At 39.4% G+C, this 120,725-nt stretch overlaps 2 protein-coding genes across 3 annotated transcripts; both read left to right on the top strand.

Annotated features, from left to right (window-relative positions):
- The first annotated feature begins 354 nt into the window (after positions 1-354).
- Positions 355-43,050, top strand: PPIP5K2 (diphosphoinositol pentakisphosphate kinase 2). 2 transcript variants are annotated; one of them, XM_086479901.1, is made up of 30 exons: positions 355-507; positions 2,026-2,221; positions 2,942-3,032; positions 3,908-3,993; positions 5,349-5,503; positions 5,904-6,005; positions 7,787-7,948; positions 10,056-10,177; positions 12,288-12,389; positions 12,948-13,034; positions 13,939-14,014; positions 14,100-14,209; positions 15,185-15,270; positions 15,924-16,049; positions 16,162-16,283; positions 20,911-21,093; positions 22,893-23,034; positions 24,100-24,323; positions 26,285-26,412; positions 26,607-26,721; positions 27,986-28,093; positions 28,180-28,296; positions 29,039-29,212; positions 31,537-31,710; positions 32,937-33,006; positions 35,050-35,169; positions 36,055-36,117; positions 39,916-40,047; positions 41,640-41,768; positions 42,395-43,050. In XM_086479901.1, exons 1-30 carry the CDS (start codon positions 355-357, stop codon positions 42,496-42,498), a joined length of 3,759 nt encoding a protein of 1,252 aa, XP_086336027.1. In that variant the 3' UTR covers positions 42,499-43,050. The 2 variants fall into 2 exon arrangements, with proteins under 2 accessions (XP_086336027.1, XP_086336028.1); XM_086479902.1 differs by having other exon boundaries at positions 355-498.
- A 16,818-nt stretch (positions 43,051-59,868) lies between these two features.
- MACIR (macrophage immunometabolism regulator) lies at positions 59,869-62,715 on the top strand. Its single transcript, XM_086479771.1, has 2 exons — positions 59,869-59,894; positions 60,354-62,715. The coding sequence occupies exon 2, from the start codon at positions 60,375-60,377 to the stop codon at positions 60,996-60,998; it is 624 nt and encodes a 207-aa protein (XP_086335897.1). The 5' UTR covers positions 59,869-59,894; positions 60,354-60,374; the 3' UTR covers positions 60,999-62,715.
- The last annotated feature ends 58,010 nt before the right edge of the window (positions 62,716-120,725 follow it).

The following is a 120,725-nucleotide window of genomic DNA, read 5'->3' on the forward strand; positions in this document are numbered from 1 at the left end:
AACACTTTTTCTAAATGAGAAAGGTTTATTTTTATGTGCCTTTATCAAGTGTGCTTTTTTCTTTTTGTTGTTTATTTGTTTGGATATTTCTTTTAGGTTAAAAAGTTGTTGTATCATCTCAGGGAAGAAGTAGCCTATTGTGGGTTTTTTGGAGCAGCAACGCAAACCAACAGTGAGCAGATGATACCAGTTAAACAGTGTCTAGCAGACAACGTCATCGCAGTGGCACCACTGCACAAGCAATATCAAAGAGCAGGACACTTTTGTGTTCCCGAGTCAGCAGGAAACATGCCCAGTATCTCAGCTGCCAAAGCGGCTGCAGTTTCTACATAGATCTCTACAGATGTTGTAACCATGTCTGTTAGTGCAACAGAAAATGATCCGCCTAGATTCTTCGTGGGTGGAGAAGATGGAGAAGAATTACTGGATTCAGCCAGATCTACAGATTATGAACACTTCTATGACCATGGGGATGAAGAGGAGGAAGAGTATGACTCTGTATGTACTGTAGGAGCATGTGTGTACTGTTCTGTATGTTCTCTAGCATTATTTTACTTTGAAATGGCATTAGATCACAAAATGGGAAATTGTTCTATTCAGATAATGATCTGTCAGATGTGTTTGGAAGTGCAGCACACTTGAAAAGTAGGTATACCTTGAAGTAGTTGTGCTTGAACTTTGAAGTAGATGTGCTTGACCTTAATACAGAGTTTTAGGGCAGCTGAGGTTGATCTGACAGGTTTGCAGACTTGATTTGGATTCTGGGAATGAACTTGATGGCATAAGCCTTCCTTTTATTTATTTGGATAATTGGTAGTAAAGAATGATTGAGAGTTCTGTGTATGTTGTCAACTACTGCAGAGTTAACTTTTGATTTTTCAGTTTGAACAGACTCAACATTTCTTTTTTCGTCTTACCGTTGTTTTCATTAAGATCCGTTTCATTCTTTTTCCTTGTCTTGGTGTGTAGAAAGTGCATCCTAGATTAATCTTATGTTATGCCTTAGTTTACTATCCATGCAGAGTGTTCTGAATTGTGTTTTAGCACTGTGCTTACCATTTTTTAGTTTGTTTAAGACAAACTCGTAATTTTATTATGCATGAGTCATCATGTTGCACCATTTTTTTTGCTGTATTTTGCTGTTCTTTTAGTCTGTAACATTTCACTTTAGGGAACAGTCAGATTAAATTTTCACTGATTGCAAGCATGTCTAAAAATTTAAATGCAAGGAAGTGTTAACAAAACACTCCAACATGATTAAAAGTAATTTGGAAATGCAGAGAAGTAGTGCAAAATTAGCAGCTCAGTTCAATTCAGTCAGTGTATTTTATCAAGGGAAGGTAATTGGCTATGTTTTAAAAGAACAGTAACTTGAAATAAAAAGATTGTTCTGGGTTTGTTGTTTTTTTTTTTCTTTTTAAACAGGGGAGTAAGTTGGCTGTTGCACTTAGGAATACCACTGAGGGAAGGAAATTTTTAAAGGCTTATAACATGAAAGAAAATACGGAGTATACAGAAGAAAAGTGAAACTTACTATGCACAAAATTTTTCAGAAATCTAGAATAGTATTTTCTGGCTTACTAGTTTTCCTTTTCATAATTCACTTGTAATATTAAATAATATGAGAAGCCTTGTGGCTACCAAGTAGATGTAGAAAAATTGAATAGTTTAGAAATTAATTGCTAGTTAGTTTCAGAGTAAGCCATAAGTATGATTTAATTCAGATTTGACATTCCTGACTTAGATTTTTATCCTGTGTATTTGTTTCTAATATGATACTCACAAAAAGTAGTGTAGAGCTATTGAACAGTTTCATTTTTTGAGGCATTTTTCATAAGAATGCAGTGCAGCCTGCTGTTATGCTGCATTTTGTTACCTGCTAGCAGTTTACCTGATTGAACACTAGATTAAAGGTAGTATGTGAATTTTAACAGAAAATAATCTACTTTGGTATCGTGCTGCTAAAACCCTGTCGTGTTCTCAAAAAACTTAAAAATAATAGGTTTTTTCCCTCCCCACCTTCAGCCACCAGAAAGACAAATCGCAGTTGGGATTTGTTCAATGGCGAAGAAATCTAAGTCCAAACCAATGAAGGAAATTCTTGAACGCCTCTCCATGTTTAAGTACATAACTGTGGTCATATTTGAAGAGGATGTTATTCTGAATGAGCCAGTAGAGAACTGGCCTTTATGTGACTGTCTCATTTCTTTTCATTCTAAAGGTAAATCTAATACTGCCATAAATATTTTTAACATCTAAATACTTTAACCAGTTTGAGGGTCTTTTTTTTTTTTTATTGTAGTTTTATTGGATTTTCCTAGGAAGCAATTAATTTGTCTTGTTTAATATAATGCAACTGACTTTTAAAATACAAGCTTTTTAAATGATACTGTTTTCATTGCTTGAGAAAGTCCTGTCTGACATGGTATTTAAAATATCTGTTCCATTGGTAAATACTTATGGAGCCAGTGGAAGTGGTGATCTATTACTTACTTTGTCCAATAACTGTGAAGGCATGCTGCTTTCTCAATGGGAGCGTTGGGTCTCTGGCTACTTGTTCATGTATCTCTGCTAATACCTAGGGGGTTTTTTTGTGGGGCTGGGCAGTAAACCAAAGATGAGTAGGCTGAAGTTAAAAAACATATTTTTTGGGGCAGAGGCAATAAAGGCCTTAGTTCTGGCCTTATGCAGGTGGAGGGCATGTGGAGTGAGGAGGAGGGAACTGGAGACAGGACCGCTGCTTTTGGCAGCCTATACTGAAATTAGGCTGTAGTTTCATGATTGTCTTAAGCTGATGTTACATGTTTCTATAGTTGACAGAGCATCCTCGCACTTAAGCCATATCTCTGGTTGTACACTAAAGCTTGAATATGAAGGCTGAAACTATTTACTGGTGTTGTGTCTTGTAGTTTAAATTTATTTGCCCTAATAAATATTTTAGGATTTCCACTGGACAAAGCAGTTGCCTATGCGAAACTCAGGAATCCGTTCATAATCAATGACTTGAATATGCAGTATCACATACAAGACAGGTAAGTAACTCTAATTACCCCTAAACAGCAAACTACTTTTAAGTCGGAAGCTGTGAGAATCTTTTGTTATTGCATAGCAACATTTCCAGTGTATTGTACAGTAGTCCCAATAAAATTACAGTGAATGTTATGCTTTATTAACGTATGGATAGTTTTGTGAGATACGTCTTTAGGTGTGTTTTTTCTTTTACAGCTTTTATATTGATATATCTGAAGATTTAGCAAGATAGAAATTTGGTGATACATTTGTTTAAAGCTTAGCAAATAAAGTTTAAACTCTGAAAATATGTATAGCATAGGTATCTATAGCAAATGTACAACCTCCTATAATTGTAGAATTCATGTGACTTATGAAGGTCTTTTATTCTGTTAAGTGGATACTTAACAGAAGTCGTTGGTATTCAAAGATCGTGTGGTTATTCAAAGTGAATTTTCTTTTGGAGCCGCAATCATGCATAGCAAATATTAACAAAACAATAGCGACCAAATACATAAACATTCGAGTCTCCTGAACAGTGAGAAGAGTTGCTATTTTGGATGCCTTCAGTTGCTGTCCTGTATAAACTTTTTCAACCCTTCATGTTAATAATCTCCTTTAACAAGAGAATGTAAATTGCTGTCGCAATGCCAGAGTAGAAAGGACAGGACTGGCATAGGGAATTACATTTTTATTGATATTGATGATATCACTGCAAAGGTACAGCTTTGACAGTGACCTTTAAAGTGTGATATTAATAAGTAGAGTATTATATATGTAATCTTATCCTGTGTGATTTGAAAAAAAAAATTGTGTATTTTTCTCCTCCCTTACTTGTGGACTGTAAAATACAAATATTGGCAGGATTTACTGTGAAACTTTTATTCTTTTCTTCTAGGAGAGAAGTATACAGTATTCTTAAAGCTGAAGGCATTTTACTTCCTCGTTATGCAGTTCTTAATCGTGATCCAAACAATCCCCAAGGTAAAAACTGATGACTGAAATATCAACCATTGGCATCTCTTTGTTTCCACTGGAGAACAGTACAAACATAGCAGAAAGCTAAATTTCACTTGCTAGACAATTATTTCATTTGTGCAGAGGTTGATTTCTCCTACAGTATCTAAAGTATTTTTGTGGATTAACCCCTACTGGCTGTGAGGGCAGTATGTGAAACAGAAAAGGCATTGAGGCTGTGTGAGCACTGTTCAGCAATAAGTAAAACATCAAGACTGTTTTGGTCACAAATTCAAACATAGCATCATACCAGCTGCTGTGAAGAAAATGAACTGCATCTCAGCCAAAGGCAGTACAAGTATGCACCTGAAAAGCATGACTCTGAAGCCTGGGATAACAATCCTCTACAGCTGTCGTAGAACAACTAGAACATAAGGGCCTCCAAACTCAAACTGAGATTCTAGTATGTCACCAAAGAAAGCAGCATCCATGATGTTACATTACCCATATTAATTAGTAATTTTACTTAGGAAAGTAATATTGACAGAAACAAGTCAAGCTATTGAATACTTTCCTTTCCAAGTGCAAGCAACCATGTAAGGGAAATCTAGTCCAGACAGATCCACAAATGGTATACTCTAACTATAAATTGGAATTATTTTTTTTCTGTAGCTGGAAACAAACTTAACAGCTTTTTTTACTAGAATGAAAACTTAATAGCAACAATAGAAGATTGCAATGACAGGTCAAGACACAAGCATAAGAGATAAGAAAAAATAGACAATTGAAATATTACTGTTCTGTAGCTCTTTAGAGGTAGGGAATTTTAGGGAAAATGACTCATACTACAAAAGTAAAATAAAACCAGTTGCATGCAGCCAGCCAGTAGTGAAGAGATCCACGATCCCTGATTCCAGAGGACCTAATCCTCTGTACATGGTGCATCAATCACACAGTATGAGACAGTTCACAGCTTATTAAAAGTACCGTTGCATCTGGCACCACACCATGTTCGTTGTCCATCTGCCATCCCCCTGATACTTCAGAGAAAGGCACTGAAGAAAGAGACAAACAGCCGTACCCACTGTCTTAAAAACATTTCCAAAAAAATACCACCCATGCAAGCTTATGCATCTGTAGGAGACAATTTCCTGTCTGACACTGAGGTAATCAACAGAAATACTGAAACATAGTATGAAAGTAACATAATACAGATGTGGTAAAGCAGACATGTTCAGCACATGATCATCAAGTCTTCATGCAGTCAGTAATATATCAGTGAACCAAAATGTAATATAATCTTTTTATTTCAACGTATAAAATTACCCCAAATTTCTAATCATTATATTATTGCATCTCTGTTGTTTGCACTGTTTCTTCAGAATGCAGCTTGATTGAAGGAGAAGATCACGTGGAAGTGAATGGAGAAATTTTCCAAAAGCCTTTTGTAGAAAAGCCAGTTAGTGCTGAGGACCACAATGTTTACATTTATTATCCAACATCTGCTGGGGGTGGAAGCCAGAGACTCTTTCGAAAGGTGAGGGTATTGTACTAAAGCTGTTTAAAAGTAGATGTCTAACAGAACAGAATAATTGTGTCCTATCCGTATGTTAGCTTGGACCTGTTTTGTCATGTCCTGCTTGTGTAGGAGTAGTGCCAGATCAAAGAAATTAATTTCAGGAATACATGTATATTGAATGAAGACTCTTGTTCCTTCCAGTAGATTGGCAGCCACTGCAGATTCTTATAGATAAAAGAAGCATACACTATCAGTATACTTTTAGAATCTTACAAAAATCTTTTGGGAACAGGCAAAACATACTTGCTTCATTTGTTACAGGAAGTGTTTTCTTGGTACAAGTGTGTTATTTTAAGGAGTTTTAAAGTTTCTCAGGACATAGCCTATGAGTTTATTAATAGAAAAATACTCATTTCAGATTGGCAGCAGAAGCAGTGTTTATTCCCCAGAAAGCAGTGTGAGAAAAACAGGCTCCTATATTTATGAGGAATTCATGCCTACAGATGGCACTGATGTGAAGGTACGACAACTGTATGTTCTTATTTATATTTAGAACAATCAAGTGCTCCAGGAGCTTGCCAGTTTTAAAGATGAAAGTGTACCTTTGTGGCAACGATTAAGTTTAATGACGTTTTGATACAGTTCATAAGTAAAGAACATAATTCTTGTTCTAGCTAAACATGGTACTTGTAATGTAGAGCAGCTTTGCTTGTGTTGTTAGAATCAAGTGCTGGAGGCTTGTTACCCAGCACATTGTCCTTCTTTTTTGTATTGTGTTCATTCCAGAACAGCATATACTTTCCCATGTAAATGGATGCTGCCTAGATATTTTGTCTGAAGTTTGCAAAGAAATCTGTAATCGAAATAGATTTTGCTAACTCTCTTAGTATATAAAAGTTACTTATTAAAATTATATGAAGTTACAGAAAATAATGTATTGACCTTATCTTTAATTATTTTCACTCTTTTGTTAATCTATTTTATTAACAGATGTAAAGATTTGGTATCATAAAAGAATGCTAAAATAGAGCAATAACAATAGGTGTTAAGCCGGCCGTGTATGGAGATTGTTTCTTTCCTTTTGTGTTAGTTCTGGCAACTTTAAGCCCATCACAAAACATGTGAAACAAATGTTTTACAATATGCATGAGAGATCACCATATTCAGTCAAAAAGTGGAGGTTTAGAGAGTGTGAGATTTAATCCAATCTTTGGACAAAACACCCTTTTATCAATTGCAGTCAGCTTCTTTCACTTGGTGATACATGTGGGGCATGCTTGTTTTATGTTCTCAGACAAATTCCCTGTTCTTTAAGTTGCTATGTTTTCATGAGCTGTAAGTCTTCAGATGGTTATACTGTACAACACTTTGCAATAGGTTGATCTGAGTCTACATACACCCGTGTAAAAGATTTAGGAACCGTTTCCAAAAAGAAAACTTTCTTGCAACCTGAAGAGACGCAGATGGCTTGAGGAGTGGAGACTAATTTGACTCCTTGTTGTAGTGATCAAGCAGCAGCTGTGGACTTTGAACACCCCAAATAAATAATGGGATTTTCTTCAAGTAACAGTACTGTCTGTTTTATATTAGGCAGCTTCACCCAACTTGCCCTTTTGCTTGAATTGACTAAATTGGCAGTATCTGCAATGATCTGGTTTAGTTTAATACTTTTTTATTAAAGGTTAGAGTTTTCTTTTCAATTGAAGTGACAGCAGCCCATTATTGAGAGCTGCTGAGAAATGGCTTGTAACATATGCCACAATCCTTCCTTTCAGTGAGTATCAAAACTGTGGCAGAGAAGATAGCAAAATCATTCTCTCAAGCCTCTGCCTTGTCATGCTGAAACTGGGGAGATCTTTGTTTAGTCCTGCCTAAAAGAAGAAAATATTTGTAATGAAGAGAATCACTTACTGCTGCTGCCAGATTTCCATAATCAAATAAACTGCAATAATTCTCAAATTAGTCTGCTTTCCAAGTTCTAGAGATGTTTTGGAGAGGAAAACATAGTTCTTTACCTTTGTACTACCATAAATAAGAAATTTTTGTTTATTGTTTTATAATGATTATTTTTCTTTTCCTGTGCTCCAGCTGTATTCTCCTTTTGCTTTATCCTAGGTTGTCAGTAAATGATGGGTGTTCTCTGAAGGCAGAGAATGCCATTGAGGAAGATATTTAGCATGACCTTTTCAGTGTTGAAGGCAGATAATGTCTTTTGAAGTTGTTACCACATTTTAGATAAATTTAGCAAAATGTAGTGTAATTTAATTACACTGAGTCAAGAGTTCCTGTTTTTCAATAAAGGTGTACACAGTAGGTCCAGACTATGCTCATGCTGAAGCCCGGAAGTCTCCAGCTCTGGATGGCAAGGTAGAACGAGATAGTGAAGGAAAAGAAGTGAGGTATCCGGTCATCCTGAATGCAAGAGAGAAGTTAATTGCTTGGAAAGTATGCCTTGCCTTTAAAGTAAGCTGATTACTTTCCTGTCTGATCAAACATTTCGTGTTAATTGTTTATTACATGAAACTTCTGCAGGGTTTTAGTGCACAGAGCTAGCAGCGATAATTGCTGCAGAACTACTCGGAAAGTGAAAAGTTAAACTTCCACATCCACATCTTTTTTTTATCTAGAAAAATTCTTCCATTGATGCATTGAAAAGTTGTGGATGGCTTGCTTATGTTGCATAAGTTTCCTGAATTCATTTGTTGATATTGTGCTTTGCTAGTTTGAGCCTACCCAGCCAGCAACAAAGCCCCACACAGCGCTTGCTTACCCCTACCCCATCCTCTGAGGGATGGGGAGGAGAAAATACAGCCAAGAGGCTCGAGACAAAGGACAGGGAGGGCTCACTCACCAGTTATAGTCATGGGCAAAAGACAGACTCTACTTGGCGACAACAACATCAATTTAATGAAAACAACCACCATCAAGGATAATGAGAGATACAACCAGGTCTTAAATACAACACACCTTCCCCCCCTCCCAGTGGTCTTCCTGGGCTCAGCTCTGCTCCCTCTTCCCCCCACAGCAGCGCAGGGGTCAGGGAATGGGGGTTACAGTCCGTCCAGCACAAGATGTCTCCACTGCTCCTCCATCCTCAGAGACAGAGGCCCTCGCAGCCCTCCCCTGCCCCGCCATGGGGTTCCTCTCACGGCAGACATCCCTCCCCCAACTGCTCCAACATGAGTCCTTCCCGAGGGGCCGCAGCTCCCCAGAACTGCCCCAGCGCGGGTCCCTCCCAGGGCTGCCGCCCTCCCACCGATGGGTGGCTCCAGCGCGGCCGGAGTTGCAGCTGCTTTGGGCCCGGTCCCTGCTCCTCCGGCCCGGGGCCCTCCGCAGGCTGCAGGGCGACCTCTGGGCCACTGCTGGGCTCCAGGGGCTGCAGGGGCTCAGCCGCCACCCCACCATGGGCTGCAGGGGAGCCTTTACACCAGCACACCTCCCCCTCTCCTTCCTCACTGACCTGGGTGTCCGCAGGCTTGTCTCTCTCCCATTCCCCTCCTCTCACAAACAAAGATGAGCAAAGAAGAACTCCTCAACACCTTCTTTCACTCTTAAACCGTTATAAGCAGAGGTGCCGATTGGCCTGGCCTTGGCCAGAGGCAGGTCCGAAATTGGAGCCAGAGGAGTTTCTGGAAGCCTCTTACAGGAGCCGCCTCTGTAGCACCCTACCGTGCTACCAAAAGCCCGCCAGACACCAAACCACCACAGCTAGTCCACAGTGTATCTGTTCTATGCCTAATATATTCACACATTTTGTTAATGGTTTCTAAGTTAGCAAAACACAATACAGTAGTTAAGTTTTTGTAACTTGTGTTACCTAGTATTATACTGGGCCCAATTAAATGTTATTTTGATACTGATGTGACTAGGTCCTTATTTGAAGTTTCCATTTTTGTATAGTCTTAATATATTTGTTCAAAACTTCATACAATCTCTTACCCTTCTTTCACCTGTCTAATTAAAAGGCTGTCTTTCAGTCTGTCTCATTAGCTGTGTGTAACTATGATGGCGTTCTGGAGCCTGTAGGGTGTGAACCTCTGTCACCTAGCAAAGTGGGCTTTGAGATCTAAAAAAGTGATCTGTTGAAATAATATCTGGTATCCAGTACTAATGATGTCAGTATTATGTCAATATCAAAACTATCCTATCACATTTAAATTTGGACAAAAATGTTTTTATCAATATTTTGTCATTTCTTGCCTGCCGCCGTTGAAAATTATGTGTAGGGGGAAACGGCTGTCAGAGTGGGGAATTTGTAGACGCATCATTGCTTGTGCTGTAAATCTTGAAGGTTAAGTTTGTGCACCTGTGAACTTGACCATCAGTACTGGTACTGCTAGGGATATGTAGGAAGGGTAAAATCAAGTTAGGGATATAAAGTGAAAAATAGGAAGATATTTGAATAACATAAGTGAACCTAACATGGAACTGGCAGAAGGTACCAAGCATAAAATCTGTCATATATTTGTTATGTTTTCTGATGAATACCATGTTAAAATATAAAATTCATTTAGACTAAGTGATCCTAAGGAAGGTGATCAATGACTTGAACTTTTATTCTTAAAAACAGCAAACAGTTTGTGGCTTTGATTTGCTGCGTGCTAATGGACAGTCCTATGTGTGTGATGTGAATGGCTTCAGTTTTGTGAAAAACTCCATGAAATACTATGATGATTGTGCTAAGATTCTGGGGTAAGAATTTACTGATTTGTTTCAGCAGTTTTACCTGCTCAGTCTGTTGTATGTGACTATAGCTTATGTACTATTTATTCCTTATTTGTGAATTATTTAAAATGTCACATAAAATAGGTCCTTAAATTAAATAATAAAATAAATAAAATATTTAAAAGAATCCCAAGTGAATAAATAAATCGTAAATAAGTTTCTTATTCCTAAAATCATCCAGTACATCTGTGTTTGAGTGTTTTGTGAACACTTAAAGCCAACTAAGTATTTTGAAAGCCAGATTAAATTCTTAAAGGTACTTGGGATTTTTTTTCAATTAGTGAAGCACCACTGGATGGTTATACTTGCTGCCGTTTAATATGTGAATCGAAGAAAACTCTAACAAGTAAGTGTTATTTAGCAGGTATTCTTTATTGCGGTGCCGGGCAGCACAGGATATAGCTCCTTCCATACATGTGTGGCCAAGCATTAGGATTCTTGCCTTATATTTACAGCTTTTATACATATTTCTAAGAAAAGCTTGGGTTATTCTAATCATTTCCAGGAATTCATTAACATAATTTCCTCCCTTAGTTCCGCCTCAGTCCACCCAATACACCTCAGTTGGTGGTTGCTGGTGGTCGTTGGGGATGAAGATCTGAGTCTTCCTCATGATTAAACTCTTGAACTAGTCCTGTGGCGCATGTCCTGTGCCATCCTGGGTCTTTTCCAATTCACAGAACCAGCTTTTGCTAGCTTCCCTCCCTATCTCTCCTGCTCAGTCCTTTGTGTTCCTTGAGCCCCACAGTCTGTTTGGATGAATCTGCCTGGTGTCCTTCACTTGGCTAACTTTGCTTCCTTCTTATCTCTGAAGGCTAGTTAGTTAGTCAGCAATGGATACATATGTATGCATACTTCATTACAAACTGGCCTTTTTCTGTATTACATATGTGCCCAAATTAATGTACATTGTCCTTGATCTGAAGCTGGTGTATACTTGTGTATTTGTGGATTTCATACTAGTAAATAGAAACTGATGTAATATCAAAGTGTCTGGTGTCATGCCATCTTCTCTGCTACTGGGAGCTAAAAAAGGTATAACAAGAATCATACAGAGTTGGATAGCGAACTCTGTGGCAATGAATTGTTGCCCTCAGAGTAGGCTGATCCCATTTTAGCAAGTTAAACTGGCCTTACAGAAAGATTGTACTGATGAAATACAACATGACTTTCTGTGTTATCAAATCATTTGGGATCCTATTAAATAGAGGAAGAGCTAAGCTAAAGTCCTAGGTAAAAACTGTAGTCCTGCCGTAGTCCTGTTGTTTTAGCCCACTTGCTGAGTTAGTTACAGTTCTCAAACCCATTTTGATTTCTCTTTATTCAAATTATTTGAATTATCTGAAAAATGTTACCCTATAATTTTTTCTTATGCTTTATTACTTAAGGTAATACATTGCAATACATTGCAGTGTTAAGTACAGCAGATTTTTTGGAGCTTTTTCAAAATTAAATTTTGGCTTTGCTACCTTAAGATGAATATTTTTTTTCCTCCATGCTACTGCTTCTTATGTAGATATTAATCTGAAGTTCAGTGTATTTTGATGAAATACTTGGGAAACAGAGCATTAGCAAGATTTAACAACCTTCTGTAGGTGGAGGCAGTGTTATCATTTTGTAGTTATGTTCAGACACTTTGCCTGTTTTTGCAGTTCTATCACAAACTTTTGAGAAATTACCACTAAAGGTACCACTTACTCTTTGATGAGAATGGCTTGCTGATTATCAGGGACTTTCAGTTAGGCAATGGAGTCAGGTGTCTGAATATCTAAATGAGCAAGACTAAATCATGTCCAAGGGACTGTTTTAGGAACTGGAGTTCAAAAAATGAGGTTTTTACAAATGCAGGGCTATTAGGCTGTAGCAGTTGTAGTAGCTTTAAATTGTTGTTTAAGTAGTTTTTTGTTATATAATTAAATGAAAAATATGTATCTAGAGACTCATGACTGCTAGTACTCTAAAACCAGATTGATAAAAATGCATGTATGCATTATCTGTTTGGTTTGGAGTTTGTATGTGTTGTATAAGCTGTGCTTTAAACAGTGTTTTTTTTTTCTTTTTAACCACTTTTTTTTAGAAATATCATAATGAGAGAACTTGCTCCCCAGTTTCAGATACCATGGTCGATTCCTTTGGAAGCTGAAGACATCCCTATTGTGCCAACCACCTCTGGAACAATGTAAGAAAATAGTAGCTACATCTGAATTGTGCAAACTCCTAATGTAACTTTTGTGTGAATTTTTTTTTCTCTTCACAAGGTGTTCCCAATTTCGCCTATGAACGCTTGTATTGTGTGATGAAAACAAGGAAGGAATCACAATTACTATGCCAGCAATCAGAGTTTCTGACCCTTAGTCAAGCTGAGTACAGACTGAGCAGATTCTCAAGCGTAGCGTCTTTTATGCATTGCTTCCTTCACTGCTAATCATTGTTCCAGCACCAACTTAATATGCGCCTCTAATAAACACGCTCTCTCATTTAATGAACTTAAAAATTCTTGTTTTAAAAACTACTTAAAATAGATATTCTGTAGTTACCCAAGTCTTAAAATCAATATCTATATTTTATACTTTGCATAATTTTCAGTTAACCTTATATTCTTGCATATCCTTCCATCACTTCTGTAGTTATGGCAGGTAACTACCACTTTGTCAATTGTCATGATTCGTGGTTGTTTTAATATTGAATAAAAGACCCTCATATATAGAACTGTGAACTATAACTCTTGAAATTTCAGGATGGAGCTTAGGTGTGTTATAGCTGTAATACGCCATGGGGACCGAACACCAAAACAGAAGATGAAAATGGAAGTAAAACATCAGAAGTAAGTAGAATCTTGCTAAAAGTTAGTTCGGGTGGTTTAGAGCAGAGTTTACTTCTTGGGAATATGCAAGCAGTGAATTGAGCAGGAATTGCATCATACAGATTGGTTTTGGTTTGTTTTCTTTTCTTTTAAATCTGACTGATGTTGCAGCTAATTAACAGGACTTCTCTGACAGGACTGTCCAAATTTCTTGTGCAGACTTCCTTCATCACATACTGTGCCGTATGAACAGTCCTGCTTAATGAAAATGCATTTGTCTCTCTATAGATTTATATTCAAAATAAAGCAACAGAGAATATTTCTAGTTCATCATTTGACTATGACTTCTGCCTTTCTCTTTTTATCATAACTAGTCATATGTCTACTGCACCACCTTTTTGTCTTTTACTTTTGTCAAAGTTTGATGACTCTGGGTTTCTGATAGAGATCATCTTTATGTTAGCATTCATAAAGTGTCGTACGTAATTGGCCTGGAATTAGGCGCAATTTCAGTAAAAAGTAGTTAGTTGTTTTGGGATGAGATACATGCTGTAAAAGTGTAGGACTACTTCTTTGGTATTTTTGGCCCCTGTTTTGTTCAGGATTGTTCTTGAAGGTTAAGAATTGACATAGCTGTACATTCAAATATTATGTCATGTATAGAATATCTTTTTTAACACTTAGCAAGTTGGTAAGAGAACTTTTTTAGTGCTCTTATTTCTCTAGTGTGTTGAAGACTTTCTTGGGAGATGGGATTTGAATGAAGCTTGATTTGACTTCTGTAGTGGAGGTTTTAATGTGCTTTTCAAATAGCATAAAGGTGCTAATTTCAGCTTTCAGGTGCTTTAAGTTTAAGAGCCACTTGTTCAAGTAATATTTTAACTCAACTAACTGTGTTGTTTAATCAATATTCTTTCTCTTAAAGGTTTTTTGATCTCTTTGAAAAATGTGATGGATATAAATCTGGAAAATTGAAACTGAAAAAGCCAAAACAGTTGCAGGCAAGTTTGTCTTTATTTTCTTGCTGTGATATTTTATAAGTAGAAAAGTATTAATTTAAGTAAATTCTATGTTTTCTTTCTTTAGGAAGTGCTTGATATAGCAAGGCAACTCCTTGTAGAGCTTGGGCAAAACAATGATTCTGAAATTGAAGAAAGTAAAGCAAAACTTGAACAGCTAAAGACTGTGTTAGAAATGTAAGTGTCTGTTTTTCAGGCTTCATAGTAACAAAGTTGTATCTGCTATTTTGACCTGTTTGATCGGTTACTACATGGATTGCAATGGTTATCAAATATGTAATGATACAGTAATTCAAGCACAAGAGTTACCAAGAGAAAGGATGTCTCATTTGACATTATGAAGGGGAACTGGGCCATCTCTGGTTTTTTCTCCTTTTCTTTTGAATTGACCTTATTGCTTTATCTAGTGTCTCAGTATATTTTCTACATGAAAAAGTTACTTCCAAATTTTATCATCATGGATGTTTTTAAAATTAAAGTATTTGAATGCAGAGTCTGCTTCTTGCGGTGTAATATAATGAAGTCTGATGTTGAACCAGTAAGAACTTTCACCATGTGTACTGTCTGTGGATTCCAAATAAATGAGGCTTTGTATATTACGCCTGAAATATTGAATTAAAAAAAAAAGGCTTCAAGTAAAGATCTGAGGTCTCAGAACTCTTAAGTGGTAGTAGATAACTTTAAACTAAAAAAAATCAGTGCAAAGACAGTTATTATTGAAATTTATGATGATTGTTTGAAATACTGAGTTCTGCTTGAGAACTTAATTGGCTAACAAAATAGTAGCCACCTATACTGCCAGATCAGATTCTGAATACTGATTGTTGTGGATCTGAATAGATAAATTACTTTGTGCAATCTGCAAACACTTCTTTTTTTTCCCCAGTTTTACATTCAGTGTTGTGAAAAAAGAGTAGCACACAGTATTTTTAAATATTTCATTATAGAATGGTTTATATTTCTGTAGTCATTCTCTGCTTGTTGAGTTACGTTTGTTCTAAGCACTGCTTCAATAGTGGTGGTCAAACGCACAAATCAATGACCAGCATAGATTTATTATATCCTGCTACAGGAGCATAGTGGGTTTGGAATAAAATATTTAAAATATTTCTCTCCCTCTTCCTCTCTCACTTTCTCTTGTTCCTACTTCAGGTATGGGCATTTTTCAGGCATAAATCGCAAAGTTCAGTTAACATATCTTCCTCATGGTTGCCCAAAGACCTCCAGTGAAGAGGAAGGTACTGTATTGCTTTTGCACCTAATCAGTTAATATCGTATGTGTTTAGTCACGGACTAGTGGTATAACATCTCTTGATATTAAGAAGAAGGAATATGTTGTTTTGAATGAATGTATTGACAGCAGTTATTCAGAGTCTCTTAATCTGCTGAATCATACACCTAAAACTATGTAGTAAATTTGTATTCTAACACTACTTTTTCATAAAAGAAAAGTAGGGTAAAAAGAAGCTTCAGTGATTCACCACATGGTGTTTTGGGGCTGGGATGAGAAAATCCCAGTCAACATTTACTGCTGTAAAACTTTTATAAGCTTTTCTGACCCATGGTTATTGACTGAAATAGCTGTAGGGTATTTATAATCCAATTTGTTTTAATTTTTCTGTCTCAATTTACTTTCTGCTTCAGATTTCATGGTAATTATTTTTCACTTATGTTTTCTCTGTTTAACTACTTAAACAGTTTCTCTGTTTAAATGCCCATTTAGTTCTCCAGTTCAATATTTTCTTAATGTTAGAATGCTATTAAAGTTTCATAATGTTGAAGAGATCCTTTACCAAAGCGCTGCATTGTCCAAATATTTTTGTTCATTTGAAAAAAAAAAAAGCTTTAGAGTATACTTCACTAATAAACTGCTGTCTCTGTGTACAATTAGATAATAGAAGAAATGAGCCATCCCTGCTTCTGGTTCTAAAATGGGGAGGAGAATTGACGCCTGCAGGCAGGGTTCAAGCAGAGGAGCTTGGAAGGGCTTTCAGGTGTATGTATCCAGGTGGACAAGGTAAAAAAAAATAATAACAATAATTTCTAAAAAAAAGTGTTGAATGGCATAAATCTCTTTTAAAGATCATCAAGTACAAAATGAGTGTTTGAGCAAAATGTTTGTTTGGTAGGAGATTATGCTGGATTTCCCGGATGTGGTTTACTTAGATTACATAGCACTTACCGACACGATCTCAAAATCTACGCTTCTGATGAGGGACGAGTTCAGATGACTGCAGCAGCTTTTGCAAAGGTACAGTGTGAAATTATATTTTCAATTTTAAAAATTCTGATGTTCTGAAGTTTGGTTTATCTTTTGAAGACTGAATAGAATTTATGGTTTATTAGAGTCCACAGTATATAATGAGGCTGTGTTTTAAAAGAAATGTATTTTCAAAGAGTGTTTTGTTCAGTGTTATGGAGTATCCAGTTAATGTGCCAAGCATTTGGAGTTCTTTGAGCACATGCAAACAGGTTTTACTTATACAGCCCTAGCAATATATCTAGTCCTTTCCAGTAACAACCTCCAAAATCATAGTCATAGAATGGTTTGGGTTGGAAGGCACCTTAAAGATCATCTAGTTCCAACCCCCCTGCCATGGGCAGGGACACCTTCTACTAGACCAGGTTGCTCAAAGCCCCATCCGACCTAGTCTTTAGCACTTCCAGGCATGGAGCATCCACAACCTCTGGGCAACCTGTGCTGGTTGTCTCGCTACCCTCACAGTAAAGAACTTCTTCCTAATATCTGATCGTAAATCTACCTGCTTTTGAAACTGTTAACCCCTCATCCTGTCACTACACTCCCTGCTAAAGAGTCCCTCCCCACCTTTCCTGTAGACCCCTTTAAGTACTGGAAGGCTGCTATAAGGTCTCCCCGCAGCCTTCTCTCCTCTAGGCTGAACAGCCCCAACTCTCTCAGCCTGTCCTCACAGGGGAGGTGCTCCAGTCCTCTTATCATTTTTTGTGCCCCTCCTCTGGAGCTGCCTCAACAGGTCCATGTCTTTCTTGTGTTGGGGGCTCCAGAGCTGGACACAATATTCCAGGTGGGCTCTCACCAGAGTGGAGTAGAGGGGGAGAATCACCTCCCTCGACCTGCTGGCCATGCTTCTTTTGGTGCAGCCCAGGGTGCCGTTTGCAACATTTTTAGTCTGCACCTTACTTATTTGTTTAAGGCTTACTTTCCTCAAATTTTGTCAGATTTCTGTGACAGATCGTGTGTGTATATTGGTTAAACCACAGACATTAGAATTGATTTGAGATAATGTATTCATTTTACATGAGCAAAAATTGTGGTTTTCAGTCACCTCAATGGTTTAGACCAGAAGATTTGGAGTTCAAAAGGCAGCAGTTTTCATGGAAACGATCTTTCATTCATTGATTTGTAACTTTATAGAGGAAATTAGATGGTTTGAAGTATTAAAATGTGGAATTAATAAACTACTTCGCATATATTTTAATGAGAAATTGTAGAGACTATACTTTCATGCTTTTTTTTGGAATGAATAGAAGTAGTTTCTTAAAGTTTTTACAGGAGACTTTTACTTTTGGCCTGTCAAAATGGATACCTAATAAGTAAGCCATGTTAGCAGTACTGCATCTTGACACTGTAGAAATGGTTTTTTTACATGTATCTTTTTATATGAAATTACAAAAATTTTGTGGTGATGTTTAAAAAGCATGAACTTTTTTTTTATTAAGAACATGAATTTATAGGAACTATTCATGTAAACCACAGAATTCAAAACTTCTCACATCTGTAATGCTTGACATAGTATTCTTTTACCCTTCTTCATACTAGGCAAATTCCTCTTCTGCTCCTTCTCTCAAGTAGCCCTTTGCATGCATAACACTTTCACTTTTTCATAATTTATTCACTTATTTCCTCATTTCAGTCATACAGATCTTTTAATTTTGTGAGAGGACACAGACAGTGCAAGTGTTACATTAAATACTTCTTAGGTGAATGAGTTTCAGTAATAATACAGAGTGATAGAGAGGTTTAGATTTCAAGGGGCCTCTGTAGGTCATCTGGTGCAACTCCATACAGCACAGAGCTTGTTTGAATGAGGTTGCTCAGAATCATATCCAGTCAAGTTCTGCATATCTCCAAGAATGAAGATTCCACAGCCTCTCCAGCTTTTTAATTCCACCTGTCATTTTCAGGTTGTGTCTCTGTTCCTCCCAAGTAGCTCATCCCTGCTTTGACCTTCTGTGTGTTCCTTTTTCATCCATGCTGACCTTCTGCATGACTTTCCATGTGTCAAGAGTGAACTGCTCTTGTGCTTTGAGGAAGTTGTCTTTGGAGATCATTGAGCTGTCCTGGGCACCTTTTTCCTTCAGGACACTCCTCCATAGGATTTCATGAACAAGCTAAAGTCTTCTCGTTTGAAGTCCAGGGCTCTAATGCAATTATTTGTGTTGTTCACTTCTCCAAGGATCTGTCATATCAGGTTTCAATTACCAAGGCTGCCATTGACCTCCACATTCCTGACACTTGCAAGTAACAAGTCCAGGGGAATGCCTCTGCTCAGTAGTTCATCAGTAACCTCTGTCAAAGAATTGTCCTGGGTGTTTTCCAGAGGTCTAGATTGCTTGTCCCCTGCAATTTTGCCCATGCATGTAGTACCCAGGGCTAAGGGCACCCATGGAAAACAGGGCCTGCAATCAGGAAGATTTCTCCAATTGTGTTAAGAAGGCTTCATCTATTTTCTCTTTTAAATTGGGTGATCTGTAGCAGAGGCCCATCCTGATGTTGTCCTGTGCTTGTTTGTCCTCTTATCCTTAAAAATGAGATCTCATCTTGCTTGTCACTGTTTTTCAAGCAAACGTCCTGGTTTTCAAGCTGCTTCTTTATATACAACCTGACTCTGCCTCCTTGCTTTCCTGGCTTCCAAAAGGTCCTGTGTCTAGCTATAGCAACACTCCATGCATGTGAACTGTTCGACCACAACTGTAATTTGAATAAACTTAAAGCTCTGCAAGTGTTCAGACTTCTTATTTCTCCTGTTTATTTCCATGTTGAATGTATTAGTGCAGAAGTATTTTGGCTATCTCTCCTGCTTTCTCCTTGGTCAGCAGGCTTGAGGAGACATCACACCATTTCCTTCCTTGTCCCAGAGCCATTCTGTTGCCGGAAAAGTCACAAAAGTTTCCAGCCTTCTCCATTTTGGAAGTCTTCATCCACTTGTTATTCAACTGTAGCCTTTGATTGTCCTGTGCCACACAGGATTTGGACTTTTGCCTCTCTAGGGTCTCTGCAAAGACCCTGTCTATCTCCTGTTTGTCCTTCCAGATGCTATTCAGTTTGCTAACTTCCCATAGCTACTATCTGGTGACTCAATGCCTTGGGCAGATCATGTCCCCCACAAGTCAGGCTGCTGATGCTCCCAGCCTCAGGGAGAAGGCACTTTGCACTCCCTGCAACCTGAGACCTGAACAGCTGTGGCTGGGAGCAATGTTGGCACCACTGAGATGCTAGGTCACTTCAGCTGGTGCTGGGGAGCATGCTCTATGACATGTCACCATCACTGTTGCACCACCTGTAGCAATCCTAGACATCAAGGCAGTGGAGGGGGGGGGCATTTCTATGCAAATATCTGCATTGTCTGCCCAGTCCCTGTTTATCTAACCCATAGGCAAGTGATACAATCTTGAACTTAAATTAGTGTTTTGGGTGATTTTTTTAAGATACTCTTACACACAGTCCCACATGACATCCTTGTCTCTAAGAAGGAGAGACATGGACTTGATGGGTGGACCACTTGGTGGATAAGTAACTGCCTAGAAGGTTGCACACAAAGAGATGTGATCAATGGCTCCAAGTCCAGGTGGAGACCAGTGACAAGTGGGGTTCCTCAGGGGTCTGTTCTGTGCCCAGTGCTGTTTAACACCTTTGTTGGCGACGTGGATGATGGCATTGAGTGCAGCGTCAGCAAGTTTGCAAATGACACTAAGCTGTGTGGCGCAGTGAACTCGCTTGAGGGAAGGGAGGCCATCCAGAGGGACCTTGACATGCTCGAGCAATGGGCCAGTGCGAACTGCATGAGGTTCAACAAGCCAAAGTGCAGGGTCCTGCATCTAGGTTGGGACAATCCCAGGCACAAGTACAGACTGGGTAGATAGTGGCTTGAGAGTAGCCCTGAAGAGAAGGACTTGGGGGTGTTGATTGACGAGAGGCTCAACATGAGCCGGCAGTGTGCTCATGCAGCCCTGAAGGCCAGTCGTATCCTGGGATGCATCAAGAGTGGTGTGGCCAGCAGATCAAGAGAGGTGATTCTCCCCCTTTACTCTGCTCTTGTGAGACCCCACCTCGAATACTGTGTCCAGTTCTGGTGTCCCCACCGTAATAGGGACATAGATCTGTTGGAACGAGTCCAGAGGAGGGCCACAAAGATGATCCAGGGGCTGGAGCATCTCTGCTATGAGGATAGGCTGAGAGCACTGGGATGGTTCAGCCTGGAGAAGACTCTGGGGGGACCCTATAGCTGCCTTCCGATACCTGAAGGGAACCTAGAGGAAGGCTGGTGAGGGACTTTTTACAAGAGTGTCCAGTGACAGGACAAGAGGAAATGGTTTTAAACTGAAGGAGAGTAGGTTTAGACTAGATCTTAGGAAGAAGTTCTTCAGTATGAGGGTGGTGAGACTGTGGAATAGATTGCCCAGAGAGGTTGTGGATGCCCCCTCCCTGGAGGTGTTCAAGGCCAGGTTAGATGAGGCCTTGAGCAACCTGGTCTAGTTGAGAGGTGCCCCTGTCCTTGACAGGGAGGTTGGATTAGATGATCTCTAGGATCCTTTCCAAACGAAGCCATTCTATGATTCTGTGATTCTATGATTCTATGATTCTTATCTTTATCTGTTTGCCTGATTATTTGCCTCAGGGACTACTGGCCTTAGAGGGAGAGCTGACTCCTATTCTTGTCCAGATGGTAAAAAGTGCTAATATGAATGGTCTGTTGGACAGCGACAGTGATTCTTTAAGCAGCTGCCAGCATCGTGTTAAAGCAAGACTCCATGAAATTCTCCAGAGAGACAGAGAATTTACTGCTGATGACTACGATAAGGTTGGCATATGATTAGTTTCCTATGAAATGAAATAAATAGCCATGCAAATTCTTGTGTAAAAGTAATGACCAGTGATTTTATATATTTATTTTGAAAAATTATTTGTGTGCTTGCAAATAGTTTGAACTACAAAGGAAGCTGTACCAATTGCGATATTAGGTATTTTGAGCTGTCTTGCAATTTGAGTAATCAGAATAGCTACAAACTTTGAAATAGGGATATATAGGGACCTCATTTGTAAATCTTTGTGCTGTTCCATTAAAAATATTTTGATTTTTCAAGAAATGAAACTATATTGTTTACATTTTCTGTAATCTTTACTTTGACAGTGTGTGGTATTACAAAAATGCATTGCCTGCCTACTGCAGTTGTTTCAATATTTAGTCTGCCACAAGGCAGTTTTTTTTAACTCTAAGAATACTAAGATGCTGAAAACCAGTAGAATACTTTCTAATCAGTGAAAGGAAATGTCTCATAACATGCTAAATCAGTGCATATTAATATAGTTTGTGCTGACTTAGTACAGAGCACACATGGTTGTTCATGGTTTTAAATGTAAATAACGTTTTTTATTGTTAATAAACTTCTTCCTCTTTCACTTGCCCTTAACTCTGTCTGGTATAACAACTAAGTACACGGCCTCAAATGAGATTTAAGCTTAAACTGCTCTTTTCTGAAAGGTATTGAGAGCAAGTTACTGAAAAACAGTTTTACTACCCTGCATGTATACCCTATGTGGATTCGTTTAAACATAGAGATTAAAAGAATCATCCAAACCGTTACCAGCAGTACTTGGGAACAGCGAGAGGGTACAAGGTCTCAAAGACTTATTTATTTTCCTACTGAAAGTAGCTAACCTTTGGAATTATAAAGTGATAATAACTTTTTTTGGTTGGTTGGTTTGTTTTAACTTACTTACGATTTGGGAAAACAATATGGGGTTTTTTTCTGTGCCAGAGCACCTTTCCTATTGATTTACTTGGTCATAATAGGGAGGTAGGAACTTCCTAGATTAGGTGGAGGGCTGAAGTTTTCCATATCCAAATTATCCTGTGCGTTTGAGGAAACTAGTGAGAGTGCAAATATGTATGTGTGCTTTGTATATAAATTATTGTTTAATGTCATTGTTAGCTTACTTTGGATTACGCAGACTTCTGAAAAAATGAGGCTTAGACTCACTTACATGGGTATTGACCTGTTTTGGTTACGCTCAATGGTGATAATTTGTGGCTTCTACAATTTCTTTAATTAAGTCAGCTCTCAAGGACCTCTTACATGTTCTTGACATATATGCATTTAAAGGGTTTCTTTTTGTTTATGTGCTGCAGTCCTATAGAAACAAAAACCTAAACCAGGAAGAGACAGATTTTTTTTCAGGTATCAGTTACTATTGCGAAACTAGTTCTGCCTTGCAGTTATGCTAAGGAGGGTACTTTATAGAACAAGAAGTATTTTGTGAGGCACATAGCCTATTGTTAACATTTCTTACAGAATTTTTGGTAAGCTTTTGAATACAGTAGTTACTTGAAGTTATGGAAAGTTGCTAAGCTCATAGAAAGTTTTAAACATCTTTCCAGTTTTCCTGTCTTGGAACAAAAAAAGAGTTTTGATACATTTTCTTTTCTGTATGTCTCAAAGGGAGTAGATAACTAAGAAATGGTTTCAAAAAATAGTAGCAACCTGCTTGAATGCTTTCTCTCCAAAACTTGGAGTCTTTCATACATTGCATCTTATCTCCCCATTTTTTTCAAATCTAGTCAGTTTGTTTATATAATTTTGTGTTTATCTCAAATTGCAGCTTACTCCATCTGGAAGCATCTCACTGATAAAATCAATGCAGGTTATTAAAAATCCTGTAAAGACATGTGATAAGGTCTATTCCTTGATCCAGAGCTTGACTTCTCAGATCAGGCAAAGAATGGAAGATCCGAAGTCTGCAGGTACTTAAACATTTTTGGAGTTGTATTTAGTTTCTCTTGTTTACGCTTGAGAGGAAATTATAACATAACTTTTCTTCATTAAAATAGCTTTAGCAGATCTTTAATCTGGGTTAGGGATTTTCACAGTCTGATTCCATGTGCACAATTTTAAAGTAAAAAAGCAGGAGGAACACGTGGTCATATTGCAGGTAAGGGCTCTTTGTAGTGTTCAGAAGTTCAGGCTAGTCCTCAAATGTTTGCAGAAATTCTTGTCTGAATTATTTGAAACTCAGCTGTCCACAAAAGTAAGCAGATGGTACTAAAGCTAAGTTACATAGGTACATTTTTATATTTAAGTATCTTTGCTGAAAATCTGTTGCTTGCTGTATGATATGTAGTAGTATTGCATAGAACAGTGCTCAATATTAGTGGTGGTGAACCAATGACGCAGGAAAGCTAGAGCTGGAAGTGACCACAGTGCTTTTTTGTTACTAGCTAAATACTGGAATACTTGCTATCAGTGTGCAGTGTGCAGTGCAAACACTTCTGTTCTGAGGTTGAGCAGTACATGTGTCACCTGTACGTAGTATCAGTGGTTTTTCTCTGTTTGGTCCAGTCTCCTGCCCTGGGGTGGGGATAAACCATCCTTTCTACCATTCTCTTGGGTCTTGAGGAGATATGGAGGAGAGAGAGACAAATGGGATGTGTGGTCTGTTATAAGACAGACATGTCCTGCTCCACTTCCTCCTTCCTAGAATTTTCTTGCAGCTTTTTTTGGTTGCTTTTTTGGTATATGATCTGTGCTGTTGGACACTTTACTCTTAGTGGCTGTAGCTTTGCTGAAAGGGCCAGTGGTGCATTTCTGCAGCAAAGCTTTCTACTATCTTGGTGTAACTATGTAGCTGTGATGCTTTCAGCAGTAAAATTAACCATATGCACATATTCCCTCTTCCTAGAAGTAATGCAGTTAACTTATTTGATGCCCTTTTATCCCTCTTTTTTCAACTGCTACGACCATGTAATTAAAATTTCCCTTTTGTTACTTGGATGGTCTTGATTACTTATATGCGATATGTGTCTATCTAGATATTCAACTGTATCACAGTGAAACACTAGAACTGATGCTTCGCAGGTGGGCCAAGCTGGAAAAAGACTTTAAAACAAAAAATGGAAGATATGATATCAGCAAAATTCCTGATATTTATGACTGTATAAAATATGATGTGCAGCACAATGGCTCCTTAAAATTAGAAAACACAATGGAATTATACAGGCTTTCAAAGGCTTTAGCTGACATTGTGATCCCTCAGGTAAGCATTTTCAGTTATTCAATACAATAAATTGTAGAATAAATACTTTTTCAAATTTTGTGGAAACATCGACTGACTTTTCTATTGAAGGTTTCTGTATTTTGCAGTAATAGAAGCCTTTAACGTTACCTCATTTTCTGTTAGCAAGCTGATTATTTTTTGTAAGAAAAATTTGATTCATAGTTCATTAAGCTGTGTTCAAAGTTAATTTTTATAGCAATTTAAGATGTGAACATGTCAGCTTCCTTTACTGCAGTGTGTTAAAATAAAGTAGTTCATCTCAGCCGTTCTTCAGAGATTTAAGCGGAGTCCCTGTGAACAACTATGCATTCTGAAATTGCATTTAATTTAATTCTTCCTGCTTTTAGAAATTTCGTTTTCAGGCTCTTTGCAAATGACACTGTTAATCCTAATCTATTTAATTTCACTTGTCTTAAGCAATTTAAATTTAAAAAGACCTTTCTGCTGCTTCAAAATGCTAACACTCGGTGATATTTGTACATTTTGTACACATTAAGTTTCATAGAATTTCAGGCCAGAAGCAGACAGGCTAAACTTCTGTATAATACAGGCTGGTAAACTAGGGTTAGCTTTAAAACGTTGTAGGCTGCAGGACATGGAGTTGTTTTGTGATAACAGGACAGAACAGACTAAAGCTTTGCCCAAGTGTCCCTGCAATTACAGAGAACTGTTGTAAGAGAGGTATTATCCATATTGTATACATCAGGTGAGGGAACTTCTTCCTCTCTCCATCTCTTAAACTCCAAGGAGGACAAAAAGAGCAATGATATTAGGTATGCATTGTGTTATATGGGCCTGTTAAGGTCTACATTTTTAATACAGCGTTAGACAAGACTAGGTAAAAATGAGGACATATACTGAAGGAAGAAAAACAAAGAAAACTTGATAAGCCTACATAATGCAAAGGAAAAGTGCTTATGTTGCTTTCTAGGGTAACAAGAAGTTCCATCAGAATGATGAGAGCACTTTCATATCATGTGCAGTGTCGTGGTTGAGACGGACAAAGCGACAAGACAACAAATCTTTTTGAAAGCCTGGTAGCCGCAAAAGCCTTTATTGCCTGTTCATTTGTACTGTCTTTCCCCTTAGCTTTTTCAGAGATGTCTCTAATTGATTCAGAATTGTTATACAATCTCATAATTTTTGTTTGTATAGTTCATTATAACTCATGCCTTCTGCCAAAAAGACATGCATGCTTTGTCTTGTAGTCGACACTTTCTCAGGGCTTGCTTATCTTGCAGCTGCAACTCTTCTTACTCCTGTCTGTTCTCTCACGGGTAGACCAGAATCCTCCCAAGGTCGAAGTTGTCCTGTTGAGGGGCCTCAGTCCAGCTGAGAACCCCCACAGTGCAGCACTGAGCATGACGTTTCTGAGCATGAAGAGCAGATTTTTAAATATTGTAGTTACTGTAACAGATTAATATTTTTCATTTGTAGTTAACTACAATTTTCAGTATTATTTGAGGTTAATAGGAGGTCTTCTGTGGAGTGGTTTACCCCAAAGTAAGATAGACATATTAAGTGAGTAATGTGCCTACGTATCTTTATTGATGGTTTGAAAAAAATAAAGTTACTTGAAATCAGGTGAGATGAAATGCATCATAAATCCAGCCTGGGAGCAGGGGTGGGGGGCGGAGGAGAATAATTCCCTAGATATTTTGCTTAAGAAAAAGAGTTTCATCATAGCAGAAGGTGAGTCCACTTCTGTGGATTAACTAGTGAATGAAAAGCTTTCTCTGTGTCAAATGAAACAGCAAAAAGGCAAACCACTTACTGCTTGAAGGGACATCAGTAATCAAATGTAATAAAAAATGTTAAACAGAAGATTCTGCAGCCAAAGCGAGCTAATACATGACTAATTTGCTTTAACACACAAGCTTTGAATTAGAAGGTATTATCATCTTTTACTGAATTTTAAAAGTCAGTTTCTTCTTACACAGGAATATGGTATTTCTAAGGCTGAGAAACTAGAGATTGCAAAAGGTTACTGCACTCCTCTAGTCAGAAAAATCCGTTCTGATCTTCAGAGAACTCAAGATGATGATACTGTAAATAAGCTTCACCCTCTGTAAGTCTTTCACTTTTTGATGTGGTTACATTAATTTCCATAAGACTTAATGGACGTATTCCATAGCTTTCATATTTGAAATATCTTACTAGCTCATAGTAATTTAAAAGCTATGATTTAGTAATTTGTTGACAGCTATTTCTAAAATAGGGGCACATCTCATTATGGTCTAATAAGATTTTTTTTCTTTCAAGTTACTCCAGGGGTGTTATGTCCCCTGAACGCCATGTTCGTACACGGCTGTATTTCACCAGCGAGAGTCATGTCCACTCCCTGTTATCCACCCTTCGTTATGGTGCCTTATGTGACGTAAGTTGAACACTTTTTCTGTTAAAGCTCTGATATTTTGAGAGGAACCAAAAGGACTCAATCTTACTAAAATTGCATCAATTGAAAGCTTAATTATCTTAAGTGGCTTTGAAATTTATCGCAATTTTTCAAACATTTGATTTCCTATTATATAGGCTGAGACATATCTCAGATTGCTGGTGTACACATTGGTGGAAATGAGCATGCCCTTTAAAGTAATGCTGAGTTCCACTGGTGTGTTCAGCTGTATATGTTACAGTCTCAAAAGAGGTTTGAAAAGGGCAAATAATCCATTTTTTTGTTTAATGTTGTCACCTATAATTCTTCCAACTCTTTTTCCTTCAAGTTGTCATTCAGGGTTCTCTTGAATTCACTTTTGGACTGGCTTATTCTTTTGACCATTGGCATATTGTCGAGACCTCCCTACTGGACTTCAAGAATGGTCATATAGTGGAAAGTTTCTCCCGTTCAGTGGATTGTCTTACTTTCATATACTGTTGTAGACTGCCTTGAAGGTGGTACATTATTCTCCATCTTACTGGCTTTGAAACCAAGGACCAAAAAAAGACAAGGTCTCCAGATTCAGAAATTACTTAACTGAGCTCTTGGAGAGGTTAAATGCAGCACCGCAAAGCCTACATGGCTGCTTCTAAGATACAGTACTAACTTTTGAAATGGTTGTACTGATATACTTGCTTCTGGTGATGGATGACTAAACTCACTGATGGCAAAAGCATTTTTAATCCTAGACTTCTGTGACATACTACTGCTAGTTTGAGGCTGATGAACTTTTCAGTTCCCTTTGAAGTGGATTACTAAATGTATTTTTTCTAGAGCATGAAAAAAGGTGAACGTTAATTTTAAATAGTTGGGGATGTGATGGTTGGATTTCCTCTGTATACTAGAAGCCTTCATTTATTCTGTCTGTTTGACTGGTAGAGCAATATTTAGAAACATTTTCCACAATATACTAGTTGAAATTAATTTGTTGCAAAATTAACAATTCCCATCATGGAAGTTTAAGATAGTGCCTCTGTCCGCAAGACATATATCATCACTGGCAAAAGGATATGAATTTGATGAGTACTTGTATATCACTTTTTTTTTTTTCTGGTTGTAGCTCTGGTTTTTCCTTAGCTGTGAAAAGCTTCGTGCTTCTGCTGTGAATGTAAACCCATGCAGATGGAGAAAAAGTGAGATTATCAGTCTTTTTAAAGAAAATAGCTGGTTTTTATTTCTTGATTTTTTTTCCCCCCTTCATAAGGAATCAAAAGATGAACAATGGAAACGAGCTATGGATTATTTAAATGTTGTCAATGAACTCAATTACATGACACAGATTGTTATCATGCTTTATGAGGATCCAAACAAGGTATTTAAAATGGATAAATATCTTCAGAAACGAGTAATGCTAAGCTACGTATCAAAGTGTAAACCTATTTAATCAATTTCTTACAGGAGCTTTCTTCAGAAGAACGTTTTCATGTAGAGCTGCACTTTAGCCCAGGAGCCAAAGGCTGTGAGGAAGATAAAAATTTACCCGCTGGATATGGATACAGACCTGCCTCCAGAGAGGTAATAATTATGCCTTTCTTTAAAACAAAAGTTGATTTTTCTGGATGCGGACGTACCTAAAATAAACATTGGGAAATTGTTAGGTAAAAGATACAAATGTGATTTTTTTTTTGGTAAAAAATGTCTAGTAAAATATAGGTAGTCCCAATGTATTATTCCATTTTGAATGGACACTGAGGTAATGGACACAGATAATTTGGACCTTCTATGGCTTTGACAGAATTTTAGCTAGAAATAAGAAATACTCATTGTAAGAAAAGTGATATCAACATCAGTGTCACATCAATGATATTCTAGCAACTGAAATAAATATTTAAAAAAGTAAGGTAGTTTGGCATTTTTGTGAATATAGGTTGTTAAGGAAGGATTGATAATTTCGAAGATGTATGGGCAGGTCTGTGGAGTTACCACCTGCTTTTTGAGAAATGAATAAAAGCAAAGCTCAGCTGGAACTCTATTGACTTGTGAGGCCAGGATTTTATTACTTTGTCAACAGAAAATTGGAGTAAGATATGTTGGCTGAACAGTGTGGTTAATTAGGACCACACTGTCATATGCAGTGGCTGGTTAGGAGCAAAACCACATAGATGTCTAGAGCAATTTGTTCAATAATACGTGACTCTCATATTTTTAAAATCGGTGTGCTTTATGTTTACGCAGAAGAATTATTTAACAGCCACTTCTGTCTACGTGTTGCAAGGTGTGCAGCTAAATTGAAAATTAATTATATATATTTTTATAGAATGAAGGCTCGAAGAAAACCTCTCATAGAAATGATAGTGATGAGGAGGTACATGCTCCTAAAAGAGATGAAGCAGATCGGTCAGTAGTGATGTTCAAGCCAATGGTATCAGACCCAATTCACATACACAGAAAGTCACCCCTTCCAAGATCCAGGAAGATTGGTTCTGTTGAAGTAAGTGTTTATGTTCCAGATAATGTCTTTCACAGAAATTAACTTTTGCTTACTTTTAACAAAAAAACCCACAAGTGTAATTCTGCTTTTGATTACACAGAACCAGTATGATGTTATGTCTCACAAAATGGTTCCTCTTATTCTGTGGGAAATACTCCATAGCAGTAATTTGTCTGAAAGATCTTTTTTTTTAATTAATTATTATTTTTCAATAAGACTTATTTTTTCTTTTTAAGCCATTTTAGTAGAGCTGATATTTGAAAATGAAGACTTTTTCAGTCTAAAACTACATCTTCAAACTAACATACATTTGCTTTTGTATTCATCCTTACAAGACACCTGCTATTGGGAATCAAGCAAACTTTCAGGGTGGTCATGCTGAGAGGGAACGGAGGGATTGGGGGTGGTAGGGGAGGTACAGGAGGTGAGAGACATGTCTTCTGCTGTATTTTCTTTCATGTGGGGTGAAAGTGACTCCACTTATCAAGCATTTGAAGGTAAGAGACTAAACTGGAAGCTTTTTTTTTAAGTGGGTGGGGTTTATGTTTCATGAATTCTTTAGATAACCTCTTGAACAGTCTAGTCTCCTGTCTGGAAGGCCATGATATCTAGGTGTGCTTCACAGATACGGCTTTAATGTCACAGAGGTGGGTGGGATGCATTACAGTATCGCTGAATACCATTTGTATGGTTGAGTGACGAAGCTTCAGATGGTGTGTAGTGGCACTTCTGTGATATTAATGCTAGAAGCAGACTAACAGCTTCTTATTGCCTCATTTTCAGTTGCTTGAAACCATCAGAAATGAAGATTCACACCAAAAGCTTTTCCTTTCATGTTTGTGTTGAGAATGGGCTGTTTGTATGCAATGAAAGTATTACAGATCTGCAAGTAACTTGGTTATTGGTAGCGTGGACAGAAAAAGATGCATGATTGCCTTCTATAAGGATATCTGTATAACTTCACGTGACTTCCATAAATTAACAGAGATAATAAATGTGAATGTCTTACATTTTCTATTTCCAAGTTTTATCATAAACAAATGCTCACAACATCAGTATTTTGGATTTTTTAAAAGCTGTTTTCACTATGATCATGCAAACTCCCCTCCTAGTTGTGAGTTCTCATACACACAGCTTAATAGTCTACTACTTCAAACTTTTAACCATTTTCCTAAATTATATAGACGTTACTTTCAAAAGGTTTCAATAATATAAATTGCTAAATTTTGACTGTGCAGATGTATGTTCAGATGGAATGTGTTTCAGCATTCAGTGCTTGTTTATTTGCTGGAAGCAAATAGCTGATTTAAAGAAAACATACACTATGAAACTTTTTTTGAAAAAGTAAAATTGGAAGTTTCATCTGGCCTACTGAAATCTGCAAAACCAGTATTTGGAATATTTAAACCAAACAGTATTTGAAGTGTTTAAAAAAAGTCATTGCAACTTAAACTGCAACTGCCTTGAACCTTCCCTTCCCCCTCCCCCCCCCAAGGCAATTCTTTCTTCACATATGTCCATTAATTTGAAAAGACAATGTCAGGTGTCAGGAAGTTTTAATCTGGGGTATAGTCAGCAGTATTTACAGAAGTATTTCAACTATGATTCAGTCATGAAAACAAAAAAACAAAGCAGAGTTCTAACAGTAGAACAAGAAAGTAAGGCTCGTCAGCATTGGAAATCAAATTCTGTATTGCTAAAAATGTTGCTTGCTAATGATATATGAGGATACACGGCATGGGGGATTCAGCCTGGCACTGCAAACTCTTGAAGTCTTAATAGGTATCCAGCATCAGATAATATTTAGGGCTTTTTTAAGGTTGGAAAACTACCTTAGTCAGGTTGGTGCTGCAACCAGTAAAGTCTCAAAGACAGTTCTAAAACCAGGAATCTTTTAGATAAGGTTATAGACTAGAAATGAAAACTATCAAATAATAAATAGGAAAGTTTAATGTACTTGGGGAAAACTATTAAACAGTATGTCAAGGATAACAGATGTTCTGTTTCCAACATATGGGAAATTCTTAAAATTATGAATCAATTGATAACAATTACTTTTCTCTCATATCTAATAATCAGTCTATGAGAAATTTTATTAAAGTATTGTATTAGAAGATGTAATTGGATGCAAAGATATAAGTAGATGAGTGATAACTTCCTAATACTGTAATACTACTCTTCCCTATTTGCTGTTTAATAGTTTTAAAAGCAAGTATGTAAAAGGGTGCAAGCAGACTGTTTTTTTTTTTCTTTTCTGTTCATTTGTCTCTGTTGAATCTAACTTTCCATGCTTTGCTGTTTTTTGCCCCCTTTCTCACTTCCAGGAAGAGAGCCCCCTGAGTGTGTCTAGCCCAGAGTGTATTGGTACCTGGCTGCATTACACCAGTGGTGTGGGTACTGGGCGTCGAAGACGCAGATCAGGGGAACAAATCACTTCTTCCCCTGTCTCCCCTAAATCATTGGCTTTCACATCCAGTATTTTTGGCTCATGGCAACAGGTTTTTAAACTTTACTTCATTAAACGTTATTATGCATTCCAAGCAACAACCAACTGTCTTTAAGGACATCTAATCCCTTGTTATGGATTATGTTTGAAGCAAATTCTTCCACTTCTTAAAATTACTTCCCGAGAATGTTTGGGGAAAAAAGAGCAAGTGCATGTTTTTCCACTGAATGTGTTACATGTTTTCCTAAAAATTTGGTTTCTTTATAGGAATTGCAAATGTTACCACAGTAAAAAAGACTTAGTCTACTGCCTAATGAAATGGATTTCTGCTTTGGTTTAGTTGTCCTTTAAGACTTTAAAAACAGCATTGCTTAATTTGGTGGTAGGTAAATTGAAAAACTTTTTAATAATTGCAACCAATACCATTTAAAATAATTTATTTGGTACTTCATATTGCTATTCAAAACTTGTTTTGCATATATCATATTTTCAGTGGCCTAGTATTAACTATTGCAGGGAAAAAACTCTAGCACTAATAATTCTCGCCTTCTATATCCAGAGGTATCTGAAACTCCCAACACAGTACATCATCCATTGACCTGTACAGTACTTTAAAGATTTTTATAAATATTGGGGGGAAAGGCAGGAAAAAAAAGAAAAATTAAATTTTTTTGAAGTACCAGTGAAGATCTAAAGATTGTTTAGTATGTCGAGATTTTGTTTACATGTATGACAATGGATGGTGTTCTGTTAACCGTATCCTTTTTCTTTGAAAATGTTCATAATTTCTTTTTATTGTGGAAAATTCTAAAACTGTTTACATAGGAAAAGTTTTATCAGTAAAGGCTGTGAGCATCTGAAGATTACACTGATTGAGCCCGTGCATGGATCAGTGATTGTATGGTGTCCTCAATAGCTTGTCTGTCTTTCCTTCCCTCCCCTCCTTTTTTCAATACAGGCGCAGTTTAGGAGAGTGCATTTGGTAAAATGAAATAAAATGTCTCAAGTGTCTGTTCTCATATCAGTCTTGGGCTGTGTCCTTTCTCATTCTGAATGCTTGCTTTGCACCACTTCATTGCAAGGAACTCATATGTGAAATGGACTCCCTTCAGAAGGGGATATTGCATGGTCTTTCATATTTCCTTTACATATTTTTACTAACACTTATCATACAGCTTATTAACACTTGTCTGTCTGAAACAGCCTGCTGTATCAAGTTAAATGGACATTTCATGTTGCTGTTCTACTTTCCCTTATTTTTCTATTTTTTATATCCAGGTCCTATCAGAAAGCAATAGTAACTTACGAACACCAAGAACTATTCTGGAACAAAAGCAGAGTGGTCTAGGTATGTGCCTATGATTGAAATTTCATTTGATGTTAGCTGCTTTTCATCTGCCCATTGTTCTATACAGTTTTACATTCTTTGAACAGCTTTTATTTTAACAGGACCCAATAGTACTTGTTAGCAATAATATATGCTGAATGTCTGCCTATGAACTGGACAATTTTTCTGCAGCAAAAATTTTAAAATAAATTATAACTGAAAAGAGCAAATTGTTTGAGACTGTTCACGGTACTGATTCTGTACTGCTCACAACAGGTACACAGGATTATTTTAACATAAAGTAGATTTTTAAGACAATGTAGTTCATGACTGAGTTTTTGGACCTTACAAGAATCTTTTGGATTGAAATGGCCTGCACTGGAAAATGTTAAAACACTTTTCTTGAAAATTAGTATTTCCTACTGTGGGCAATTGGTGGAATTGAAGGTATTTCACTAAGGGGAGGAGGATGAGGAACAAACTTCAAGTTTCTTGGTAATATTAGGGGTTTTGTACACATTCCTTTTCCTAAAATCAATTTCTTCCTTTCAGCGTTAGAATGAATCATGCTATAATTCAATGAGTTATTTCAAATTCTTTTAATTCAAGTGATGCTTTTCTGTTGTTTCTTTGAAACAGACATACATATGACTCATGCAAAAACGTGAAATCCTGCACTGCTGTAAATCAATATTGCATTTTTTTCTATGTGTCTCTTCAGGGAAAAATGAAGTGTAGAAAATGCATAAGCTATATGCATAAACTTAGAAGTTGCTTTTCTTTTCTTTGTTAAGATCTGTATTTTTGATGTGTCTAATCTTTCTGTGTTACTTTTCTCCCTAATATATTTTCCCGTTAGTAAAATGCATACATCAGGTGCTGTTGTTTATTTAAGTCATTTTTTTTATTGTGTGCTTGCTAAAGTTAAACAACTTTTGCCAACGTGTGACACAATATGGCTTGTGAAAGCTGATGTATTTCTGTGCATAGATTAAGGTGTTAGTTTCGTGTGAAAGGCTTTTGCCACAGACCAGGCACCGATTTATTTTGGCTGTGATTGGTCACATGTGCTAGTAATGTTTCCCCTCACTGGGTCATTAAAAGTAATGAAAGAAAATATTGCTTGTTAGATAGTTGGTTTTCAAACAAAAAATCTGCTGCTTCTTGTCTAAAATGTAAAAGATAAGATCTGAGTGAAAAACCAGTTCTCCTTTCAACTAGTAGTAAAAACTAAAGGAAAAAAATTGCAGCTTTTTTTCCATTTTGTTAATTGTTTTTTGTAAATTTCGTTTATGGTTGATGATTATAAAAGTTATTTTATACTTCCGTCTGTGGCTTTCAGTGCTTTGTTAAAACTCCCATCCTAGTAGCAGGAATGTGTCAGTTGTAACAAAAGTACTCACACTTGCATGGAGATGTACAAAAGTCTTCTCAGGAAAGGAAGTCAAGCTAAACTTGATGAAACTTTTAGGTATTTTTGGTTTGTAACATTGTCAATGATGGTAGCTGAAATAAAAATAGAGTATTTCCAATTTGGTTAACATTTTGTTGGAGTTAGAAGGGAAATATTTCCATATTAATTCTGTGGAAATGGACAAGTACTTCATTGCAGTCTTTCATCTCAAAGGTTGATTTGGATGAAAGCAATGAGCACTATTTTTCCAGTTTATGTTTTTCAGAATTGCAAGTTTTAAAACACACAACTTTCACATCATCATGATCTTGGTTTTGTTTTGGTGTTTTGGTTATGTTTTCATTGATGCTAACTGGTAACTTTTCTTTACCAAAAGTGAAAACAGGACAAGAACTCACTTTGTTAAAGCCAGTCCTCTCTTTGCATATATAGCAGAGGGTGCTGTGTCATGAGTAGAAGCACAATAAATTATGATAGCTTCAGCTTACAAGTACTACTCTGACATTACAAGCATATTGTGAACCTGTCCAAGGCAGTGCCAAAAGCTGCCTTTTGTGTGGTAAGAGCCGTGTGCTTGCATGCTGCATGCATCTCCAATGTGAATGGACGAACACCTGGTTGTTGTATGTATTTTCTCTAACTCCCATCAGGGTCTCACTGTGCGGGCCTGTTTAGCACCTCAGTGCTCGGGGGTTCTTCAAGTGCACCTAACCTACAGGATTATGCTCGTACTCATCGTAAAAAGCTGACTTCTTCTGGCTTCATAGATGGTATGTGCACACTCTCGCACATGCACGCACAAATCCATGTGCCACATTAAACTTCTAAAGATAAATCCTAGGTTACTGAATTTAATGGAATCTAGAATCCTTTGCCTTAGTATTAATCGTATGAGTTTCTATTGCTTCTTTATTGCCCATAGCTTGCTTATGTTTAACTTAATAGCATAGTTAATTCTTGTTTCTGTCTTGAATTGAACACTAGCTCACAGTCTTGTAATGCATGCCAGGAGATCTCAGCAAGTGCATTTTAAGTGAACTAAAATTCTGCGTTTTGAAATTCTTTTCTCATTTTAAACTTCAGGTTTTATCATTACTTGAAATGAAATGAATTACTTGGGGCATATACAAGGAATGAGAGAAATTATAAACTAATAAGTTAAATACTGACAGTGAAAATTTTAGGATTCCTGACCTTTTTTTTGGTGGGGTTTGGATTATAAAGGAGTAGGAGATTTTCAGTTTTGGATACTCTGGGGTAGAGAATAAACTCTCTCACTAGATTTCAGAATGTAAAGATGCCAAAGCACACCTTTATAACTCTGAGGTGAAACAGTATTCGTGCTGTTTTCCTCCTAATTCCCTACTCAGTGTTCAACTCTAACCTGATATAACCTTGTATGCCAGAATCACCAGCTCATTCTGCTTGTTTTCATACACTTCATTACACATCTTGTAGTTACCAACAATCCAAATTTTCTTCTTTTTAACTTCTATTTAGATTTTAGCCCTTTTTCTTGGTCCCTTCTGCATGCCACTCAGTTCTAATACTTTCTCATCTTTTCTTTTTTTCTTTCTTCTTCCTTTCCTTTTTTTAAAATGTCCCTCTTTTGGTAGCTGTTATAAATTTCAGGTACCTGTTTTTCTCTTTCTCAGACACCACACGTGGTTCTGCTGTTAAAAGGTTTTCTATCTCATTTGCTCGACACCCAACCAATGGTACGTTTTGCTTTTATTTTAAAAACAAAAAAAACAACAAAAAAAAGAGGTTCCTTGCTTCATCCCTTTTATTTTTATTTCAAATACGGGGTGTACTGTATCATCCAGCTGTCTGTCATTCCTAACTTCAAGCACCACCCCAAATATATTTGTAATCATTAGATATCCTAAATCCCTTCTTTACCATTCATTAGTATAAATACAACATCAAAATTCATTCCTTAGAAAAATCCTTGAAAAAATTGAAGTGCTACTGTTAATCCTGATCTCTGTAATAAATTATTCTTCGCAATTTCTTGTGTGATCAGACTGTATGGTACAAGATAAAAACAGAGTTAAATCTGATCTTTATTGGGCATACACTTCTTGATAGCTGCTCCTTCTTCTTTGTCTTTCTGCTGCTGAGCTGTTTCCCTGAGCCTCCTGATTCTAAAATAAATCACTGAATTGACAACTGGAGTTTATGACTATCTTCTTCAAGTGATGCTAAATTAAAAAAACTAAACCAGAAGCTTTGGTTCCATTCCTGCTAAATTGATATATTTTTCATCAGACAAGAATTTATTTTACCTTATCATACTTCTGTGTTCATCAGATGTGCAAATTACTTAAATATTGCACTTAAAATCACAGCGAGAGAGCTGCCTGTTGCTTACATTGACCTCCTAAGCTTCAAGAGTAAGAGTTAACTTGTCTTCAGTCCACCATAGTTACAAAACCCCTCTAATTTAACACACAGGACAAAGGTATGTATTTCTCTTCCTCAGCAAAATATTTCGTGTCTACCTTTCTACGTGATTAAATAGGCCCAAAATATGTCCTGTTCATGAAAACTAGACTTGGTCTTCAGCATCCACCAGATCTTCATGTAGCTTTCAAGATTTCTTAATAGCAGTTTTAAAAATGTGCATGACTGCTGGCTGAGTACAGTGATGGTGATATTATTGAAACTGCAGTGGAAATCATCAGCATTTTTGTGTTAGATTCAAAATATATTTGCATAGAAACAAAGTTAAAAAATAAAGACTGAGTTTTTGTTTAGCTTTGCTGAGAAGCAAAGTAGTCCTTGATTTTACTCATTTGGAATCCGTAGTCACTTTTTGCATGGCAGTGTTTCTTGAAGGGAAACTGCTATAGTAAGGCTGAATTAATACACTTAAGGCTGTGTTTGCTTTAAAAGGCCCTATTTCAAATAGGAAAGTTAAGAGTCCATTTTTTGTTTTTATACTCAAACCAAGTAGTACTTCCAAAACACACAAGATCAGAAAGTAAGAACTTCATTTGAGTATCAGTGTCTAATAATATGATTACATTCTGTTCCATTTAGCATGACCTTTTTGTGACTGCATTCCTTAAAAAATGATCTAAATTGATTTTAATGAATGCATTGGTTGTTCTGATTCATTTAATACAGCAGTTTTACTACGCATCTTTTACAAGATTAATGCATGTTGTATGAGCTCCTATGAAACCTAAGTATATTGCAGGTTTTCAAGGGTTCTCTGCTAACATAAGAACATATTGATGTTGTTTTGTCTGTCATCTGGACTGTCATTTTGATTCTCCTTGTCCTTTCACTCTGTTTTTTCTTATTTTTATGTTGTTATCACACCCTCTTAACTCATTTCAGACTACCCCCCCATCTTAGTTCAAGGAACATGGTGAAACAAGTATCTTCTGACAGTGCTTTACCTTATTTTCTGGGCCTCTGTGCACAACACCCACACCTCTTTAGGTGCTGGTCCATTTTCTCTGTGGAATTTCTAGGCTTTTGTGTTATGTCTCTTGCAGCTTTTTAAATGTGAGACAGCGTGGCTTTTTGAGATGCTGCGTTAACCCTTTCATTGTCTTGCCTTTTGATGGGGACATTGCTTTAAGAATAAATACAGCCAAAGCTCAAAAGCTATTGGTTTACAGGAAATTGCTTTTTTAAAGGGATACTGTCAGGCTTCTTCATCATTAAAATTCAAATTAATTTCTCGTAACATCATAAAATATTCAAATAAAACACTGCAGATAGATCTCCAGGGTATCTTTTAAGTCATATCCCTTAGACACAAAGATACTACAACAACGTGCTGGGATATGGCTATCTGGTAGCAGAATCATCAAAATTGAACAAAAATGTATGGAGGGGAAATTCCTGAAAGAAAAAAACTTTTTTTCTTTATTTAAAGGGCGTGTGTGTATTTTGAAATTCCTTTCTGGTTTTCTGTAACACTCACTATAACCGTAATAGTTACTAAAAAGTTATCCTGACATTGTCCCACTACATTCTTCACAATTAAAAAAGGATAAATTCTCATTCAATTGATACTGACTTCTCTGACAGGGTAAAGAGACAAATCTTATCTTTTACTGTAATGCAAAGAAAGGGTTTGCGCTTTGCATGCATGCATAGTTATTTAGGATATTAATATGTATGCCAGACATCTTAGTGCATTCACTGAAGCTTAGGTACTGCCTTTATAGGAAAATAGAAATTAAGTATGTGGAGGTGCTTCTTTTGTACATGAAAAACATTTCCATGAAATGCAACATTTTATTTGTAATATATTTGAAGTACACTTCAGTTGGTTGTATATTTGAAGCGACTGTCCCTCCAATTTGAGTATGCCCAAGGTGTATCCACATATAAATACAGACATTTGGGAGTTGAAATTTTGTTGAGTTACTTCTCTATGCAAAGCATTAAATGGGGAGTGAATGGGGAACACTGGATATCACAGGAATATTGATGCTTATTATTTTAGGGGAGGGAACAGTTCACAGTCATAATGCTAATAAATGTACCTTGAATTGAAATTCTAAACATTATTTCATTTAGTATTGTTTCTTCATTTAAATATCTTAAAAGAAATGTAGCAACTATAAATTTACAATATCGAATTGCAAAGTTGTAATGTTACAGCTGTATGTTGAAAACACTAATGGACATATTTTCCTCTTCTGAAATGCAATTGGATGAAGAGCTGTTCATTGAGTTGTCAAACTTGCATCACTTTAGAGAACTGCAATCTTTTTTTTTGTGCCAAGGTGTTTAAATGCTTTTTAGTATGTTAGTAATATGGATATGCATGGTTGGTGTATGATCAATACTAATGTAGAAAAGCAAAGTCCAATAATTTTTTTAGATTTTTGGTTGCTATACTTACCTGTTCTAATATATGAAACTTCTAGTTTTTAAATGCATAAAGGTAGGTGTAAATCTGTCTTACAAAGTTAAAACATGTAACCTCAAGGTACAAAAGTGCTAACAGTGGGTTTCCTTTGATGTTGAAAGCAACAGTTTGTTTTCACAGAATACTGAAGATGATAGAATGTGAATGCTGAAAATTGATATTCTTGTCTTTATATGACAACACAGCTATCCTATTTTACTTGCATGAATGAGTTATCTATTTATCATTGTGCCAGGTATGAGCATGAGTAGGCGAAATACTACCATTTCCTGACTATTTTTTTTTGATTTACTAAGTTCATCTTAGAGGAAGGTTATTTTTCATGAGTTGATTTGGGAGTAGAACACAATTGTAAAGCTTGAAGACCACTTAATGTGTATGTAGGATTTGTATCCCATGGTATGTTACATGGTACCTTTAGTTTAGTACATCCTGGAAATAGGCACATCATGCTCCAACTCCTATAATATTTGGTGTCCGTTATTTCAAGAGTACTATGTCTTCATGTGCTGATTTAGAATAAGTACTTGTAATCATGCATTAATACTTGCCCATGCAATAGCTTAATTTCTCTCTTATGTTTGGAAATGTCTTTTTTTTATTATTTTTCTTTCAGGTTTTGAACTATATTCCATGGTGCCTTCTATTTGCCCTTTGGAAACTCTACATAACTCCTTGTCTCTGAAGCAGGTGGATGAATTTCTTGCCTCTGTTGCTGCTCCATCAAGGGAAAATCCACAGGAGACATGTACTGATTTTAGTTTGTAATTATGTTCATTTTAAATTGTTAATTATTGTCTAGTTAAGTCTTTCTGGTCCTTTACAGACAACAAGTAAACTAAGAATATTGCTTTAAAAAAATATGAAATATGTACATAAACCATAATTTTAATTTTTGCAGTATCCTTTTGCAGTACAGACACTGTCATAATTAATTCAAGTAATGTCTCTGTTGACTGGGGTAGTAAATTAAGGATTCAATTAAATTGTAATTCGTTTATTTCCTCACATTAAGAAGTTCTCTGTACTGTCCACACTGTTGGCTGAATTACAAGGAATGCTTTTTAGTGAGCATGCAGTATTTCCAGCTTTGTACTGTACTGTTGTACCGGTAGTAACATCAGCAGAGTAGTGTTGCCTTTTACAAGCCTTTTACATCTTAAAACTGTGTTATTTTTTGTTCTTTCAGTGTTAATTGGGGTTTCACCTGTGGAATGCCTTGCAGTTGCTTAGATTTTTAGTAGTTTGTGCTGCATGTTCAATGTTTAAGTGATTTTGAAATGAAATGCAAACTGAGTTCTATCCATGTGCATGTCTCTGGGAAGATGACTTCACATTGTGATTCTCCTGCTGTGTCTCTGGAAGTGGTTTCAGTTAGGTCAGATTTACCACATATTAGATGCTAGTAATTCGTGTCAGGTGACTGAAAATCATTCTTCTTGAGGAAATATCTGAAGACTCATGCTTTGATCAGAAAAGTTGTACTTGCTAGTACTGATACAAATGTTACCTAGCTGTTGTGATTTTTCCTTTTTTTTTTTCTGTTATGTGATTTTTCCCTTTTTTTCTGTTATTTTAGTTTTAAACAGTTTAGCTTTTAATCAGCAGCTAATTTGATAGGGTAGGCTTCCTGTATCTGAGAAGGAAGATAAGCAATTTCAGAACACTGATGTTTCTGAAAAAGAGCTCTGGGAGGCTTACAAGTATTTTAAAATTCTCAGCTATTTAAAATGCTTTGTTACACTGGTTAGGAAGTTCGTGTCTTTTCAAAATTGATTCAGAATTTAGAGTATACAAGATGAAAAAATATTTTGAAAAAACTGTGATACTTCTCTGGTGGTCTGGTTGTCACCTTTCTACAAAGGAGTGGTTGGAAATTAGACCTGATAGAATTGAGGCCATACGTGCTTTGCTCTCATTCTGCTTTCCTACAACATTTGGAAGTTGTCTAGAGAATAATGTATTGTATGCACTTTTCCTAGGCATTTGGACTAAATGCCTATTCCAGTGCAATCTTCATAACCTATGATAAGTAGCACTAATGCTTATGCCAGGCTTCTGGCAAGGCAGCTGTTACTGAAATTTGGCTTACCTGCCTTAGCAGCATGAAGTTAGCGTTTCACTCTCTGAGGTAAAAAGATTCTTAGATTTGTCTTTCATTCTTTGAAGTTTTGACACTGGAGTCAAAGATCGGTAGCTGAGTTGCAGGTTGCATACCTGTGGCATCTACATTGCTGGACAGATAGATACACAGTTCTGTGGCTACTATTTTTGACAGTTTGCTCAGGCGAGAGTAATTTTATTATAATGACGTGTATCTTTTTTTCCCCTCCATTTCAGCTTCTCCAACTTACATGATTCCACTGTCAGGAAGGAAAATTTCTTTAAATACATACACCCCTGCAAAAATTCAACCAACACCACTTGAAACTTTGCCTGAAAGGCTAGCAATAGAGAAACCAACCTTGTGTAAGTAACTTCTGTCAGAAGCAGTAGGATTCTTTCTTATATATTACTTAATTTCTTACAGCATCTATTTCTTAACATTCCTTGTCTATGTAAGTGGGATCGTTTTACAGGTCAGCAAGAACTCAATAGCATTGCATGAATAGTTTTAGTAGTAAAACTGCATTAATAGTTACTTTCTCTGAAGTGTTTCAAAGAATTTTTATGGCCTGAAAATTCATGGAGTTGGTTTTAAGTACAACAGTATTTCCAGCTGTCTCCAAGTACGACAAGCAAAGGGAACTTATTTATTTATTCATTTAAAGGACAGAATTTCTGAGATGTTTTCTGAACATTTACCATAGAGCTCTGTGACCAGGTTCTGACTAGAGCTGCCAGTAACATGATGATTCATTCCATCATTCGTATGTTCAGTCTGAACTGTTGGCCAGGTACACTGTCTTTTGGATGGTTTGCTGTTTAGAGGGCATCTAGAACAAAATCCTTTGCATTTCAGGTCTCATTAGATACGGTGTAGATTTGTGTGTGTTTCTGTGCTAAGTAACTTGCATTTTTCTTGCTTTTGATGCTTTTTTGCATGGTTATTCTTAAGTGTAAAGCCTAATATTTTTTTTGCTTTATCTGTACAGCTACCCCTGGATCTTCTGTTTCTGTATCTAATGCTAAGCTATCTCTTGAAGAGGCTTCGCTGGATGTAGAACTTAGCAGTGAAACTCTTTCTGAGAAGAAATGAAGTTGATCAGACAAAACTGGAAGCAACTTCTTTAAAAATTCTTTAGTGTGCATCCAACTAAATTACTGAGCTTTCAAAAGCCATTTATGTCTGCACTTAAGAAATAGTTTATATGTGGTTAACTAGTGCGCACGCTACATAGTTAGGTCAAATGTCTTTTCTCATTTTCTAAAACATTTCAGGAAATACATTTATTTATCAGTTTGATGAACTGCACACCTTTAATGGAAAAGCTGCACGTGAAGCTTTTCAGTGGCTTCAAATATTTACTGTAAACTTGTACAAAATGAAAATACCAATGAAGTGGTATATGTTACAGTGGCTTTTTGATGTCACTGTCATGAAGGCATTCTCTGTTGTCGTTATAAACTTCTGTTTTCAGGAGTTTATAATCTCCCTGTGAATTTCTTTTATGGGCTGAAATGTAACACACATCTTGGCTAGAAGCTTTTAACTACATTTCCAAAGAGATCTCTTTTGCCTGGTTTTGAAGATAAGCAGATGTTTTCTGCATTTGAATTATTTTATATCATATATGCTGCAATAATTAGGCATGATGAAGTGAGTTAATGTATTGTCACTTTTGACTCTCCTTATTTTTAGTCTGTGTTTACATCAGACCTGTAACATTCAAATACACCTTCTCTTTGCTTTTCCATGTGTTTTTACAAAAAGGTGATATTAAAAAGCAGGTTTTGTAAAAAGAGAAATGGTTACAGCTGGTCTGCTAGTAAGTTTATCCTAAAAATTGTAAATATTCCATCTATGCTTTATTATCATCCCTTCAGAGTAGACACAGACTGTAGTCTACGAGATCCTAGTGCTTACTGTTGTAAAATACTCAGGATTCATCATGGCCTGGGAATTTTCATACCTCTCTCCTTCCAATCTAGGTGGTTGACAACAGCTCTCATTAAAAAAAAAAAAAAAAAAAAAAAAAAAAAAGTAAAGATTTAAAGATTTTACAAGAGCTGTGAGAAGTGTTAGTAAGTCAGTGGAACTTGGAGTTACTGGGTTATGTAGAGTAATCATCCAGTCTCAGCAGTTATTGTGATTTTATCTGTGCCATGAAAAATTATTGAATGATTATCATCATCCCAAAAGTATGAAAATATTGTCCACTTTTGTAAGTTCAAGTGGCTGATAATTATTAACAGACTTCATAAACTATAAGTTTGATAATTCCTTTCACATTTAAGCTGCGGAAGATGTAGCTTCTGAGTAATAGTTTTACATAGGTCTCTTACTCATCTTCAGAACCAGTGCAACTATAGCATTCACTTTGCCATGGGGTCTGTTTTCAGCATTTACCACACATGAAATGGCTTCAACAGACTAATTCTAAAAAAGCTGGTTAAATACCAAAAATATGAAGGGTTTCACAGCTATATACTTAAAACATTTCATTTTCTGTAGTGTAGTTGTGTTATTGACGGTGTTGGTCTTGCACACAATTGAATGTACACTTGTTTACCATTTAAAAAAAAATACTGTTAAAATTTAAGTATGTGTATCATTCCAGTCAACCAAAGCTGTGGCATAACTTTTTTTTATGTGCTCCTAAATAAAAACAAGGTCGCTGGCAACTTTTCTGCGTTTTGTTTTCTTTTAAGAGTATATGTGAAATACAGTGAGTAGTTGGGTCACTAGTCTTGGAAAAATATTTACAAATAAGCCATTAATTAATTTCTCTTGGCGGTGAAAGACGGGACTTATAAGAAATGAGTTTTTATCATTTTATACTGAAATCACTCCTCAAAAAGGTAAACAGTAGTCACACATTCTGCAGTGCTTCCTCATGTTCCAGAATGGTAACATTTAATACAGAACCAATGAATGCTCTTCTATTTCCTATTAGTAATCTGGCAATAAGGCAGAAGATGGACTGTACTGAGCTGATCTGAACCTAATTTTAGTCCAATTTCTTTATGCAATTGGACCCTCTTTCACATGAAGTTTTTTGAACTGTACATCCTACTCCAAACAGATTTGACAGTGGTCAAAGAATAAGTTCACAGGAAAAAAAGTGATTGAATATGACTGTAACTCCTGAAATACTACCACCCTGAAACACAGTATATGTAACATTTAGTATTTCCTTCAAAAATGGAGCATCATTACCAAACAGACCAAAACACAAAAATGTAAAAACTCCTAAAATTATTTTAAAATATTGTTTTATCTGGTTTATGTTCCTTTATTATAATAAAGACATAATTTTTGAGTTCTCTGTATAATTATACTACCAGGTAAAATTTGGTAAGAGAAAGCAGATGTGCTTTCAAAGCTCAATTTTGTCGGAATCCATATAAACAAAGCTAGGGAAAAAATAATGTTCATAGACTGATGAATAGTATCAGAACCAGCAGAGTTCAAAGGAAGATGGCAGAAGAAGTGTTACAAAGACTTTAATAGCTATTTCAATGCGATAGACTATTCAAGTGGCAGAATGTGGGGATTTAACGCTGTTTTCTGTCATCTAACACAGATAGAAGCATAATGTTCCTTTGTTTTTCCTGTATTTTATCAGTTTACAGAAATTATATTGTTGATATACCCATAAGTAACTTGCTAAAGAAAAAATTTCGAAAGCTTTTCTGGTTGAACTGGTGGAAGAAAAGAAGCATACTTTCTAGTATTTGGTTATGTTTCCTTTATTTTTCTTTTTAAACAATGGTTTTAATTTTGCTTGGTTTTGTGAAGAGGACAAATTTCATTGAGGATTTTCGGGTCTCCCTCACTTAGCCCTTAACCATCTTCTGCTCTGAAATATAAAAACTGGTATAATAACAAAGCAGTTCAGAGTGTATTACTGTGGAAAACAGATGCCAAATAAAAAAACTAAACTAAACTAAATGTCTTATCTTTAAATAAAGCAATAAAACCCAGCATACTCTAGACCACATACTGTATTATCTCCATCAGCTTTCTAACTATTCATTTTAAAGTGTAGCAGACCTGTGCTCTAATCAAATACAGTTCCATTAAGAGTAACAAAGACTTGGTATTCCAGCTCTGAAGTTCCCTGCAAAATAGCTAGCTGGAGGTCTGTCTCAGTCCTCAAAGGATGTGCAGTTCTGCATCTGATCACTCTTTCTCCTTTCAGTGAAAAAGCTGAAGTGTGATGTGAGAGTCCTGCAAAACATCTGTACTTTGGAGACAAATTCTACTTGCAGTTCACAACGTAGAAAAATCTTGGGAGAGATCTGAGTGTGTGAGTGGCATCAAATGTGGTCCCTTGAGGAGGAGGATGCACTAAATACAGAGAACATCCGTATCATAAAAGAAATACAAACCAGCGTGGAAAAGATCTTACTTAGAAGAAGCTTAAAGTTTTTGCTTTGATACAAAACCTGTTCCAACATGTACGTGCTTACAAAAAAAAAAAAAAAAAAAAAAAAAGGTTAAAAAAAGGTTTGCCACCACACCACATAATATATGCAAAAATAGACTTCTAGTCCAGACTTCTAAGAAGCAAGTGATCTGCTACTAAGGGAAGAAACAGCTTTCTGAAATTACACTGAAAATGACTAAAAATATTTTTTTTGTCTTCCTCCAAGCTATACTGAGATCAATGTATATTGTTCTATTCTAAAGTTGCTGGAAAAGGGGAACTTTTATGTAGAAATTTTGATGTCTAGTGGTATTATTTCCTCTCAGAAAGAGTTAGCCTAATTTGGTGATAAGTGATCTCATCTAAACAGGATTATGTGGTTGACAGGTTCTAGTGAGACATTTTTGGGGTTTAATCCAAGTGATAAATGAGAAGTGCAGGGAAAGAAATTCTCATATTTTACATGGGTATCTCAAGAGTAGCCTGAAAGTGAGGCATATTAGGCTATTTTTGCATGGATGCATCTTTTATCCAATGTGTTTTTGAGAAATCCACTTGCTGTGCAACATTTTTGATCTATAGAATTTGATGTCCAATTAGAATGGAAATACCATCAAAGCTAGTTTTTGATTCACTACACTTACATTCTATGCAGTAAAAGGGACAAAAATCACCAGCAAGGGAAAACAAGGTAATTGGGTGATGTGCGTTTTGTACTAGATCAAGAGTTCTCTTGGTATAATTGCAATATCTTTGCTTCCAACAAAGACTATTTGTTCTGTGTGCACATAAATCACAAAATCTCCTGTTCTAGTGTGTCTCTTCAGAAGAGGGAGTAACTGCTCCTTTCATGAGATTATTATTATTTATTGTTTGCTAATATAGATACTAAAACTCTTGTGAATCTTTTAAAATCTGAGTATCAGTCCATTTGGACTTCCTGTCTTATTTGGCTTCAGATTCTTGATAACTGTTTAATTCCTCTTTTGGGTGAGGGCTGCAAATATATTTAGACTTCATATCTAAAGCATTCATAAATTATTTTAAAAGACTACTCTGGGAAATAGTTTGAACTATTTATGAATCTTATCTTAAAGTCTATAGTAATTTTTAAAGAACACTTGTACAGTAAATACAGAGTTACAAACTACTGAGGTCTATAAAGGAGAAAAACCAAAAGAATTCAAAAGATTGAAATAGAATGGAAAAAAAAAAAAAAAAAGAAAAAGCTTGAGATTCCTGCCTTTTCTAGGTTGAATATTTGTTATAAACAAGTAAATGATGACTCAAACTGTGTACTATTCTGGGCCCTACAATTTAAGGAGGATGTTAAGGTATTTGAATGAGTCCAGAGGAGAGCAACCTAGCTGGTGGCAGGGCTGGAAAGCACGTCCTGTGAGGAGCAGCTGAGGACTCTGGGCTTGTCTAGTTTGGTGAAAAGGAGGCTGAGGAGTGACCTCATTGCTTTGTACAGCTTCCTGAGGAGGGGAAGCAGAGAGGGAGGTGCTGAGCTCTTGTCCCTGGGATCCAGTGACAGGATGCATGGGAACAGTTTAAAGCTGTGCCAGGGGAGGTTCAGACTTGATGTTAGGAGGAATTGCTTTACCAAGAGGGTGGTCAGACACTGGAAGAGGCTTCTTAGAGAAAAGGTTGATGCCCCAAGCCTGTCAGTGTTTAAGAGGCATTTGGACAATGCCCTTAACACATTTTCACTTTTGGTGAGCCCTGAATTGGTTGTTGTAGGTCTTTCCAACAGAACTATTCTATTCTATTCTATTCTATTCTATTCTATTCTATTCTATTCTATTCTATTCTATTCTATTCTATTCTATTCTATTCTATTCTATTCTATTCTATTCTATCCAAGCCATTATTAATTCCCATGCATTATAACCTCAACATATGCTATGCATTCAATCCACAAACAAAAAGGTTAAACAAGGATCATAGGAATACAGACTAATTCAGGCTTGAAAGGGCCTCAGGAGGTCTTTAGTCCAACCTCTTGCTCAAATCAGGTCATCTGTGAGATCAGACCAGGCCACTTAGGACTTCATCCAGTTCGGGCCTGAGAATCAAGAAGGATGGAGACTGCACCACCTCTGTGAGCAACCTCGTCCAACCACGAACATGTCTTCATCACTTCTCTTGCTTATTTAATAGATTTACATTTTGATTGATAAACTTTCTTAGGTTCAATTAACAGACTGAAAGCAATGTTACCAAGTACTTTCTGTTACCTTCTCCTGTACATGTGCATAATAAATGTGTCATTTGTCTAAAACTGGTCCAAAACATCACTTCCTTTTCCCAGTAACTTTTAAAGCTTACAGTGTAGAACAGAGTGCATCTTTTCATGGTGTTCTATTTATTGCTTCAATGTGGTCTGAATCGGAGTTGGTACTAACTGAACATCTGCAAATCACACAAAGCTCTAAAACCACCACCCTTTTCACATTCTTTCCTGTGCTTACTGACTCCACCTGGACACAAATTCAGCTTGCTGAAATACTTGCTTTAATTCCTATTCAGTAGGAAACAGTTTACTTATGCAAAAAGTTAATTTGGCCCAAAACGTAAATCAAGCGATACTTTTTGCACTCACTAAAATAATTTTTTTAACTTGCTATATATAAAAAAAAGGTGTGTTTTTATCAAATGGTGTACTTAAGACATTTTGTTTAGGTTTTAAATAAATTTTCAGTATAGTTTCTTTTAACTTGGCCAAGTAGCCTTTTAAGATATGTTAAAATTACTAAGCTTTTGGGTTTGAATGGCAAAAGTTGCTAAGTTGTATGGCAATACATAATATTTCTTTTTTAATAATTTTTTATAATATTCCATTTTTAGTTATTTTTTTCAATGTGATAGTTATGCTACTACTTCAGCCATACTGTGATCAGAAATTGGTGTCATGTGTCCCCCACCGCAAATAACTTGTATTTTTTCCTGAATGTGGTTATGGATTTCCAGGAAAATTCAGATCTTTAGAATAATGACTACAATCCTTAATAAGGGAAAAGAAACTGAGTATTTAATAAAAAATGTTTGTCTCATCAGGCTTTGGAATTAAATCCATATGCACAAAACCAAAGAATTAAACACACTGAGTAAATATTCTTTCAATTGTGCAGCTTTCAGACCTTGTGTATTGATAACTTCATTAATGCTCAAATCACCACAGTAGTTTCCAATGTCCAAGCCTGGAATATACAAAAGCAAGGAAAAAAAGCTCTCTGAGGATAACAAATCACAAAGACCTTACAGAGAAGAAAAGAAATGGAGCCCTTTTTCTTTCATATTACATTCACTTTTTAAAATTGAGTTATAGTGTCATTCTAATTGACTGTCATTGATGCAAGAACCTACTGATGAGCATAGCCATCATAAGATGTAGGTACTTCATGTTGTATCTTGGATGACTTCAAGAGCACTGCAAAAACTAGTGAAACATACTAGTCAGTCTTCGGAAAATCTTAGTGTCATTGGTTGTTGCATGGAAAATACAGAACGTTGAAAATTATAGTGTTTTAGGAAGATCTAGGTTTATTTTCAAATATTTGGTATGAAGTTCGGACGTTGTATTTGGGAGAAGTTTTCAGGATCTGCCTTTCTTTTGGTACCTAGAAATTTAAAAGACAATTTTGCACCACATTAAATCTGTCAGTGCAATAAATGTTATCAAATATTTCAGTTTATTAAAAGTTAAAATATCTGATTTCGGAGGGGGAAACCGCTAATCTGTAAAGCGTGTTTTATTTTAAACAGTTACTTAGCTAGAACATGTTATGATCACCCCCAGGCATCTGTTATCTCCTTAAGTCATCCACCACTGTTACCCACCCCCCTCCTCAACCTTGGAAGTCCGCCTCGGAGACTGACTGGCAAATCAGTTGACAGCAAGGGGGGAAGTTGTGCGGGGGAACTTTGTCAGGGAATGAACTTTATCTGTTGTTCATTCTAACCGAGAATTTCCAAGAAATACAAATTCCAGGTGCATCTGGGTGCACGATGAGTGGCTAGTCTGGCTAGTCTGAGCGCATAGCTAATGCCACCCTCCTCTGCAATTCAAGACCAGATGACCTGCAGCCTTCTTGACCACTGGGACCAGGGAGGCCAGAGCACGGCCTTTGTACAGAGGATGTGTATGCATTCCCAAGGAGGGTAATAAACTTTAGCTACGTATATAAGAATGTGTCTTTTAGGAACAAAAGCTGGCTTGACTCCATCCCGGGGGCATTAGAAATACCAGCTCTGTGGTTCAGTTCATAACAAAATATTGGGGGGGGGACGGGGGACCATGATGTTACACTTTCTCTTTCCTGTCCCTTTTATATTTACTTACAGGAGGGAAGCTATACAAGGGTTTGCAAGGTTTGGTGCACTAATAGTGTCTTTGCTCAATTTCTGACTAGCAAAATAAAGTAGTGGAATGATCTGACTGGTTGTTAGCAAAACTATTACTAAAGGTTTCTATTTAGTCAGTGTACAAACTTTGTAGACTTGGAAATACCACAGAAATTACAGATGGAGATGGGCAGTATTTCAGCAAAGAGCAAGTCACCAAGAGATGATTACTTGATCCCTTCTTATAGTTGTGTACAAGGTGAAAACGTATGTTAGACTAAAGTTTATTAAGCCAGAGATTATCAGAATAGGCGGAATGGGTGGAAGACAAGGTTTGTGTCAACAAGCCTCACTGTCTACCACTCCAGTTGCCTCTGCAGGGGCATCCAGAAAGACATTTCAGCTCTCACGGCCCAGACGACTTGGTGTCTCCTGCCTCCTCCAGTGCAGCCCTGGCCCCCAACCACAGGAAGCCGCAGAGATGCGTGGACCCAGCAGGTCCCTACCCTGCTCCAGGGTGCCGTGGGCCAGCCCAGGGCTGCCCTTCCAGGTGCTGCTCACCTCGGGGCCCAGCGTGGCCTATCTCGCCCCAGCCGTTAGCGGAGCCGCAGCCTCCTCCTCAGACACCAGAACGCGAGGCGTGCTTTTACAGAGAGAAGATGGTGAGGCGAGATGGGGCCCCGGCGCTAGCCGGGGCGGGGCGGGGCGGGGCCGGGCCGGGCCGGGCCGGGCCGGGTCCGCCCCGCCGCGGGGTAGGGGGAGCCCAATGCTGCCGTTGGCACCTGGCGCCCCGCACAGCGGCGAAGCCGGAGTGCGCGGCGCCGCCTGCCGCCGCCGCGCCCCGCCCTCATCCCCAGCGCGCGGGGCGGGCCTGGCCGGGCCGGGTTGAGTGCAGGGCAGCGCGCCGCACTCGGCGCCTCGCTGCTCCTTCGGCGCCGCGCCCCGCCGCGCCCCGCCGCCCTGGGCCGCAGGTAGGAGGCGGAGATGGCGCCGCCCCGACGACTGCGCGGAGCGGCGCCTCGGCCTCCGCGGCCTCGGGCCCTGCCCGCGCCTCACGGAGCGGGTACCGGAGTGGGGTCGGCGGGTGGGCCCAGGGAGGGCCTGTAGGGCGAGGGATGCTGGGCCGGCCCTGGCGGTCCGGCGGGAGGGGTGCCGTGTGATGGAGTCGAGCGGCATGGTGGGGCGGCTGGCATTGTTGGGAGGCGGCGGGCACGGGCCGCAGCGAGTCCCGCCCGGGAGCCGCAGTGATGCGGGCCGCACTCCCGGGGACGGGGCGGGAGTCAGGGGGGGCCGCTCGGCGCGGCGCGGCCCGGCCCTCCCGCGGGAGACGTCGGCGTCTTTGACCTCCCCCGCCCCAGCGGTGCTCGGCGTCGCCGTGGGGCCGTTCCTGGCTTGGGAGCCGCGTGGTGGTCGGACCTCGGGGCCGCAGGCGGGTTCGCGTAAGAATGGCTTTCCGTCCGCAGCGTCCTGGCGCCTGTCACCCGCCAGCCTCTTTCGTGAGCCGAGCGGCGGGCCCCGCGCTCCCCGCAGGCCCGTGTACCCTGCGCTCCCAGGCCACGCCTGCTTCGTTTTCCCCAGCAGCAGCTGATGAATACAGTGAAAGTAAGCAGGCGGTGAGGAAGCCCGCAGAGCGTTCATCGAGCAGTCTGCGCAGGTCTAGGAGGAAACCAGGGTGTTGGTCCCGGTACTCGCGTGCGGAAGGAAGCCTGGGGGATTGCCATGTAGGGCCTGAAGCCTGCAGTGAGGTTGCTCAAGTGCGCTTTTTGTGCCTGCCGCTAGTAATAGTGTAACGGCGGAAAAGCCGTGTCCACCTGTTAGCACGTGCATCTGTTGGTAACCATTTATAGCTCTCTGCAGTTGCAACCTACAACCACCAGCAGTCCCCATACCATTCTTAATACTCTGGGACAAGTACTAAGCCTGATTGCGCTCTTACTATTGAGTCTGATAGTAACAACGTGCACTAGTGACCAGCTTTCTATGGGTAGCTATAATTCTCTGTCATAGATCTTGCTTAGTCAATGGAGGGTCAAAGCTCTGTTTAAATGTTGATTGTACCGTTCGTATTGCTCATTGACAGCGTTTGTGCGGTCTAACATGCTTTAAAGTGTTACTTTACAGAGTATGAACCTTGCTGGTCTGCTTTTGTTTATTGGCAGATGTGTTTTGCCAATTCTGTCTCTACGTATTTAGATACTGGGGAAGCACCTCTGAACAGTTGAGGTGTTGTTTTGGTGGTCTGCAGATATGTAGGAGAATAGTCTCAGGTCTTAATTTCTTTATATGTAAGTTATTTATATGCTGTTCTACATAAGAGTATTAGCTGGTGTAATTGTGGGTGTGTATGTACCTATTATATAGAAAATAGCAAATTATTTGCATTAGTAGATATTTTCTGTGAACATACCTTTGCTCATTAGTGTGTTATCTGGCATGGAACAGTACATCACTGTCAGTACATACGGTATATACATGCTTGCATAGCTCCATGTGGAAATGAATTGATGGCAGAAACCTGCAGTTACGCAGATCTTGGTGGAAGTGAGGGACAGGGTCTGTGATGGGGAGAAGGACTTGCCGCTAGTACCTGTAGTTGACCGACTTCTGACACTGCTTGTCCTGAATACAGTGAGAGTCCTTAGAGCATTTCCAGGAGGGGCGTAGTGAGGACTGTGGAACTGATGCTTTGTTTTGCCATGGGGAGTAGAAGTGTGCAGCACTGATTTTCCTGCCTGCTTTTTCCCAGTCCATCTCCCTTACTGAAATCTTCTCCTCCCACCACTCTGCTGCTGATGGTGTATTTTGAAGCATATTCTGTCTTCCGTGGTGTGCTTGCTTTATTTTTTCATTATTTTTTTCCCTTGAGAAGAGTGCTTGTTAGAATAATGAAGATGGAGGAGGGTGGCTCTCACAGTGAGTTTGAAATGGCAGGGAGTGAGGCAGTGAGAGTGCAATCACTGAAATCAAGTTATTGCCCAACAGTACGGACATTGTACCATAGCTTTCCTTATAATCCCTTCTTTGACCAGCCTTATGCTGCTGTCTTGGCCACCAGGCATGCGTAATCATATGCAAATGCAGCATGTTATGGTTAAGTCAGATCAACTGACTATTTCGGGACAAAATCTTCTGTTTGCACTAGTTGTAAGTTTAGTAGAAATTTACTGTACCTGCATGTGCTGTTGGGCTTTTATTAATTTTTATTCCGTATTTGCATTGCACTTAAGCACTTGTTTTTAAGTAGCATTTAAGTATGGGAGGGAGCATTTGAGAAGGAGGCAAAGAACAAAACTTTAAAGCCATTATATGCATAACTAGTAAGCCTCAGGAAGTGACCTTTAGCAATGTAGATGGTATAAGTGAATGAGACACCTTTCCAACAAATACCTAAATATCTGCTGCAGTTTGCATCAAGACAAAGAACTAGTCATTTAAAGTGCTTCAGCTAAAAAAAGAAAACCAAAAAAAAGTAAACTGCATTCATTAAATGTATTTTTCTTTCTTTACTTTGAGTAGGTCTTATTTTTAACTAGTATCTTTCTTTGAATAGCTATTCCTAGTCGGAGCCTGAATATAATATTTTTATTGTTTAGGTTGATTATTTCAAAATAATATCTGCAGAGCTGTATTTTCATACATGGCAGTATAGGATATAGCCAAACATGCATTTCTTGTCTGACCTAAAAACAATGGAGACCCTTATTCCCTTTAGCATTTTGGGTTTTGAAGACAAAAATCAGTATTTATTGAGTGAAATCTGTAATACCTTAAAAACTACTTTTTTCCCGCTATCTATCTTTATTTTTTTAAAAGGCAATTTAATTGTTGTTGGCAAGTCAGGTTGTGGTGTAGGTTTTTTTTGTTGTTTTTTTTTTTTTTTCTGGACTAACAGGAAACTGGAGAGGAGGGAACTTTGAAAATTTAACTTAGATTTTGGTTGGTAAGAAGACAAAAATCAAAAATACAGAGAAGTAAAATGCAATTATAAAGAAAAAATTATCTTAATTTACTAACTAGCGGAAGAATAAAAATGATTTATTTTACAGTATGCATCAGCTTCTTTACATGTGTCTCGCTGTTTCGTCTTTTGATGAGTAACAGTAGTAAACAGCTATCTTTATGCTGGCCAGGAGCAACAACTTACTGATGGAGTGGGGGAGAGGTGTTCATCAGCGATTCCATCCAGCAAGAAAGTCTCATGTTTCAGAAAAGTTACCCTCTGTTAAACACTTCAATCTAATATTGCTTGGCAAAGAAGGTGTTAGAAGTTAAATGGCCTTCTTGTCCAGATTTTCTTTTACTTTCCCTGATTCCTGAGTCTGCTCATACAAAATTCATTAGTCTGGACCAACTCTTGAAATTCCATTTGTCTCTTTTCTGTGTAAATTGTACAATCTGTCATGCTGATCTGGTCTGAGCTAGTTGCTGGAGTTGCCAGTTATAGTTCATCAGTAATTCATTTGTGATTCTCTTTGTTTTTAAATGCTAGTTTCCTGGACCAAAATTGGTTTCTGTTTAAAGCTGTATTAATAACAAGAATTAACAAACTGGTTAAATAGTTCTTAGAAATTTATTTAATCTTCTTTTGCAAAACATTTAATAATTCCTTGTTCTGTATAAACCATGTATATATTGTCCAGTATACTGGATTGCTGAAGGGCTTAATACTTCACCTGTTGACAAGACCCTAAACATGCACACACAGACACACACACACACAGAAGAATGTTGTCTCGCGTGGTGCAACAATTTCATATTACCTTCACTCTGTTTTTCTTTAGCTTAGATAGTTTGGAATTTCTCCTCAGGAACAACAAGAGTTGGAAGAATGTGTATAGTTTATTGATACCTTTCATGAGCTTGTTCTGTGTGTGTGTGTGTTGTTTTTTTTTTTAACCCCCCTCTCCTGTCTCGACAACTGTGGTATCAGTCAGTAAAACAAAATGCGACTGTTATAGGGGACCTTCAAGAGCATGGTGAAGCAACATTAGTCTGTCCCTTCAGCTGAAGGTAAAGAGCATGGCTAAAAACAACCATCTGGCTCTGGCAGTACGTGCAGCAGTATCACCAGCTTGTACTGGAAGAACCTACAAGCTGTATACATCTCAAAGTCTATGGCCTGCCTGCCCCAGCTCTAGAAAAAGAAATGTGGCAGCTTTTGGATACTCTTACATAGTTGAATTTTAGCTTGATTTTTCCCTTAAGTTGCAGATTTGAAATAATTATTTCCAGAAAACTTTGCTTCACAAGTACATAATTCCATCAGCATATTTCAGTAACAGTAACAAGATGGGATTTCCAAGAGCACATTCTATATGTACGTGAATTTTTCTTTTCAGAGTGCCAAGGGAAAGATGTAGACCTTTTTGTTCCCCTTCACAGAGACAGTTGAAATAACTAAAAATGTGTGCTGGCTTCACATGTGCTTCACATATGCTGGGTAACGTTACTTACTGCTGATGTTTGATAGACAAACATTGTGTCTCCTAAGTGCATTGTATATATTAACTAATGGCAGTGCAGAGAAGGAAGTGTCAAAACTGGCTTGATATCTCCATTGAGTATGTTTGACTCTTACAGAGTTGGTATTGCTGAGTCTGTTGCCATCTTTCCATTCTGCCATCTGCTTATTGCAATTATGAGCATTTTATCAATGAGACAGATCTTTGTGGTTCCTAACAAATGGTTTTGTCTGCAGGCTTGGCATCTAGAAAAAAAAGAATCTGTTCTTAAAAAAAGAAATAAAATCAGTAGTTGGATGGACAGAAATTCCATAGTCCTCCTAAAGAAAATGCATCTTCACAAATCTGATTGAGAAGATAAGTAACAACGGAAATAACAATTTACAGAGAACCAGTTCCTTTGCTCGGAGCAACTTAATTGTGGTGGTTTCAACATAATGCAGACTTTCTACAAAACGTAGAGAGTGTCAAGGGAAACCCCTCTTCATCTTTCTTTGTCTTCTTTAAATATTGAGTTATTAAAGTTGATAGTTTTTGAGGCACATTTCTCTACTCAGAAAGACAGTAAGTAATACATTTAACAGAAAAAATAAATGGTCAGGAAAAAAACAAGCAAGCAAAAGATACCATTGGGTGCAGTAAGAACGCATGGCGAGAGGTCATTCCAACAAATGATTTATAAATCCAGTGCATATATTAGCATGGTGTGATGTTAGACGTGTGTGTAATACATGTCTGTTTTTCATTTGTCTCAAGCTAATCTTTGAGTGGTATCTCACACATTTGTGAAAGATTCAATAATTGAAAAGCCTTTGTATTCGCAAAATGTGGAGGTTTTGATGTTTTTACCCTCGAAGAACTATCCCAAGCATATTGATGTATTCTTTGAGGTAATACAGTGATGTATAGTATTTAACCTAGTATTTCTGTTCCTTATTCCTCTTTTCTGTGTTTTAGACAATTTTCTCAATATTTAGCTGGATTGGGTGAGATTGATTTGTATGCAGAGCCTGCTTTGTAATACAAAGAGAATCGATAAAATCTTGTAAAATCTTAATGAAGTGAATTGTATTCTGGAAGCACTTCTGGTGTGTATTGGTCAAGTGAATCCTCTTGGTAACTTATTTTCAGTTATTTTCTATAGTTCTGAAATATGTGAAACAGCAGCAAAGGAAAGGATATGCTATGTTGTTCCTTTTCTTGTTTTGATTCTATAGTAAATCTTTAATTATAAATTGTCTTAATTGGCATTAGTACTTCAGCCTGAAACTCCGTTGTCAGTCTCTTTGAGGACTGAGAAGACAAGGCAGCTGTGATCTGAAGAAATAATCTTTTTAAACTGAAGTACTGGGTGGGGGTTTTTTCAGTATAATAATTGATGCTGAGGATTACTGATGAGCTTACACCACTAGGCAGCAATAAACATAATAGTCATCCAATGCCTTATATCCATGGAAATGCAGTCTAAAAGTTTTAAATATATATTTGTAGGTAATGATATTTATGCTTACTGTGGATCTCCCAAATTATTTTCTTTCGTAGAAGTCCTCTAAATGATGTTTCTCTGTCTTTTTTTTACCAGATAAGGAGACAAAGCATGTTGAAACCATATGGCAGCTTCAGTAACTGATATTAAAAGTCTCGGGAAAGAACACCTGAACACATACATGCTGAGTTTCGGACCTGTGCCTGTGGAGCTGGCCAGTCATTCCTCTTACCAGCTAGCAGTGCTCTTCTCTTGAGCTTCTGATATTTATGGCACCAGCTTCTGAAGCTTATTGCTGTTGTCTGTTGGATTTCTTGTTTTTAGGGCTGGTCTTTGCACTGGAGCAGAAAAATGGAAGTTATGCAGTTTCAGGCTGAAGTACTAAGCTGGAGCTTCCTGACTTGAAGGCTTATCTGCTCTGATTTTCCTTTGTACTATTTTTGGCCAGTGAGGGGTAATTGTTCAGCAGTGAACTCCTGCCTCTTTCCCTCGTGCTTGTAGTTACTCTTCAAAATTGATTGCTTTTTGTTACCAGGGAACACACCAATGTTTCAAACGGAAGTAAATTAATTTTAAAAGCTGTGTTCAGAGAAGAGCCTTTCTGTTACTCTCAAATTCTCAAGGCTTTAACTCCAAAACAATGCGTGAAGACATCTCTTCCTCCCTTACCTTACACAGGGCATGTATTGCTGTGGCAAGTGATTGTTGTTTCTTGTTTGTTGTGGTTTTTTGTTGTTGCTGTTCATATGTGACTAATATGATTAATTTTCTATCCTTGCTGTATGAGTATTTTATTTAAACTTTTTCTAGCACTTACTTGTACTTTTCCTAGCATCTTTTCAGCTTTTTAACAGAATGGGTTGAGTCTGAAATCTTGAAGATTACTGGAAAGATTTTTGAACTGCAGGGTAAAAATTTGAAATTAAAAGAACAGGAACAGTTAAACGTTTGATTTCTTGGCTAAAACCACAGGGTAGCCAAAAGTTTTAATGCAAAATTTTCTGTGCTATGCCTCCAGTAGCCATGGTTCCTGATGGTGCAGGATCTATAATTTCTAGTTAAGGAATTGTCGTTAATATCTTTAACTCAGTGACTGAAACCTCACCTTATTTGTTGTCTCACTGCTAGATATCGTGCTAAAGTAGGAAACAACAACTGCTTCTGCTATTTTGAAAGTTTTAATTGATTCCATAACTGTATTTCAAAGTCAATTAAATATAACGGGCAACATTATTGAGTTTTATGTGGATGATTTTTTCAGTGAAAAATTTTGGTGTTTGGTTTGCTTCAGTATTTTAATTCTTTATTTAGATTTTGCTGTGTTCCCTGTATTGTTAAATTCAAAATGCTTAAAAGCTGCCTGGATGAAGTGTATCTGTGTATCTGTAAAAGTGATGCTACACAAAACTGGTAATGAAGTATCCTGAGTAGACCATGATTGTGAGAACCAAAAAAGGACATTTAAGACTAAAGGAACATTAGTAATATCTTTCATAAAAGTTTGTCAATGACAATTAATACCCTCTTCAGCAAAACTATGGGGATTTTATTTATTCCTAGTTTATTAGCATAGGGAGCAGTAGGCTGTTTTGCGACTAAGCTGGGAAGCAGAGATGGTAATATTACTTAAACTGCTACTTCCCAGTCTCTGAACAGAAACAAGGTAGGCTTAAATTTTGCATGAGGAATTTTGCTAGATTATTTTCTTTTGCAAGTGAGATTTGCACACGGCTTTTCCTCTTATTTTAAGAAGAGTATATAAAGATTGATCTTGATGGGATTTTTAGGGATGTCTAATTGCAGAAGTTTGAATGAAGTATACCCTTGTTTGTTGCATCTTTGCTACTTGACCTGTGACCTCCTAAGCCTCAGAATGGCAGCAAGTAGTAGCTTTAAAAGTTTCCAAACTGGTAATAGCATGTTTCAAGTCAGTCTCATTTGTGAAACATCACTGAGCTTTTGAATGTGGTTTGCAGTCACTGGTAATGAAATTCAGAGTTGTGTTTCTGCTTGCCACTTGCATAGTAACTTTCTTTTCTTCTTTGAGTCTCATTGCCTTTTAAATATTACAAAGCTGTGCTTGTGAACTGTATTGGCTAGAGAGCCACTAGCTACTGTTGAGAGCAAAAGAGCAAAGATGAGGCTGACAATGAAGGAAGCATGGATTTGGAAACAAATGTGGCTTTTCTATTTTGTGAAGTAGCTTTGCCACTGAGATGGTGTAGATGATGCTGAAAACAAAGAAATGAAAAGAATTAAGCCTTCTCTGTGTTCTGGCATCCGCTGGTGTATACTTGCTGTGCTGTTGACCTTACTTTCCGTGTTAGAGATGGTAATGGCTTGTGGCAGACAGTTGTATCTGTAAGGGCACCAAACAATTTGTTTAGAATACTTGTGAGGGAAGAAGGGTCACGGCAAAATAGTCTGGTTCCTAAAGAAACAGAAAAACAAATAAATACCATAGAATTTGGAATATTGGTTATTCTTAAGATTTTAATAAACATCTTATGCTATATTCATTAAATGCTCATATACTGTTTCCTTTGTTAGAAATCCATTTGAATAGTTTGAGTTTGGTTGATTGTGAATAAGACAATAGTTGTTTTTTTTTTGAGGGAGAGGATTGCTGATGACCTATAAAGCCAGCTGTTGAACAGCCAGGATCCCATTCTTTGAATCTAAAGCAAACTGTCTTCACATCTGGAAGAGGGAGGCATTGCAGTACCCTTAGTAGATCAGGTCTGGTCCATGGTCGTTCCTGACTGAGGTAGTAGCATTTTTTTAAAAGGTGTGTTTACTGAGATTATTGTCAATAGGAAAAATACCCAGCTGAATATGGGAGAAATTGCTGTGAGTGTGCTAATGGATGTAGATGGCTGCAGAGGTGAGGGGCTATAAGAAATCAGATGGACTAAAAGGATTAAAAGTGGACTGGAAAGATGCTTCTTTTTTGTGTACAATACTACTCAAGAATGTTTTTAATGTTTAAGAATATTGGGAGTATATTTATGATATCTTTTATTTAAAAAACACTCAAAATAATTTTAAAAGGCAGATGTTGGCGATAGTTTTGTTATGAGGCACCCTGCAGAGCTAAGACAAGGCTGAATAGAGAAGTGCTGGTCCTGACTTCTGGATGATACAAAATCTCGTTTCTGTGATCCTCTCTCAACTCCTGGTGTTGCATAAAGGCTCTATTCCTGATCAAGCTCTGTTTTATTTTTAGGAGTATAACGTTGTGTTTAAAATGGAAGTTGACATAAATGGAGACTCCAGAACTACCCTATCCACCCTCCCTGTGCCTCTTGCAGAGGTGAGTCCTGCAGGCAGGATGGAAGCAGAGAAGCCGCGCTGTTCCAGTACACCCTGCTCACCAATGCGACGGATGGTTACAGGATATCAGATCCTTCACATGGATTCTAACTATCTGGTTGGCTTCACGACTGGAGAGGAGCTGCTAAAATTAGCCCAGAAGTGTACAGGAAGTGAAGAGAATAAAGGGGAATCTGGGCCAAACTTGCGCTCCAAACAACTTGATTCAGGACTTACACGTTCCTCCCATTTGTATAAAACTAGGAGTAGGTACTATCAGCCATATGAGATCCCAGCAGTAAATGGAAGGAGGAGGAGACGGATGCCCAGCTCAGGGGATAAATGCACTAAGACTTTACCATATGAACCTTACAAGGCACTTCATGGTCCCCTGCCTCTTTGCCTTTTGAAAGGTAAAAGGGCTCATTCGAAATCCCTGGACTACCTCAATTTAGACAAAATGAGCATCAAGGAACCTGCTGACACAGAAGTGCTACAATACCAGCTACAACACCTTACCCTTAGAGGGGACCATATGTTTGCAAGAAATAACACATGAGCTGTCATCTCGAATTTAGAACCAATTTCTGATTATTTCTCTGTTGATGCAAAAACCCACTGTTGTACTGTGTACATGACTGTCCACATCTAGGTGGTTGTATCAGCTAAATGTTATCAGAAAATAATTTATTTGAATAGAATCTTCACGATGCAATGTGTTACAAATACTTGGAGGGAGAAATCTTTCCTGAACAAGCAGCTTCTGATGCAAATTTGACTGCAACTGGTGGATATTTCTTTGGACACCTTTTAACAAAAAAAAAAAAAAAGCTTTTTATTTTTGAGTTTGAGATTATTTTTTTTTTGTACAGATAGATCTACTATTTACAGTAATTTAACACTGAAAAATTGGTAATGTCTGCTTGGTTGTTGCTAATTTTGTCTTGATGTTAGAAATTGCTCTTGGATGAGTACTCAAGTTTAGGAGGTTTTTCTGTTTTACTTTTTGTTCCTGTATTCTGTTTTTCCATCATGGAGAGAAAAGTGAGCTTGGCTAAATTGGATCACTTGCTAATTAAACAATCCAGTTCAAACATTTTCAAACTGCACTTGCACTGGTGGTGAGGGTGAGATTCACTCACAAAACAAACCTTTGCTACTTGAACCCTATTAAATTAATTTTTAGTTTCTGCATGGAAGTAATTGCTTTGCCTCCTCTGTTCTGTAAAACTTGTTCAGGGTAAGTATTAGGGTTATTAAAACCAAATCTTTTTGGGAGTGAAGATCTTTGTTTTTGTTAGTGGGATTTATTTTTTTACATTGTCTTGACACACAGAGATTCACTGCAGAATGCAGTAAATACACTGGGACGTCTGCATTGGTATGTCAAGAATGTTTTTGATTTTAATTCATGATTTTGGTATCGTATATAGTAACGGACAGTGTCAAATAACTTCAGTATTGCTTTGGAAATTCGCTTGATCTTAAGCACTGAACACTTGAGATCCGGAAGGCTGATTTTTGTTTTTTGATGGAGTGCAAGTGAAGTATTTCTGTATCAGCATTGAAGAGATGATCCTGGATTATTCAACAGTTGATTGAATACACTAGCTTACTTTTGTTACTTAAGAATTTTTTTATCTGAACATGACATCAAATGCAGTTTTGACAGCTGTATTCCTAGATGTATTTAAAACATTTGAGTAACTTATTTTTAAAAATGAAAAGTAGTTTTCAGACTTTTTTTAGGTGCAGTCTTATACTGAAGCAGTATGCAACTTGATTTTGGCTGATGACCTCTGCAGAAGAAATTAAAAGTAAGATCACATTGTTTTGAAACGTAAATTATTTGATCAGTTGTTTCTGGTAGAATTAAGATATGTTTTTATTTGTTTATCATACAGAATGAATAGAAAGCACTAGTTAGTGCATGCGCTGTGGAAAATGAAGAGTTCTCATTCTGTCACTGCGAAGTTGTAAATGAAGGCAGCCCAGTAGTCTACATTTTGCTGGTTTGGTTATATTTTTAATTTTTTGTTAGAATCTTTGCAACAAACTGATGTTTTTTTAAAAAAGTTGACTACACCTGTGTAAATTTATTGTGTTGAACAATGATCTTGAAAGTAAAATCTTCCTATATAGTCTTTAGTTTGAAAAACAGAATATAGTCAGATGCCAAAGAGATGGGAGTTTTGTTTAAGGAATAAACACCACCGTTTATTGAAATACCCTGTGAAACTGTATTTCTGGCTGAAAAATAAAAAGGGTGGTATGTACACCTATTGTTGTGGAGTCTTCTGCTGTGTAGGAGAAAGAGGACATGTAAAAATACAACTTCAGACCAGGGATCATTTAAAAACGACTTTAAAGCAGGGATCTTATACTTGTGTGAAATAGATGCTTAGGTTTGTTACTTTGTTTCAGGAAGTGGGCCATACAATTATTAATACTTCCTGTGTATTTTTAATGTCATCCTGTGCTGTAATTCTGTAGCTACACTAGAGAGGTTGATGGCTATCTAACAAAGTTCAAACTCTAAAATTGTGTTAGTACTTTATCTGTTTGTTGATTTGCTCACAAAGGTGCTTTGCACAATGTAATGCTCTTTGCTTAACTCATACACACTTGCAGCTTCCATAGCATATCCCCGTTGAAGGACCCAATGTTTTGCAAGTTTGGTTTGTAGCATTCCTTATCAGAACTCATATCTGTTGTCATTGGTATTAAAAAAAAAAAAAACATAAAATGTGATTGAAGCAGCTGGGAAGCTGCTAAGAGCCCTTTGTATGGTCCTGATCCAATTTCGGTGAAACAGTAACTAGACATGTTTTAAGACTAGATTTAAGAACTAACTATTAAGGCAATGTGGCTCTATCAGAAAGGTTGGTGGATCATTGAAGAACTGCTTGGGACTGCCAAGATTAGAGAAGAAATGGGCAAAAGGTAATTCTGGCAATGGGAGATCGCAACCACTGACTCATTCACCACCTACCCAAATTATACCACCTACTCAAAAAGGACAATGGAAGAAGAAGACAGAGCTTGTGCACTAATTTGCATCAGAAGTGAAGAAGAAGAACCAATCATCAAAGGGAATAGTGATGAATATGTGTTAGTTAAGTGTATAGTTGTGGGAAACTGAGGCCAGGTGTGCTGTCTTGGGACAGGCACCCATTGATGCTCATCAATGAAATAAAATACCTCAACTCTGTGTATATTGGCGTTTTGCACACCAGGTATTGGACCCTGCTTGTGGGACAACATATCCATGAGGAGTTCCTGTTTCCACCTTTAATTTAAGGAAAATCTCAGCCAAATTAAAGTTTTTTTTACATCCTCCTTAATTACTCTTAGCTTTAGTAGTTTGGTGATAGAGAATGACATCAAGTCAAACCTACAGAGGAACTATTTAGGCCACATTAGAAGGGCTGAGGAAAGAAGACTGTCAGTCTGGGGGTGGAAAATCCACAATCAACTGACTTGCACTGAAAACAAAAGGGAAGGTAAGGATATTAACTGAGCAGCTTCCATCTCTTTTTAGGAGACAGTTGTCTAAACTTGCATATGTTTGATCTCTTACCTGTCAAAGATTTGGTCTGGAGTAAAAAGGGGGAGGACAAAGAAGGAGAGCTTTTCCCAGTGCTTTTATTTCTGTGAAGAGGGGGAGGGCAGAAAGAATTCATCATATGTTTGGGGAAAGCATGGAGAAATAAATAGAAAAACCTCAGAGGGGCAGTGCTGCAAGAGTAGGAAAAGTGAAATAGTGTATGGTTCCAGTGTCAAAACAAGCAAAGACGTGGAAGGAGATTGTGTGCTGGTCTCAAGTTTCTCTAGAAACCAATTGTATTTCTGGATGATTAAGGACAGTGATGGGACATTTTAGCAAAATGCTGTGATTGGAGCTGGGCTGCAGTGAAGGTAGAAGGGTGGAGCTTGAGTGTCTGTGTGTACGTTCTCATACTCCAAAGCTTAGATGAAATTTGGAAGAGAGTTCCAAGGGAATAAGATAATAGTCTTTATTCAAGTATGGTCTGAATTAAAATCCTGTGATGTTTCTGTGATATTCTGCAGCTCTACACGGTAACAATAGGTAGATTGTGCGATTTCATAGTTCTTTGTCAAAGCAAAGTCCAAGAAGCTGCCTGAGCAAGAAGAAAACTTTTGTCTGTTATGTTCCTTTATTATTTTCAGTCAGGAAAAAAAAAAAAAAAGAAAAAGCTTTTAGCTTCTTTGTGTATTCTGGTATAAATACCAGCTATCATGTGTGGTAGGACTGTTGTCCCATTTCATTTTGCCATTTTGATAGACTCTTGCCTGCTGAAGCTCCTGATGGCCTGCTCTTTCTGTGAGGGTGAAGGAGATACAACTGCTAAAATATGCCAAGACTTTGAGAACAGCACTAGCAGCTTGAACCCTATGAAAAATGCAGCAAGACATGATTCTCTGTAGTGCTTTACATTAAACTATTTTTCAGAAACGCAAAAAAATATTGAAGAAAAGTGTTAGGTATTGAGGTTAGAAGTCTTTCAAGAGAGAAATATTGCAGTGCAGAGTTTCATGTATGAACTATAGTCTGCAAATCAATAAAACTACAGAGGGAGAGAGAATGTTCTAGTGCACTGGAACAGCAGGTGTCAGAGCACCAACATTTTAAGCTAGATGAGTGAGAGAGTGGGGAGAAGACCATTAAATCTAAAATTCATCTTTTTTCTGCCTTAGCTCAATGATTTAATGTTTTTTATTTTAATTGGGGCAAACATCTTCCAATTTTTATGAAGGAAAATTGAAATATATCCAGAATAGCTACATCTGCAAGCAACTGATTGTATGCAGAGCTTCTACCTATCCATCTATAGTCTTTTCTATACAATTTAATTCTCTTTTAATTTTTATCAGAATTTCAAGGTTCAGCTGATACTATTTCAGCATTAGTTTTGGTAAAGAGGTGATTTGAAACAAACAGTATTGGAGGAAGAGATGCTGATGGGGGAATCAGTTAAAATGGTAGGAAACTTTCATGTTAATGATAGCAGTCCTATTTAATAACTTCAAAGTAGAAAGTTTTGCAAAAGCAAAAAAAAAATCCGCTCTATTACCCCATTCTCATAGAATCATTTAGGTTCGAAAAGACCTTTAAGATCATTGAGTCCAACCATTAACCTAACACTGCCAAGTCCACCACTAAACCATGTCCATAAGCACCACATCTACATGTCTTTTTAATACGTCCAGGGATGGTGTCACAAGCACTTCTCTGGGCAGCCTGTTCCAATGCTTGATAACCTTTTCCATTGAGAAATTTTTCCTAATGTCCAATCTAAACCTCCCTTGGTGCAAACAGGCCATTTCCTCTCATCCTTTCACTTGTTACTTCGGAAAAGAGACCAACACCTACCTCACTACAACGTCCTTTGAGGTAACTGTAGAGAGTGATGAGGTCTCCTTTTCTCCAGACTAAACAGCTCCAGTTCCCTCAGTCGCTCCTCCAAAGACCTGTCCTCCAGACCCTTCACCAGTTTTGTTGCCCTTCTACGGACACACTCCAGCAACTCAATCTCCTTGTAGTGAGAGGCCCAAAACTGAACACCGTATTTGAGGTGCAGCCTCACCAGTGCCAACTACAGGGGCATGATGACTTCCCAAGTCCTGCTGGCCATGCTATTTCTGATACAAGCCAGGATGCTGTTGGCTGCCTTGGCCACCTGGGCACACTGCTGGCTCATGTTCAGCCGGCTGTCAACCAGCACCCCCAGGTCCTTTTCTGCTGTGCAGCTTTCCAGCCACTCATCCCCAAGCCTGTAGTGCTGCATGAGATTGTGGTGACCCAAGTGCAGGACCTGGCACTTGGCCTTGTTAAACCTCATACAAATGGCCTTGGCCCATCAATCCGGCCTGTCCAGGTCCCTCTGCAGAGCCTTCCTACCCTCGAGCAGATTAACACTTCCGATCAACTTGGTGTTGTCTGCAAACTTACTGAGGGAGCACTCGATGCCCTCATCCAGACCATTGATACTAAACAGAACTGTCCCCAACACTAAGCCCCAGGGAACACCACTTTGTGACTGGCCGCCAACTGGATTGACCTCCATTTACCACCACTCTTTGGTACTGGCCATCTAATCGGTTTTTAACCCAGTGAAGAGGATGCCTATCCAAGCCATGAGCAGCCAGTTTCTCCAGGAGAATGCTGTGGGAAATGATGTCAAAGGCTTTACCAAAGTCTAAATAGACAGCATCCACAGCCTTTCCTCATTTGCTAAGTGGGTCAGTCACTTTGTCACAGAAAATCAGATTAGTCAAGCAGGACCTGTCTTTCATAAACCCATGCTGACTGGGCCTGATTGTCTGGTTGTCCTGTACATGCCATGTGTTGGCACTCAAGATAAATTGCTCCATAACCTTTACTGGCACTGAGGTCAGACTGACAGGCTTGTATTCCCCCAGATCATCCTTCTGGCCCTTCTTGTAGATGGGCATCACATTTGCTAACCTCCAGTCAACTGGGACCTCCCTGGTTAACCAGGACTGCTGATAAATGATGGAAAGTGGCTTGATGAGCACTTCTGCCAGCTTGCTCAGTACCCTTGGGTGGATCCCATCTGGCTCCATAGGCTGTGTGTAGCAGGTCACTTAACCATTTCCTCTTGGTTTGTGGGGGCTTCATTCTGCTCCCTGTTCCTGTCTTCCATCTCAGGGGCTGATTACACCAAGAACAACTCATCATACTGTTAAAGATTGAGGCAAAGAAGGCATTAAGTACCTCAGCCTTTTCCTCAGCCTCTGTCACTATGTTTACCCCTGCACCCAATAAAGGATGGAAGTTCTTCTTAGCCCTCCTTTTGTTGTTAATGTATTTATGGAAACATTTTTTATTGAATTTTACAGCAGTAGCCAGATTAAGTTCTAGTTGGGCTTTGGCCCTTCTAATTTTCTCCCTGCACAACCTCACGACATCCTTGCAGTCCTCCTGAGTGGCCTGCACCTTCTTCCAAAGGTCATAAGCTCTCTTTTTTTTCCCCCCCTGAGTTCCAGCCAAAGCTCTCTGTTCGGCCAGGCTGGTCTTCTTTCCCAGCAGCTTATCTTTTTGTCACATAGGGATAGTCTGCTTCTGCACCTTCAAGATTTCCTTCTTAAAGAATGAAATAATCAACTAGATCAATTTCCGCATGCTTGCATCTCAAGGTAGTCTGATGGTACCTAGGGTGTTTCAGCAGCCTTAAGTGTGAACTGAAAATGGCCCTCTTTAAAACATCTTCAAAGTCTAAATGGCCATCTGTGAAAGGAAGGGAGCATTAGAAGTGTGGAATTTTTCATGGTAAATACGGGATTTGTAACAACTACTCAGAGGTATGAATTTTAGGATGCTTTATCTTGGAAAGTAACTTTGCAGAATGAATATTTAAAATTGTAATGGGATGAAAAAAAAAAAAGCCAAAGTCCTGAATTTATTCTTTCTTAAACTGATTTTACAAATTTAACCAAATCCTTCTTTTTCAGTCTGAGCTTCCAGAGAAGGCCCAAGTCTTGTAGGGAGTAGTGTAAATGGTCAAGTAAACAGCTGTTCCCACTGAGATTGCTTATGCCCTTGAATGCTAATATTGATACCTAAACTGCCACTAGGAAATCAAAGGAAAAATTCATTGAGGTCCTTGTACTGTGTTTTTCAAGGTCACGCATGTTGTACTTGATTATGTAGCTAAGTTAGAAACTGAGAAAACCTGAATATTCGATTCCAACCATTATTAAAATGTTAGCCTCATTTTTACGATATTTGAATGTTTTTATCTCCCAGTTTTAGATCAGTAATGTGCTTGATACGACTGTCTTCTTAGATCTAGTTTTTAAAAAACTTAAAGACAAAAAAATCTTCCTTATGTTTACATATTCTTGAAATACAATGTATGCTTTATACCATCAACTGCAGAGTAATCCAAGATGTTAATTAGTATTGAGATTGCTGTTGCAATCATTGGTTACTGTTCTACCTGGCCTCTAAAAGAAATTTTTTAAACACTTCTAAATAATGGCATGTTCCCTACTTGTATGATTTAGCATTCAAGTCAATGGGAAAATGGCCTTTGGTTTTAATGATAGATGATCTCAACTTCAGAAAAAAAAAGCTGTAACACTCGATGTTAAACTTTCAATCAGCTATCTGCTTCCCCATCTCCTATTTTGTGGAGTTTTCGTAAAATTTAGGAGAATTTCAGCCAGAAGGCAAGAAATTTTTTGAATGAAGAGATTGTCTCAAATGGGCAATTTTCAAGTGGAAAAAATCTTGGCTTATGTGTTTGAAAAATGTTCTCAGTTGAGACTTGCCTATCTCAGAAATAATTATGGGGGGGCTGGTGGCTTTTTATTTTTATTTGACAGTAAGCCATGTGAAGAAGGCAGAAACCTTGCTACTCTGAGAGCAGTTAATACTAATTATTAAGAATCCTGCTAGGAAAAAAAACCCCAATGATTGTATATGTGATTAACCAGAGGAGAGATGGCAGTGACTCCAGACAGTAATTGGAACCACAGGACATATCCAAGGTATCTTTTACAGACAATTTAGGAAAACAAATGAAAAAGAATATGTATCTGCAGTATTCTACTTTCACAAATGAGAAGTTTTCTTGTATCTTTGGTCTGGGAAGTCCATCTGGGGTGAAATGGTAGTGATGCTGACTGATCAATTGACAGAAGCTTAAATTTCCTGCAGAGGGCAAGTCAGCAATGCTGTTCACTGGGGCAATTTCAACGCAGCAAGTAATCATTATGACTAAAGCTCCTGTTGAGACTGGATGCTTTCTCTGATTGGAAGACTAAATCTGTCCTTAATTGTCCAGATAAGATGGCATCACCAGGATGCTATAAACTGTCTAAAAGATTAAATTCACACTATCAATGCAAACTTAATCCTGAAGTTGGGAAACGAAAAGGCTGCCTTTATTAGTTCTGTGATCACCACTATTTAGCATGAACCATAACTAAAAGCTATAGCTGAAGAAAAAAAAATCTGTATTAGAATGTGCGGTAAATGTAGTGAGATTTCCTTTTTTTTTTTTTGGACTTAGTAGATAACTGCTTTGTTGAAGAACTATTCTTAGATGATTTATGGGAAGATGCTCTTCTGCATTTGGTCCCAGACCACACTTACCTCAAGATGCATTACTGCAATACTTCTGCAGTAACCATCACAATACACACTGGATGAAACATCTTAATGCAAGCAGCTGTGTTGAAAGTAGATCCATGATTTAAAATACTTTGTTTCTCGTTGTCATTAAAGATATGTCTGTGGGTTGAAATGTATTTTCTACTGGCTTGAACCTTGGCTTAGTGAAACTTTTTTAGTGAAGATTGAGTTTGTATATACTTACCTTTTTTCCTTTCCCAATTAGATTGTTTCCATCTTGCAATTTGTCTTGTTCTGTTATGAAACTTTGATCTAAATTTGGCCACTCTCAGCTATACTTATTAGAAGTACTTTTTTTTCGGTACCATGAAGGGTGTATGTGACTTGGCTGCTGTCGTGGTTTGAGCCTACGCAGCTGGCAACAAAAGCACCACACAGCTACTCACTCACCCCTACCCTGTCCCCTGAGGGATGGGGAGGGGAAAATACAACCAAAAAAGGCTCGAGGTTTGAGACAAAGGACAGGGAGGACTCACTCACCAGTTATGGTCATGGGCAAAAGACAGACTCAACTTGGGGATAACAACATCAATTTAATACAAACAACAACAACCATCAAGGATAATGAGCGATACAACCAGGTCTTAAATACAGCACATCTTACCCCCTACACCCCTCTGGTCTTCCCAGGCTCAGCTCTGCTAACCTCTTTCCGCCCAGCAGCGCAGGGGGGCAGGGAATGGCGGGGAAGAGTTTAGTCCGACACAAGACATCTCCGCTGCTCCTTCATCTTCAGAGACAGAGGCCCTTGCAGCCCTCCCCTGCCCCACCGTGGGGTCCCTCTCATGGCAGTCACCCCTCCTCCAACAGCTCCAATGTGAGTTCTTCCCATGGGGCCACAGCTCCCCACGAACTGCCCCAGCACGGGTCCCTCCTGGGGCTGCTGTCCTCCCAGTGATGGGCTTATCCAGCACGGTTGGAGTTGTGGGTCTGCTTTGGGCCCGGTTCCTGCTCCTCCGGCCTGGGGTCCTCTGCAGGCTGCAGGTCAACCTCTGGGCCACCACATCTCCATGCTCAGCAAGGGCTCAGCTGCCACCCCTCCATGGGCCACAGGGGAACCTTTGCACCGGCACAGCTCCCTCTCTCCTTCCTCACTGACCTGGGTGTCCGCATGGCTGTCTCTCTCCCATCCCCCTCCTCTTTTCTGCTTACCAACACAGACAAAACAAAAGCCAACGATCAACAGGTTCTTTCACTCTTAAACAGTTATTTGCAGAGGTGCCATTGGTCTGGCCTTGGCTGGAGGTGGGTCCGAAATTGGAGCCAGGGGACCTTCTGGAAGCCTCTTCCAGGAGCCACCTCTGTAGCACCCTCCCCTGCTACCAAAACCGAGCCAAAACCCCACCAGACACCAAACCACCACAGCTGCTAAGTGTAAAGTGGGCTTGTTTACGTATTTGTTTGAAAGCAAAGTCTATGGTTAGGTTTTGGAAAATTAATATTGTCGGGTTTTTTGGATTGTCCCAATATGTAAAGAATAAGCAAAACCTAGAAATCAATTGACTGATCCTAAAAAGGAGAAGCTTTTCTAAAGATGTGAGAAATTACTGAAGTCTTGTATTACAGTGCTGTTACTCTGAGAAAGTCTAGAACATGCACTTTTAAGACCACATTTGCTGTTTCACAGTTCTCAGGCTGAAAGATTTTAGACTGTGAGAGACCACTATAGTGTCCAGTCTGATCTTAATATACCATCCAGTAATACCTGTATCAGATCCATAATTTCTGATTGAACTGCATGTTCAGCTGAACTACATCTTTAGCCATTGTGCCCTTGTACCATCTTATTTCACTTCACTGTTACTAGGTATATTAAAGCATAGATTTTGAAGTGGGTTTTTTTCAATTTAAACCTCTGCTTTTATTGATTGAAAATAAGAATTTGTGTTTTATAATAAAAAAGTTAAAACTCGCAGTTGCCAAGGCTTTCTTAGACAATGGTGCAGAGTGTTAGGGTTTAGATTTTCCTGAGCAAGAAGTTGGACAGCATTAAAAGTTTCCTATCTTTTTAAGTCCCAAGATGGAGCCATAAACTGAACAGGGGTCTGCACATAGTCTGGTTTACTTAGATATTTTCCTTTGAATCATTGTGCTGGTGTTTATGTAGGGCAGGATGTAACCAAGAGTTTGCTTCGTGGTAGCGCAGTCTGCATACTAAATGGCTAGAAGCACACTTCAGTATCATATATGTTCAAAAACTCCCTGTTCCTATTACATGAAAACCACTATTACAGTATAGAGTTAAGGATGAAGTCTGAGATATGATAGTCTCTTCTGGCTAATTCTCATGTAATAACTACTTCCAGGCTCGCATTTTGCTGACTATGGGGAGGCAGCTATATTTGAAATAACATTTCTTGTGTGCAATGTTGTTTCATAATGTGTCTTGTGCTAATTTAAATTTGGACTGAATACCTACAAATGAAGGCCAGCACCTAATTTGCTGACTGTAAAAATTCAAAAAGGCTTTTTTTTTAACACATATCTGCTTAAAAAAAAAAAAATTAAATTGTTGTTGTATTCTGTGCTACCAAAACCATGAAGACTGAGAGTTCTGCTATTTATTTGGGGTCAGTATGTCTCATGAATTAAAAATTTAACTCACTGCCCCTTCCATTATGTTCCCACTACTCCCTTAGTGTTAGCTGTTACATCACCTATGAGCTGCTTTATTTTACTACAACAACACAAAATAGATCCAGGGAAAAAATAAAAGGACATTTTCTGCTATTTCTGTGGCTTAAATAAGCTAACAGTAGAGTCCAACTGGAGTGAGAGTTAGTGCAAAAAGATGAAGGTTACTGGTGATACTATAATACAGCCTAGCTAAATGAAAGTTTTCACAAGAAAATAATTACTTTGTATTTGATGCATAATCACTATCTTTTTGGTAATCACTCTGTCCTTCGTACATGTAGCCTCAAAACTTTAGCACAAACATCCCATCCTTGATGCATATTTGTTGTAGTAGTTTCAATACTTTAGTATGTGTGAACAGATAGGAAGCTGAGAAATATCCTTGATGCTGGATGAGACCAGCCAACTGAGACAAGGAGGTACACCACCTGGAATACTCCTCATTGCACAGACTCCAGAGAAAGGGAGACTATGTAAATAATTTCTTGGAAACAATGTGAATGAAAATTCAGGGAAAAACTATGCATATTATAGTTATTGAATAATATGAATTCCACTGGTTGCTACATGCGGTATGCACACTAGGTGGAATTACCCCCTGTGCATCTGGCACCATAAATAAAGAATGCCTGCCTTCTAGAACTTCAGACTGTCTTAAGAGTGTTCTTCTGCATTGCCAAGCTGCATTCCTGACACCTTGCTTATCGTTTGACTTTTCCCTTTGATGTGCTTAAAAGCTTTGTTTTAATACATTGTAGTTTTATTACTTAATCCTTGCTGTGTGGGACTATCAGGGAGAAACATAAATGAAATCCAGCTAGCCTGGTGTTAAAACTTCTTTTATTTTGCCATGTAAAGCTATACTGCTTACCCTGCCAGTGTCTCACTGTGTCATTCAAATGCCAGCCAATGCATTGCAGACTCCTACAGCAGCTAGCAGAACTGTGGGACCAAGGGTCTCTATTTCTGGCTCACTCCCCTCCAAGTACTGCTGTGACTTCACTACTTGGTTCACACACTGAGTTATTTTGCTCCAGTGTTGAAACACTGTAATTATCTGTTTATTTATTATGTGAAAAAAGGAAATAGTTGTGTTAAGAGAGGTCTGTCTTTGGAGGCCTGTGTGTGCACAGGCATTTGTTTTTAGAATGAGAGATCATGACAGAATACAGTAACTTATTTTGCCAGGTGGTCTTTCTTCTGGTTTAGTGTTATTTTCGCTTTGATATTTAATCACTGAAGAAAGAATTTGGAAACAATTTATGAAATAAGGTCAGAAAAGCTTGTTATGCATGTAGCAAAAATGCTAGTGGATTTTGGTTAGTGTTGGACTGCAAAATGTAATATACTCTAGATTTTCTCCTGTATCATAAAATAAATTAATTATGTTATCCTTAACACACAGGAAAAAAATGCATCAATACTGAAGCCTGCCATTGCACTGAATAAAAAGCCAAATGAAGCTAAGATATATTTTGCATTTATTCAAATCTATATTTAGATTGAGTATTCAATGTTTTGCAAGTTTATTATAGGGGATTTCACCATTGTCACCATTTCCTTTAATTTCAGTGTAGATTCTGGACATACAATGTACCACTGTTAGCACTGTTAGCAGATTTAGTAAATACTTCAAGTTTTTAGTGCCAACGATGCCAACGGTACACTAATTTTACGGATTCCTCAGTTGCTTTGCTTGTGGTTTCATTAGCTTTTGCAATTAGGTTATATCTAAATGAAGAGAGAGACTGATACTTCATACTCTTTTATCAGCAATATATATGCTATAAAAAGTTGTTGAATGGCTCTATGGAACATGAGCTAATGTAAGTTAATGGTTTCAAAGTACTTTCAATAAATCTGTATCAAATGAACACTAAGACAAATGCAGAAATGGATGAAAGGAGATCAGTAAAACTAGGTTTTTCAAAGTTGTCTTGCTTAATGTGATTAAGTATCTTTAAAAATTTGCTTTATTGGACAGGAGTGGAGAAGATGGACTTAAATTTATGTCTGTGTAGTCTTAGAAGTTGCCACATAAGTGAAGAATCCGTACAGTAAGTTTAATAACATCAACATTATAATTAAAAGGGAGTGGTTTTTAAAAGTTAGTGGAAAACCTGTTATTGATTTTATACCATAAAATCTTCATTACTTACCATAATTAAATGGAACTATCTGGGGAAAAATGGATTTATGGATAAATTCTTTTGTACCAAGTGACACACTCGTATGCTTGTGCTCTGGAATAGCCCTTTATACATTATTCACATAGTTTACTTGGAATTCTTGCTTTCCCATTACCCTAATGATCTGAATTAATGCTATTTTTCTCTGCATCCACACAGTGCTAACTTCATCTCAAATTCAAAGTTAAAAAATTATGCAATCGACTTTCAAATAGGGTTTCAGAACTAGGTAGTAAAATTAGAAAGTACACACAGCATTTCTTAGAAATATAAATGTGCTCCTTGCATGGGTATTAATCTTCTGGTGTGTACGTGTGTCTGTGTTGTGTGAAGGTAAAGATCAAAAGCTGGTAAGTTTCTGTAATATGCTGTGGAGCCTGGAGGTAAACTGAGTCCCATGTGATGTGGCAGTTCCTAGGGTAACTAACGGTATTTGTCAATGCTGAGTATAAGAATTTATCAAGTCAGAGGGTTCTTTGTCTTATCTTCTTGTCTTTTCCCTTCCTTGCTTTCTTCCTTGCTTCCTTCCTTCCTCTTTCTTTTCTTTTCTTTTCTTTTCTTTTCTTTTCTTTTCTTTTCTTTTCTTTTCTTTTCTTTTCTTTTCTTTTCTTTTCTTTTCTTTTCTTTTCTTTTCTTTTCTTTTCTTTTCTTTTCTTTTCTTTTCTTTTCTTTTCTTTTCTTTTCTTTTCTTTTCTTTTCTTTTCTTTTCCTCTTTCTCTTTCTCTCTCTCTCTCTCTCTTTCTCTCTTTCTTTCTTTCTTTCTTTCTTTCTTTCTTTCTTTCTTTCTTTCTTTCTTTCTTTCTTTCTTTCTTTCTTTCTTTCTTTCTTTCTTTCTTTCTTTCTTTCTTTCTTTCTTTCTTTCTTTCTTTCTTTCTTTCTTTTTCTTTCTTTCTTTCTTTCTTTCTTTCTTTCTTTCTTTCTTTCTTTCTTTCTTTCTTTCTTTCTTTCTTTCTTTCTTTCTTTCTTTCTTTCTTTCCTTCTCTCTTTTCTTCTCTCTTTCTTTTTCTCTTTCTTTCTTTATTTGTTTGTTTTCTTCTGTGGCAGTACATTTTACTCCTGCTGACAGCAGAAATGCTTAAATTACCTGAAAAATATTGAGCTCTCTCATCTTGCTTCTTATTATAATTCACAGTCTGATTTCATAGGAATCTAAAGCAAAAAACAACAGCATTTGAAAAAGAGAATAAAACATAACCTTTTCATAGATTTTTACACTAGCATCCATGGGAAGATTACACTATTTCACTTACTCATAGCAAAAAAATAAGAAAGAACTACAACAAATGCAATGAATTTGCTTTTAATTTCTTTCTTCTCTTTGACACCTGGTTACCTTTTATGTTAAAACACATTTGCAAGAATCTTCTGCTTAAAAGTGCTACATCTACTTCTGATACTTTTCATAAAAATTGTGCTCACTGAGGATGACTTTTTGCAAAAAACAAACAATTTTTTACTGTGAAACTGGTAGAAATGTGCTATTTGATATGATTTTATTGCTAAACTAGCTTTTTTTTTTTTGTTATTTGATAAAAATACATTTAGAGAGAACTTGAAAAAGGCTACTATTTTCAGTGCACCCTTAGCAACCAACCTACTTGGTTTCAGAGGATATTGCAATTTGTTCTACTTATGTGAAAATTAAATGTCACAACAGTTTCTTTAACTAATTAGTGAAATAATGGCTTTCTTTTCAGTATTTTTCCCATATCCTCTGAAAAACAAAGATCTTAGAAACTCAGCACTAGCATTTTAAATGAGAGTATGCGAATTTAGCCATTACTCCTGAGTGTGAATGACCTTTTACTAAAGATATAAATAACTGCTGCTCCTACTGAAGCCAGCACATTCAAATACAAAGCACTGGATGCAAATTAGGTGATTTTAGGTGTTCATGTCTGAAAACTGTAACTGACTTAAGCTGAAAAACTTTGCTTCTTTAAGAGCAGAGTTCGAGTCCTGAGTCCTCCTTATATTTTAGAACCATGTAGATGACCCTAAACCCACTCACCGAAGGTATTTCTCTTGCTTTTAGGTGTGGTAGTGAGGTAAAATAAAGGACATGTATCTGAAGACAAATTAAAGACAAGAAAAAAATTATTTGAAAGGTCTGAACCAAAGTGGTAGTTGCCTTTAGCCATTCTCCAAATTATTTGGAGCTCAGTCTGAATTTAGCAAACAGTTTTAAATGGGAACATTGCTGAAAGTGATCTCTTACAAAAATAAGGAAGAAGTGCTCCATTTTCAGCCACTCACAATTTCTTAAGAGTGACAGGGTTTGCATGCACAGGTTGTCTTGCAGAATCAGAGCCTGAATTTTAAACTCTTCACAATAGGACTTGATTCTCAGTGCTATATTTAAGTGACACTGGTAATTCTATAAAATAAATAAATTGAATAACTAGTGTTGTACTTATTAGCACGCAGCAGAACAGAAGCTTAATTAATGTAAAAAAGCACCTTAGCGTTTTTATATGGGAGAGTTTATGAGAAGACAGAGAATTATGATAATGTTTCCTATTTTAGATTGCATATTCAGTTGTTCCAGTAAATTTGTAAAGTAATCTGATATTAAGAGCAAGTAATGCATAGAGATAGCTACAAAAATGTAGGCCAAAGTAGGCATTATTTCTGTTAATTGGAATTTTGTTGGATGATTTCCCTGTTTTGGCAGTATGAAACTTGTCTCTCTGTTAAATGCTGTCATCCCTGCATGTTGTTTGCAATAATACAGGCCAAAACATACGTTGTTGTGAAAGTTACTTTTCCTTTGTCAAGCTACTGAACAGCTTCATTAAGCTTATTAGGGCTTGCAAAAAAAATCTCTTTCCATGCGTACCCTAAATCAGCGAGAAGCAGCTGAGGTGATTTTTAAAATGATACTTAAAGAGATTAGGTGTCAGCACAACAGATAAAGAGGCTCACAATGGAGAAAGGTAATAAGTTTTCTTTGGTATTTCCCCAAAAATGTGGTCTGAGCATGAATGTGACTGAATTTCTAGAGCTAAGTAGCAAAGATTTTGGGAGGCATCCTGCAGAGCTGCATTCTTTTTCTAGCTATGAACCTGTCTCTTGTATAGTCTTGGGGAAATCGTATCACTTATTTGCAGGAGAGTTGTGAAAGAGAAGCATGATGGACAGGTCTACATCAAGTGTGGGGGCAATCTAACCATGCTATTCCAGTGTTGGGCTTGAAATAACAAGTCCTGCTAAGATAGCTGGTTAACACAGCTAGACCAATTTTCTGGGCTTGAGTGAGATCACATGTAGTTATTTCTTGCAAATATAGTCCATGCAAGGGTAGGCAGAGCCAATTCACTTCTCTTGTCATCTGCCAGTGTCTTCTGTGGCTTTATTGCTCCTTTACTTTTTGTTCTTTTTTACTCAAGTTATAACCTCTGTTTTGGTTAAAGTTCTTCTCTCTTTCGACATGTTTGTACAGCATTTCTTCTGTTGCAGGCTTCTAGGTATTGTGACCCTTAGAGATAATAAAAATAACAGTTAAAAAATAAACAAATCAGCCCAGTTCATTTAATTTCTGCTTTATTTTTTGTCGTCAGTTTTTCTTTTAGCTGATGTAATTCGTTAATCAATTTTTGTAAGTTATGCCTGGGCTGAGATTATACATTTATGGTTTTGACGTTCTTTCTATGTAAGAACTATAGCATTCTCATTTGTGATGATGAAGGTACTTCTACAGACAGGATGAAATCTCCCTGGCATAGAAAAAAAGGAACCATGCCTCACAGATTGAGGAAAATTGTCTCTTCCTTAGAAATTCTAGCAGAACTGAACTCAGAAGGAAAATTGAGGAATTTATTTCTTTTCTTTCTTGGGTGAAAATAATCTTTCTGTCTAGAGGACAGAGAACTGGAAGGAGCTCAAAAAAGGCTGTGGTTGTTGTTTTACTTTATAACAATTTAATATTACTTATACCATATATTTTCTGGGTGCCTGATGTTACTGCTACGGGTGGTGAGTAAAAAGAAAAAATCTTGATAATTCAAAAGGAGAGAGATCTTTTGGCATCTTACCGAGTTTGCTTATACAAGACTCAGTTTTCCTTGGAAAATGTTTGCTTTTTGTTCAGTGAAAAATATGAATAATTCCTCTGTAAAGAGTTTAGTCAGAACTTGTTTGTTTCAGCAAGGTCACTTTCTCAAAAGTTGATCTGTATTACCTATTTTATATTTATTTAGTTAAAATCGCAAGAGCCATTCTCATGTAGTGCTGATTCTAGGTTTTTCCAGATGCATCCTGCCTTCCACCTTGATGATATTCTTTCATGAATTATTAATACTAATATGGAAAGATTATTTTTTATTCTTCAACACTCTAGCAGATTTTTTTTTCTGAAGATAAAGTACAGAATAACTACAACCAGGAGGTGCACAATGGTGAAATCACCTTGAAAGAAATGATACTAGTTGAGAACAGGGCAAAAAAGAACTCTGAAATTTTTTTGGTTCAATGCTAGTAGCCATCCATCCTTTTTAATAGGATTTAGAGAACTTTACAAGCAACATCCTTTTCCCTAGACAGTGAACTTTATTTTTTCAAAGTAAACTCGCTGTTTTTTCTGTACTAGGAATCTGTAACTGGGAAAATGTTAACAGATTTAGGTGTAGTGCTTTACAAAAGCAATGAGGTGGCATTAAGCATGGTAAGATATACCATTCAACATCCACACTCTTTGAATGAAAGGGATTTTGGTTTCTGGATTTGTCCTCTAAAAAGCCAACATCTAAATGGCAGAATAAGGTGCAATAGTGGGAATATATTTTTAAAAACAGCTCAGTCAGAAATGTCTCTTTTACTGATTTTTAGCTTTATTAACAATCTATGTGTGCTGGTTTTAGTTGGGATAGAGTTAATTTTCTTCATAGTAGCTAGTATGGGGCTACGTTATGGACTTTTTCTGAAAACAGTGTTGATAATTCAGGGATGTTTTAGTTACTGCTGAACAGTGCTTAGGTTGGGGGTGCACAAAAGTTGGGAGGGTACACAGCTGGGACAGCTGATTGAACTGGCCAAAGGGATATTCCATACCATATGATGTCATGCTCAGCCTATAAAGCTGGAGGAAGAAGAAGGAAGAAGGGAATGTTGGAGTTAATGGCGTTTTCCTTTCCCAAGTGACCGTTACATGTGATGGAGCCCTGCTTCCCTGGAGATAGCTGAACACCAGGTGCTTGCCGATGGGAAGTGGTGAATGAATTCCTTGTTTTGCTTTTTGTGCATATGGCCTTTGCTTTCCCTGTTAAACTGTCTTTATCTCAACCACGAGTTTTCTCACTTTTACCATTCTGATTCTCTCCCCTATCCCACCGGGGGTGAGTAAGCGAGCGGCTGCATGGGTCTTAGTTGCTGGCTGGGGTTAAACCACGACGCCATGTCAGCTGTCTTTGTTGAATGACCCTCAGAGGCTTCAAAAGAAAAAGGAGCTATACATCAAAATCATATATTCAAATGTATGATTATTAGCAGAAAAATACAGTTATTTCTCAACTGAATCAATTTTAGTCAAAACAATGTGGTATAATCATGAAACTAGAACAATCTGTATGGATGTAGCATGTATCCAAGTTTCTTATACAGGACAATGAAGAATTATTATAATTCTAAGGAAAAAAATTGTTGAGTTGTTGAACTGTTAACTTATGAAGAAATATTATAGAGGTCAGGTATGTTTAGCTTAGCTCAAGAATGACTGGAAAGGAACAGTATAGTCCTGATGCTCCAAAGTGCTATGGTAATATCAACAATGCTATATAGCAAATACCTGGTATCAAGTAGTTGCGAATGTTAAAGAACAGCATGTAATGGTACAAGAGCCTCTGACTTGGGAAATCAGGGGATTATAATGCCAACTAAAAACAATATAATGGCAATGAGTACTACATTTTTCTTTTGGCACTTTAATATAATGAAATAAACTCATGCAAGTTTTCATTTACCTCATCAAAGTAAGCACCATGATTTTATATGCATGTTAAATGGAAATGAGTCTGTAAGGTAGATAATTTATTTAATATGATCTATGTGTTAGCATAAAGTATATACTAACTATATTGTGGGTTGATTAGTAAGAGGAGAAAATTGAAATAAAGCAAGGGGAAAGGAAGCGATACAGTGATACGTATTAATTTTTAATAGCAAAATATGAGTTTTCTGTGGCTGGCCTGTGTTTTCAAACATACAACTAATTAATTGCAAGATTGCTAAGAAGTATTTTTAAAAACTGGGATAAATAGAGATGTTAAAAGATTAACATTTCTGTCCTTGGATGTTTATTTTTGTCTGTGTTTGGGACCAGAAGCTGAAATGTATTTTTGCAGAGTAGAAGTTTTCAGGCCCTCTCAGGTGAAATGAGCTCAAATACTCCAGTCAGAGACTTTCTGCCTTCACTTCCAGAGTGAAGAGAAGAAGCTTGCTGGAGGTGTTGCACAGCCTGAAACTGTCCTGGTTTGATTTTCTGTGATTCTATGATTCTGCACGATTCCTGTGTGTGTGCAGAACAGCTGACTGGCTCGGTGCCCAGTAGCATGAGTAGCTGCATGGTAATGCAGCAGAAGGCAGTTTGATTATGTGTTACAGCAGTGGTTGTGCCTGTGTTACCCCAGCATAAGCCTCATGACATAATGCAATTATTCCTCTCTCTTCTTTAAATGTTTCTATCCGTTAAGTATGATGTAGTTTAAAATTGCATTGCTTGTGAATTAAGAATCTCTAAAATACAGTTAGGACTTGAGAACAAGAAAATGTGGAGGGACTACTGGTCACCAGCTGGGAACTGAGGGTCAAATACAGTGTATTTAGTGAAGGCTGGAGAATTCCCCATATGAATGTTTTTCTGTTATCAAAACTATGGAGGGATGGGGAACCCAGATGCTCTGGCCTAGCTGGGCAGTAGGAAGTTGAGTCTTTGATTCACAAGTCAGAGATAGATGCTCAACTTTCTGTTCCACCTGATAAATCTAGAAATGAGGAGCATTAAGGAGGCATACAAGTAAGATCAAGCTTATTTTTATCGATCAGATGTGAAGAAAAGCTGTTTCTCTAGAAGGACCTAAAGTATTTTGACCTGGCTATCAGAAATGAGAATTTTTGTTTTCAACAGCTCTCTAATAATGTTTTTTCCTTTCAGCTGTGGCACTTCTGTTTTGATCTCTTTTTTTGACAAACAGGAGATATGTGCATGAAGCATGAACGTAATTAAAAGCCTCAGTATGGTAAAAATTAAGTGACTTAAAATAAAAATAGCCAAAGGAATGATTTCATGTTAAAATAGATGTCACTCTTCCTCACACAGCACACTGAGTTTTTAGATTATTTCCCTGATCAATTATTGCTTAAGACATCTATGTAATTATTTTCTCACAGTTTTATAGTGCCTTTATGGGTACTTTGCATAGAATGATATACTCAAATTTACTCCTTCTCTCACAACTAATGTGAGAGTCTGCAAGACCACAATCAATTTGGCTGCTTCAATTTAGCATTTCTTCCAGCTAAAATATCACCACTATTTTTAGGCCTATTATGTCTCTATAGATGTAATTACCAGACTTCTCTGTATAATTATATCTTGAGTTTCCTGTTAAAATGTTAATAATTGCATCTTTCTTGGATAATAAACACCTTAGGATTGAGCCTGAAAATTGGGGGTTTTTTTTGGTCAGGATCTAGTCATTCCTGATAACCAGGAAAAAGATCACATTGAAAAACTGGTTTACTCTAGGCCACTGTCATAAGAAGAAAGCACCTTATTATTTTTCAAATACTGTCTTTGAATTAGTTCCCCTACTAGCTGAGAATATCTGTTAATGCATAAGATATCAGCTGCAATGCTCTGCTTTGTGGTCAAGGGCTGAGGACCTACAATGCAGTCAGTCTGTCTTTTGCCTGTTTATGTGTTTGTCACATGGCAGCAGACTGGATGACCCTATTGATTTTGGCAGTAATCAGAAAACAGAACTGGGGTGACACACTGTGCCTGATCAACCCACCTCTTCCCCACCCTGGTTGTGCTCTAAAGCCCAGAAGAGCATTGACACCATGCTGAAATGCTGGCACCAGAAAGTGTTTTGTTGATTTTGCCCAAGTAGAAAGATAGAGTATAAAATAGGAAGCAGGAAATCTGTTGTAGGAGAGGAAGCATGTTGTCCCTTGCCCAAGGAGTCCTCGCTCAGGCAGGAGTGAAACTGGTGGCAACAGCAAGAGGGGAGGTACCTTTGGCATGGGACCAAATATGTAATGCAAGCACATAGAGAACTTAGATGTGAACAAAATATAGAACAGTTAGAAAGCGGGGCAAATACAGTCCTGGCAGCAGGAGAAAAAGAGAGCAGGGCAGGAGTAAGTAATGCTTAAAAGAAAGAGGAAGCATATAGAGCCCATGGGAGTGAGCATCAAATGGGGGACAGTGGTTTTTGGAACTGGGACAACAGAGCACTTTCAGCCCCAACTTTAAACCCTGTCAGGGAGCTTATCATGTGGGAATTGTAGGGGATTTCCAAAACCAGGAAATGTCTGGAGGAGTCATAAGGAATCTGGAAGAGAAGGGGAAAAGGGAAAAGGCCTCCTGGAGGTGTGCAGTGAACCTGAGCCTTCAGCAGGCACAGAGCGCTCAGGTCCCTTGTTCACGTCACCACTGGAGGTGGGGCATGCAAGTGTGGGTCTGCAGGCAGAAACTATGGCAAGATAAGTAATAATGAATGCCGTATGTATAGCTAGGGTAGGACAGTGTAGTGGCTTTAGTTGGAAAGCCAGGAGCTGCTTAAAATCATATCTTCAGAAAGTTTATGTGTTTGTTTCAAAAAATCATGAACATTTGTTATGAATTTGGGTAAGGTGTTAAACTAACTGAAAGCTTTTTCTAGCTACTCTTCTATGCTGTAAATGTTTAGGTAGAGATTGCTGGCTTTCATTAGGATCCCCAGAACAGAGATTTTCTTATCTGATTTAAATCAAAGTCCAGTGGAGCAATTAATGAGATGAAGAGTTGAAATACAATCTTAAGGGCATATTTTTAGATTTTAATAAATAGAAAGCTCAGTGTGAGATTCGTAGAGTACTGAATAGTCTGGGTATAAATCACTTCCTGTAGTATCCAAGTAGAGGGCTGTTCTTTATTTTTCTTTATCATTCACAGACTAGACCAAAAAAAATATTGATTGAATTAAATGTTAACGTCAGATAATTTTGCTTAAAATTTTTAAATAACATTTGAATGTTTTATAAATTAAATATTGAGCTTTCAAACTGAAAATGAAAATGTAAAAACTTATTTTACTTTTTTTGATGTCACTTTTGCATGAAAACAACTGAAATCCAAATGATTTTTTAAAGTATTTTTTACAATTAAAGCCACATATTTTGGAAATTAGAAGTTTGGTGAAAAATATTTTTCCAGGTCAACTGAGAAAAATACTATGCAGTAAGACTCTCTTCACTAATCTGTTAATAAACTGATCTGTGATCATGCCATATACCTTTGTGTGTTCAGATTATCATTGTTTCCTATGTTCTTTCTGTTACATGAATAAAAGAAATAATAAAAAAAATAAAAATGGAAAGCCGATATAGTCAACTAAATATGTTTGGTTTAGACTTAAATAAGTCTGGTTTTCCTGTTGCAGGTGTGTACTCAAAACCTTTTGGCCACGTTGAAATGACTAGGATATGTCTGTATGAGGAGCCTTGAAGAGTGTGGAGACACTGAGGGTTGTATCCATCCTTTTATCACTCTTATAGAGACATGGCATGACTGAGGGCTAGGGCTGTTGTCTTGTGCCTAACATTTAGAACGATAGAATCAAAGAATCGTTTAGGTTGGAAAAGACCTTTAAGATCATTGAGTCCAACCATTAACCTAACACTACCAAGTCCACCAGTAAACCATGTCCTTAAGCACCACATCTCTACATGACTTTTCAACACCTTCAGGGATGGTCACTCAACTACTTCCATGGGCAGCCTGTTCCAATGCTTGATAACCTTTTCAGTGAAGAAATTTTTCATAATACGCGATTTAAACCTTGCCTGGTGCAACCTGAGGCTGATTCCTCTCATTCTGTCACTCATTACTTGGGAGAAGAGACCTGACACCCTCCTCACTACAACCACCTTTCAGGTAGTTTCATTTGTTTCATACTGCATGGATGTGAAATTTATTGTTGCACTATCGCCAAATGGAGATGTGGTGCCTTCCTGGCCTAATGGTCTGGTCATCCCTGAGGGGATTTATTATCACATGCATAGTCATCTGCAGGATGGGTCCATTTCAATGCCAAATCTCTATCTGCTAGAGTTAATGCTGGTATGCGTGGGTGGCAAGGAGCTGTTCTTATTCTCAACTCTACACTTACGTGCCAAACATTGCCTGAAAGCCAATGGTATAGCTGGATGCAGGGGTTGTGCTGTGGGATAGCTTTGCTAGAGAGCCGTATGTCACCTTTACTTATTCTGGAGCTCTATGGCTTTGCCTTTCATTGCTGCACTAAGCTTATGTTGTGGCACATGCTTTCTTACAGGTACAGGTAGGAAACCTGAACTTCCTCCTTGGCCAAGTGCACTATGACATGGAAAGCCAGCTCACCATCGCACTGGAGGCACAGATTGGTTTGGATGTTGGTGCATCCTTTGTGGCACTGATTGTTCTGGTCATCATCTTCATATACAGGTAAGAAACTGGCATTGTAGGAGGTCTTTAAGTTCCTCTACAACATTGTTCAGTGGATGTGGCCAAGCATGTACATCTTTGGTCTAAGGAAGGTCTCAGTTTTCTTTGTTTTGTGCTGAATTCTGAGCCCTGGTGCTGTTGGATGTGCCAGGCATGTTGCACCTGCTGGTCACAGCCTGCACTATGGTTCATTCAGAGCCCACACCTGGTATCCTGCAAAGATGTTCAGTAGAAATCACAACACCGATTGCCATGGAGTCTTTAGCAGCAACACAGCAGTTGGCAAGGACAATCCCTGGGCTAGGGCCACTGGGAACAATTCTACTTCTTCTTGCAAGACTAAGAGCAAACAGGCTCTGACGGATTACAAGAAAGTTCAAATTCAGCTAGAAAATCTGGAAACAAGTGTTTGCGACAGGTGCAAAAAGGATTTCACAGGTCAGTTACTGACTTGCTAGGTTCTTGCAGCTTCAGGTAAGCTTGAAGAATCATTCTCAACCCTACCTCTCATTCCATTCCTGCATACTTGTTTGGGTAGCTCAGAGCAGGCAATAACTTTATCCTGTGCTGGTGCTTTGAAACATATAGCCACATTCTTCCATTTTTAATTCTTCTCTTTAATTCAGAGCACAGTGTTCTATACAGATTCTCCAGTTCATCCTACAGACTCAGATGAAGAGCTAAAGGTCAAGACAACACACTTGGAGAGATCTTGAGGAGTTATCTTGAGATCTTGAGAGTTATCCCAGTCTTGGGATCCCAGTCTTTGTTTAGGGCAAATTGAATTACACCCGATGTTCTCAGCCCCCAAACCTTGTATTTCAGCTGCTTACATCAGTAAGCCCTTGTGTGGGAGTCCTGGGGCTCTGAAACTGTGCAGGTGACTCAGTAAGCCCCAACTAATGTGGGAAGCAGTGACGAGCAGAAGATCTCTAATACTCTATCTCTAATGTAGATAATGCTTGTAACCACAGATCTGTGCTGAACAGTAGCTTTCTCTTCATAAAACTGGAAGCCAGCCCCCAACCATAAATGAGAATAATCACCAAATTCACCTTTTGGTTCCTCCCCAAGGCTGGAAGTTTCCTCATGCTGTTTGTCCCAGTGCCTAGTCTAGTTTTAAATGTTCTAGCAATGGGACCCCAAAGTGCGTCTTCCTGACAGGAAACATCTTTCCTCTTCCTCAGTCCTATCCTAATGGCCTTACTTCCTGCACTCTCCTCATGCTCTGCACCATTGGTTGTGTGATCGTGTAGTCAACCTCTTGGGCATATCCTTTCCCTCAGACCTGATGACTGAGATGATGGACTTCACAAGCGACCTTGTGGGCACAGGAATCCCCTTCTTGGACTACACGTCTTATGCAAAGTGCATTTTCTTCCTGGGCCACCGTGAGTCACCACTGCAAAGGGACCTGGAAATCCCTGAGTGCCTGTGGCAAACTGTGGAGCAGGGCTTGGTCCAGTTCTCCAACCTGCTCAACAGCAAACTCTTCCTCGCTAAGGTAGTGTCCCACTGCTAGCTATCTGAGGGGACAGGGCCTTTCTGCCCAGCTGGCAAGCTCTGAAACTCTTGTGAGTAGGATAACATCATGACATAGGCAGCAGCTGTAAGACCAGTGTGTAAGACCAGATAACATGCATCAAACAGGAGGAAGCAGTAACAATGATACCCCTCTCTCCAGTCAGCAAATGTCAGGAAATATAGCAGGAAAGGTGTGAAAAGAGTAGGAAGCTGGAGTTGGCCACCCCAAATTCCTCTTCTTTTGAAGCTCCTGTACATCAGCTCTCACCTTGTTTCAGGTACTAAGGCTCTGCCAAGTCTGCTAATCTCACTTTGCTGTCTAGAGGTCCCTGGGCTCGCCGTCATGCCGTGTTTGGAAGCTATACTGAAATATCTCCTGTTAGATCACTGTTAGCCTCCTATCTGGTCTATCCTTCAAACTGAACAATTTTCCCTTTTTTCCCTTTCCTCTGTCCCCTGCGTCTGGTCTCTCCACTTCTGTAATTTTGTTGCCATGATGAATTAACTGAAACTTATTGAATAAGAAAATAAGTTCTGTTTTAGGCAGCTATAGTAATCGGTAGCTATAGTAATCTTATGTGTTAGTGATTGTGTTTTAAGTGTAACCATAACAATACCATAGTAATATTATGTACTAACTATTGTGTTTAAGTTTGTTTTAAGAAACCGAGCAAACTCATTATAGAAACCATTTAAGCTGCTTGGAAACCCCTTACATATCCCACCTTGATTTGAATATCAGCAATTCCAATCAGTAGCAGAAAGTAGAAATAACCAATGATTACCTTAGAATAGGAATATTAATTATATTATATAACTAAGAGAACCAATAATTTTAAATGTTAAATTTAATAGTGAGAATAGTATGCATTTTTATGTAAAACATGCTATGTAACCATGGATAGATGGATAGACAACAAAAAACGATACAAAAGATGACCAATGTAATGTGAAATTGAACACGTTTGGATGGAATAATCCCCCGTATTCCCAGTGCTGATTAAAGGAGTGTCTGCTTATCTGTATCAAATTGGTGTCGACAAATTTCGGTTTTGTCGTGTTTGGTGACAATTTGGTGCCTCCTTCAGGCTGAAAAGTGCCACAAATACGTGGTATCAAAAGCATTAACCTTACCGGTCTCTAAAGCCCTTTTTTTTTCCCCTCTGCCTTGATCCTGTGTCATCATTTAGCATGCTCTTTTCTCAAGGGGAGTGATCTTTATCTCCAAATCCCTCTCTGCTCTGTACCATATTCCTGTGAACAACTTCATGCTCTCTTTCAGGACAGAAACAGTGATAGAGAAGCTGTTAACAAACTGGATGTCCATCTGCCTGTATGCGTTTGTGAGGGTGAGGTCTTTGTCCTTTTGTGGTGCAGGGGAGGGGGGGGGGCAAAAGGAGATAGCTGCATCTTTGCTTTGTGCCTCTCTCATAGCTGAAACAGTGCCCGAGTCTTCCTGTATTTCAGAGAGCTGGGCTGTAAACTGGGGACAGGGATGCTTAAATCAGCATTAGAACTGTAGCCTGAAGAACCAGTGAAACAAAACTCAGAGCTTCTAAACCCCCTTGCTTTCTAATGCTCCTCACCAAGGTGGGAGGCTAGATGCAGCTGGGTAAGGATTCCGAGATGAAAACTCAATAACAACAGAGTGTTATTAAGCAGGCATTCTTTATTGCAGCGCTGGGCAGCACTGGGGATCATTCCACCATGAGTGCTCCACCAGAGTAGTCTCACAAAGTAGCTAAAGTACAGTTTAACTTATGCATATTCCTTACATTTCTCAGAACTAATGATAATATTCAGTACTTTCCTAGAACTCATTACTATATGCTAATGATTTTGGAACATGCACAGTTAAATTGTGGTAGGGGTCTCTTCTCCCTCTGGTGGTTGTCTGTAGTCTTCCTCACATCGACCTTTCTTTAAACCAACCTGCATGCATGGTCAATTGTCCTTTGAACATTTTTTTGTGTCCCCTGGTCTCATGCTTTACTTGGGTGTTATTCCAAGTTCCTGTTACTTACATATGTCAGTATGTCTATATCTTCCAGACACCAGAGACCACACAAACTGTTCTTCCTTGACACAAACACATGATTAAGTTCCCTATATCTTAACTGGTAAAAATATTATTATCTAACAATCTAAACTACAGACAGAGAGTCTAAGATCAAATGAGACTGTAATCTGAGACTACATCTGGAATATTCTGTCCAGTTCTGGGCCCCTCAGTTCAAGAAGGACAGGGAACTGCTTGAAAGAGTCCAGCGCAGAGCCACAAAGATGATTAAGGGGGTGGAACATCTCCCTTATGATGAAAGGCTGAGGGAGCTGGGTCCCTTTAGCTTGGAAAAGAGGAGACTGAGGGGGTGACCTCGTTAATGTTTATAAATATGTAAAGGGCGAGTGTCAGGAGGATGGAGCCAGGCTCTTCTAGGTGATGGCCAATGACAGGACAAGGAGCAACTGGTGCAAGCTGGAGCATAGGAGGTTCCACATTAACATAAGGAAAAACTTTTTCACTGTGAGGGTGACAGAGCACTGGAACAGGCTGCCCAGGGAGGTTGTGGAGTCTCCTTCTCTGGAGACATTCAAAACCCACTTGGATGCACTCCTGTGTGACCTACTCTAGGTGGTCCTGCTCTGGCAGGGGGGTTGGACTAGATGATCTTTTGAGGTCCCTTCCAACGTTCTGTGATTCTGTAAATGATTCTAAAAGACTAAACTACATCGTTTAAAACAACCAGGCTTAACATGGTAAATACAAGAAAATCTTAGCCCTATCATCAGGGCAAGAGACAGAAGAAATACTTCATGTCAAAATAGCTGACCCAGGATAGCTGCTTTAATGCAAAAACCCAGCAAGAGGCATGATTTTACCTAGGTTTAAGTCTTAGCCCTATCACCAAGCCTGTAGCAAAGGCCTAATTTCAGGTAACAATACCACTCATTGTTTCCAGGATGTCTTGCCAATTCATGGATAGCTCAGTGTAGCTCTTTTTCTTGAGACACGCTGGCCATAGGCTGGTCTCTGTGTGTGTAGGACAGATTCTGATCTAATTCCTTTCCTGGAGAGGGGGTGGCAAGGAGAGTCTTTCAGATTAGTGATGTGGAGGCAGAGCAATGCCTTGGTCTTGTACATCCACCTGGTAGTTGGCCTGTGCACTTCCCCTGTGCATGGAGCAGGAACTGTCAGCAGAGGGTCTGTCTTTGACTGATGTGGCTTAGCTGCTCTATCCTCAGTCCTGCTGCTCCTCTCCTTGGGTGTCCATTTCTAAGCCATTGGGCTCTGCTGGGAAGAGCAAGCTGAGTTTCTCACAGGCGAAACTCCTTCCTTTCTGTGCCAGGATTCTGTTGGGGAGCCCCTCTACACGTTTCAAGGAATCAAGCACCAGGTGGACAGAGGGCCAGTTGACTGGGTGACACAGAAAGCCAATTATACCCTGAATGACAACATCCTTTTGAGAGATGACCTGGAGTACCAGACTCTGGTAAGCACCAAATATTTTGTTCCCTCTGGGTTCTCCAGTGCAATAGGGCTGAATATCTCTGTTCCCATTATTGAGGCAGAAGTGTGGCATCCTGACACTGTCTCCTGGGAGCCAGGATTATCACAGCAGCACAACTCCAGAGATGAGCAAGAGCTCTGCTAAATCAGGCTCTTCTAGCTCTAGACATCACCATAGTAATCTAGTGTATCCGCTGTGATCTGTGTCTAGAAATAAGGAGATGAAATTGCTGATGGCACATCAAAGCACCTCCCCAATCACTGAACTGGCTTCCAGCTCTTGACACAAGACTGCGAACATGGTGTTTAACATCTGTGATGTTTTCTTTCCTGAAACTCTTCCAGAGAAAGGACTAGCTGTTAACTTGCCTTAATGCAAATAATCAAAGGTGTAAATGTGTCAGATGTGATCTTATCAGCTGAGTATCTGTGATCTTTTCTTTTCTTCCCGAGACTTTATATGCTTTGACACAAGCAGGAGTTGCTGCAGGAGGAGCAGAAGACTCCCAAGGGATTCCTCGGAAAGTACTAGACTCTGACACCATAACACACTGTGAAATCTTGCTTCCTTGCAGCTCAGCTGGACAAGCTCTACTGTGAAAGAACTGAGACTAATCTGTAAACAATTGCTTGTTTTAGAAACAGCAATGCTGGAGGATGCAGATGAAGGTGGGATCAAACTTTGGCATCTGGTAAAGCCAACAGAAGAGCCAGAGCTTCCCAAGCATCGGCATGGGAGCTTAAGGGATTGCAAGCGAGCCAAGGCAATCCCAGAGATCTATCTGACATATCTACTCTTAATGAAGGTGAGAAGAATCATAGAACGGTTTGGGTTGGAAGGAACCTTAAAGATCATCTAGCTCCAACCCCCCTACCATGGGCAGGGACACCTTCCACTAGACCAGGTTGTTCAAAGCCCCATCCAGCCTGGTCTTGAACACTTCCAGGGAGGGAACAGCCACAACTTCCCTGGGCAACCTGTGCCAGTGTCTCGCCACCCTCACAGTAAATAATTTCTTCCTAATATCTGATCTAAATCTACCCCTTTTCAGTTTGAAACTGTTATGCCTCATCCTGTCACTACACTCCCTGCTAAAGAGTCCTGCCCCATCTTTCCTGTAGGCTCCCTTGAAGTACTGGAAGGCCACTATAAGGTCTCCCCAGAGCCTTCTCTTCTCCAGGCTGAACAGCCCCAACTCTCTCAGCTTGTCCTCATGGAGGGGGGGTGGAGTGCTTCAGTCCCCTCATCATCTTCGTGTCCTCCTTTGGACCCGCTCGAGCAGCTCCATGTTTGTCTTATGCTGTGGGCCCCAGAGCTGAACACAGCACTGCAGGTGGGCTCTTACCAGAGTGGAGTAGAGGGGCAGAATCACCTCCCTTGACCTTCTGGCCACACTTCTTTTGATGCAGCCCAGGATGCGATTTGCTTTCTGGGCTGCAAGTGCATGTTGCTGGCTCATATTCAGTTTTTCATCCACCAGCACCCTTAAGTCCTTCTCCACAGGGCTGCTCACAATCCACTCCTCACCCAGTCTGTATCTGTGCTTGGGATTACCCCGACCCAGGTGCAGGACCTTGCACTTGGCCTTATTGAATTTCATGAGGTTTGCACAGGCCCAACTCTCCAGCCTGTCAAGGTCCCTCTGGATGGCATCCCTTCCCTCCAGTGTGTCGACCACACCACACAGCTTGGTGTTGTCTTCAAACTTGCTGAGGGTGCACTCAGTCCCACTGTCCACATCACTGACAAAGATGTTAAACAGCATCACTCCCAATACTGGCCCCTAGGGAATGCCATGTGTTACTGGTCTTCACTCAGAGATTGAGCCCTTGACCATGACTCTTCGAGTGTGACCATCCAGCCAATTCCTTATTCACCAAGTGGTCCATCCATCAAATCCGTGTCTCTCCAATTTAGAGACAAGGATGTCATGTAGGACAGTGTTGAATGCTTTGCACAAGTCCAGGTGGATGACATCAGTTGCTCTCCTCTTAACCACCAACACTGTAAGCCTGTTGTAGAACTCCGTAGGTCCTGTGTGTATCTCAGGTCTAACACCCAGAATAAACGCATTTCAGGTCGAAGGCTTATATTGTGCCTGTGCACAGGAGATGACATTTTCTATCGCACAACCACTTTGTGGAGACTCAGTCCCACCTCATGAGAAAAAAAGCTGGTGGTTTGTTTTTTTTTGTAAGCTTGCCCTACATGCTGTTATCAGATATATGTGCATGCAAATGAAGTACTCATCTATTTACTTGCTTATAATTGGTAGGCAAAGTAGTGTGAGTCTTCTACTATATCCCTTTGGAAAAGGCTACAACAGAGAAAGCAAGACCGGGAGAGCTGGCTGACTATTCCCAGTGGCCGCTTTGCTTTGAGGCAAGGGTCTGCCCAGCTAGCACTGAAAAGAAAATTGTGGTCAAGGAATTCAGGGCAAGGAGTACGTGTGGGATTTTTTTTCCTTTGCTAGAAACTACTGGTGAATTCTCTTTCTGTTGCTTCGGTCAACACGCACATTTCCTAATGAGTTGTGAGGACACAGAATTTAGAAGGACAATTGTTAGGTGTATCACAGTTTCGTCTAACTTCCTCTCTTATTCAGAATTATTCAGGTAACCTCAATTCACTGGTGGCTCTACGTGAATTGTACGTATACATCAATAAGTACCATTACCAGGTGTGTGTGTTTCCAGCAGATATGAATATGCTCTTCTCCTTTTACCATCCAATGAAAATCCTCCAAAAATTAATAATTAAGAGCAGTCAGACTATTACAATGCTGTGTATTGTTTCATTGGCATATGTCATAAGTTTGTTTTATTCTTATCAAAGAGGGAGTGAGGAAATCACAGAAAGGGACTTATCTCTAACTTAGAGGCTGTTGGGATTTTGTGTACACTTATGTTTTCTGGCATCCAAATACTCTACTTAAAAATGAAAGGCAGCTAGTTCAGATTCATTTACTAAAGATACTATTTTCAGTTTTACACTATGAAGTTTATAAGTTATTAGGACAAATCTAGAATACTTATGCTGTGGTTAATTTGAGATTAATTACTACATACCCATTTAAGTCTTGAGCGCACTGGATTCCAGCTTGGGCTCTCCACTGCACATGGCATTGAGCTGTTTGACAGCGTTGTGTGCTGGAAAAAGGCTGCCAGTGATATCTGTCTCGTTGAAGATCATTACTGCCTTGGAAGAAGACCCAACGTCACAGAGATGCAGCTCAGATATAGACTACAACAGATTGCAGCAGCTGTGGAGAATAAAGTCACAGATTTGTGACAGGTGCAGACAGACTGCTCTCCCCTGGGTGAACAGGGACAGTGCTCGTGATAGCTATACACAGGGTGTCCTGCTGCCATTGGAACCAAACTCTTCAAGGAGCATGCACGTGACATGAACAGAGACGGCCAAGGCAAGAAAAAGTACAAGCGTCCTTGCATCTCAGAGAATATATTTTTACAGGCTTTTCTTTTTAAAAGCAAAACAAAAAAACCCCCCAACTTTGGTTTTCCTCTGGCAGACTGTCAGGGGGACTACACAGCTCCTTCCTACAGATGTTAGTGAATGTGCCAAGTTTTCAACAACATTGTTGAAGAGACAGGTGACAATACAGCACTGTGTCTGTGGAGTCCTCAGCCTTGCATGGATGCTCTTACCAGTGCTGGAAAACTCCCTTGCTGCAGCTGCTCACTTCAGCAGGGATGCAGGAAGCTTTCCCCAGGATGTGCTAACCTCTGTCCCTGGATAATAAGCACTCCTGCAGTATCCCATCTGAGAAACTTCTTTGCACCTGTCTCCCCACTGGTTCCGGATGTTGGATGTAGAAAGAAGAGCGTTCAATGGCAAAGATTTCTTGCTCCCCAGTGTTCTGGTCTCTTGACAGATCGTGTGTGACACCTGCTTGGATATAATGTGCTCATCAGCGACACCTGCTTGGATATAACAAGCTCATCAGCATGCGTGCTTGCTTAGGGGCCTACTGCAAACGGACAGCACTCCCTCACCCTTTCCCTCAGGACACATTCAGCATCTGAGAGTCACTGCCTGGCTCACCTCAGTATCCACTGACCCAGCTCAGGATCCGTCTTTGTTCCTGGTGGTCAGAGGTTGCCCTGTTCTTTGGAAAAGCACAACAAATTCCTTGTGCCACTTCCCCTTCCTCCAGTCTCTAGCTGTTCTGCTGCTCTGAACTGGACTTGTAAATACCCTCAGAAAGTTAATGTATTTAAATGCTAAAGCAGAATGTTTAATTTTGTGGCTTTGAGACAAAGCTTTTCTTGGAGAAGTATCTCTGTGCACTTCTACTGACAAACATCTATCAGCACTGGAGCAAAGTCTTCTCCACTGCTTTGTCTGCAGGGATAACTTGTAGATGTCTTCATTGTCATAACAGCAGCTTGCTTTTTGCCGCAGCTCAGTTCAAGGCTCAGCTGTGTGCTTTTCTGTTAGGCTTGCCTTACACCTTACGGTTTCACTTCCCAAGCCCTCCTGTTGTGGCACATAGAAAGGTTATTTGGTGAGCTGTGAACTCAAGGAAGCCATGAAGCACAACTGTGTTGTTCCCAAGGAGCATCAGGTGTCCTACAAACAGGAATGATTCATGCAAGGAAGGAGAAGCTGGAGAAGGCACAAGCATAGTTAGTTGCCAGCTGTCATTGGGTAGCTCCTCACTGCTCCCTCCTCAGTTCCTGCACCTTGTGAATGGAATGATCTGCCCTTCTGGGAGTGAATTCCTATTTACAAGGGTGCCCTACTTGTTCTCACCTACCCCCAGCCCCAATGCTCATTCCACGCTAACGTCCTGCATACCTGGGGCAAGCAGACAGGTCTGACTCCTCTGTCACTTCCATGAGGTGGTGATTGTGCCGGCTAGGAGGGACCAGAGCTAAAACAGGGCATATCATGTCCCTACCTCTCTTTACATTGCATAGAGCAGTAATTCCAGACCTATCACAGCAGCTGTGTGGCTTTGTGCGAATACTGTGCAGTTGCAAAACCATTCTCTGAGCAATATAACAACAAGCTAATGCTGACCTTTCTTCCTGCAAAGCCAGGTCTCTCCTGTGACCCTCTCTCAGCGGTATTCCCAGGTAGTCTGTGCGCCCAGAGTATGGCCAACATCCCTGTGCCACCTTCTGTATGGAGCTGCAGGTGAGGCGGGGGGGCGGGCAGAGTTTGCCTCTCTTCCCCCAGATGGGCACCAGTTTGGATCTTGTTCCTACCTGACCACTCATTTCCACAAAACTTATGGGAACTTAGCACCTCTGAAATCTCTGATTAAATCAGCCCCAAAAAAGCTGGGTGGAGGAAAGGACTGGCACATGGGGAAAATGCAGGTACAATGCACATTAGTAAAGTCCATTCCCTCAGGAACTGCAGGAGGTGATTCCTTGGTTTGAGGCAAGTGCAGGTATAGTGAGAGAGTACCGTTGTCCCCTTGTGTGTTGATGGATGGCCTTTCTGTCCCGGGCAGCAAGGCATACCTTGTGGCCTCTCCAACTTGCTGAGTGCCTGCCCGGAGCCACAGGCTCTCTGCTGGATTTATGGCTCTGCAGACTGTTAATGTCTCCCCCTATTTTTGCAGACTTATCTCTGTGCTTTTGCAGAACAGCGTGGCTTGGGGCCTAATCCTGAATCAACCTCACATCAGCAAAGGGAGGAGGACTTGGCTCTCCTGGAATCATAGTGACAGGAGTCCAGGTGTTTGCCCACATGGCTGACTTAAGCCATAGGTTAAGTGGGCTCCACACCCTTTGGTTCTCAGTAGTGCTCATGGATGTTGGAAATTATCTGCTTTTTTTGCGTTTATCTGTGAAAGTCTGCTTTTATTAGAGCAACAATCGAGACTTAAAAATAGAGCTAAACATAGGTGATCAACTTATTTAACATCTTGAGCTTGTCCTTGCATAGCTGGGCAGGAGGCACTGTGCACTGCAGGAGCCATGAGGGTGAAAAGCTGGTAGTGCCCATCTCTTCCCATCTGTCTGTCCTTGGTGTTCTAGATACCGGCATCCTCCTTTCCTGTGGACATGCACTGAAGGCCCCTCTCTGGGATCAACTTGGGTGTTTAGGCACGGTCTCTTTTCTCTCTGTCCCTGCCCCTCTCCTGTGGCAAAATCCATTACTATGACAGGATTCTGTAGGATTTAAATTTGCACAAAACAGGTTTTGTTATGAAATTCTGTATTGCAGGGAAGACTTATGTACTTATTTCTCACAATCCTTCCAAGTTTCTTCCAGTCTCTGCCTGATTCCATGACCAGTTTGTCAGACACTGTGGAGAAGGACATTCCTTCTCAAGGACAGAGAATCCTCTGAATGTTCCTGTTTTCTTACAGGTAGCAAGTTCTGTGGGTACCAGCTGAGAGGGACCTGCCACAGTGTCCGTTCCCCTTCTGCAAGACACAAGTGCAGCAAGTGGCTGTCGCTGCTTTAATAGTTTTCTCAGAAATGTGATGTCCTTGAATAGCAGGCCTTAAGATTTATTTAGTACTGCAGTCAGAGACAGAAACCTGCTTTCACCATGACCTGGATGAAATGCTGAGAACTGATCAATATTAAGATAAATATCCATTGGAGAATTTGAATGTTTCTTCTGTTGGCACGACTAAGAGTGGCTGGCACCCATGTAATGTAGATGTGAGAGTGCTTGCTTTCATTTTTCTGGTGGCAAATTTAGGCTGTACCTGGAAGCTGGTTTTTTTTGGGTTTTGTGTGGGTTTTTTTGTGGAAATGATGGCTATTTTTTTTTCTTTTTAAATGAAAACAGAGGCTTCTTGGATGCTGCTGCCTTGGTGGAATGTCATTTCTTTTTCAGGTCGTGCCGCAGTTGCAGTGGGATGCCGCTTTTTGGTGCCTTTCTTGTTGGGATGATTCTTTTTCTTTCCAGATCACCCAGTAGATTTGCTCTAATAATCTTTCTCCTGGTCCTTTGTCCTGGTGGCTCTGCCCCTTCCCAGACTTGTGACTTGATGTCTCTCTGTCTGTTATGGTATGGCCTGACCCGCATTTATGTCCTGCCACACCTTGAGTTCTGCTCAGAGCACCCAAGGTACTGTCTTTCTTAAACTGGAATTAGTAATTAATATTAAAAGTTTGAAAAAAATCTGAATTTTGTTACATAGTGTAATAACTCTTTGTAGATACTGTTCTGTAAAAGTCTATTGGTGATGTAAGAGGATTTGTCTGTAAATAATCAGTTTAGAGTCCAAATTATTTTAATAAACAGAATTGTTACACAATTATTCAATGAATTTTAATATACAACCTGTGTGCCATGCTTGTATTGCATGATGATGCAGTTACCCAGAATCTATTTGACTCTTTTTCCTCCTGAGTGGAAACTGTACTGCTGAGCACCAGGACCCAGGAGCCATGTCAGAAGCATAGGGCTTTTCCCTCCCACCCCCCCTCCATAGTGTGTGAGATACCAGCTGCATTTCTTTGAGGTGAACCCTGTGCCACCTCCCACTGCTGGCTCCTACATGGCGGTGTGATAGGTAGAGACACAGACAATTTAAAGTGTCAAAATCCAATGTGAATTTTATTATATTAGCAAGCGAACAAGAGCAAAGGCAGCGCTGGGCGGCCGGGGAGTCTGCACTCCGCCAACGGCTCGCAACTTCCCGCCTCGTGTAAGCACATTATATACAGTCTCATTTTCTGTATTCGCAACGTCACAATCAGGGTGATGTCGCAATCAGGGCGATACTCTGCGCATACTCCTTCTGTTGCTAGGGGGTCTTTTTCTACCTCCTGGTGGTCGTAAGGATGAAGGCTGAGGGTCTTCCTCGTTGCCCTGTGGGTGAACTTATGCAAGAATGTGATTATTCAACCCCTTCAGCCACGGGTCTTGTTTACTTTGCCGAATGTCCTTCAGTTGAGCTATCAAGCCTTCTTGTGAGCACATAAATCTTTCATCTATACCCTCCCATACAGGTTTAATGAACAAAGCACAACATGTTACTTATTACAATCCCCCCTTTTTCTTTTGTCCATTATTTTGTTCATTGAACCTTTGTAGCTCTTGAGCACTCAAGACAAGGGTTTCTGCTAAATCAGGCTCATCGGGTACCAATTCGTATTTCGCTCGAACAAGCATCAGGTGAGCGGCTTCTAAACGGTTCTTAACTATCGCAATAACTTTATTAAAAATACAAGGTCCGAACGCAAGCGTTAAAGTGAGCAGTATTAATGGTCCCGCCAATGTTGACAATAAAGTAGTAAGCCAAGGAGAATGATTAAACCATGATTCGTACCAACTTTGTTGGGATTCTCGTTCTTTCCTTCGTTGTTCCAACCCCTTTCTTAGCTCTGCCATTGTGTCCCGTACTATTCCGGTATGATCTGCATACACACAGCACTCTTCCTTTAAAGCTGCACACAATCCCCCTTGCTGCAAGAATAATAAATCCAAGCCACGTCTATTCTGAAGCACCACTTCTGATAGTGATCTTAGTGATTTTTCCAATGCGTCTATTGATTTTTCTATTCTGCTCAAATCCTCATCCACTGCTACTCTAAGTGACTTAAATTCAGCTTGTTGATTAATCAGAGAGGTTATCCCTGTGGCCGCTCCGGTTCCTCCAATTGTAAGGAGGGCGGCTATGGTCAGAGCTGTAAACGGTTCTCTCCTAGCAAGATGGTGCTCGGGGGTGGTTTGATAATTGTAGACAAACTCATTTGAGTGATATACAATTTTTGGAATTATTGCTACTTGTATGCAATAATCTTTGTTTTTATTAAAATTTTGTAGGCTCAAGCAGGGTGTTACTCCGATACTTGAGCACACCCATTTTGTGTTTGGCGCTGGTATTAACCAATCCGCGGGGGCTTCCTTGGTGAGTGAAATACTTACATTACACAGATGCTGTTTTATGGGTGGAATTGTCCCAACGCACCGTCCTTTTCCTGTTACTTGTTCCAAGGTGAGACCTTGGACCTGATCTTTTCCTTTTCTCCATAAACATTGTGCAGGGTTCGTCCCATTTACACGCTTGGCCTTAGATGTAATTCCCACAGCCTCGTAAAAGGGTGGTCTAATGCCGTAACACAGCCAACAGGAGCTGGTCATTTGTGGGTTAGTTTTATTCAATATTTGGTAGCTCGCTTGCATCACTTTCCATAAGGTATTCCCTCCTAAATCTTCTTCCGGGATAGTTATACCAGAGTGAGGGTTTTTACTAGTAAGCTGGATATTATCGCTAATTTCAGTATCATTTGCGGGTCCCAGAATTTGTTCATGTGTGAGCACAGGATTTGGTCCAATTGGTTCAGGATCATTTGGAATGGCCTCCTTTTTTATAAAGAATAGGCTACCAGGGTCGGCACCGGCCACATAAAGCCGGACACCCCAGGTTTTTCCGATTATCCATGCTGAGTCCTCTGGGTTTAGGACGGTTATGTTTATTCCCTGACATACGTTTCCCGATGGTGGCCCGTTTCCAGTGTCTATATAATTATGCCGTGTTGGTTTCGTGCAGCCTGAGGGCCTCCACTTTACTGTAATGAACTTGTCAACTCCTCCCCCAGGGGTCCAATCCAATGCTATGGTTTCGCACCCCCAATATGCACAATAATAGTGCCCCGGTGAGTTACAGTATCCTTTGCCTGGGTTTGAGGCTGGGCACATATAGAATGGTGCTACCCGGTCTGGGTGCCAATAGGGACTGAGGGATCCCACCGTCAACTGGAAGGTGGGTGCTCCTGACTTAGTGATATTCTTAATTAATGCTTGGTCTTCCCATCTAGATAGGGTCCAATTAAAAGGTTGGTGTGCGTATGGCTCACAGATAGGGACGCAGAAGACTACCCAGATTGCCCCTATAAATATGTATCGGGAAAAATGGTGGGTTTTGTAATATACCAATTGCTTATTCCTACCCCAATTTGATACCCGTACCCGATTTTTGTCATTTGCACTCCAGGGCTTCGCCTTTTTGCTACCATCCTTGAGGCAAGATCTCAAGCACTGCTTTGCGGTCCCAATCATTGGGTTCGTTCCTCCACAGTTTTTTACTCCTCTGCCTCGCTCGTCGACTCGGTTGCTTCGAGCCACGAGGGGTACCATCTTCTCGGCAGCAGGGGTATTCTTCAGGAGGGCTAGTGCTTACTTTAGCAGCTTGCCTCAGGATGTACGAATTCCAGTTGGTATCTTTAACTTGAGGTGTGTTGCACTTCACCCCTTTCAGGAACTTCCGGCACTGCCCTCTTACTATTTCAGCGACAAAAGGAATCGGTTCTTTCGAATGGTAACAATAATTTTCGGGCCGGATTCCCTTAGCAAATATCCCCCACCATTCCCTTGATTCGGGAATAGTCTCTCCCTGTGATTCTTTTAATTTTAGTACCAATTTTGTAAGTTCTCTTTCCCACTCCCAGCAGATTCAGCAGACGCCCCTTGGGATCTTCAGTCTCGGCAATGGGCCCACCACCGTTCCCGACACACCTTACACACAAAGCACATGAATGTGTAACAGTTACAACTTAATATCTGCAATCTTACATGCCCATCTTTAGTCAGAATTGGATTTTCAATATATTCAATTTCAAAAGTATTCATTCAGGTCTTTTGAAATTTTATTTTTAGGTCCCCAGGTACACTGGTCACTTGCCACTGTTGATTCTTTATGGGTCCTTTGATTCGGCTGGCGTGAGTCCACCCTCTTTCAGCTGTTCGTATGGAGGTTTCTGTAGTAAGTAAAACAAGATAAGGCCCTTCCCACTGTGGAGTTAATGAGGTCTCTTTCCATGATTTAACCAACACCCAGTCCCCGGGTTTCACTTTATGGATTGCCATGTTTAATGGGGGTCGTTGGACAAGCAATCCTTTTTTCTTCAACTGTTCCCTACGACTCATTATTTGAGTGATGTACCACAGTACATGTGATTCTTTTAATTGAGGGTGATTATGTGGAACTTCTAGGTCATAGGGCATCCCATATAACATCTCGAATGGGGAAATCCCTACATCTGTACGGGGTTGGGTCCTTATATTTAAAAGTGCGAGGGGCAGACACTTGACCCATGATAGTTTGGTCTCAATCATCAATTTGGTGAGCTGTTTCTTTATCTCCCCGTTCATTCTTTCTACTCTTCCTGAACTTTGGGGATGCCAAGGGGTATGATATTCCCAATTTATTCCCAAGGCCCCCAAGGTATCCTTAACTATTTTAGACACAAAATGAGGTCCCCTGTCGGAATCAATGGCTTCTATTACCCCATATCTTGGGATAACTTCTTCTAACAGCACCTTTACTACAGTTTGGGCCGTTGTTCGTGCAGTCGGGTATGCTTCCACAAAGTGCGTAAGGTGATCCACGATTACCAGTAAATATTTGTACCTACCCACCTTTGGGAGTTCAGTAAAATCTATTTGAACCCTCGCAAAAGGCCTATGTGCCAGCTCTCTTCCCCCTAAAGGTCTTTCTCTTACTTGACTCCTGTTGACCTTTTGACACACTAAGCAACTGTTTGTTATTTGCTTGGCCAGACTATAAATACCCATACACATGTATTTATTAGCGAATTGGTCTATCAAAGCTTGGGTTCCCCAATGTGTGGTATCGTGGATTCTTTGTAATACCCCCATAGCCAAGGATTTTGGAAGTACCTGTCTCCCATCAGGTAACACCCATTTTCCCATTTCATCCTTTTTTACCCCCATTTTATGTAATTTCTCCTCTTCTTGAGTGGTGAAACTGAGGAGGTGGACCACCTTTCCATGATGCAAACAATGCTTTGCTCTCGGATTCTCACAGGCACATGCTATCCCATCCATGCCCCAATCCTCCCAGCAAGCATAACAAGGTTCCTTATAGAGATTACCTCCACAGTTGATACATTCTTCTCTCTGTTTGAAGGGATCCTGAGCCCTTAGAACCATTAGAGCAGCTTTTCTAGCCTCCTGATCCGCAGCATTATTACCCCGCTGTCGGAAATCTAGGCCTTTCTGGTGGCCTCTCACGTGTACCACTGCAATTCGGTTAGGACCTCTTAGGGCGTGAAGGACTTGGGTTATTAGGCCCTGGTGTATTAAATCCCTTCCCTGGGAATTTATGAGGCCCCGCTCTTCCCAAATTTTTCCAAAGGTATGGACTACCCCATATGCATACTTTGAATCTGTATATATTGTTCCTGCCTTTCCCTTTAGTAAACATAGTGCTCGGAGTACTGCATAAAGTTCGCACGCTTGAGCTGACCATGCTGCGTTCAAGGGTCCTGATTCTATTACATTAAGATTTCTTCCCCCGATTACCGCATACCCTGATCTTCTCTTCCCTCCTACCACTCGAGAGGACCCGTCCACAAACAGCTTTTCTCCACCTTCCAGTTCCTCCTCCTCCAAGTCTGGCCTTATCTTTGTTTGTTCCTCAATGGTATGTAGACAATTATGTGTCAACCTTTCCCCTTCAGGTTCCCCGTACAAAAACTGGGCCGGATTTTGTAAAGTAGTGCTTTCTAAAGTTAGTTTTGGTGAGGAGATTAAAATCCCTTCGTATTTTAACAACCTAGAATCGGTGATCCATTTTTCGGCTTTTTGTTGTAAAATTCCCCGGATGTTGTGAGGTGATAGAACTTTCAATTCGCTCCCGAATGTTATTTTGTGTGCCTCTTCCACAAGCAGAGCTGCTGCCACTATCGCTTGCAGGCAGGTTGGCCACCCACGGCTCACTGGATCCAAAAGTTTGGACAGGTATCCTATAGGTTTCTTTTTTCCCAGCCCACTCCTGTGCCAATACTCCGAATGCCGTACCCCCATCGATATTCACAAACAAGTAAAATGGTCTTTTTAAGTCTGGTAAGCTTAATACTGGTGCATTAATTAAATCCTCTTTTAAGCTTTCTAATTGCTTTTCATCCTCCTTAGACCACTTTAACAGTCCCTCTTGGCTTAATTTGGCATATAGAAACTTGACTTTGTTACTATAATCTTCAATCCATTGTCTGCAGTACCCCATTAATCCCAACAGCTGACGAACCTGTCTTTTGTTTGCTGGAGGGGGCATTGATAGTATCCCATTTACTCGCTCGGGATCTACCTTTTTTTTCCCTTCGCTCAGCCAATGTCCCAAATATTTGACCTCTGGTTCTACAAACTGTAATTTTGATCGGGAAACCTTCAATCCCTTTAGGCTTAGGAAATTTAACAATTTGATACTCTCCACGCGGACTTTTTCCTCTTCTTGTCCAGCTATCAGGAGGTCATCTACATACTGAATCAGCTGTACTCCTTCTCCCTGCTCGTACTCTTGGAGAATGTGCTCCAGGGCCTGTCCGAATAGATTGGGAGATTCCGTGAACCCTTGGGGCAACACTGTCCATCTTAACTGCTGTTTTCTGTGGGTTTCAGGATCCTCCCATTCAAAGGCAAAATAATCCCTATTGTCCTTATCTAGTGGGCAAGCCCAAAATGCGTCTTTGAGATCAATCACACTGTACCATCGACTTTCAGGTCCCAGCTGGCTCAGTAAAGTATACGGATTTGCCACAACTGGGAATCTTGCAAGTGTTCTTTTATTAATTTCCCGTAGGTCATGGACCAATCTATAAGACCCATCAGTTTTCTTTACGGGTAAGATGGGTGTATTGAAGGGAGACATGCATGGTTCCAGTAGCCCTTGTTTAATTAATCTTTCAATCTCTGGTTTCAACCCCATCCTGCCTTCTCGTGAGATTGGGTATTGTTTTATTTTTACTGGAATTTCCGGATCCCTGATAGTTACAGTGAAGGGTGGGATATTCAATTTGCCCACTGTCTCCGGAGTGTACCAAACCTCGGGGTTAATTTTTACTTCATCCTCACTCCTAAGGGGACATAATTTTACTTGTAACTCATTATTTTTAACTTCCAAATTAATGCCTAGTGTGATGATCATATCTCGTCCCAGTAGGTTATAATCTGCTTCTGGGACCAACAATAGGGATCCCACCCCAAACTTAGATTCCGTTTCAAAAAGAACGTCTTTTATTACTGGAACCTTGAAAGGCTCTCCTTTTGCTCCAATTACTTGCATTGTCTCCGGGGACAAGTGACATCCCTGGGGTAACTCTTGTACTGTGGACCTCTCAGCCCCTGAGTCCACAAGGAACTCGATTTCCTGTTGCTGGGGACCTATTTTAATTTTTATCAAGGGCTCGGTTTTATGTCTAGCCCCCAGCAAATAGAGCCCCTGACACCCCTAATCCTCCTTGAATATTTTCTCATCCTGCAGCCGTTTTCTGCATTCCCTTCTCATATGACCCTTCCTCCCACAATAATAACACTCCACGTCCTTTCTCCTTGTTCCTTCCACCCCAGGCCTTGGGTCTGTCTTGTGAGTCGATCTAATCCCACCCCCACGCTGTCCTTCCCGAGCCACTGCCACCATCAATCTTGCCTGCTTCTTAAACCTCTCGTCCTCCCTTCTGACAAACACCTTCTGTGCCTCCCTCAATAACTCATCCAAGCCTCTGTTTTGCCAGTCATCTATCTTCTCAATTTTTCTTCTAATATCTTCCCATGCATTTGCTACAAATTGCATTTTCAGCAGAGCCTGCCCCTCCTGAGTGTCTACATTCAGACTGGAATACATTTGGAGACTCTTTCGTAGTCTCTCTAACCATTTAGTGGGCGACTCATCTGCTTCTTGATGTTCTTTGAAAGCTTTATTAATGTTCTGTCCTCTAGGGACTGCCTCCCTGATACCCTGGATGATGATATTTCTAAGATCTTGCATGTGGCCCCTATGTACCAGGTCCTGGTGATCCCAATTGGGCCTCTGTAGGGGCCATTTCACATCTGCCGCTGGCCCCTGGGCATGCTGTGCGTCCCAAATTCGCATCCCTGCCCTCCTGATCATGTTTTTCTCCTCTGTGGTGAATAAAATCCCTAAAATAGCCTGAATCTCATCCCATGTATAAGTATTGGGTCCTAAAAATTGATCCACTCTTTCCGCTACCCCCAGCGGATCTTCCAGGAGATCCCCCATTTTATCTTTAAAGTGTCTTACGTCCCCTGAGTTAATAGGGACGGATACGAACCCTATTCCTGGCTGTGGACCCCCCATTGGCACTTCCCTCAAGGGGTACAAACCGCCACCCTCATGTGTACGTCGTGTTTGGCTCCTGGTTCTACGTCTGTAAGTTTCAGGGGAACAGGGGGGCGAATCAGGGTTCGAGCGGTGAAGGGCCGAGGGCAAGGGTTGAAGCGGTGCGGGTGGTGGTGAAATGGGAGGGGGAGGCGGTGGAGGGGGAATGTATGGTGGTGGTATTACAGGGACCGCGTCTTCCTCTCTATTCTTCCTCCCTCGGTAGCCACCCCCCTTTTCTTTTAAAGGGTATAAATTTACCCTAGTGTCAGCTACCATCCACAGACTGGCATATTCACTTTCCTCCAAATTAAATGGTTCCTTTGAGTTAACATAAATGTTTAGCGCCTGACATATCCAGTCCTCAAATGATCCAAAAACAGGCCAATACAGATGGTCTCCTCGAATCTGTTGTCCGCCCCAGACTTCCATGCAATAATGGATCATTTTCACCTTATCTTTTCCCTGCCTAGAGGGAAAGTTATCCCAGTGTTTCAACATCAGCCCTAGGGGACTATCGGGCGGTATTTGGGGCAATTTCACATGGGGCCCCTCTCCCATGGGCTCAAAGGGCTTGCTTTTCCTTTGTCCCATCTTCTGAGGCACTCACACACACACACCAACTGCTCCCCTCGTTTGTGGCTCGCTCCCTCGCGGGCTACGAGAAACGCACTACTAGAGGGTCCGCACTCACTTCGCCCTGGCAGGACGTCTCATACACCGTGCCCCAGGATACCCAACCCAAACCGAACGGATTCCCGGCCTATACTCACGCGTCCTGCGTCTTCGTTCGGGGCTTCGTGCACAAAGATTACAGGGTTACCGGTTCTCCTTTGCTCAGTGTTCAATTTAGGTTCGTCGGTCGAGACAGAAGCGACCTGAGGGCTGCAGGGGCCGCCAGATGGCGGGGCGCCTCCCCAGTGCAGCTGCAGGCCACAATCTAGTCGCGATCCGAGTCACGGCACCAAATTGTGATAGGTAGAGACACAGACAATTTAAAGTGTCAAAATCCAATGTGAATTTTATTATATTAGCAAGCGAACAAGAGCAAAGGCAGCGCTGGGCGGCCGGGGAGTCTGCACTCCGCCAACGGCTCGCAACTTCCCGCCTCGTGTAAGCACATTATATACAGTCTCATTTTCTGTATTCGCAACGTCACAATCAGGGTGATGTCGCAATCAGGGCGATACTCTGCGCATACTCCTTCTGTTGCTAGGGGGTCTTTTTCTACCTCCTGGTGGTCGTAAGGATGAAGGCTGAGGGTCTTCCTCGTTGCCCTGTGGGTGAACTTATGCAAGAATGTGATTATTCAACCCCTTCAGCCACGGGTCTTGTTTACTTTGCCGAATGTCCTTCAGTTGAGCTATCAAGCCTTCTTGTGAGCACATAAATCTTTCATCTATACCCTCCCATACAGGTTTAATGAACAAAGCACAACATGTTACTTATTACAGCGGCACTTCTGCAGTTTCCACGGCTCATGCAGCATCCCTGCCTGTGTGAGCAGGGAAGCTATAGCTGTGTGGCTGGCAGTGGGGCCTGTGGCACCTCAACGGCTCCACCGAGGTTTTCCGTAGTGGATAAGTGGGGAGGGGGCTCCTGAAGGTGCAGTTTATGTTGATCGTTGTTGTCCACCAGCATGAGGCAGGAAACAGTGTTCCCAAATGAGCAAATCAACTAAATTCTTAAACTAGTTGTGCAGTTCTTCCCAGACATAAAGCTGGCTCCTGGCCTCTCTAGCCTGTCTTTCCCTGTGTCGCCCCCCTCCCCCCACCCCCAACCCCACCCCCCCCCCCCGCCCTCCTCCTTTACTAGGAGAGTTTTGGATACAGTCTGCTTCTCCCCCGTCTTAACGTCGGTGCATTAGTCCCTACTCTCCGTCAGTGTGCGGGGCCTTTCCGGGGTTACAAATCATTTGTCCCCCGGTGCTCCCTGGCACTCGCTCAGCACCCAGGCTGGTGCAGCCCCCTCCCGCCTTATTTTTAGTGAGGGGAAGGCAGGCGACAGGATAGGGGCACAAGGAAGGAAAGAAGGGCTCCCGGAGGCCCCGTCTGCGGTTTGGCAGCCTGGATCTGCAGCAGAGCTACTGCTTGGCAGTGTTTAACCGTTTGCTTCAAGGCTGGGTCTTGGTCTCTGCAGTCTCAGCGAGGAAACCCGAGCTATAAAACACCAGGGCGCCAGCAAGCGAGGCGGGGGGCGGAGGGGGGGGGGGGGGGGCGGGGGGGGCTGGGTCATGCCCAGCTCTGGTGCCAGGATGCAGCATGTGGCAGTGGCAGGGAAAAAAAAAAAAAAAAAAAAGTGATTTTTCACTGTGTGTGGCCATTTGCTGCTCAGTGTCCTCTGGGTGCTGGGATGCACTTGTCCTGACTGCTGAGAGGCAAAAATTCACGCACATAAATAGGAGTGTGTGTAGTTACGATATGAATTTTATTCCCACTGCATAGGTAATCTCACCAGCAAAAAGATCTGAACAGTTTATCTAAAATGTGTCATGGAAAGACCCAAGATACAGAGTTTTGAATGGGGCTGGAAGAATAACACTCTTCTTCACATTGTTAAGTCAACTCCTAAACTTACCTATTTGAAGAAAATATGTAGGAGACCTGCACTGGTGGGGGCTGTAGCTGTTTTGGGACAATTCGGAGAAATGTCTGGCTAGTGCCTACATTGTGTGTAAACATAGTCACCACAGAAATAATATATTTCAGATTAAGAGATTTAAAGGTAAAGGAATAAAGCTCTCAAAAGGAAAAAATTCTTTAAAGCATCCTACCAGGGATGGACTATCACAATGATATTAAATTTGGCGTAACTACCGTGTTTTTCTGTAACTTACATCCACACAAGAGCATCTTATAAAACTAAACAAATTCTATATAAATAAATAAAGCTAATGTTATTATCTTGCAATAATGGAGACTTTTACAACTGGGTATGTAACAATCGTAGAGCATGCTAGGAAACGATTTGTTATAGAACCATTTGAAAGTGTATTATTTCCCTCACTATATTTAAATACATATTTTTGGTTTGATATTAAATTGGTTTGGGTAAGGTTTTTAATTAGCATTGAGATAAGAGCATACATTAAGAAATAAGTCATGCTGCTTATAAATTTCTGTGTCAGACTGCTAAATCTCATTATATGTTCATATAGTAACATGAATATTCGGGAAAGTATTGCCGTGATGTAGAAGATTAACAGTTTGACACTGACAAACGAATGGGATACATGTAATTTTAAAATGACATCTCTATATTTGTGGGATATGTCTTCAGGTGGTTTTAAAATTGTTTTTCTGATTATATTTGCCTTTATTTACTTTCCACCAAAGTGTATTTTAATGAGCCATTGCCTGGGAGCTGACTTCTGCTTTTTATCTGAGATGAGCTACCTGGCTGTCAGCAGTCTGCTAGTTGGTGCTTCTAATTAAATAGATTCTATTGGATGAAAGAGAGCAAAATGTAGGGGAAATGGACAGATTGACATTAGTCCTGCTATATTTTATTTGTGTATACAGAAAAATAAAATACAGGTAAAAATTTTATCAGTGGGTCTGGAATGATAATCTTCCAGTGTTTATGAATGGCCATGTCTACTTATTCTGTATGTCGCTTGTGTTATCAGAGGCCAGTACCTCTGGTAATTATAATAAGTAAATGTTTTAAATGTCAGGATTGTTGTTTTTCTTTTACCTTTGGTAAAGAATAAAATTTTAATCTTCACTTGAATGTTGTGGTCTTCTGAACACTTTTTCCAGTGCTACGGTATAAGGTACAGGTTTCCACTGTTTCAAAGCCATACAACAGCTGACTTCAAGACTGCATTTTTTTCATTCTTAGAAAATGTGTCACTCTTTCAGGTCATGCAGCAGAGTGATTTTTGGCAATTCCATACTTTGAAGAAAAAAATCTGATAGCAGTCTGTGTTTTTATTACTGTTATTATATGGTGGTTTTGAGGGTATAAAAAGTTAGAATAAACCTTGCTGAGCAAAGATTATCAAAGGCCACATGAGAAATCATGCTGTATTATATAATGATCGATCGGGGCCTGCACTCTGTTTCTGGAGATGGTAGGACACGTTTTAGGGTGAATGAGTGCAAGCCTGGTTACTATATTCAGTCTTTGCCCCTTGCACTCTCTTGACATCCATAGTCACCATACTAAGGATATTAGAAAATACATTCCTGCCACTTACTCTAGTATCTCCTTAGTAGACCTGTGGTCCATAAATTTACCATGTCCTTCTTTGAACTGGCTGACACTGTTTACCTCCCTGACCATCTGCACGTTCCAGATACTCAGGGGGGTAGTTGCTTCATTTCTTTGATCTCTTTAATCACCATGCTCAGCACCTTCCCTCTGACTCCTCTACTACCTTATTAATTTGCAGGGGCCAGAACAGCCTGTGGTACTCAAGAAGTGACTGTGTCAAGGTTTTGATAGCAGCAAGATGGATAAAACCATGTCTCTCATTGCTCAGTGCCCTTTGTGATTTTCTTGGGTTTCTTAACTGCCACTGGACATAGAGCCAAAGCTTTCAGAGACCTTTCAGTGATGACTCCAGGATCTTGTTCCTGAGTTGTAATTGTCAAATCTGAGTTCAGCATATTGCAGGCAAGATCTAGATTATTTTTCCCTGTAGGCATCATCTTAAATTTATCTTTGCTGAAGCCTTTCTGTCATCTTTTTGCTCACTTCCCTTTGTAAAGTTCTTCTGGATTATGTTGCCATCAGCGTGGCATTTGACTACAGAGAATTCAGTATCTCCCACAGACTGGGAAGCTGGGGACGTCCTGCTGTTCACCCTATTCTCTAGGCTGTCTATTTAAAAGCAAATAATTCTTCAATAATTTTTCATAATCTATTTTTTTGATGAAGTGAACTCTGTTGCAATTAGGTCATTTTTCCAAGTACCACCTTGGTTTTTACAGCCTCTTCAATTTGTGATATTTCATCTTAAGAAATGGAGCAAGGATTGAATGCATTACTTGGCTGTTGATCTCAACAGAACACAATAAAAATGGCAAAGCCTTTGTGTTCCTTCCTGTGTATTATCCAACTCTTTTTTATTTTGGTCTCAGTTTTGCATCTGAGGGTATATGTGCAGTTTCTTGTCCACCATGATCCTGGTGTCGTCACCATTCTGGCTTGTCCTAGATTTGGCTCTACTGAAGTTCATGTATTTGTGCCTACCAGTATGTATTTTTCTGCTAGTCTTTGTATTATCTACACACTTTGTAATTTTTTTTTTCTTCCAGGTAATTGATGCAACTGCTGAACAGCTTCTGGCCCTAAACTGACAATTTGGAAATACTGATTCCCTACAGGCCACTGTTTCTGGAGGTTTGACACTTACTGAGTTCTTAATGTGTATTAAAATGTTGGGGGTTGATGTTGGGTGGACAAATTATAGTATTGATTTTCCTGAAGAGAGCATAAATAAAACAAACACAAGAGTACCTTTCTTTCTCTTCTAAAGTTTACAACGTAGATAATGTGTAATTTGACATTTCTGTGGTGCAAAATTCAGAGATACTTTCTGAAGAATTCTTATGGTTTGTATATTTGGAGACTTACAGCTAAAATTTCATCTTTTAAAAGAGGGTAGGATCAGTAAATATTTAGTTCTTAAGGTTGTAAACAATGATGTCAAAAGAAAACTAATCTCTTTGATGCTTTGGAAGAAATGCAGTGTTTCATTCTTTCCATTTGGATAAGTTCCCTTTTCCATGGTTTTGAAGATGTGTCCAAGAGATACCATGTATGATGACAAGAAGTTTTGTTAACCTTCAGTAAGGTGCTACCTATGGTGATTTTAATGGGAGTTGTCCCCTCTTCCTCACAATGTTTTACTGTAACAGCAGTTCTTCTCTTTTAAAAATTGTATTTGTGCCCCTTGGAGTCCCTTAAATCTACTCTGAATGTTAGCTTAATATGTCAACAAGTTTCTTCTGGCAGAAATCAAGAAAGTTTAAATTCTCGATTTACAGAACTGAATGTAGTTATAATTTAAGACAAAAAAATCATCCTCAGTTGCTAAGTTGATTCAGGTAGGTAGTCTACAGGGCTTTCAGTTTAGATCTCAACAGTCCACGGAGTTCTTAGAGAAGTCTTGCCTTGCCTTGCCTTCCCCTTGCCTTCCCTTGCCTTCCCTTGCCTTCCTTTGCCTTCCCTTGCCTTCCCTTGTCTTCCCTTGCCTTGCCTTGCCTTCCCTTGCCTTGCCTTGCCTTCCCCTTCCCCTTCCCCTTCCCCTTCCCCTTCCCCTTCCCCTTCCCCTTCCCCTTCCCCTTCCCCTTCCCCTTCCCCTTCCCCTTCCCCTTCCCCTTCCCCTTCCCCTTCCCCTTCCCCTTCCCCTTCCCCTTCCCCTTCCCCTTCCCCTTCCCCTTCCCCTTCCCCTTCCCCTTCCCCTTCCCCTTCCCCTTCCCCTTCCCCTTCCCCTTCCCCTTCCCCTTCCCCTTCCCTTCTCCTTTTCTTCTTTTCTTTTTCTTGCCTTTTCTTTTGCCTTTTCTTATTCTTGCCTTTTCTTCTCCTTTTCTTTTTCTTGCCTTTTCTTTTCCTTTTCTTTTCTTCTTGTTACATCTCTATTCACCTTCTTCATTTTTTTTTCCTTGTTATTAAGAGGAATGAGGATTCTGGATTAAACTAGCATTCTTCCCTATTGAACCCTTAGAATTCAAATCCAAATGGTGAAAGAGAGTTCTTTTCCCTAGAAGCTGGTTTGTTTTTTTTTCTCATTCTCTGGATGCTTTCCTTTTCTACTATGTTCCTTGGCATTTTAGAGTTCTTTATTTGCCTGTTGCTGTTAGCCTGGGGAAACTTGCCATTAAATAATAAATCATTGTCCATTTAGCTCTAACAGTTTTATACATTGTTGCACTGCAGAATTTATCCTAAAACTAGTTGTGACAAACATAGAGTTAATTACTGAAATTTGTAAAGTTTTTTTAATTTCTGAAGCTGAGAACTTATTTCCAGATACAGCGACTCCTAGAGAACTGAATACAGCAGTTGTGACTTTTATTTTAAAATATTCTCCATAAAACTTAAAAATGTATTTTAATCTTAACAATAAATAGAAAAAGAACAACAAAATAGAAGTTCTGCAGAGAGGAATGGGAGGCTTTATCTGACTCACAATACGTAACACTGATCTCAAAGCACATGACAGGTAGGTAAGTGTCAGGTGCTACCAAGTGCAGAACTGTGATCTTCAAAACTGAAGTCTTTTCTCTGTTGGTCAAAAATGGAAGGAAGGTTTACCACTGAATTTAACATTTTGTTCCACCTTCAGAGTCATGGCTTCAATTCTGCTGCTTATTGTCTGCACAGGCAGCTGATGCCCATCTAGTGCATGAGGGCTTGGCAATGTTTGTGAGACACTCGCATCGCATTTTAATATCTCTGATCATGTCTGACACGTCATTTGAATGAATTTGTTCATGCTATTTTTACTGATATCTCTCCATACAGAGCAACATTTCACAGTTGCAGGTGCTCTGATGAACAGGCTATATTGACTAACAGTAGCATATCTCAGTCACTGTTCAGAATTCATACCTATGGGGACAAGTGCTGTACTTTGAAAACAGACAGTTTAGTTTTGGTCAGGATCTGTGTTTAGTTCATTATCAGTTTCCTATATTTCCTGAAAGTAAATAAAGCTTTGGGTATATGATAATCAAGCTTTTCATGAGGCATATTTATACTCCGGCAAGGCTTGCTAATGCTTATGGTTCTTTTTCATAGTTTTGTGTATAAATTCAATAGAGAACTGAACATACTATATGCATGTATGTTCTCTATGTTAACTGCAGTAAATTCAGCTTTTCGTAAAACACACGTTATGCCAAGACTGAAAATAACACATAATAAAAGGTCACTGTCAATATAGGTAGAAATTGTGACATACTTTAGCTTCTTATAATAGCACAGTGAGAAAATCTAATGAAATTTATAGCTCTTCTTTGCTTTTTTAGAGGCCAAGTGTCTAGAGGTCCTATTGATTCCTGCTGGGGTGGATTTTCAGCACTCTTGAAAATCTGTCTCTAAGTTTCTGTCATGGATATCTTCAAAATACTTATTGTGTATTGTGAAAGAAAGAAAGAGAGAAAGAAAGAGAGAAAGAGAGAAAGAAAGAAGGAGAGAAAGAAAGAAAGAGAGAAAGAAAGAAAGAGAGAAAGAAAGAGAGAAAGAAGGAAAGAGAGAAAGAAAGAAAGAGAGAAAGAAAGAAAGGAAGAAAGAAAGAGAAAGAAAGAGAGAAAGCAAGCAAGCAAGAAAGAAAGAAAGAGAGAGAGAGATATTACCACTCCTGGAGTCCAGCAACGTCTTGCAGGTCCAGCCTGATCTTTGGTTCTTTGGGGATGGGTGCACATCTGTGTCTTGATTATTGGTATTTTTATTGTCTCTTCTATTAATATTCATGAGTCCTATTCATGTTATCCCTTCCTCTCCTCACTTTCCATGCTAATTATGATGCAGGTGCAGCGTGCAACATTTTGAGGGTTTCAAGGGTGTTCTGTCTTATAGATAAGGGAGTGGACCTCCTCAAGTCCACCCCTCTTCTGCAGGCTTTGTATGTTTGGATAGGGGAGGTTGGGTAGCACTCTAGCTGAGGCCCCCCATTTATCAGTCACCCCAACTACAGTTTCTGAAGGGAGAACACAGCTCCACCCTCCTGTCTCTGAGGAGGGAGCACCGCTTTGCCCTCTTGTCTCTGAGGATGGAGCACTGCTCTACCTTTGCAGGGCTTGTTCCCTCCTTGGAGCAGGCTGTACTGCAAAGCGGGCTGTTTTTAGGGCTAATAGATGAAACTTGTACTGTAAAACAGGTTTGTTCAAGACATATCCATAAAATCTGCCGAACAGGTTTTTTAAGGCAGAAAAATCAGACTGTCCTTCATGCCGTCTCCATTTTTTTTCCTTCCATGCTTCTTGCCTCAAGCATTTTAAAAAAATCAACATAAATATAATTAAGATAAACTTATTTAAATGATGTGTGCATTGGAAGGAAGGACAAGTTGGGAAGGAAATACTGTCTGAAACTTTTAATCAGAATGTATTAAAATTATATTAATGTAAATATATATTGTGTCTGATTTGAAGGCCATTAAAATATATTACCTATTTCTGGGTTGTGTATACTGCCTTGAACTAGATTATGTTACACCTTGCTTCAGTGGAAAGGAAACTTTGGATTTCCCATTAGAAGAATATTGTCAGGAGAGAAACTTTAGTCTCTCATCTCTCTACTAGTGGCTATAAATCCAAATCTAAGGTGAGACATTTCAGCTAAGCTAGTTATAACTCATTAAATTTGCAAGGATGGAGGGTGACCTTTGAAAAGGGCGTGGAAACCAGGGGTGATTTCAACACACTGTGAAAGAGACTCATTGCCTTGCATGTTTGGGCTGTAATTACAGAGATTTTTTTCAATGTTTCCCATCATTGTCTTCTTTTGCTGCCAGACTGGTAAGTGAAATCTGCACTCAAGTTTTCCACTGGAAAATGTACAGGGACAGCGTAGCCCTCTAGTATGAGGTCAGCTGCATGGATCATGAAGCTCAAGAAATTTTCAGTAGCTAGTGAATGTTGTCTGCATTTTGGATTGTACACAAATGACAGGTGGTTTTACTTTCACCTTCTCCTGCCTCTGACGTTACCCTGCAGCACCATCAAAGTCTCTGACAAGCTTTGACATTTGGGTTTTAGTGCTGATTTCTTTTGAAGAAGGCTGACTAAGGAGTGTTTCCTAGTTTTTCTGGTTACAAGATGGAAAGTGAAATGTTGCCTATCACTAAAGCACATAGCTTGGCTTTCTTGTTGAATTTCACTAGCTTGGTTTCGGCTCCAAGGTGAAGTTCAGATCTACTGTTTTCTGCTGCCTTTAAGAATAGGTATATGTGTAGGTAGATACCTATATAGATATAGTAATAGGTGCAGCAACTGCATTGGCTTTTTGGTGAAATGCATTTAGTATAAAATTCTACAGGGGTCAAGAAAAGCTTTCTGGTGACATGGCAGATGTAGAAACCATTTAAAATTTCACATCCCTTTCTGTTTACTTGTTTAAAAGGGATTAATCTTTTGTTTCACCCTCAGGGAGAGAGGCACAGCACAAACACAAAACACAAACTCTTTGTTTTGAGAGAGATCTCAAGGGAATGAGGTAGCATCAGAGATAATCTGTAGAACTGAAGCATCACAGTTAAGCATTTCCTGATGATTGCTACTGACAATGAAAAGTTTACACAGACACGATTTAAAGACATGAATTACTGGGAATAATGCTGCTCTGTAGAGCAGGTCATATGCTTTTATCAGACTTGTTGACAATAGCTTGCTGCAACAAACAACATGTTTGAACAAAATGTGCATTCTGCAGCATGTAGCCTGCTGTCATCTTCATGTATTCACATTGACATTCCAAGGTCATCTAGAAGCTGAAATAAGAATTCAAAAATTTACTCTGTGAGGTGCTATTTAAGTGAGCTAACATATTTACGTTAAATAGGTTACAGTTTTAATGGTAACCTTTCCAGAGTTGCTATACAGGTGGAGGTGTGAAGAGGCTTTCTACGTTACCTACGTTTCTTCAGGTTTTAGTGGTATCCACTGTTACACAAAGATGACAGTGTGTCTCAAGCAAGGAGAACCTGCCAAAACAGAATGTTCCCCTCCCCCATCACTGCATGAAACATTTAAAGATGTCTTCGCTGTGCATGCAATAGTTATGTTATTTGCTCATTTTCCATTCCTGTCAGCTTTGCTCCCTCAGCCCTTATGAAGGAGCAGCTTTGCTAAAGGACTTATGTTCTGCAGCTTGGCCTACCGCACCACGTTCTTGGGTGTCTTCAGTGGCATAGTACTTCACTTGTACTGTGTTTCCCTGTACTCCACAAACTCTTAATTTACTTTTGTTTTTCTTCTCTTCCCTGGTCCTGGTTTCTGCTCTTCCTGGTTTCTGCTCTTGATGCTCCTTCCATTTTTCTGCCCTGCTTTGTCTCCCTAAACAGCACTGGCTGGTGCTTTCTCTTGTGCAGTCCCTTTGCCCTGGATAGGTCCCTGTATCTGCTATGCATCCTAGTCATCACAGAAATCCTTAAAATTAATTTCCTACAAGGACCTGTTCCGGTTTATTTGCCTCACCTGTAGTCTCACTTCCTTAGTTTGTATGGATGTCTGTCCTCTCCCTTTTCTATTTGATCTTTGAGGCAATGTGTGGCACAGAAAAGACATTAATCTGGGTTTATGAGTCACATGCATGTTACTGAAGGCTGTGGCAGTGTCACAGTGCCTTTTCTGCCCTCTATCCAACAAGGATACAAAGATATTATAGTTCCAGTCAAGATTTCATATTTTTAATTCTGACAGTTCAGACAGCTGGCCAACACAGCAGCTGCCACACACATATTCACAGCACTCCTTTCATTGTCACCAGAGGCTATTTGATTAACAAGAGATGAGGGAGCAATGTACTGTTCTAAGTCTGGCTCTAATGAAATTGTCTCATAAAGTCCATTAACGATTGCTTTCTCCTCACACATTCTTGCTTGCTTTTTCAGCACACAGGACCAGAGCAGTTTGTTGTTCCCATATTGGGACACCAAGGGTGGAAGTGTTGGAGGTGGTGCTGGGGCCAGAAGTCTGAAAACATGAAGCTGATTTCTTGAAAGACTTCTTACTGCATCTGTAAGACACCTTTGCCTCTTTGTATATCCACTAGCAAATACTTCGTAGTCTTTGAAGCTGACATACCATTGTTTGCCTTAATGGTGATAAAGCCTACCTTTAGCTTACACTCTCAAAACTGTGTGTGAGGTTCTATGTACACAGTATGTGTTCAGACAGTATACAGTCCCTTTGAAACTGGCACCCTAGAACTGTTCAATTTGTGGAAACCATCACACCTTTTCTTTTTAGCGTGTATCTGAGTTTAGCTGCTTTTACTCTATGAAGTTATTTATTCCTGTCCTACAGTCTGAATGTGCTTATTTTACTAATACATGAACATTGTCATGAACTGTTTGCTCTCTGGCATTCATTGTACATGCGCCATATGTGACTTGAAAGATTTTTCACCTCTGAGGTGAATCCTTTTCCTGCATGCTTAAGACAAAAATGTTAAATTGCTGCTGGTTAGAACCTCTGGAAAAAAAGTGAAGGTGCTCACTAGTGCTTTTATTTGTGGAGGAATACATGATTTTAAGATGTGATTTAGTGCTTAATACTTTCTAATTTTCACTTGCAGGATGAAGTAAGTAAGTAACAGGAAGAAAAGTCATATGGAGGGGAAAGAACCAGCAAAAGTAGTTGGTCTCTTTGCACAGTTAAAACAAACAACTATCCCAGATGCTAGTGGGGTGCAAAAAGCGGGATTTTGGTGAGTGTCATGGGATCAGATTCTGTATGACCACTATTGTGAATGGTGACCCTGAGAAAAAGACCCCTACAGGAGTAGACTTTTAGTAAGATTTGTTCACAGCTGATAAGTAAAATCACTCTGTGCTCTTCCATTCTAAATTTGCTTAGCATGAAAGATTTTTGAAAGCTTTCAAATCTTAAATAAATGCTTAAATTATTATAAATTCTGTTGATCATGAATAGCAACACTAAATCAGTTTAGGAAAGAAATTACTCCTCCTATCAGCCTGTAAGTGCAGTTTGAGAGCCCCTTTAGTGTTTTAGGACACCTTTGATTATTTGGCGATGTGAGCACTAGCATATATAAAAAGTTGCAGCATGGCCAGCAGGCCCTTCCTGGTGTGAAATGCTTTAAAATTTTGTTTCCTCTGATCTGCACTAAATACACCACGTCACTTGTCACTGCTGAATACTCCTTCAGTGACCAACACCAATACCCTCCTTATTTTACATTGCAATCTTACCTCCTACAATGGGAGATCTTTATTTTTCATTGCAGTGCCATTTACAAGATGTTAAGGGCAAGCAGCTGCACACTGTAGATATGTACGGATATTTCTCCCAAGTCTTTGTTCTTTCACTGATACAGCAATTACACTGAAGCTGCAAAGGGGCTGGAGAAGAAAAACTCTCCCTGTGCAATTCCCTCTATCAAGCTGCACATCTCTGAACCGAAATTTCTGGGTTCGCTGCTTTTGTAAGAATGCCAGTTCAGCAGTCTAAGCAAACAAATAAGCAAATAAATGGAAACCAAACAAATTCATGCTTTCAGTTAGGATAGGTCTGGTGTTCTGTTATTATACATTTTTATCCTCCCAGCAGCTAGTATTGAAATCTTCAAACTGTTCCCTTGGGGGTTTCTTGCTAGAGAGTTTCCATTCTGTTGAAAGGCTCTTTCTGGGCAGCTATCTCCAGAGAAAATATTGTCCGAGCTACTAGACAATAAAAGCACAGTCCCACAGGGTCTAGGGTGACCTGAATAAGGTTAAAACTAAAAGTAGTGACAGCGGCACAATCCTTCCAGAGTGTGTGTGCACATAGGTATGTGTAATGTTGACTATGAATATTTTAAATAGCTTGGTCAAACCTCAAGCAAAACAACTTAGAAGGCACTGTGAAATAAATGATGTTTTTGATAGTGAATTACTTTTATCTGCACATATAAATAAATTTGGTTACAAATGTCTCAGGGTATGTCTTTATCAGTCCTTCCAAGATTTCATACCATTTACTCTTTTCACCTGTTCTCTCCTTGTACGTAGACACTCTATGAAGTTGTCATGATGAATGTGATGAGAAAGCTTTATATATCTAGGATTAAATTTTACGTTTACTTACACTTCCTTGATGTTGTTCTTCATAGTATCATAGAATCATAGAACATTTTCAGTTGGAAGAGACCTTCGAGATCATTGAGTCCGACCTTTGTCCTAGCTCTATCAACACCACTGAAACATGTCCCTAAGTACAACATCTACCCGTCTCTTAAACACCTCCAGGGATGGTGACTCCACCACCTCCCTGGGCAGGCTGTTCCAAAGCCAGACAACCTTTTCAGTAAAGAAATTCTTCATAATATCCAGCCTGAACCTCCCCTGGTGCAGCTTAAGGCCATTTCCCCTTGTTCTATCGCTTGTTACTAGGGAGAATAGACCAACCCCTGCCTTGCTACAACCTCCTTTCAGGTAGTTGTAGAGAGCGAGAAGGTCTCCCCTCAGCCCTCTGTTCTCCAGGCTGAACAGCCCCAGATCCCTCAGCCATCCCTCATATCTCTCCTTCCTCCTGTGAGCCAAATAATGGGAGAGTTTTGCCTCTGCTGTATTAACATGTACAGCTCAAGCAATTCTCACTCTTGCTTTTTCCCACTGGCCATATGCTAATACGCCTTCATTGCTGAACAATTTGATTTTACTAACAAGTTTTCTTTTTATTGTCTGTCAGTTGCCACTGCAACGCTCCATAACAGGTTTACTAACTGTGCTGTGACCAGTTTTTCTGATGAAAAATCTCATTTTTCTAATTTCTAGATGCAGCATCTCAAACTTGTTTTAAAGGAGACCACTATTCTTTTTGTTAACGGCAAATGTGTTTTGCATCTGTTTATAGTGGGATATAATCCAGTGCACAGGGAAAATATGTTTTGCAGACTTTCATTTTATATCAACAGGGGCTTGGATCTTCCAGACCATGAAGTCTAAGCTCAGCCTTGCACCAGCAGACTTGGTGAAAAGCCTGTGTGTGCAACACACCACTAATGAGATATACCTGAGCAAGCTTGTCACTTAGTAGCCCAGCCACATCACTGCACTAACCTGCCTACATTGCTCTGGGTATCTGAGCTAGCTTGTCTGGAGTAGGCTTGGGGGTAAGCACGGCAGCATGCTGTGCAGTGTAGACCCATAGGGTCTTTGGCGTATTTAGATGGATTTTACTATTTGAGCTGAGAAAACACTGCTTCTTCAAAGCTGTTATCTGACTATTCTTCATGGATCACAGTCAGTTTACCTCTGTGGAGGCAACTCTGAGTAGCAATTATAGGCTATTATACTGCTGGAAAAGAATTAGCATCTTGTGATTACTATTATGATACACATAATAGTATATAATTATAAAAACCTTCACAGCTCGAGACTGTGGCAGGCAAAAATAGAAAAATATGTTGTCATTGCTATGTGAACCTGAAAATAATGCTTTTCTGTATAAAAGTCCTTCTACAATACACCTGCTTCATTCTACCAACTGAAAAACAAGAAATGAAGAGAGAAAGGTTAAAAAAAAATGGAAACATGAGTTTTAAAATTCTATTTCCTATACTTTATCCCTGACCTGAAGTCTCTGAAGCTGGAGTTGTGCTCCTGACAGATCTCAGTAATAACAAGTGCTGAAATTTCATGTCCAAACTTGATGTCGAAGTGAGTTTTCTATAAAAGTTGCATAGCATCGTATAACAAAGGATATACAGCTGCTATTCAGAATGTCAGAATCTGTTTTTAAATGTCTTCAAGAGTAGACCTTTCTTCTCACTGTTTCTAGCAACCAATTATTACCTCAGCA

The sequence above is a fragment of the Leptosomus discolor genome, chromosome Z (genome assembly GCF_034619465.1).
Source record: "Leptosomus discolor isolate bLepDis1 chromosome Z, bLepDis1.hap2, whole genome shotgun sequence".
In the NCBI taxonomy this organism is placed as follows: Eukaryota; Metazoa; Chordata; class Aves; order Leptosomiformes; family Leptosomidae; genus Leptosomus; species Leptosomus discolor.

Coding starts and splice junctions, on each gene's coding strand:
- PPIP5K2 (XM_086479901.1), top strand. CDS start 355: ATGTCTGTTAGTGCAACAGAAAATGATCCGCCTAGATTCTTCGTGGGT. Junction 3,033..3,907: donor CAGTATCACATACAAGACAG/GTAAGTAACTCT, acceptor CTTTTCTTCTAG/GAGAGAAGTATACAGTATTC. Junction 10,178..12,287: donor GATTGTGCTAAGATTCTGGG/GTAAGAATTTAC, acceptor ACTTTTTTTTAG/AAATATCATAATGAGAGAAC.
- MACIR (XM_086479771.1), top strand. CDS start 60,375: ATGGAAGTTGACATAAATGGAGACTCCAGAACTACCCTATCCACCCTC.